This window comes from Neurospora tetrasperma (genome assembly GCF_000213175.1).
Source record: "Neurospora tetrasperma FGSC 2508 unplaced genomic scaffold NEUTE1scaffold_2, whole genome shotgun sequence".
In the NCBI taxonomy this organism is placed as follows: domain Eukaryota; kingdom Fungi; phylum Ascomycota; class Sordariomycetes; order Sordariales; family Sordariaceae; genus Neurospora; species Neurospora tetrasperma.
The window spans coordinates 3,723,099-3,862,492 of NW_009799100.1; the positions used below are offsets into that span (position 1 = coordinate 3,723,099).

Genomic DNA, 139,394 nt, shown 5'->3' on the forward strand with positions numbered 1-139,394 from the left:
GGGTTTCCTTGTGCCTTTTCCTGCTGGCTGGGATGGACCACACCATGTCATCCGGCCCCGTCATGCAAAACTTTGAGTGAATGAACAAACCCCTTTGTGATGGAAAAGTCCCAGGGGGACGAGGAAGAATCAGACCGGCTTGAGATCCCGGTGGATCACGAGCGGATTACGGACTGGTCGAACGATAGCGTCCAACGCTACGAAGATGTGGAGGTGATGCTCTGAGAAGTGGAGAGGCACAAAGGCGGAAGCGAACGGCAACGTTCCTGGAAGCACGGCGCCAATGGCGATGCTTGTTTGGACAAGAAGGAGGAGTCGCCAGGGTGTCCTGCCAGGGCCCCTTTGGAATTTCTGGGAGTTCCGGGTGATTTGCCCATTTGTGCCATGGTTCCCTGACAGCGAGGTAGCCCCGCAAAGGACTGGTCGAATGGAACGGCCTCTGGGGATGTTTGATGCTGTTCCCGGTTCGCCAGTCAAAAGAACTGAAGGGACCCCGTCTCCAGAACGGTCAGAACCCAACCAAGCTCCTGGGTTCTGAAACGGTGTTTGCCGGCGGGGTCACGTTCCAATGGGCCGCGGTCCCGCCTTGGAGTGACGGAGTTCTCACCTACCATAGTCAGCGCTATTGATTGTGTGTGTTGACTGCTTGCTGACTGCCTGCTGGTGTGCCAGGCATGTTGAACAAAGAGGGCAAACACGACAACGGGATGGGCCGTGGTCATGTTTTTGTACCTCGCCGGACGGAGATGCTTTTGTCAACACCCGCCAGCCTTTCCCTTTGTTAATGTTCTCCAAGACGCTTCTACCCGTTCTCCACCCACTCGTGGCCAACGCAAGGCATTTTCTTGCGCAAGGCAACCTTGACTTGCGAACTGAAGGCATTTGAGCCTCCAGTCGGTGGGTTTTTCAACGTTGGGCATCCCATTGCGCTGGGACAGCTTCCGTTCTCCTCTTCAGTCTCCAGTGGTACCCACAACAGGATGTTGGGGTTACGTCCACACAACATGACCTACCAAAAGAGCTGATTCGAATGCCCTGGCTGAGTATTTCGACTGATGCCGTCAAGAATTGCCGGTCCTGGCCGTCCTGGCTGTCTTGGGCATCATGATGTCCAGGAGATTGGGTTAATTATGGTGAGTTCGAAGGCTGCGATGAAGATTCGTCGTTGCGGTCCACTTGGTTCGATTGCTGCGACTAGGAGCAGAAAAAACCCTCTCAACCTGCCCGGAACTGAACATAACGTGCGCTATTGATAAGCGGTGGGCGGCCCAAATGGAACAACCTAAACAGAGGACCACATGGCTGTTTTGGCCGGCGCCTGTCCCCGGGTCTCGCAACTGACATGGTGCCAGAAGCTAATACCGGTCCTGTCCCGAATTCCTGCTAGCGTGATGCGCCCATCCCTTGCTTCCACCCTGTGAACATTGCCGCATTCTCGTCACGGTCACAAAGCGCAGGTGTCACTGGCGTGAGTGAGGCTGGGAAGGCATCGTCATGTCCATGGACCTTCCACAATGGAATGGAGTGCCGGGAGAAGAATTTTTGTTTGCTGTGTACACTACATAGTTCATGTCTCCTCCGCCCGTTCCTGCGCTGACCGAGGCTTTTCGGGAACCAGCTGCTGTTTTCGGCTAGGAAACGACTGGGTATGTTTCCCGGTTACCACCCCGCCCCACGGCATGCTGCGGTCTGCCACCAGTCAGAGCATTGCTACGCGTAAGGAAAACGCACGGAAAACGCAGTAGAGCGGCGTATTGCAGAATACGATACTATCTTACCTTTCAGCGATACATCGATACCGTGTTTTACCGCCAGGAGCTGCTTCAGTTCTTGTCTAGGTACCTAGTCCTACTTGGGCGTGTTTTGCAGCCATGGTCAATTACATGATTGCACCGTCCACCGTACCATTCGGTTGTTCCGTTTGGACAGGCATTCGTGCTATTCCACCTCACCTGGCGGTCTCCATGAGCTTGCCGGGATTGACTGTGCTCCTCCCGTCCCTATTCCCGCATGCCCGTAGCCTGTCAGTGGACAGCTCAAGAGCCACACCCAGAGGCAGTTTGCAGTTTGGGGTTTCCCACTGCAGCCGTACACTAGCCGTACCCCGTACCCCCCCCTTGGCTCCTCCCCCGGCCGCCCAGTTCCCTTTTCTTTCCCTCAATCCCTCTTCCCAGGAACGAGGAACCCTCTCCTCTCTTTCCTTATCCACACAACAGGACAACACACATAAGCCGTGTGTGTACCTTTATGTCCGTCAACAACCAAGGAGCTCGACCACAAATACTCCGAGTATAGACGAGGCAGTGATCGGCGCGAAATTAGTCGGAATTGCGGCGTTTTGGGTCTCACCTCACCTTTAGATATCCCAAGGGCTTGGAACCGAATAATACCGGCAAACAAACAAACACCAACACCAAACAACACCACGAGTCGACCACCACCACCACTACTACCATACATTGACATATGTCAGCCAACCCAACTACAGTCACACCAACCCACCCTCAACAAAACGATTCTATGATCAAGAACAACGCCATCGTCATGAGTTCGGCTACACAGGGAGGACCCGCGGTCCCTAAGGAGGAGAAGAAGGGCTTCGGCAAGGTTCTGGCAAGAGTAAAGACGGTTCTGAGGACGAAGCGACTTTCGACCAGCGGCGCAAAGGCCGATCCCGCTGCTCCCGCCGAGAAAAAGGGCAAGGAAGCCGCCAAGAGGTAAGGCCTATTTTAGTCTGGCATTGTCGGGAGGGTTCTCATTGGACACTCTGGCTGGCATGCTGTCCGCTTTGGGTTGTGGTCAACCAACCCATCCAACTCTTGATGATGCATTTCACTTCCCTTTTAACTCCAGTCTCTAACGAATGACTATAGCACCACGAAGACGGCCCCTGCTGCTGCTGCTGCGGCGGCCAAGACTGTGGACGCCAATGCCCAAAAGGTCCCTCGCGCCCAGTTGTTTGAGGAGCGTGCCAAGAAGCTCGGTGAGCTCTATGGCTTGGAGCTGAAGCCTAGCGAGTGGCACTCGACCGAGGGTCATGCTCTCCGTGTTGAAAAGCCCATCAAGATGCGTGTCCACCGCAAATGCCACCAATGCGACACCTCGTTCGGAGCTTCCAAGGAGTGCTCCAAGTGCAAGCATACGCGATGCAAGCAGTGCCCTCGTATTCCCTCCAAGAAGACCGAGGCCGAGAGGGAGGAGAGCAGGAAGAAGCGCGCTCAGATCATCAAGGATCGTGCCGAGAACGCCCCCATCGTCCCCGACTGGCACCCGAAGCGCGAGAAGGACCTCGTTCTCAGACGTCCCGCCAAGACCGGAACTCAGGATCTGGTTCACAAGAAGCCTCGCCAACGTGTGCGCAGGACCTGCTGCGGCTGCAAGAACCTCTTCACTTCTGGAAACAAGACTTGCACGGCCTGCCAGCACGTCCGTTGCACGGACTGCCCTCGAGACCCGTAAGTTTTAGCGCATATCGATGGCCTCGAGAAGCTAGTTATACTGACCCCTTGAACAGATCAAAGAAGGACAAGTATCCCTACGGCTATCCTGGAGACCAACCTTCGAAACGCCAGGCTTACTTCGAATGCAAGGCCTGCAAAAACACCTTCGCTTCGGAGCCAACCGTCACCACCTGCCCCAAGTGCTTCAACAGAAACACCGAGCGACTTGCGCCGAAGCGGGTGGAACCTCAACCTGACCCTGAAGCTTGGAAGAGCATACAAGCAAAACTCGCGGCGATGAATCTCAAGTAACACGATACATTTCGGTGTCCTTGTCACTCTGCTAGGAGGGAAAGAAAGAAGGATATTAGAACACGATGAAAATGAAGGTTTAAGCGAAGGAAGCTGATGATAGCGTCTTTTTTTATTTGGATTCGTTTTGCTCTTTTTTTTGTTTTGGCTGGCTCTCACCCAGACTCTCGCAAGCTTTTATCGCTCACAAGATGCATGCATTCATTCATAAGGCCACACGCACCACCATCTTTAGCACGATATGAAACACACGCGCATGTTCTAACCCCATTTTGCATGCATGGATTTTTTTCTGCGACGAAACAACACCTCTGATCTTTTCCCGCATATTTCTCGTCATTCACTATGTCGGCGCTCGATTTGATACCCAACTTTACGGACCCTGCTTATCAACTGCGAAATCTGAGAAGAGAACAACTTGTCTGTTTAGGGAACAGCAAAGGAATGGAGGAAAGGTATCCCTCATAAAGGTCCCTGTGGTCATGGAAGGGAAACACTAGGATATATTTCTCCATAGGTGCAATATATCGATCTGTCTGATAAAACAAAGTGCCAGTCCTCTTTGCCCATAGTCAATCCCTCAATTATTTCCAGTGTATCATCCTCCCATGGCATCGGGGCTCCTTCTGGTTTTGACCAAAAGTCGCCACTCACTCGTGTCACTCCCTGTGATACCAGGAACGCAAAAGCTTCGCACATCACATACCAATAGTGTTTACCCAAATCGGTGATCTTGTACCCGCGATGCGACATCGCGGCACACATACAGGCGCACACACGAACGCACACAATGCGCCTTCTTACCCGCTTGCCCGCCATGCCAGCTATTGTACTTATTCGCCACCTCATCAATACACGACACACAAACAGCTCCCGTCTTTTACCCCTTACGCTTATTGGGCCCTTTGCTCCTCTCCAAGCCCAACCCGGAAGTGAGGGCCCCGTTGTCTCCGTCTCGTTGGCTCCCCTGTCCCCGAGCCGCCTCTCCTTTATTGCTCCCATGGGGATTCGTACCTGAGCCACTTTGCCTCAGTCTTGCTTGGATTGGTGTTACACAGAATGATAGAATGAAGCGAGAGAAAGGGGTGCTTTGCAGTTGGCGAGTTGGCTCCGAGGAGACGGTTAGCTACACGTGTACGCAGTACGTAGTCGTGCTATTAGTGCGCGGGTCGGAAACCGGACTAGCCAGCTGGCAACGCATGGAAGCACAATGTGTTAGACAATCCTTTCATTCAACTAATGGAATGAGAACAACTGCGATACATACCTACGTATTGACTCCATCACTTGCCCTACATACTCGGACCCGTTGACCGTTACATTTGAGTCTCCACATGTTCCGACGGACGAGTCCCGGCTAGTCCAGTCCCTAGGGACCCCCACCACCAGCCGAGCCCGTCGACTCCATCAAGCCCGTTGAACCCGCCTGCCCGCCAGTCCATCGGAGACCCCGTTTCCTCGGACCCAACTCCCTGGGCCTGGGTTTGGGAGGTCTAGGTCTTTTCGCCAGAATTCTCGTAATACATGTAGTTTAATGAAAACGCCAATGAAACTTATTCGCGGGACGAGGCTCTGAGCGATGGACGGGTCTGGACTTGTTGAGAAAGGGACCTGCGGTGTTTGTTGGCTGAGCTGTTGGTTGGATGGGCTGATGTATCCCCTGACATAACATGAATAACATGAAGATGAAACCGGGTTTTATGGCCCAGAGTGAAATGGATAAATTGAAGAGAAGGGTCAGTGATTCCACGAACGGCTGCTCAATTCCAGCCTCTGGTCTATACGTTGGGAAAAGCTACAGAATAATCGCAAGAGTCAAAATCCTAAGAATTCGGAAGTTGAACTTGTAAAGTGGGATCGTGCCCACCGCCGAACACTTGATTCTTTCTTGGCCGCCAAACACCTGGACAGTTTGTAGCTACACATACATACAGGCACACACGCACGCACAAGCGAGGCCATACAACACCGCCTTTCTGATCAATTCGACTGGTTTCTGTACGGAATTTCAAGTTCTCCACGCCGCGCATTCTTACATATATATTATCAATACATTATGTCATCTTCACGAACACATTGTGGAAAGGTAACCCAGACAGTACCATCCGCTGGAAGCTTTTCCGACAACCAGATGACAAGGAGGGCGACAAGGCAGGGTTCATGTTCGCAAGATCCCTCGTTGATATCTACACCGCCCGGCTTGTTGGGTCCGGTTGGCAAGGGCATCTCGTGTTGACCGGGCTCGCTCATCTTGATCCCTTGACTCTAGCAAAGCCTGGTAAGCTCGGCAAGCCTGGTTGTCGGGAATGTGGATGGAGTCAAGGTGGTGGCCTTCCCCTTCCCTTGCTCACCTTGTCGCCCGCTTTCGCTACACTTATGGCATCCCGGATGCTTACCTTGGCCAGACTACGTACCGGATGACCGAAGCTTCGGTTATTAATGCTCTGGATCAGGATAAATGACTTGAATGATGCCAATACTGAGCCCGGACTGTCGGAGCGCGGATGGGGGCGGGTGGCTAGGAGCTCTCTTTTGGAAGAAGGAAAAATGACTTGTCCTGTCCATGACCATGTCAGCCATCGCATCACGGATTGCGAGCGTTTCCCGTAAGAAAGGATGGAGGCACCAAGATGATGAAATTCGATGTTACTTATCCTGGCGACGACCGCCCGTTTCTACCAATAGTCCTCTGTGGCTCTTCTCGCACCGTTCTGAAAGTCATTGGAGTTGAAAGCAGTGTGTTTGCCTGAAATATACCGTACTAAATGCACAGCTCTTTTACGAGGATGCCGTCGGTGGTCGTTCAGCGTCCACCAGACGTACGTAGCCTCTCCTCCACCGACCGTCTTCGTTGTTCCTTCTTTTCTGGGCAATCCGATGACCGAACATCACACGCAGTGTTGTCGTGTGACTGGTTTGCGTGAATGAGGTACTGTCCGTTTTGTGTGTTTTAGCGCTTTCAGCTTTCAGTTGGGTGCTTGCGCAAGAATGGCGCAGATAAAAGTCCGAGGCGGAGAACAAACAGACATCTCTGAAATCTCACACACATCCTTTAATCCACATGGCAAGTGGTGGTTGGGTGGGTGGCTTGCTATATGGGACAACCGGACTGGTTGCGTGGCTGAAGCTTTTTCCTCACTTCCAGCAGAAAGGGTCATCGCATGGCTCGACGTTGAGGCGAAACGGTTTCAGCAAAGCACGCAAGAAAAGGTTATGGATCGATGTCTCAAGACTCTCGGGAACAGAGACCGATCGAAAGGGGAGTGCACGAGTGGTACAGTCATGCAGTGTAACAGAAGTGTAGGTAATAAGCTTCTTGTTGAAGAGTGAGAGTTTAAAGAAACCGACTGCCTACCTCCTCTTGGTCTGACCTCTGAGACGATCCAACAAACAGGTCTCATGCCCAATATGCGCGGGCAAGATGATCCTCCGTTGTCATCACCTCAAGCCTCAAGATAACTGGAGGGTACCCGAGCCAGCGCCTACAAACAAGTAAACAGTGGACCAAACCTTGGCCAGGCCCTTTTACCGCCTCATTGTGGTTTATTATCGTCAATGATCATCGGGCACCCCTTCTGCCCTCATGCCGTCTCTCTTTTTATGGTGTCTGCTCGGGCATGTTTGCCTTGATCTACACCATCACCTCCTCGTGCCCCTCTCGGGAAGCTCCTTTCTTTCCCGGACACCTTACCCCTCTTCTTTCCAAACTGTCGGGTATCATGATGTGACTTCACCCGTCCGTATTGGTGTAATGCCATGCATCCCGCCCATTTGGGTCGTTTATCGCAATGCTCGTTTTGTCAACTTCCCTAACACTCACCTACCCCCTGTCTCCATGGGACTTGTGTTTTCCACACCACTTTTTCTATCTCCTTTTTGCTCATCAACTTCCTGATAACACTATTCTTTGATTCTCGCCTCCCTCTTATATATTCGTATCCATACGACTTTCTTAGTATTTAATGGTTTCGTTTATTTTTGTCCTGGCGACCCGGCGTGCCGTTTCTTGTGCGAAACAGTGTTCGACCCCTTACGACAGACATATGGGATGCTGAAGTGAAGAGGAAAAAGAGGGCTACCAACATGAGACAAAGCACACATCTTTGAATTACTACCTGACTGGCTAGCTGACTACAGGACCTGCGACACAGTTGGTTGTTTAGGAATATATACATTCCAGTTCACTTGCACAGTACTGTACGTTATCGATTTGAGACGTACATGCGTCTCTCACCCACACCGCCCGCTCGCTTGACAGATAGTCATGTAGGCCACTCCCTCGGTACTGTATCAAGGATAACGTGCAAAAATATGGCGTCGTCGGATCCGGGCATTGGCGCCGAAGCTAGGTATGCACACGTGTAAGGTATGTAGCGGAACGACGAGGAAGGGAGAGCGGTGGACAAATCGAAGACGGAGACGGAGATACAGAAACGTGATCTCTTGCCAGCACTGCTTTGCTACCGCTGTCTGCTTGTCTCTCCGAGCGCTTGGTTCCTTTCCAATCGCAAAACGTGAACGGAGAAAAGTGCTGCTGGTAATGCAGTGATTGGTGACACAGAGATGCGCCACGCATAAAACTAAACACGACGCGACTATCACTGGGAAGAGAATGAAAAGGAAACAGGAAATATAAAGGACGCTGCACTGAAGGGAGGCAATACGTTTTGCTTGTTGTGGTGTTATATAAGATGGTTGTAGTATAATTCTCCCCACGATGCCCAAGTAACTCTCCAAGAGAAGCAAGCGAAAAGTCAGTGATAATGAGGGTCAGGCAAAAGGCGCCTTGAGTTCCCGTGACACGCTAAGTTGATCAAACATCTGAACCAAGCAGAATTACAGCCCAAAATACAGAGATTTTGCAAAGGTTGAGCCAGCCCAGACTATTTCTTGGAGAAGAACGACATGATGTTGCCCTGCCCCTTGGGCGCAGGCTTCTTCGCTTTCCCGGCCGCCGCGGGTGGCGCCGAGTTCGCAACCTTGGGCTTTGGTTTGGCGGCTGGCGGAGCCTCATCCTCGGAGAAGGACTCCCAAGCAGGTTCCTGTATGGTGACTGCGACGACACGTCAGTATCCATGTGACTATGGTCATACGGTGGTCGGGTTATCAAGTGTAACTTACCCAGATATCCCTGATCATCCATAATCTGCTTCTTCTTCATCACCCTCCTCTTTCCACGCCTCCTTCCATCCCCACTTGTCGTCACGATCTCCTTTTCCTCCTCTTTGGCAACCTCAGCCTTGGCGGGTGGCTCCTCGACGACAGGCTCTTCTTCTTCCTCTTCCTCTGGGACGGGAGAATCAGCTGTCTCTTCCATGTCCTCGTCTTCGTCGTCCTCCATCATTCTCCTCAGTTCCTCTTCACGCTCCTTCTTGCTCTTCCTCGTAGATACGGCACCCGGTTTTGGCAACGGAACGTCATCGTCATCCTCTCCATCGTCTGACAGGGCAGCAGGTGTCTCCTCGGCAGCGGTTGTAGACTTTTCCGACGTCTTGGCCTTCTTGGGCAGGGAAGCGGCCTTGGAGAAGGCTTGCATAATACCAGAAGCGGCGGAGGTATTACGTTTGAGTGATGGCGCAGGTTTCTTGGTGGTGGCAGTCAGTGCTTCGGGTTCCATAGCCGGTGCAGCGGATTTGCTCTCCTCCTGGGGCTTTGCTGGTGCGGCGGCAGGGGCGGGCGCTGGCGATGGTTTAGCGGGTGCCGTCTTGGTGGGTGCTGCTTTGGTCTTCGACTCTTGCTTGGCGGGTGCGGCAGCCTTGAGTCCGAGTCCCTTTCTTTCTCTTCGGCGTACGTGAGAATTGACGATGGTCCGGGGCCGTGGCTTCTTAGCATCATCCTTGATGGCTAGCGCACTTTGAGCGGCATCAACAAGCAGCGTAAGATCCTTCGCTGGGTGAGGTCCGACGCTGTAGACATGTATCGATGATATTGTCTCGTACTCTTTGAGGACGTCTGCTAACCGCTCCTCCTGGACCAGTACGAGAGTGTATGAGGGCACTTCTTCGTCATCAACCGGGTCCGCGTCGGGAAGCGAACTAGGCAAGTCGATGTCCATGGCGTTGCCATTTTGATTCTGGACAGACTTCTTGATACCGTATAGCAGGTAAGTGGCATAGACAGTCCCGGGCTTCTTGCTGCTCTGGGTCTTGTGGAAATCATAGAGCATTCTACTTGGTGTAAGTCATTGCTGATTCTTGAATCTTCCGCTCGTTAACTTACTGTTTCGCTACATTGGGGTGTACACGCAGGGCCCGACTCAGCAAGCGATAGGTGACCTGAAGTTTGATCTCATGTTAGTCGCGGCTCTGCACCTTTCAGCTTCAATGCCATCAACGAGTTGTAATCGGGTGGGTGACCTACCACCTTGTCCTCACTGAGGATATTCTCGGCCAAGTACGTCTTGTAATCCTCCATGGCGAGAACAAAGCGTTTATTGATCTGAAGACACTGCCTTCGTTAGCAGTGATAGCTTGGGCTAATCAAAGTCGATGGAGTCAAGGTGGAAGTGATCAAAAGAGCAAAAGCCGATAAATGATTGATGTCTGAGGCGCGTCGTCGACGTGAATTTGCCCGGCAGGCAAGCCAGCGCTCCCCGCGAAGTCACGTTTAGCGGCTTTGGTGTTGGTTTCTCGAGTGGCGCCCGTGCGGCCCCTGGGTGCCTGGTTCCCGTCTCTCCGCAGGGGAAGGAGCACCCAAAGCACTAGTGTACTGTAGGTAAGTAGCCGAAACTGACCGACAGACACTCTGACAGGCTGCCTGACAGTTGGCGTGCACCCTGACGGGCCACGAGTTTCAGTATTCCGGGGCTGCCATGCGGTGCAGGTACCTCACTGGCTCAACGCCTAGCCTGAAGAGCTCCCCCCCCGTCGTGGCATTGGCACCATGAATCGCAACTGGAACCTCGAGCTTTACACAGTCCCTTGACTTTTTTCTTCTTCTATTTTTGGCAGCTGAGCTTTGGTTGATTCTCTTCCAAGTGCCTGGAGGGCCTCTGTGACCCTTTTCCTTCGCTTCAACCAGCTGTGTTAAAGTCCCCAAGCTCTGCTTCGCGTCCAGGGCGATATCATTGAACGAAGCCCCCCCCCCCTAACTTTGTCGACATCCAACTGCCCCTGCTGCGCCATGATGCGCCCGACTTAATATCCACGATTCGCATATAGAACAGAGCTCGATATAGTAATTGTACAGATTCACGAAAACGTCCATCCTTAGACGGCCATTTTTGGCCTCAAATCGACTTCATCATGGCGGCCTTTCCACGGTTCAGGTTTCTGGCCATCGCCGTCATCTTCCACTTCGCCTATATCTTTTCCATCTTCGACATCTACTTTGTCAGTCCCATTGAGACTGGCATGCGCTTATTTAATGTTCAACGACCCCCAAATCGCAGTGCGCCAGCGGACCGGCTGGTTCTGTTCGTAGGTAAGTGGGCTACTCCGAGCCCAATGTGTCGCGGCCAAGTGCTAACCACATTTTCCTTCTTCCAGGAGACGGCTTGCGCGCCGACAAGGCACTTCAGTCCCACCCTGAACCATATCCCAAATCCGATGCCGATCTGACTCCGAGACCTCTCGCCCCCTATTTGCGATCAAAGATCTTGGAACAGGGAACCTTTGGTGTCTCCCATACGCGTGTGCCAACCGAATCTCGACCCGGTCATGTTGCCCTCATTGCTGGTCTGTACGAAGATGTGTCAGCCGTTACGACAGGATGGAAGTTGAACCCGGTCAACTTTGACAGCCTGTTCAACCGCAGTCGGCATACGTGGAGCTGGGGCAGCCCGGATATTCTACCAATGTTTGAGCAGGGAGCTGTCCCGGGGAGGGTTGACGCCTACACGTACGGACACGAGTTCGAGGATTTCTCATCCGACGCCACCCAGCTCGACCTCTGGGTCTTTGACCATGTAAAGGATTTCTTTGCTGAGGCCCGCAGGAACAAGACGCTTGCTGAGGCGCTTCGCCAAGACAAGATTGTCTTCTTTCTGCATCTGCTAGGTTTGGATACTACTGGTCATTCATACCGCCCTTACTCGAAGGAGTACCTCAACAACATCAAGATTGTGGATCAGGGCGTGAAGGAGGTTGCTGAGCTCTTCCGCGACTTCTACCGCGATGGTAGGACTGCGTTTGTATTTACCGCGGACCACGGCATGAGCGACTGGGGAAGCCATGGTGATGGTCACCCAGACAACACACGGACCCCCCTGATTGTTTGGGGTTCAGGGGTTGCCAAGCCTCAGTTGTACCCAGGCGAAGTGGCGCCCGGCCATGATGAGTACTCTGCAGACTGGAACTTGGACCACGTTAGGAGGCATGATGTCGCTCAGGCTGATGTTGCTGCTCTCATGTCCTACCTTGTTGGCGTTGAGTTTCCTGCCAACTCGGTCGGCGAACTCCCCCTGTCGTACCTTGCTGCCGACATCAAGGAAAAGGCTGAGGCCTCGCTGGTGAACGTGCAGGGTATCTTGGAGCAGTACCGGGTAAAGGAGGAAAAGAAGAAAGCCACTGAGTTGAAGTATAGGCCGTATCAGCCATTTGGAGAAAACGGCCTGTCCCCGGAACGTCGCGTTGCCGAGATTCGCCAGCTCATTGACGCTGGTCGGTATGAGGAAGCTATCGAAGAATCAGCTGCCCTTATGAAGGTCGGTCTCGGTGGCTTGAGATATCTCCAGACCTACGACTGGCTGTTCCTGAGAGCGCTTATCACCATCGGTTATCTTGGCTGGATCGCCTATGCTCTTACAACAGTCGTTGATTTGCACGTCCTACACGGTCGTGTGCGACCGTCGAGAACGCTTGGCGGGGGCTTGTTCTTTACATCGGTTCTCGTTGCTCTTTATGCGTCCTTTGTCATTTCAAAGTCACCCCTCACTTACTATGTCTATGCCTTTTTCCCGGTTTTTTTCTGGGAGGAAGTTTATGCGCGTCGCGAAAGTCTGGCGGCAGGTCGCAAGGAGTTGCTTGGCCATATCAACTCAGGTGGAAGTGTGGCTTCATTCGTGCTCAACAGCGCGCTTTATGTTGGCGTGATTGAATCGCTTGCCCTGGGCTACATCCACCGCGAGATTCTTTCCGTTCTCTTCGTGCTGGGTTCCTTCTGGCCTTTTACCCACGGCCTGTCGTTCCTCAAGAAGCATGGGGCGCTGTCTGCCACCTGGTTCCTCGCCTGTATCGCCATGAGCACGTTCACGCTCCTACCAGCGATGAAGGCAGAGAACGTCAATCTCATGTTCGTACACCTCCTCCTTAATTGTTGATTTCTCCCACTCACTAATTGGTGTATAGTACGATCGGAGGCGTATTGATGGTCGTCATCGGCCTTCTTTACCTTATTTTCGAGGACTTTGTCCTCGCGGACTTCTCATGGAACGCGAAGCCTACTTCCAGGAACCACCTATCCAGGTCACTCGTCGGTATCCAAGTGGGCCTCACTGTACTTTCCATCGTCATCACTCGCTCCAGTGCCCTTTCGCTGCAGGCCAAGCAAGGCCTTCCTCGCGGCAATCAAATTATGGGTTGGGTTACTCTTGGTAAGTCCTCGCAATGCTCGCCGCAGCTGATGACTCTTGTCTAACCTAAGCTCAACAACAGTCGCGTCACTACTCATGCCCTTGGCCTACCGTTTACAGCCCAACAACCACTACATGCACCGGATCCTCGTCATCTTCCTCACCTGCGCTCCGACATTTGTCATCCTTACCATCTCTTACGAGGGCCTTTTCTACCTCGTCTTCTCCGCTCTTCTCGTGAGCTGGGTTCGCCTCGAACACGCAGTTCAGAAGTTCACCTCCTCCAAGTCACCACAGACCACCGCCACCAAGAAGCCAACAACAACCACGGAATCCCACCTCCCCGCTCCCTTCCGCCCTCTCACCCTCCATGATGCCCGCGTTGCCCTCTTTTTCTTCATCCTCCTTCAGTCGGCCTTCTTCTCAACCGGCAACGTTGCCTCCGTCTCCTCCTTCTCCCTCGACTCGGTCTACCGTCTCATCCCCATCTTCGACCCCTTCTCGCAGGGTGCCATGTTGATCCTCAAGCTGATGATCCCCTTTGCCCTCATCAGCGCCAACCTAGGTATCTTGAACAAGCGTCTCGGCGTGGCCCCTTCGGCCCTGTTCATGGTGGTCATGGGCATCAGCGACATCTTGACGCTATACTTCTTTTGGGTGGTCAAGGATGAGGGCAGCTGGCTGGAGATTGGAAGCACGATTAGTCACTTCGTCATTGCGAGCTTGTTGTGCGTGTTTGTGAGCGCGTTGGAGCCGGTTAGTGCGGCGTTTATTGCGGGGGTGGATGTTGGAGAGGAAAGTGAACTAAAGGAGGAGGGTAAGGTGGCGGAGAAGGTGGTGGAGAAGGTTAATGAGGCTGTTGAGGGGTTGGTCGGCGGTGGTGACGGTGGTGGTGGCGAGAGTTGAGATAGGGATCGTGTAAAAGGAGCTGAGCTGTTGGTGTATCGATAATATATGTCATGTTCGATACGATGATGCATAGAGGATCAAAAGAAAAGGGGAACCGCCAGCTAATAGTTGGATAGTATATATATGGCATATACAGCAGATGTGTCACACAATCTTGGTGTTTCTCCGAGACACCTTGTCGCCCTTCTCCAGACATGGCAAACATTTTTTTCTTGTTCTTTTCTTTTTTCTCTCTTTATCTTCCTCATTAATTTCCTTCCCGTCTTACTTCTTTCCTTCCCTACTTTCCTCTTTTCCCATTATCTCTCTCATTCTCATTAACGCAAAACATCTTGAAGTTGAAGTCCATGATTTCACTGAGCAGCATAATAACATCGTTGGACTCGATGTCTATGCAGTATCCTACACAACATATGTCATCCTCCACCTGTCGTTCAACCTCCAGTCAGTGCCGCACATACCGCGCGAGTCCAAAGTGAAAATTGCGTTGATTACATGCCTGGTAGACCTACCCATTTAAAATATAATTTGCCTTGTTTAGGTACTATATTGTGTTGCTTAGAGGTGGTTTTTCTGCCTTGCATCATGGCAGCGTTCTGGCAGGTGCGTCTTACACTTGCTTTACTTTGCGTCGCTTCACAATGTATGCAACCACGTCGGTGCCTAGAGGTATATGTGTACCTCTAGGTAGGTAGGTAGTTTCAACTTAGGACAACAATACCCTTAGTATGAAAAGCCGCGGAAAGACCAAAAGATGCCAGTCAGAAGGGCAGAGATGACCCAAGTGTCAGGGGTCCCCCAACCAAACTCCGACGGGATCGGAATCGGCAGTTTCGCTTAAATCCCGCTGCGTATCCACTATCGGTCGCCCGTCCCCACACTCGGTCGACATTCGGTCGGGGGAGGGAATCCTGGGAAGTTGTTAGATAAAAGAGGTAACCAGGGTGGCCAGCCCAGCTACCTTACGTAAGCTCGCCACGCTGGCATTACCTCGATACTAGATTTTCTGTATAAGGGATTTCCCCAACACAGAGCTCTATACAATATATAGTCTATACCCTCTACTGAATTAATACCCCTCCCTGCTCGTGCCTGTATTCTATAATTAAGAGTCTTATATACGATAATTACCGGTTAAAACAATCCGGGTAAATATAGTATAGTAATTACCTACCGAAGTAAATAAAACTATGTAATATAATGCGATAATATCCACCTCTATCGATTTTAAGACTATTAGTAAGGTTATTTTTAATAAATTCAAAGATTAGTATTTCTAAAAGAAGAGATTTAAAGATAAGGCTTTTAATAAGGAGCTCTAGTCTTTTTTATTAACCCGGATCCTGAGAAGCGAATTCCCTAGCTTACTACTCCTATTAAACCGCTAGTTATTAATTTTTAAAAACTATCTAAGGATATCCAAGTCTAGTAATAAATCTTCGATACTATAGAGGTAAATAACGGTCCCCCGGCAATTAATACCCGGTTGTCTTAAACCGCCTGGTTAATTATAATCCCGGCCCAGACCCTAGCGTTAATTTAAACTCCCTCCGGTTTACCTATAAAGGTCTCTTTTACTATTAAGCGTTTAGGCTTTACGTTTAAATCCGATTTTCGTGATTATAAAGCGGCTCTAGTTAGTTACCGCTAGAAAAAGAAGGGCTAAAATAAATTTATTACTAATATTGATAATATTAAAGATTAAATAAAGAAGTATATTATTAAAAAGATTAATTTAATTTACTTCCTAACAACCGAAACTATTATTGTCTAATATAATAAACTCTATATAATAATTAGTTATAATTTAATTAAAGTTCGAAATGATATCCGTACTAAATATTAGAAAGAAATCCGCTTTATTTATACCCTAAAGAATTAAACTATTTAATTTAAAGAATAGAAAGAGGTTATAATTATTAATTAATATTATAATATTAATGAATATATTAACCCCGAGAATTAGCGTTAAAATTTCCTCTACGCAATAAATAAATTCCCCAGTTCCTTACTTATTACTTAGGCTATAGTATATTACTAAATTAAGAATGATGAATTTTATACCTTTATAAATATAGCCCGGGAATTTAAGTAGGTAGTCCTTAAAATATTTCTATTAAATAAAGGTCTCTCTTAAATTTATAAGGGTAGTACGTTCGGAATAGTAATTATATATACCGAATTTAGTAAGGACGCCTCTAGTAACTCCCGGGATAATAGAAGTAAAAGGCCAGCCGGTAATTATTAAAATTATTAAAATTGCAATAAATAGTTAAAGAAGGCTTGCCCTACTTATAAATATATAAATTATAAATTTGAATACTATTAGTATATTAACTTAGCAAATTAATTAGAGAACTTTAGAGAAAGTTAATATATATATAAGCGAATTAATAAGAATTATAAAAAAGACTCTAAATTTATAAATAAAATCTGAGAGATTTTAAAAGATATTACTACTAAAAAGACTAACTAATCCTACTAAAATAACGTTGGTAACTTTTAATTTAATAGCTAATAGGTTGGTAATATATGCTATAAAGCGAATTTCTTAGTACCAAAACCCTATAAAAATAGATTAAAATACCTATTAAGGGACTTAGCAATTCTTAATTCAAATATAATAATCTACATTTTTAATAAAATTAATCGGTTTAAAGGTTTTAAACCCGCGAGAGAGGGAAACTATATCTAGGCAGGAAATAAGTCTATTATAATTGAAGAATATAGTTTAATTTACCTAATATTAAGTAACGACGAATGATTGCCTATTAATTTTAAATTTAATAATATTGTACTTATATTTAGAATAGTATATAATCTAATATTTTTAAAAAGGTTATTAAAAAAGGAATTATATTAAAATTAATTATTTAATCCGGAGTACTTTCGCTTCTACTTAAATAATAACTATTTTTACCATCTCTCTTTAGAATTTAACTAATTTATATTAGAATATATACCCTTTAAGACATATACTAACTAATCCTCTTTTTATATATAATTTTACTAATTTATTAATAAGACCGCTAGAAAATTTTAAGAAGGTAATACTTTGCGCTAGTACTTTCGCTTTAATTATTCGGGATTAGAAACCTTAGCCTAATTAACGAATAAAGAGTACGGAGTATATTTAAAGGGCCCTAATTTCATTTATTATAACTCCTATATAGTAACTAAAATAAAGCGCTAAATATATAGAGAAGTCCGTAATGCGCCGGAAGGTCCTAATCTCCGCCTTACTATTAATTTCTTTAATTATCCTCTAATTAAAATCCCTAATAGAAATATAGTATTAAATTTAATAGTCGTTATAGATTGCTAGTTTAGAAAAATATAATTATATTACCTACCGGACCGGATAATAGACTTAATTATCGTTATACTAATATTATTATTCAATAGTTTTAAATTTTATTACTAGATTCGACTAAGGATAATTAAATATAATAATAAAATAATTATAAATAAACTCTGTATTACTACCTTCTCAATAAAATAAGGTACGGTTCTTAAACCTTCGGCTTTATATACCTAAATACAAAACGGTAGTACCGAACGCTCGGAGGGTATAATTAAAGAAGAATCGGTAGTAATAAGAGAATTAGTAAATTTACTATAAGAATTTTAAAGAAAAATAATAATAGTAGCAGTATACTTATTAAACCTAATTCTATAATAGGAATTCAACTAAAAATTTCCAAAAGAGCGCTTTACTATATATATAATTAATTACAACGGCGGTTAGTAAAGACTAGTACTATAATTATCCTACCTCAAAGTTTATAGCTATAAAACTTTCGTACTTATAGTCGATATTCTACGCGGTTAAAAACGGACTTGGAAGCTTAAACGATGCGTTTAGGTAGAGTATTTAGTCAATTACTAATTTAATAATATCTATTATATTTAAAACTTATATATAAACTAAATAATTGTAATAAGAAATATAGTCTTTAATAAGGATAAAATCTTTATAAATAAAGTCGAGAAACTCTATAATACCTTCAATATTTCCCTTAAAAAATTGGCCGTATAATTGAATAATATTTATTAATTAGAATTTAATATATCCGATCCACTACTTATTAAAAGCGCCGAAGCAAAAAACGAAGAGACCGATCCAGTCGTTAAATCCCTACCTACCGCTAATAGTACTGCGACTTCCGAACTAACCGAATATATATATATATAAGAGGAGGAATAAAGAGAGGGTATTAGAGTTCTAGTATTAGAATTATAGTTATAAAACGATTAATAGAGTATAATAATAAATAAAGAAGAGAAAATAGGTTATTTTACTCCTTTAGAAAGTCTAGTATTATTCTTTATTAATAGCCTTAATATATTGTACCCCTAATAGAACTAATTAATATATAATAAATACCTTTACTAGGTTAGGTCCTTCTTAATTACTTTAAATAAAATAAATATTAGGTTGTATAATAAACGGCTTATTAATAAGGAAACCTTTAACCGGTTAAAACGTATAGCTACTAGTAAAACGGAGGAAGGAGAGAAATTCTCCGACAATTCAAAATTAATTAGTAATATTGTAGATTATTATAACAATTTTAATACTTTAACTAATTTCTACTAACGAAAATTCCCTCCTCCCCCTTGGGTTTATAGAGACTTTAATTATTATCCGTTTAATAATCTCTTCTATAAAGTTAAACGAAAGTATATAAAAAATTATAAAGAAAAGAAATTATAGGCGTAGGTTAATAAGGACGAATAATATACTAATACAATTATTGAATTATTCAATTTAATATAGGTATATATATATAAATTTAGTATAGAAGGGTATTACTTCAAATATAAAATTCGTTTAATAGTTTAAAGAAATTAATAATTATATAATAACGTACGAGAAATATACGCTACTACTCTTACAATCCAATCTTTTAGAATTATAATAATAATCGCCACTTACTTCAATTTCGAGTTTAAATAATATAATACAGTTAATACCTTCGTTAATATAGTATTGAATGAAATTATTTATATAAAGCTATTATACAATTAAAAATATAAGGGTAAAGTATTAAAGCTACTATATATTCTATATAAATTATAGCGTTTTTTACTACTTTAATAAAAGGAGTTTACTAAGACTCTTGTAGAAACTAGTTTTACCCCTATTCCTATAGAACTATATATACTAATTAAAAAGAATATAATTGTCTTCTTTTATATTAATAATATTATTTTCGCTTATAAATTAGAATATTTGTAATTAGTAAAGGGAATAATTATTATTCTTAAACAATACTACTAATTAATTAGTAATTAAAATATTTAATAGTTTTTAAGTATTAAAATTATTCGAAACCACCCGCGCCGCTTACTCTAACTATTCTAATAAAAGTATATCCTTAAAATAACTAAAGAAATTAAATAGAGGAAGAAATCCCTTAATACCCTTATAATAATTAAAAAATTTACTTCCTAACTTCAATCCTCTATATAATACGTAATTAAATTATATTAATAGGCAATCGGCGTAATTTTATACTTCGCTATTATTATTAAACCTAACATTATTTTTATATTATTTTAGTTAGTCCGCTTCCTAATTAACCCTAAACTAGCTTATTACTTAATAATCGAGCGAATAAACATATACCTTCGTAGTACTAATTATTACACCCTTTAATTAAAAGGAGGTAACGAGTTTAAAATCTATACTAACATATCCTTTACTAATAATACTAACGACCGAAAAAGCTTATAAAGATTTGCAATACAATTATTTAGTAATATAATTAATTAATATACTAATAAGTAAAATATAATTATTATTTTAATAATCGAAGTAGAATTATTATCCCTCGTTTAAGGAGTAAAGAAAGGTATATAAATTAAGAGGCTCTTTAACTCCCTTACCCTTTGATTTAGGATTGAAATTATCCCCCTCAATTATAATAATAAATAAACGATACGCCTCATTACTAAGGAGAATTCCAAGCTCCAGACCAGACTCAAGTATATTAATATTTATAACTACTAGCTTAAAGAAGGCTAATAATATAGCCTTATTAATATATACTACATACTTACTAATAAAATAATCGCCGACGGATTTACTAAAGCGCTTAATGCGTATAGATATTAAGAATTTATAAAGTAGCTCAATATAGTAGATATTAAAGAGAGACGAGGGGAGAGAAGGGAGCTAGTAATAATAGAAGTGAGCTATTTAATTGTAACCAATAAAGAGGATTAGTTAGAGAGAGCAATTGAGGAATAAAAATCTAGGATAATATTATTACGGGTACAAATAACCTTCCTATACTATACGGCTAAAATAACTTCCAAAAATTAAGAGGCACTAATTGTAAGGGATCTACGAGGTCTACACGTAAGTAGGCCTTGAAAAGAGCTTGAAATAATCGATAAAGAGGAAGAGGGAAGTCTGTGCTAGTAAGGCACAGCGCTTCCAGCTAAATATACAAAAAGCGTAATCGTTGAAGGTACTAGAAATACTAAGGCTAGAAATGTAGCTCGTGTGGCTCCCGAGAGATGTACCTAATAGTATGTAATATATCTAAGTACTAAGATAGTTACTAATAGCCGACCGGCTCGTGCACCCAACTAGAAGGTATACTTAGCTTATACGGGTGCTAGTTAGGTAAATATTACCCTTGGGCGCCAGCCCTGTAATATTACTTCCTACCTCTCCCTTCAAAAAATAGCCAGAAATACTATATATAAAAAACAATCTAAACGCTCTAGTAAACTAGATAGCGTTCTAATACCCCCGTAAGCTCCCGAATACTCCTAGCTCCTTATTGCCCAGGTTTTTATAAGAGAAAATGATTAAATAAATAATTAACGGTAGAATCACTAGTATATCTCCCTAAGAAAGTTCTATTTATTACTTTAATACCTATCTTTTACGCGTGCGCTAGTGCCGGCACACCCCCGAGCTGTATAGTAGCTACTATACTAGGCCGGGCACTCCAAGCATCTCCGTCCCGGGGCCCCGAAAGCCCTAGCCCCGTTACGCTCAATTTTATCTATTTATAAAAATTACCGCCCTACCAACCTTATTATAGGACCCATACGCCATTGTTTCCAATAACCAACGGCTACGGCGGTACTTAATATATATACTTTTAATAAAATTCGCTAGTACTAATGCGCAAATAGAGTACGCGCGGCCTTCCTAGGCCGGGAATTTCTAGAGCCCGATAGTATATAACTCTTATTAGAAGCTCTAGCGCCCTTCGGGTCTTACTAGGCCAATATCTATACTTTAATACTTATTACTATTATTATTAATTTCATTATCTTCTTCCGGGCCCCCTTCCAACTTTAGAGTAACTTAGATGTACCAAATCTAAACTTTCTTATTCGGGTACTTATTAGCCTAATAGGAAGGTAAACTGTAAGTTGTGTAGGTACCCTTCTTCTTCTACCTCTTTCACTATACTTCTATTAAACTATTACTATAATTATTAGAGCTCCCTACCAGAGTAGGCCGAGCCCGGGTAATAGTAATATTTATTGGTTCCCTTCTATTAATATAGACGGCGGTATTGGAATTTAAGTACCCCGAGTACCCCGTACTCCCCCTAAGAAAATTATTACTATTAAAATGCCGAAGGAAGCTATAGAGTTTTAGATAGCTATTTAGAGCTTTTGGTTATTCGCGGAGGCGCCCGAGCTACTTATTGTTTAAGGAAGATATCGATGAGTTGATAATGGCCTAATTTAGCTACGTATTAGTTTTAGCTCTATAAAGGACCTCCTTAAAACGAATAAGGAAGTAGGAAATAGATTCCTAGGACTTTTACTGTAGGGAAAAGAGTTCGAGGCCCGCTTTCTTATCCTAGTTAACTTCGCTATAGTTAAGCCGAAGTTTCTCGAGTAGCTTTTCCAAAATCTAGTTAATTAGAAAAGATTAGGTGAAGGCAAATAGAGTCCGACGGACGGCTAGTAAAAGGTTGGAATAGAGGTAGTAGAACTAGGCCTCTAAATTACTAATAACCGGGCCGTTAATGTACAATTTTGCTTTGGCCGTATAAATTTATATATTGAATTCCTTTTTATCTCCCGTAAATTTATTGAAATAGGGAAGGATTAGCTTAGGCTATTGGCCAGTATTGGAATTCCCGACGGTAATTTGGAGGCGACCGATTTCGCCAATAAGAGTCTAAATAGCTACTGCGAACTATTACTAGCGTTCAGAAGCGTTTTGGGCCTAGGAAATTGAAGCTATAGCGGTATAGTAAGGTAAAAAAAAGTTGGCGGCTAGAGAACTTTTCGGACAATTGGAAGTAGTTAGAACGGTAGGGATATTAGAAATCCGTTCGGGGGAGTTGAAGAAGGATTAAGAAGAGGGTCGATTATAATATAAGGGATCTACGAAGTATACACATAGGTAGGCCTTAAAAAGAGCTTAAAATAATTAACAAAGAGGAAGAGGGAAGTCTGTGCCAGTAAGGCACAGCGCTTCCAGCTAAATATATGAAAAGCGTAGTCGTCGAAGGTACTAGAAATGCTAAGGCTAGAAATGTAGTCCGTACGGCTCCCGAGGGATATACCCAATGGTACGTAGTGTATTTGGGCGCTAAGACGGCTGCCGACAGCCGACCGGCCTATACACTTAACTAGAAGGTATGCTTGGCTTACACGGGTGCTAGCCAGGCAAACATTACCCCTGGGCGCTAGCCCCGTGACACTGATATAATAATTTAATTATATAAGGAGAAAAAAGGCAAAAAGATTGGTCCTAATAGGATTCGAACCTACGACCTTCGGGTATATTATCTAGAAGTAATCCGCTAACTATACTTTTAAATATACTTAAAAGATAGTAGGCAGATAGCTAAGAATAATACCCTAATATTCCAATTATTAAACTATAGGACCTAATAATTTAATTATTAAAAAGGGTACTATTAACCTTCCCTATTAATAGAAAAGGGAGTAGGCGATATTTTTAAAAGTAATTACTAGAAAGGGAATAGGAAGGGTATAGAATCTATAAATAGCTTCGAAGACAATAGCCTCCCTAAATTCCAATTCAGCTAGGGGGGTATATTAAATAAAAGAGGTAACTAGGGTAGCCAGCCCAACTACCTTACGTAAATTAGCTACGCTAGCATTACCTCGATACTAGATTTTCTGTATAAGGGATTTCCCCAACACAGAGCTCTACACAATACACAGTCTGCACCCTCTACTGAATTAATACCCCTGCTCGTGCCCGTATTCTATAGAAGTCCCGGTCGGCGAGAGGGCGGGGGCAGCTCTTGCTTGTTCTGACCACAAAAGCAGCAGCAGGGCTCAGGGGATATGTACACTAGACAAATTCCCACCTCGGGCCAGGGCCTAAAACAAACAGTGAGGGCATGTGTGGGACTTTGTTGGCAGTTTTAGATTGTGAGGAACGGGAATCACAATGGGATCCGGGAAGTGGGCGTGGTGGGAACGGCCCGAGCGTCGAATGGGGACGGAAGACGGGAAGACTGGGGGCCGCCAAGATGAGAGACACGGGAGGAAAAGTCTGTGTTGAGCGTTGGTGTATAAATCATTGTAATCCACAAGCCTCCAAGGATTTCGACATCGAAGGACAACTTTGCAGTGGTAGTATTAGTCGGTTATTATTAACCAATTGCGATGAACCAAGACTATCTTGCATCTTGGGCCTATTGAGGTACTGGAGGATGGATACCCACGCGTACAGTCGAAAGCTGAGCTGATTTGTGAGCTATGTGAACTGCTGAAGAATCAAGTCATGTTCTCACGGGCAAAAATATCATTCTCCAACCGGCACTACTGCAAGGTACCTCTAGCCGAGCAAACGGGGATCGTTCTGGAGCATCTGTCAGCGAAATAGTACGGGAACTACAGTATGTTCATCGTAGCGAGAGTGGACATTGTGGAAAACGCCGTTTCCCGTCGAATCCAAACGAAGGCCTAGAGAAATCCATCTATGATCTTGTGTCTTTTCGGTCCGTCTTTTCACGATGGAAGAGGAGAGGAGTTGTAAACGGGGCTCTGGTAGAGTCTCCAAGGTACTGGTGTGAAGATGTTTTTGTTGAAAGGTCTTAATGATGAAGGCTAGGTCACGATGGGGTTTGATGTGGGCACAAGGCTCCCTGGCGTGCCTGGAAATATTGTCTTCTTGCTGCATCCATTGCTCATGGTGTCGTTGTGGCTTGTTAGATAGAGGTCTCTTGTTCTTGTTACATATGTTAGCTCGCGAGATTTGTTACAACGGTAGAGTAAGTCCGTAAACAGAAAAGGCAACATGGGGCCACGAGGTCACCACGAGGCAAGAGACATTGGCGCATTCTGATGTCAATACGTCCTGGATCTCAAGAAGTGACATCCTTGACCCACGATATCGGACCAACAGCAGGAGGTTGCCGTCTTGGTATTGACGGCAAGAACATGGGGTAAAAAGCAAGGTACCTGTCACGTACATAGCAGGGAGTTCAAACAGGTCCCCTTCAATCACATGCAAATAAGAGTCCCACTGCCCCATCCCTCCCTGCGAAACTGAGGCACGAGACACATCCTGGGGTTGAACAAAAGGAAGACTCGAAACATGTCTGTCTGTCTGTCAATGTTAAGACAATTGGAAAGTCCTTGAAGGTTGGGCGGGGTGATATTTTATGGGGATCCAGAGCCCTAAAACCGACGCGAGTTCCGCATCGTGTCTCTGGTCGGCTGTTCTGTCTCCGTGTCTGTGCTGGCAATGTACATAAGTACATAGCTAGAGGAGTTGAGTGCTACACTACTTTAGTTCAGACCTGCGGGAACGGCAAGATAGAACGATATCTTGCGCAGACCAATGTGAAGAAGTGCGGGATTTTCTCCCTTCTGTAGACACACATTAGTAAGAGCCTTTGAAATAGTAGCGTGCAGTCACACAAGATGAAGTCAGGACATGAGGTTCGATATGTGCCAAGTTCGGTACAGGTTCATCCGCCCATCGCCTCGAGAGCACCCCCTCCTCGCCAGATCGTTCCGCGCTAGTAGCAAGCGTGAGTCCGCTCAATCCGGGGATGACACTATGGCAGCGGTAGGCCTGCAATTCCGTCTGTGCTTGGCCGCCTCGCCTCCCAGGTCCTCTGCTGACAGTGACGGCAATCCAATTGGTACAGGTCGGTAACAGTTACCTAGACTAGTCCTCGCATCGAACGGAATTGTTCCCGCTTTCAGACCACGCACCCACCCACCTTCCACTTGCTCCTCCAAAGTCCCTTTCAAGTTCCCCAATCCCCACAGGAAGCGGGCTTCTTCACAAAGAAAAGCAGAAGACTGGAGAGAGCAAGCGACGGGTCGGAGACAAGGACGAAAAGAACACTTCGTTTTGACGCCCTTGTTCACGATCCCCCTCACTTTCCAACATCTTCGGGCACCTTGTCCGTACTTACCTTACCTACACCCAAGTACCTTCGCCTCGACCCGCTCCAGTAATCACCCTCTACCCACCCGACCTCCACGGAGAGGAATCCGTGATCAACAAAAAACCGACCTTGGTGCGACTGCGAACGCGGCCGCATTTGGACGCTTTCTTGATATTTGAAACCGTATCCGCATTGGGAGCTGCTACACCACATACAACCCGACTATGTTATTGCGCAGCAGCCAGGTCTAGGATACGAGACACGTCGACTCTTCTGGTCCCAAACCAAACCCCATCCCCCATCGCCCTAGAGGTCCAGGTAGCTTCCACGGCACACACACAATCGACAGTGACCAAAATACACACATGCTCCAAACGAACTGGCTGGAGACGCGAACGTCCAAGTCATCCACAACGGTAGCAGCACCTAGTACGGAGTACCGAGCACGGCGTAACACGGAAACTCCCAGGTCCAGAGGTTGGGTAGTTCACGCCAATAACTGACGAACCACGTCGATCGCTTCGGCCCCCCTCCCTCCCCTCCCCCAGAAACAGCAACGCAACCACCGACATCAACAAGCGCAGCTCTTCCGACACTGAGCGCAACTAGCCTTCTCTCCCTGTTCCAAAACCCCATCGACGATTGCGTGACACCCGGCTTTCCTCGTTTCGCCTCGAGGAGGGCGCAGCGCATCTCCCGTTACCATACGCTAATGGACCTGGACATTGACACGGCCAAGGGAGCAACAATGTCTGCGACAACGCCAGCGGAGAAGTCGACAACTGCTTCCGCCGCTCAGCAACAGGAGCAGCAGCAGCAGCAGCAGCAGCAGCAACAACAACAACGAAGACAATCGCAGCCGAGTCGACAACAAGCTCAGTCAAAGCAGCAACCTCCACCGCTGCAACCACACCCGCAGTTCAGCTCACAATCGCCGACTCAGTCAAGACAGTCGCAGTCGCAGTCGCCAGCACCGTCGCAAGCGCAATCTCAGGGTCAGCAGCCACCATCGGCTTCGACAGCCACGGGCACATCAACCGGCCATATGAGTTTCAGGAGGTTGGTAAATTCCGGCAAAAACTGGGGAGGATAACAGTCCGGAGCTCCTTTTAGCTGACATATCATTCGGAATAAACAAAAAAAAGACAACGAGCCTCTCGAGCTTGCGAAGTAAGTTGCAAACGTGTATTTTATAAGGTTTTGAGGCACTCTCCCCGCAATGGGCCCCCAATAAGATGCAGAAAGCCCAGAGCAGAGGCCACTGGCGGGATGCGACTCGTTGCGCCGCACTTCAACACCGAGCCTCGGCTCATTAGCTATCGCGTTATCTCTCGTGCGAAACCTAGGCTAACCACCCCGTCTTTGTAGACTTGCCATGCCCGTAAAGTACGACGCCCTCTTCTGAACAAAGCTTCCCAACCAATTGCCAAACCTCGGATCTGTCATATCACTTGTTTTTGAGCAACATGGATACTCACATCATGCCCGTTACAGGTTCGCTGCGATGCCGCAAGCCTCGGTGTTCCGTGCACCAATTGCGTCGCCTTTTCCATCGAATGCCGCATCCCGACGCCTAAACGCAAGAAGACTGCCGCGCAGAGCACCACCACTGCCCCTTCCAAGGACTCGGATAGGTATATGTTGTTCCTGCTTGAGTTTTACTCGTTCCTTTCTAGTTCCTTGCTTTTCTTGCCAACGGCCTCTCCCTTTCTTCCTGTTTTGATCACATGTGATCGCCTTGGTCTGCAAACAGCTGACCGGATCCCAGTGAGCGAGGAGACACCGAAGACCGGTCGCCGCGCCAGGCCGGTGCAAACAACACCTTCCCGGCTGGAACCCGACCTGCGACGGCCTACCATACCCAAGAGGGGACACCGACCACATCTGTCAACGTCAAGGAACAGGCGAAAAGGGAAAAGTACGACAATGCAACCCTGGCCAACTACATGAACCTCGTTATGAAGCCCAAGTTCACTAGAGCACCTATCACGGAGGCTGGGAGGGTAGCCTATATGGGCGAGTCTTCCAACCTCAACCTTCTCGTCCACGACCGCCAAAGCGACTCGGACGTGGTACATTATCCTCTGCCGGAACATGTACGGGGCAACAAGGCCAGGTTATCAGAGCTGGATAGCACCGAGATCGAAATCCTTCATCAGCGAGGCGCGTTTCTGCTGCCACCCCGATCTCTGTGCGATGAGCTCATCGAATCGTACTTTCAGTGGGTGCACCCCATAGTCCCCGTCATTAACCGGACCAAGTTTATGCGGCAGTACAAAGACCCCAAGAATCCGCCGTCACTGTTGCTGCTGCAAGCCATGCTTCTTGCCGGTTCTCGAGTCTGCACCAACCCCCAACTGATGGATGCAAATGGTTCCGCAGCACCAGCCGCTCTTACTTTTTACAAACGAGCCAAGGCCTTGTACGAAGCGGGCTACGAAGACGATCGGGTTACCATTGTACAGTCGCTCCTCCTGATGGGTTGGTACTGGGAAGGCCCCGAGGACGTTACCAAAAACGTCTTCTACTGGAGCCGTGTTGCTACCATTGTCGCTCAGGGCTCTGGCATGCACAGGAGCGTTGAGGGTTCGCAGCTGAGCAAAGCCGACAAGAGGCTGTGGAAGCGTATCTGGTGGTCATTGTTCACAAGGGACCGATCGACAGCTGTCGCGCTTGGACGACCTTGTCATATCAATCTGGACGACTCGGACGTGGAGATGTTAACGGAGGACGACTTCATCGAAGACGAGCCGGATAACCCAAGCGACTACCCACCGGACGAGACCCATGTTCAGTTTTTCCTGCAATACGTCAAGCTCTGCGAAATCATGGGGCTGGTCCTCTCTCAGCAGTATTCTGTTGCCTCCAAGGGCAAGGGGAAAAACGCCATCGATCTGACACACAGTGATATGGCCCTTGCCGACTGGCTTCAGAACTGCCCAAAGATTGTGTACTGGGAGATGCGGAACCACCATTTCTGGTCTGCATTGCTTCATTCGAATTACTACACCACTCTATGCCTCCTGCACAGAGCACACATGCCACCGAGTGGATCCCACAGGTGGCCTGATGACTCGCCCTACCCATCGCGTAACATTGCGTTCCAGGCGGCAGCTATGATCACCTCTATTATCGAGAATCTCCAGTCCAACCATCAGCTACGGTATTGCCCTGCGTACATCGTCTACAGTCTCTTCTCTGCGCTCATCATGCACGTATATCAGATGAGGTCGCCAGTTGCCTCCATCCAGCAAGTTACGCAAACCAGAATACGCACATGCATGGCCGCCCTGAAAGACGTTTCTAAAGTTTGGCTTGTGGGCAAGATGGTGTTTACTCTTTTCGAGTCCATTCTCGGGAACAAGGTCCTTGAAGAAAGGCTTCAGAAGGCGGCAGGTAAGAGACATCGTCGGATGCAGCAAGGCCTCTCTCAGCTAGAACAATATCGCCAGCACCAGCAGCTTCAACAACAACAACAACAACAACAACAACAGCAGCAGCAGCAGCAGCAGCAGCAGCAACAACATCAGCAACACCAGCACCAGCAGCAACAGCAGCAACGTGTACACGATCAGAAGCGTAAATACGATGAAATGGCCATTGATTTCAGCGTTAACACTCCCCAGCCCCAAGAATCTTACGAGCGTTCAAGGCCACAAACACCAAGTTTGACAACCAAGACGGAGACGACGCCCAGCACGATGCCGCCACCTGTCACGTCACCCCATAACCAGAACGGTCACCGTCCTCCGCACGATGCGTTTATGGGCGGAACGGCTTCGAGGCCGCACACTCGGCCAGCGACGCCTTTCAACCCATCCTTCTCGGTTCCAGCCACTCCACCAGATCTATACTTGGTGACCAGAAACTCGCCCAACCTTTCACAAAATATCTGGGAGAACTTTCAGCCCGACCAGCTTTTCCCAGAAAGTACCAATATGCCCCTCTTCCCTCACCTGTCACCTACCCAACAGCAATCCAGTCTGGACCCCAACATGATGCATATGCCAAGCGGGCTTCCCAATCAACCCATTGAGTATACACAGGGCGTTAAGCGCAACCTGGCTGGCAGTCCGTTGCCCAGCAACCCCAACAACAATAATAATGGCAATGGGTTGCTTCATCCTGGCGGCATGCCAGGGCAGGGCCAAGGCCAGCAGGGAGGATATGGAAATAATCAGTCTAATAGCTTCTGGAACGCCAACTTTGATGGGCAGATAGGCGGCGGTGGAGCGAATGACGGGCATAGCCCGAGTGACAGTTGGAGTAATAGCTCGGTGCATGGACAGTCTGTTCCGTCGACGCTTAATGTTGAGGACTGGTAAGTTTTTTATTTTTCAATTTTTTTCCTGGAATTGGTTTTTTTTTTTTTTGGGTGATTATTTGTTCCATCCTGCACGGCGTTCGGATGAAAACAGAAGCTAACATGGGATGAAATCTGCAGGTTTCAATTCTTTGGGATTAATAGTGATCCGTCGCAGGGATACATGAATCTTGACATCCCGGAACTGATGAGGCAGTTGTAATCGTATCGATCCCAGCCCATAAGAGTTGATGTTGGCGTATGATGAGACTATGGTAACTATCAGTCTCAAAATGAATGGTGTGGTGCAGAACTGTATAAGGCCTAGGCTGGCGACTGTGGTCACTATATCCTTTCGCATTTCAGCACTCATACAAGCAGTTTTAGGAGGCATTGGCAGGAAAACTCAATCACAAATACTCTTTATTGGATATGATAACCTGTGTCGATTGAGTTGTGGAAGAAGGGATGCATCGATACGAAGGGACAGACTGCAGTGTTGCGCGAAACCAAGACTGTGAATGGGTAAAACCTCACCCAGTGACCCAGTCCCAGCGCTTCTCTCACATGATCACAGCGACCCGCACAGCAACCCACACCCAGATCAGCGCTTTAACTGATGTTGCTTCAGACGAATCTGATCTGAATCATGGTGGATTAGATTATGGGTTAGCGCCAGGACCAATTTTCTTTTCATTCGTTGATTTGTTCACCTTTTGACCATCGCTGATTGTTTCTACCTCGGCAAAATGATGTATGTAGTGTGCTAGTGGCCGCGTTTCTGGCCGCACATTTGTCCAAGGTCGAGACGAGACGCCCATGCGCCGTACCTTGTTTTGTTCCGTTTGAACAACCTTTTTTTCTTTTTTTTTTCCTCGCTGCTGAACAGAGAGTTACAAGAGGGGCAGGAAAGGGTCACAGTATTCAAAATCATATTTTCTGTTTGACAGGCATGTAGATGGGATGCTTCATGCCAGCCTCATCCCCGGAAGTACCATCCATTGAGCGCTTCTCGAGAGTGCGAGAGGTAGATGTGAAAAGGGCAGTTGACCAATCATATCGTGAAGCAATCCTCTGACGGGGATATAGGGTCGAGCACCTGGCTTTCCGCATATTGTAGAGCCCCATGAACTGACGCCGTTCCGATGGTGAGGAAAGTGCACATGTCGTAGCCGTGATATTGACAGTATGTAGAGATGAGATATCCGTGTGTATGGATCCAGGAAAAGGCCGCTCTCGCAACCTGAACCTGTCGATCGTCAGCTGCAAGATGTGATGTGATAGTGAAAAGAGAAACACCCCCGCGTTTTGTAGCGGGGTTGTTCTTTCATCACTCTGTTTCCACATCCGTTGAATGTGGCTGCCTTGAGCGTTACCACGCACAAAAGGAGATGAGGCTCGGTTAAGTAATTTCATCACTTATACCTTTCTTCAGTTTCCTCATTCCATCATTCTTGTCAGGTTGGACTCTTTCCTCTTTCCTCACAATCGATGAAAGAAGTGGATAGAAGCGCGTCTAATGAAGAGGTGAAAAGAGGGGTCAGCCGTTGGGCGCCACACTAACAAATCGCTGCACTGGGCGTTCATAGCCGCCGGCTTGTAGCTTTGTACCACACCCGGACTGTACGGGTATCCGAATCATTGGAGGATTGTTTCCGAAAATGGGGACCAGGGCAAGGCATTGGATATCGAGCCATGAAGCAACGCCCATCCGGACGGGCGATATGGATGGGGGGGGAGGTGTGGAAAGATGGACTAGGCAGTGCTAAGCTTATTATACCTTCCTGGTCTTATAATGGAGCTGCTTCCCCCGTCTGAACATGTGAGGAATATGCCTGAAGCGATCTGCAGCCGGCGGCTAACTTGGAGAGAGCGGATGGAATCCATCTCTTGGTTTGCCTCTTCTTCGCTCGATTAGTTTCCGCTTGGATATTCTGGTCCAGCAAACCTCACTGGGTGTCTTCGATTTCAAGCTAAGTGCTTGCGGCTTTCACGTTGAACTCCATTTTGAATATCAGAGGAATCTTGTAGGTCTGAATCACAGCTGGAGAGAGCCCGGCCGGTGACAGGGGATGAAGCTATACGGGACTGTCTCCGTAGTTGGGTGGCTCCTTCCCCGGCAGCTGCCGCCTGCCCCATCACGCCCATTGCTGCCCGCCGCCTATCGATGACCTGTCAAGCTGTGCACATATAACATATGACGGGGCCTGGAGGTGCCGCCCTTTCGCTTATACGATGAGCGAGACCGAGACAACTTTTGCAAAGGTTGGCCATAAATAACAAGTATTGGTTTAAATATTACCAAGCAACAGCACCTCAGCTTCGTGTCTTGTCAATCGTCAAGCGTCGCCAAGGTACCTCTAGGTAGTGACCAAGCAACCATAAGGTAAGGTAGAGAGAGGTAGGTAGTTCGCCTTGTGCCTGCTGCACCTCACCAGTTCCCCGGATCTCCCCCTCCCCAACCCCCAAAAAAGTAAAAAGTCCACAACGTGGTTCTCGACTTTACGGTCCACTCCAGCACGGCCAGGCGGCCACCAACGCTCATCACCACAGCAGAATTCACAGCAGGGCAACCGCCGTTGGCAAAGTACCAGGTACCCCTCTGCCGCACGCGAGCTCTGACGACACAAGCTGGCTTGTTACCCAAAGCTTACACGAACACGCAACTCTCCTCCCTCTCACAACTCGTCAACCACCAATTCCGCCTTTTCCCCCAGTCTACCATATAACATCGGCAAAGTAGGCTTAGGAAAGCTGCAGTCGTCACGCGGAAGACAACACGGAAAACCCACAAGAACTTGGATTACAAGCCGCCAGAACCGGGACTTTCGTCTTGTCTTGTCCCCGCATTCCGAACTCCATCGAGTCGTTTACCGAACCGAGACGCTGAATTCCAACCGCCCGCTCATAATCGCCCAACATGGTGCAGGCGCCCATGATCTCGGTGCCCCTCAAGGCCACAAGCGAGATTGACTGGGTTGCTCCCCTCAAGAACTACATTCGAAATACGTACGGCGATGATCCGGAGCGCTATGCCGAAGAATGTGCGACCCTCAACCGGTTACGCCAGGATATGCGAGGCGCCGGGAAGGACAGCACGTCGGGAAGGGACCTGCTCTATCGCTACTACGGCCAGCTCGAACTTTTGGATTTGAGATTTCCGGTGGACGAGAAGAACATCAAGATTTCCTTTACATGGTATTGTCCCTTCCAGCGCGGCTAAACCATGTGTTCGGGGCCCACATCGGTTGCTAACCATCTGCTGGTTCTGTAGGTTCGACGCTTTTACTCACAAGCCCACAGCGCAATATTCGCTGGCTTTTGAGAAGGCCTCCATCATCTTCAACATTTCCGCCGTTCTATCCTGCCATGCGGCACACCAATTGCGAACCGAGGAGGCGGGACTCAAGACGGCATACCACTCGTTCCAGGCCTCGGCCGGCATGTTCACCTACATCAACGAGAACTTCCTCCACGCGCCCTCGTCCGATCTGAGCAGGGAAACGGTCAAGACGCTGATCAGCATCATGTTGGCCCAGGCGCAAGAGGTCTTCCTTGAGAAGCAGATTGCTGATCAAAAAAAGAATGGTCTGCTCGCCAAGTTGTCTAGCCAAGCAGCCGCTCTCTACGCCCAGGCTGTTGAGGGCGTTCAAGAAAATGTCACCAAGGCCATTTTCGAGAAAGTTTGGCTGTCTGTGGTTCAGGTAAGTTGTGTTGGCGTGGGGTCCTGATCAGGATGGATGGGAAATCTGGGGCAAAACTGACACAGAATAATAGATCAAGCTTAACTTCATGAACTCACTCGCCCAGTACTACCAAGCCCTCGCTGATGAGGATGCAAACTCTTATGGCGTGGCCATTGCGCGTCTTGAAATTGCACAGGGTCTTGCCAAAGAAGCAAACAAGATGGCACACAGTTTTCCTACCTCAGTGCCCCCAAACTCGAATTTGACCTCCGACTGTGGCCACATCCTGGCAGATGCGACCAAAAGACACCTCGCAACTGTCAAGGAAAAATTGGAGGAACTCAACAAGGAAAATGACATGATCTACCATCAACCCGTACCTGCCGAGGCCAGCGTTGCACCGGTCCCCAAGCTGCCGGCTGCAAAACCGATACCCGTTAGCGAGCTATATGCCGGTCAGGATATTCAACGGATTACCGGCCCCGATCTATTCGCGAAAATTGTGCCTCTTGCGGTTACCGAATCGGCTAGCTTGTACGATGAAGAGAAGGCCAAGCTGGTGAGAGCAGAGACGGAAAGAGTGGAAACCGCAAACAGCGAGATGGCGGCTAGCCTGGACTATCTCAGGCTTCCGGGCGCTCTTCAGGTTTTGAAGGGAGGGTTCGATCAGGATATCCTTCCTGACGAAGACTTTAGGACATGGTGTGTGGATGTCGCGGATCACGAAAACCCTCACAGGATTTTCGAATATCTTCATACCGAAAAGCAGGCCATTTCAACAATACTGGATAAGAGTAGCAGGCAGTTGGATATGGAGGAAAGCGTGTGTGAGAAGATGCGTTCCAAGTACGATGCGGAATGGACCCAGCAGCCGAGTTCGCGGTTGACCACTACGCTCAGAACGGACATTAGGAGGTATAGGGAGGCCTTGGAAGTGGCAGCGAAGAGTGATGGGCAGCTCGCGACAAAGCTTAGAGCCAACGAAAACGAGTTGGACGAGATGCGCCAGGCCGCGCAGCATGGAGAGATCGATGAGTTGTTCCAGAGAGCAGTCAGGAAGTCGCGAAAGTCAAACCCGAATAGCCCCGCCACCGTGGAACCTAACCTTTTGGAGGCCGATTTTGATGACGGTGGCCCGAGTGTGGTTGAGCAGATCCAAAAGGTGGAAGATATTCTGAAGAAGCTCAGCTTGGTGAAGAAGGAGCGTCTGCAGGTACTACAGGATCTGAAGCAAAAGGTATGTTGATCACGATGAAGAGTCGTGTGTAGTTCATCAAGAGCTGACAAAACAACAGGCGCACAGTGATGATATTTCCCAAATTCTTATTCTCAACAAGAAGTCGATTGCAAACTATGAGCAGCAACTCTTCCAACAGGAACTGGAGAAGTTCAGGCCTCATCAGAACCGCCTCGTGCAAGCTTCACACAAGCAGGCTGCTCTCATGAGGGAGCTTACAGTAACATTCAACAATCTCCTTCAGGACAAGCGAGTGCGTGCCGACCAAAGCCGATACGAGTCGGTGCAACGATCGCGTACCTCCGTTATCAACAAGTACAAGCGTGCCTACCAAGAGTTCTTGGACCTTGAGGCGGGTCTGCAGAGTGCCAAGAACTGGTATAAGGATATGCGACAGGAGGCCGAGAGCCTGGAGAAGAACGTCGAGGCGTTCGTCAATAACCGTAGAGCAGAGGGTGCCCAGCTTCTCAACCAGATCGAGCAGGACCGGGCTGCCAACAAGAGCTCCCACGCCGCGCTGGAACAAGAGCGGTTGAAGAATCTCATGGAGCGCATGTCGATGGACCCATCACCGACCTCCCCCAAGCCTTCATCGGGATCAGGAGGCCGACCTACGCCCGCTCCCTTATCATTCGCTCCAGCAGCTGTCTCCAACACGCCACTGTCAGCCTACCAAAAGTCCAACTTTTCTACCCAGTATCCCGCCTCGCCGCCAGCCACACAAGTTCCCCACAACCCCGGGGGCCAGCAACAGACCCCCTATCAACAGTACAACCCCAGCTCCCTTGGCCGCATCCCCGGCCCCGCCTCCCCACCTCCGAACCAAACAAGCTTTAACATCGGCCCCGGCCGCCACCCCGCCTCTCCGCCACCGACGCAAACCTCCTTCGCCCAATCCCGCCCTTATAGCTTGACGACGTACGGTAACCCTTCGGCACTGAATCCTCAGGGTGGACAATCGCAGCAATCGCAGCCAGGAGGCTACGTCCCTCCAGGCTTCGTCCCACCTCCGCCGCCTCCGGGACCCCCGCCGCTGGGTCCGCAGCAAACAGTGCATTACGGCGGGAACGAGTATTATGCTGGTGCCATGGGTAATCCGAATATTGGAAGGCCGGGGTCGGGGCAGCAGGGGCCACAGGGGCAGCAAGGGGGTTGGGGACAGCCGCCGCCGCAACAGCAGCTGTATCAGCAGCAGGGAGGGGGAGGGGGTGATCCTTGGGCTGGGTTGAGTGCTTGGAAGTGAGAGGATACATCTGATTCGTGTATAGGTAAGGATTGGATGAAAGGATATTGTAGGTACGCTGAAGCTCAAGAGCGAAATGAGGAGTTGGAGAACGTATAAGGAAGGTTATAGGGATGGGGAGGAAAGAAGTTGAGCTGAGCGGCAGGCGGTGGTTTCATTGGTTATTGGTTAGTAGCAAGAGGTTAGAAAGAATCTATTGACAACCCCTTTCTCTTGTACAACATCTAAGGAGGTAGTCCTAAAAGCGGATATAAGCACCTACTTAAAGTGAGTAGGACCTGACAGCCAGCTTAGTGAATGGTTCGCAAAGTCTTTGTGTGAACACATCCTAAGAAGGTGGACAATATCCGCAGCGAAAGAGTCTTCAACAACATTATCACGGTGTATCGACATATTGTACGGCTTCACAAGATATGGTGAATACGGGGGCTTGATGCAAATTTTGTTCAGATATATATGCCACTTAATATTGACCCTCCTCCCCGTCAGGGAAAACTACCTGAACCAGATGCAGAAACAGATGGTATATATGAAGTTGAAACAAACAAAAGAAAACAGGAAAAAAAAAAGGACAAAAAAAAAAAAGAGACATCATGATATATAGCTAAAATGGACTGGTACAACATGCATGCTACTGTTCTTCCTTGTTCTTCTGCTTCTTCTTCCCTTGTATCCGCCTTCCGGATTCTATGTATCTTTTTCCTTATCCAAAACTCATGTCATGCCTTTCATTTCCTTTCCTTCCTCTTCTTTTCACGTTTCTCAACTTCCCATGCCCTAGCCCAAAGCCTACAGCTTATAGCTTAGAGCTTGGACTTGGGAGCCTCCAGAGTGGGGATAAGGAGATCGCGGAGGTCGTTGGCGGCCTCGTTGAGGTAGTAGCTCATCCTGTCGGAGCCGAGGCCCTTGGAGACGATGTTGAAGTTGAGGCTGTGAAAGTGTCACATGTTAGCATTTTCATCTGATGTCATGTATGCGGGAAATGGAAGGGGTGGAGCAACTAACCTGTTCTCGTTGATCATATAAGCAATACCGAATCCCTGGTCGATAACCTGGCTCCATCCGTATCCGTTGAAGAACTCGGAGCTCAGCTGAGAAGTAGACAAATACCACGAACTCGAGTAGCCGTAGGCGGGGTCCTGGTACAGAGCGGGAACCTCCTGATTGGGCTCGAGCAGGCGCTTGAGGCCAAACAGGTGGCGGTCGACGCCCTTGCCGTCCGAGGCGGCCGAGATGTACTCGAGGTGGGAGTCAATGGCCTTGCGGAAGAGCTCGACCTTGGTCTTGTCGTCGACGCTCGCGTCGTTGGCGGCCTTGCAAAAGGCCACGCTGGCCTCGCTGACGGAGCGGCACGTCTCGGTGCGACCCTGCTGGAAGCGGCGGGTGGCGGCCGACTCGTAGGTCGGACGGTTCTTGCCGTACATCTTGTAGTAGGCCAGCTGGATGATCATCTGCACGTAGGCGTCGGGGGAGCACTTGAACTTCTTGATCAAGCCCTTGCCGTAGCCCTGGAAGGCCTGCACCGCGAGCTGGTGCTGGCCGATGACGTTGTTGAAGTCAGTAATGGCCCGGTCGATCTCGGCCTGGACCTCTTTGGTGACGTTGAACTTGACGGCTTCGGGCTCGGGCAGGTTGGAGCGCACCGAAGGGTCAGAGAAGTCGAGCTTGTTGTTGAAGATGACGTCGTTGACGAAGTCGTTGAGGCGGTGAGTGGGCGTGCCGTCCATCATGCTGTGCTCGCCCATGAAACCCGAGGTGCCGTTGTCGTTGACGATGAACTGGAGAGGCTTGTCGTACCAGCGGTTCTGGCCGTCACCGTGCCAGTACTGGTGGGCGCGCTCCTCGAGGGTGACGGGGGCGGCATCGTCAAGGCAGACGACGAAGGAAGAAGCCTCAATGGCCTCGAGAGCCTTGGCGTTCTTGGGGTCGGCGGAGAGGAGAGTAGCGCGGGCGTCGGTCCAGACGTCGCGGTTTTCGGAGGTGAGAGCACCGACAGCGGGGGCGCGCGAGGCGGCGAGCTCGTAGACGCGCTTGAAGGCCTGCTCGAGCTCAGCGGTGTTGAGCTGCTTGCCACCAACCTCATGGTAGATCTTGTAGAACTGGTTCTTGCGGATGGCGAGGATGTACTTGTGCTCGTCGGCGCTGAACTTGACGGGGTAATCGGCGGGCTTGGCAGCAACGCGGCTGGCGTTGAACATCCACTTGTAGGAGTCCATGCAGATGGGGAGCTTCTTCATGTACTCGGGCTCGAGAGTGCCCTGGTCGACCATCTTCTTAAACTCGAGAGCAGCAGTGGTGATGGCAGCAGCGCGCTTGGCAGGGTCGCGGCGGCGGCGGTCATCGCGGTGAGAGTAGAAGTAGCTGACGTAGGGGACAACGGGGTCGCGGTAGGAGAGGTAGGCCGCATCATTCCACCACTCGTAGAGCCAGTTCTTGTGCTTGGGGTCTTCGCGACGGGCTACGAGCTTCTCCTGGAGCTTGCGACCAGGGCCATTGGGGGCAATGAAGGCGTCAATGGCCTTCTTACTGTTCTCGAGCTCCTGGGGACTGAGAAGGGGCTTCAAAGACTGGTAGTAGCGGGCAGCCGTCTCCTCGAGGGTAGGGACGGGAAGACGGGGGAGAGACTCCTGGAAGCGGAGCATGGGGCCTTTGGACTTGTCCTCGACATAGCCGGCGGGGAGGGAGCTGTTCTTCCTTGTTTGCGCCATGGCGGAGATTCTCTGAAGGAGAGAAAGGTCGTCAGTCAGTCGCGTGCGCGCAGCAAGGAAGGGAAACCATCCATGACTTACAAGAGGGGTAATAGCAGCGGAGGTTGGTTGTCTAAAGAGGTGTCTAAGCGTAGTAGACCGAGCCTCAGATCGCACAATGGAAGCCAACATTACTCGATAACCACGGACAATGGTGGAGCTAAGAAGAAGAAGAGGAAGAAGAATAGCAAGTAGTGAAGACGGGAACGGGAGGCGGAAAAGGGAAAAAGAATAAAAAGAGAAAGCAGGGCAGTGAGGCAGACGCGGGAGGCGAGGCAAGTTATGAGGCAGACGTGGAGGCGGTGGGTTTGATGTACACCTTGAGGGGTGCTGCCGACTACAACTCGGTAGCTCGGAAGTCGGAACAAGTGGACACTTTTGGGCTTGTCTCGTGGATATTGTTTACTCGCGGAGGTGGCCCATGGGGGGATGGTTGTCGATGGAGACGGGCAAGACGGGGGGGGGGACCGGGGCACGGGAGACAAACCACCACCGACATGAAACCTTGGCCGGACTTATTGTAGGGTACCTTGAGGGCATGTATATCTCTGCAGGCCGAGGCTTTGTCTCCAAAACTGAAAGAGATACATAGTAGATCTCACCAATCCTACCCCAACTGAGAGCCAGTGTCAGGCTACGGTATCCTCCGCTCACCATGTCGTCGACCATGTCCCATCTGTTTCTTCAGATCAGATCCCATGATAGTGGTCCGTGATGCTTGCTGTGCTTGATTCCGCAGTCGTGGTACCTGTCTGTTCTCATTCCATCCTATCTCCCTAGGGATGTACCCGTCTGTGTAGTGTGTACCCGCTTCGCGGGGATCTTTCCGCCCGCACGTTCTTCTCTCCCCATTCCCCCATCTCCCGTCTCTCTAGTTTCTCCAACTGCCCGTTGAACTGGGATTGGATTGGGAGGAACAAAAAACGTGGGGCAGTTACACATTCCGTCGCTATCTACATAGGCCGCTGAGATGATATGAGAGGCCGAGCATACGCCGTAGACTACCGTCACTACGTAGGCGACAGAGGTACTGTACAATGAACAAAAAAAAGTGGATGCGCTTGCCCGAGTGACCCACTGGCTGACCCCATTTACCCCTCGAGCCGAGGCTCAAAGTAGCCGACGGCAGTGGCATTGACGATTGCCAAGAAACTCTCTCCCCAATTCAGGCCCAGTGAGCTTGAGTCCTGTAGAATACGGGCACGAGCAGGGGTATTGATTCAGTAGAGGGTGCAGACTGTGTATTGTATAGAGCTCTGTATTGGGGAAATCCCTTATATAGAAAATCTAGTATCGAGGTAATGCTAGTGTGGCCCGCTTACGTAAGGTTTAGGCTAGCTACCCTAGTTACCTCTTTTATCTAATACACCTCCCCAATTGAGTTAGAATTTAAAGAGGCTGTTGTCTTTAAAATTATTTATAGATTCTACACCCTTCCTATTCCTTTTCTAATAATTACCTTTAAAGGTATTGTTTATTCCCTTTTCTATTAATAAGGAAGGTTAATAGTACCCTTTTTAATAATTAAACTACTAAGTTCCATAGTTTAGTAGTTAGAGCGTTGGAATATTATTTTTAACTATCCGTCTACTATCTCTTAAATATATTTAAAAGTATAATTAACGGATTACCTCTAGATAATATACCCAAAGGTCGTAGGTTCAAATTTTACTGGGACTAATCTTTTTGCTTTTTTCCTTTTTTCTCCTTATATAATTGAATTACTATATTAGTACCTCTCAATTTTTAGAGGTTATCTCAACCGTATAATATAGGAAGGCTATTTATACTTATAATAATACTCTCTTAGATTTTTATCCCTTAATCGCTCTCTTTAGCTAACCCTCTTCGTCGATTACAATTAAATAGCTTGCTTCTATTATTACTAATTCCCTTCTCTCTCTTTATTTCTTTTTAATATTTATTATATTAAATTACTTTATAAACTCTTAATACTTACGCGCATCGAACGCTTTAGTAAATCTATCGGTAATTATTTTACCGGTAGATATGTAGTATATATTAATAAGGTTGTATTATTAGCCTTCTTTAAATTAATAATTGTAAATATTAATATATTTAAACTTAGTTTAGAGTTTAGAATTCTCTTTAGTAATAAAGTGTATCGTCTATTTATTATTATAATCGAGGGGAATAACTTCAATCCTAAATTGAAAGGTAAGGGAATTAAAGAGCCTTTTAGCCTATATACCTTTCTTTATTTCTTAAGCGAAGAATAATAATTCTACTTCGGTTATTAAAATAATAACTATATTTTATTTATTAATATACTAATCGATTATACTACTAAATAATTATATTGTAAATCCTTATAAGCTTCTTCGGTCGTTAGTATTATTAATAAAGGATATATTAATATAAATTTTAAATTTATTACCTTCTTTTAATTGGAGGGTATAATAATTAGTACTATAAAGGTATACCTTTATTCGCTTGACTACCAAGTAATAAACTGGTCCGGGGTTAGTTAGGAAGCGAATTAATTAGGATAATATAAAAGTAATATTGGGTCTAGTAATTATAGTAAAGTATAAGACTATACTGATTATTTATTAATATAATTTAATTACATACTATATAGAGGATTAAGGTTAAGAAATAAATTTTTTAATTATTATAGGGGTATTAAGGGGTTTTTTCTCTATTTAATTCCTTTAATTATTTTGAAGATATACTTTTGCTAGGATAGTTAGAATAAACGGTATAGGCGGTCTCGAATAACCTCGATACTTAAAAATTATTAAATATTTTAATTGTTGGTTAATTAATAGTATTATTTAAGAGTAATAATTATTCCCTCTACTAATTGCGAGTATTTTAGTTTATAAGCGAAAATAATATTATTAAAGTAGAAGAAAACAATTATATTCTCTTTAATTAATATATATAATTCTATAGGGATAGGAGTAAGGTTAGTTTCTATAAGAGTTTTAGTAAATTCTTTTTATTAAAATAGTAGAGAATATTATAACTTATATAGAATATATAGTAGTTTTAATACTTTACCCTTATATTCCTAAATGCGCGGTAGCTTTATATAGATAATTTCGTTTAGTACTATATTAATAAAGGTATTAACCGTATTGTACTATTTGAGTTCGAAATTGAAATAAGTATCGATTACTATTATAATCCTAAAGGATCGGATTGCGAGGGTAGCAGCGTACGTTTTTCGTACGTTATTACGTAATTGTTGATTTTTTTAAATTACTAAACGAGCTTTATATTTAAAGTAATACCCTTCTATATTGAATTTGTATATATACATTTCTATTGAGCTAAGTAATTTAATAATTAAATTAGTAGGCTACTCGTTCTTATCAATTTACGCCTAGAATTTCTTCTCTTTATAATTCTTTATATATCTTTACTTAGTTTTATAGAAAAGATTACTAAACGGATAATAATTAAAATTTCTATAAACCTGAGGAGGAAGAGGGAATTCTCGTTAGTAGAAATTAGTTAAAGTATTAAAGTTATTATAATAATTTATATAATATTTCTAATTAATTTTAAATCGTTAGAGAACTTCTCTCCTTCCTCCTTTTTATTAATAGCTATACGTTTTAATCGGTTAAAGGTTTCCATATCGATAGGCTATCTATTGTATAATTTAACGTTTATTTTATTTAAAGTAATTAAAAAGGATTTAATTTAATAGAGGTATTTATTATATATTAGCTAGTTCTATTGAGGGTGTAACGTACTAAGACTATTAATAAGGAATAATACTAAATTTTCTAAGGGAATAAAATAACCCGTCTCCTCTTCTTTATTTATTATTATATTTTACTAATTGTCTTATAGCCGTAATTTTAATAATAGAGCTCCAATACCCTCTCTTTATTCCTCCTTTTATATATATATAGATTCGGTTAGTTTAGAAATTATAGCACTATTAGTAGTAAGTAGGAATTTAATGACCGGATTAATCTCTTTATCTTCTTTTTCGGCGCTTCTAGTAAATAACGGATCGGATATATTAAATTCTAATTAATAAATATTATTCAATTATATAGCCAACTCTTTAAGGGAGATATTAAGGGTATTATAGAGTTTCTTAATTTCATTTATAAAGATTTTGTCTTTATTAAAGATTATATTTCTTATTATAATTAATTAATTTATATATAGGTTTTCAATATAATAAATATTATTAGATTAGTAGCCGACTAAATATTTTACTTAAGTACGTTGTTTAAGCTTCTAGGTCCGTTTTTAACTACGTAGGATATTAATTATAAGCGTAAAAGTTTTATAATTATAGATTTTACAGTAGGATAATTGTAGTACTAGTCTTTACTAACCGCCGTTATAATTAATTATATATGTGATAAAATGCTCTTCTAGGGATTTCTAATTAAATTCCTATTGTAGAATTAAGTTATATAAATATATTACTACTATTATTATCTCTCTCTAAAATTCTTATAATTATAAGGGATCTACGAGGTATATACGTAGGTAGGCCTTAAAAAGAGCTTAAAATAACTAACAAAGAGGAGGAGGTTCTATACTAGTATGGCTGGCATAGAGCTATCAGCTAAATATACGAAATGCGGTAGGTATCGAAGGTATTAGAAATGCTAAGGCTAGAAATGTAGCCCGTGCGGCTCCCGAGGGATGCACCTAATAGCACGCAGTACATCTAGCGCTAAGACGGCTAATGGCAACTAATTAGCCCGTACACCCAATTAGAGGGTACGCTTAACTTATATGCTAGGTAAATATATATCCCTGGGCGCCAGCCCTATAATATTACTTCCTACTTCTCCCTTCGAAAAATGGTTAGAAATGCTATATATAAGAAAGAATATAGGCGCTCTAGTACCTCCGGTACTCCTAAGCACTCCTAAGAACTCTTAACTACCCGGGTTTATATAAAAGAGTAACGATTAAATAAATAATTAACGATAAAATTAATTAAGTATATCTCCCTAAGAAAGTCCTATTAATTACCTTAATACTTATCTTTTACGTATATACTAATACTAGCTATACCCTCGAATTGTGTGATGGCTACTACGCCGGGTACCCCTAAGCTCCTTGTTGAAGCTTTGAAATGCCTTATAATATTTAGTTCTATTTAATTGTAAAGATTACCACTCTGCCGACTTTATTATCGGATTTGTATAGTACCGGCCTTTTTCTATAGTTATAGTAGTATTTAGTATATATATTTTTAATAAGATTCGCTACTATTAATGCGTAAGTAGGGTATATATAGCCTTCCTGGGCTAGGAATTTCTAAAGTTCGGCTAAATTTATAGGGAGCCCTAGTATTTATTAGGTTTTATTAGGCTAATATTTATACTTATTATTTATTATTATTATTAATTTCGTTATCTTCCTCCGGGCTTCTAACTAATTCGAGTATCCAAATATATTAAATTTGGACCTTCTTACTTGGGTACTTATTAGCCTAATAGGAGGGTGAGCCGTAAATTATATAAGTACCTTTCTTCTTTTATTTTTATTATTATATTTCTATTAGATTGTTACTACTATAATTACTAGAATTCCCTACCGGGGTAGGCCGAGCCCGGGTATCAGCAATATTTATCAGTTCCCTTTTATTAATATAGACGGCGGTATTAGAGTGCTCTATACTACTCCCCCTAAGAAAGTTATTACTATTAAAACGTTTCAAAAATGTATAAAGCTCCGAATAGGAGTCTAGAACTTCCGGCCGTTTACGGAGGCGCTCGAACTACTCGTCGTTTAAGGAGGATATTAATAAATTAATAATAGCCTAATTTAGCTATATATTAACTTTAATTCGGTAAAGGACTTCTTTAAAGCGGATAAGGAAGTAAGATATAGATTTTCAAAACTTCTATTATAAGGTAAAGAGCTTAAGGCTAATTTTTTTATTTTAATTAACTTCTCCGTAATTAACCCGGAGCTTCTCGAGAAGGCCGGCTGGTGTTTAGTTGGCTGGAGATTGTATAAAGGAAAAGAGAATCTAATAGACAGTAGGTAAAAGGCTAAAGTAAAGGTAGTAGAATTAGGCCTCTAGATTATTAATAGTGCAGCCGTTAATATAAAGTTTAGCCTCGGCCGTATAAATCTACGAATCTAGCTCTTTTTTATTGCTAGTATATTTATTAAGGTACGGGAGTACTAGTTTCAAAATACTAAAGGACTCGGTTCCGGAAGCTTTTAAAGTAGCCAATTTATTAACTAGAATTTAAATACTATAGTAAACTACTATTAATATTCAGAAGCGTTCTAAGCCTACGGAATTAAGGCTATAGTAGTATAATAAGGTAAAAAAAGGGGGTTAGCAGTTGGAGTACTCTTCGGCAGCTAGAGAAGATCGGTACGGTAGCGAATATATTAAAAACTGCTAGGGAGTTAGAAAAAAATTGAAAAGAAGGTCGGTTATAATATAAAGGATTTACAAAGTATATACGTAGGTAAGCCTTAAAAAGAGTTTGAAATAACCAATAAAGAGGTGGAGGTTCTATGCTAGTATAGCTGGTATAGAACTATTAACTAAATATACAAAATATGGTAGGTATTAAAGGTATTAGAAATACTAAGGCTAAAAATATAGCCCGTGCGGCTCCCGAGGGATATACTTAATAGTACGTAGTACATTTAGCGCTAAAACGGCTAACGGTAGCTAATTAGCCCATATACCCAACTAGAGGGCACGCCTAGCTTACACGCCAGGCAAACACATATCCCTAGGCGCTAGCCTCGTAACAATAGTAAATTTATTAATTCTCTTATTACCGCTGACTTTTCCCTAATTATACCCCCCAAACGTTCGGCGCCGCCGTTCTATGTTTAAGTATATAGAACCGAGGGCTCGAAAACCGTACTTCGCTTTATTAAGAAGGTAGTAATATAAGGTTTATTTATAATTATTTTATTATTATATTCGACTACCTCTAGTCGGATTTAGAAATGAAATTTAAAACTATTAAATAACGATATTAGTATAATAATAATCGAGTCCGCTATTTAATCCGGTAGATAATACAATTATACTTTCTTGAATTAGTAATCTATAATAACTATTAAATTTAATATTATACCTCCACCGGGGATTTTAATTAGGGGATAATTAAAGAAATCGATAGCGAAGTAGAGATTAGAACTTTCCGGCGTATTATAAACCTCTCTATATACTTAGCGCTTTATTTCAGTTACCGTATAGGAATTGTAATAAATAAGATTGGGGCCCTTTAAGTATATTTTATATTTTTTATTTATTAATTAAATTAAAGTTTCTAATTCCGGGTAATTAAAGTGAAGGTACTAACGTAAAGTATTACCCTCTTAAAGCTTCCTAGTAATTTTACTAGTAAATTGGTGAGATTATATATAGAAAGAGGACTAGTTAGTATATATTTCGAAGAGTATATATTCTAATATAAATTAATTAAATTTTAAAAAGAGATAGTAAAGATAGTTATTATTTAAGCGGAAGCGAAGGTACCTTAAATTAAATAATTGATCCTAATATAGTCCCTTTTCTAATAACCTTTTTGAAAATACTAAATTATACACTATTCCGGGTATAAGTACAACATCGTTAAATTTAAGACTAATAGGGGATCCTTTATTATTATTTAATATTAAATAGACCGAACTATATCCTTCGATTATAATAGATTTATCTCCCGCTTAAATGTAATTTTCTTCTCTCACGGGTTTCAAACCTTTAAATTGATTAACTTTATTAAAAATATAAATTATTATACTTAATTTAAAAATTATTAAATCCCTTAATAAGTAGTTTAATTTATTTTTATAGGGTTTTAGTATTAAGAAATTCGCTTCGTAGTATATATTACCGACCTACTAGCTATTAAATTAAAAACTACTAATATTATTTTAATAGGATTTATTAATTTTCTTAACGGTATTATTTTGTAAAATCTTTTGGATTTTATTTATAAATTTAGGGTCTTTTTAATAATTCTTATTAATTTGCTTATATATATATTAATTTTCTCTAAAGTCTTCCATTTAGTTCGCTAAAATAATATACTAGTAGTATTCAAGTTTATAATCTATATATTTATAAGTAAAACAAGCCTTCTTTAATTATTTATTATAATTTTAATAATTTTAATAATTACCGGCCGGCCTTTTACTTTTATTATTCTAGGGGTTATTAAAAGCGTCCCTACTAGGTTCGGTATATATAATTACTATTCTAAATGTACTACCCTTATAGATTTAGGAACGACCTTTATTTAATAGAAATACTTTAAGAACCGCTTACTTAAACTCCCGGGCTATATCTATAAAAGTATAAAATTTATTATCTTTAATTTAGTAATATACTATAGCTTAAGTAATAAATAGAGAACTAGGGAATTTATCTACTATATAGAGGAAGTTTTAATACTAATTCTCAAGGCTAATATATTTATTAATATTATAATATTAATTAATAGTTATAACCCCCTCCTATTCTTTAGATTAAGTAATCTAATTCTTTAGGGTATAAATAAGGCGGACCTTCTCCTAATATTTAATATAGGCGTCGTTTCGAATTCTAATTAGGTTATAGCTAATTGATATATAGAATTTATTATACTAACCGGTAATAATTTCAGTTTTTAGGAAGTAGGTTAAATAAAACTTTTTAACAATATACTTTTTTATCTAATTTTTAATATTATTAATATTAGTAATAGATTTATCCTAATACTTCTTTTTATAGCAGTAATTGGCTAAAGCCGTTTTATAGTCGCAGAAATTAGATTTAAACGTAAAGCTTAAGCGCTTAATAATAAATAAAACCTTTATAGATAAATTGAGAGGAATTAAAACTTAAATAAATATTAAAGTCCGGGCTAGGACTATAATCGACTAGGTAGTTTAAGATAGCCGGGTATTAACTACCGGGGGGCCGTTATTTACCTCCGTAATATTAAAGATCTATTACTAGATTTAAATATTCTGAAGGGGTTCTTGAAAATTAGTAACTAGCGGTTTAATAGGAGTAGTAGGCTAGGGGATTCGCTTCTTGAAATCCGGGTAAATAAAAGACTAGAGCTTCTTATTAAAAGCCTTATCTTTAAATCCTTTCTCCTAGAAATACTAGTCTTCGGATTTATTAAAGATAACCTTACTAATAGTCTTAAAATCGATAAAGGTAAATATTACCGTATTGTATTACTTTATTTACTTCGGTAGGTAATTATTGTACTATATTTACCCGGATTGCTTTAACTGGTAATTATTGTATATAAAACTCTTAATTATAGAATACAGGCACGAGTAGAGGTATTAATTCAATAGAGGGTGTAGACTGTATATTGTATGGAGCTCTGTATTGGGGAAATCCCTCACTCAGAAAATCTAGTATCGAGGTAATGCCAGCGTGGCCCGCTTACGTAAGGTCTGGGCTGGCTACCCTGGTCACCTCTTTTATTTGACAAGTCCCGGCCTAGAACAGGAAAGAAAGCCAAGAGGGCCGCCAAACTTCAACCCCACGTTTTTGCCGGTGGTGGTGGGTGGATGTCTTCCCAACGAACTGAACCCAGATGAGTTTTAATCAAAGTTGATCTTCATCGGATTGGTGCGCATCACAAACACCAGAGCAAAGAAACTCATCCATATGTCCGGCTCGCAGAAACAGAGTGTGCCTCACTCAACCTTTCTCTCCTGCTGACTTTTCAAGTGGAAGTCACATGCACATTTAACATCCCTTCCGATCGCCGACGAACTGTGCTTGCTGCTGACAGACTGACATGCTGTCCTCCTATTCATCTTCATCCATAATTATCCACTTCCGCGTTCATTTTCACTCACTGTCTCCCCAAATTATCAGTCAGTCAGTCCAGTGCTGTGAAATGGAAGCCACAACAAGTCACGTCACCACGCACTTTTCCACTTCACCTTTTTCTTGCCCACCTCAGGGTTGCGCCGGGTCTCTGCGGGTTAGCGGATGCCTGACATGAGAACGTCTGAGAGACGGCATATGACTGGTCAGCTGAGGTTTCGCTTGGGGGAAGGGAGGCTTTCACATGTCATCCAACTTGGCAACAACAGTTGGAGCGGGCTGCAGGGTCAACACCACAAAGAATGGAAATAACACACAGAGATGACACAGAAGGCTGCAGAATTTCCACATTTTACGAAATTCGATTTGTTGGTCGTCAATGTAACGGCACGTGGACGCAAAAGCTTATGGTTTTTTTTTGTTTGAGTTCTTGCCGCGCTTCCACGTTGAGTTGCACGTGTTGAACATTCGTAATTGGAGAATCCCTGATGTTGATCTGTGAACATCACGAATTGTTAAAAAGCTGGCGTATGGGGTTGAGTTATTGTGGCTTTGGATTCAGACTTCAATTCGTGGCTAGATAACTTCTGATTCCTTTTCCTCGTACGCTACATCATACATGAGCTTGATCTCTCGCCCCAGACAGCCTCTCGATGCAACAACCGAAGAGCCCAATGTCAATCTTGTGTAGCCGAATAACCAAGCAAAAAAAACACATAACTCCTAATACCCAATGTCAATACCTGTAACACCGAGAACCAATAGGGAAAATGGGAACGTTTAACATTTGGACGGTGGTCATTCCCTTCTGTAACATCAAAATCCAGAATGGATGACTAGGCACTGCCACGACCACCCACCCACCCACCCACCAACACACGGAGAGCGGTAGCAGCAAGTAATACTTCTAGTAGTAACATTATACAACACTTGTACCAATTTCCGCTGGTAGAACCGTTACACGTTTTTCAAACAAACCCGATTCTGGAGGCGACTCATGCCTCGTATGTCTTCACCTGGCCTTCTGCGCTCAGGGGTTGAACTGATCCTACCGCCGGTGGCGCGTGGAAGCTCATCCGCTGCCCGTCCGTCAACGCCTCTTGGGCCAACTTGACGCCTTGCTCTCCACCAACCGCAGCGGCCGCCTTGAGCCCTTCTTGAACCTCCCGTACCCGCTTCTTGAATGATAGGCGGTCCAAGAACAACTGCTGGCGCGCGCGCTCGAGTTCTCGCCTCTCGGCTTGCAGGATCGCCTCCATCTCGTTGAAGTACTTGAGCTTCAATTCCATCTTCTCCAATGTCACGTTCACCGCTGCCGATACAAGGCGGGTCATTTCCCTCTCTTCGTGCGAGGCAAGGCCGCCGGCTCTCGCTCCCATAGTCGCAAGCGGGATGTTCGCCAAAGCCGATGTCTTGGTTGTTGTGGTGGTTGTGGAAACGGTAGTTGTAGTTGTGGTAGTCTCCTGCCTGATATCCACCTCCATCGAGTCGCCACTCTTCTCCTTCTCTTTGCCCTTATCCTCCGACTCTGTACTTTCAGCCCCACCTTCAAGCTTGTTGCGCAGTCCTTGTTTGAGAAGCTCTGCCGACTTCCCGGCAGCGGCTGCTGTGCTGGTCGGATCCGCAAGGCTGGCGAGAAATCCGACAACAGACATGACCGGGTTGTCAACTTGGCTGAACGGAAGCTGCCCTCCGTGACTGCCCAGCATTTGTAGCCCAACAGGAGCGTCCAACTTCTCGGATTCCAGATACTTGTCCTCAATATCCAGCTGCAGGAATTGCAGCACGCACTCCTCGCGCGTCCTCGTTCCGACGTACTCAGCGATCTCACCCCAGTCATCGTCGTACCTTTCGAGCGCCTCCAAAAGCCTGAGAGTCTCGGCATCGCTCCAGGGCGCATCTCGGTCGAGGATCGAGGTGTATGTCGGATTCTCCATCCTGGTGTAACTGGCGTTGGTTTGGTTGGCTGGAAGACGGCCTTCCAGGTAGCAGCTGGGGCACATGTCGTACTTCGTCTTCGAATTAACATCGGCCTGTGAGCTGTGGTAGTAGATCCGAGTGCAGTCAATGCCGCAGTTGCAGCAAATCACCTTGGCGATAGGTGCCTTGGTAAGGGCATCGGCTTCCGACGCGCCGTTAGCGGCCGGGGTCTCTCCATTGGTCTTGTTCAACTTGTTGTTCTTGGCATTGGCCTCGTAGATGTTGCGTCCCAACTCGAGAGTCTGTTCGTTCTTGGGTACAGGTGTGGCGGTAGCCTTCGCTTCGGTGTCCTTGCTGGGCTTCCCTTCGACGAGGGCAGGGTCCGCAGCGGGCTGCCATGGCTGAAGACCACGAGGGGTGTCGACAATGATCTTGAAATGACCGGTAAAGGGGGGGCCGACATGCGATGGCCGCTGGTCGGCATCAACCTGTTCAACAAGGTCAGCATGGACACAAGGCTGATGGCGGGAAGCGGTAGAAGCTCACTTGGTAGTTAATGAGACCCCACTGTTCAAGGAAAGCATGGACGCGCATGATGGCGCAAACATCACCAGCCAAGTTACGTCTGCAAGCCGTGACAGTGAGGTACTCGTATGGCACCAGTCGGTAGGTGTCGATCATGAAGTCGCGATAGTCCTTGTATACGGCAGGCGTCTTGCTACGGTTTCTGTTGTTGAAGAACTCTGGCAGCGCTTTCCTCTCGATATTGTGAATAGTGTTCCGATCAAACCAGGTGCTGTAGCTGGGAAGAATAATGGCGTGCGTCTGTGATATGACATGCTCTCGCGCAGCATTGCCGATCTGCTCTTTTGTTTTGGCGACATCGCCGGAGCCTTCGTTGGCGCTGGCGCCATCACCATTCTGAGCGGTCTCTTCCTTGGGCGCATCACCCATCTCTTCGTCTTCGGGGGCAGTTGCCGCGACGACGGCACCTTCGGAGGCATCTAAAGGAGTGGCGGATGCAGCACCGGGCGCCGGCGTGCTGTCATCTTGTTTGATGGTTGGTTCGGGGCCTTCACCCATCTGTACATCTGAACGCGCCACAACCGCAGTTAGAAAATGCGCTAAACTACAAGATCGACATGCGATAGCCAGGGATGTCTCAAGGGAAATGGGCAGAGACGGGCTTTACCTTCGCTCTGGTTGCCAGCGGTGCTGTCTGGCAAAGGTGGCTGTGCTAGAATAGGATTCGCACTTGGCGACGCGCCATTGTTGGGCGTGCCGTAGTTAACGGATCCCTCCTCCATGGCGGCGACGGCGACTAAGATAGCAGGAGGATGAGGTGAGCGAACAAACACGCGGCGGCTGCTTTGGGCTTTGAACGATGGCGAGGGAGCGGATGAAGATGGACGCAATTGATTTGTGTGGCGTTGTATTTGCTAGTGAAGTTGTAAAGGGCCAATCTCGTATTACAAGGGAAATCGAACTCGATGGTTTGGGGCGCAAAAGTATTTGTAGTTGCGATGGGTCTTGTCCGGGGAGGGGGGACTGTTCGTGATGTCGTCGCGTTGGAGAAAATGCAACAAATGAATTTCGCGCCTGGCCACGCAAGGTGAAGTGAATTGGCCCAGCTGCTGAGTTGACAGCAGGCAGGCGTGTGCCCGCCGCAGCTCACCTCAATGCGTCCCTTCAGTTGGCAGGCCAGAGCTCAGTGAGAAGGGACCGGTCACGTGAAGATCCGAGAGACCAGCCACTTCCGGATGAGTTAGTTTCAGACGGCGTCACCCAGTCTTGACTGAGGCACAAGCCACATTTTACACTTTTGTTAGCCACATATTCATGGTTTCTCCACATGCCTACCTCTCGTCTAGGTACACTGCATGGAAACTGTGAATTTCAGCTGGGCTGTTCCCCGCCAAGAAGTTGCCCACCACCCCGCCCGCTTTTGGCCGATAGTCGCTGTTTCTTTGCTGAAGCTACAAGGGGTTGACCTGCTGTAGCGCTGTGTGCTACCTTTCCATAGCGGCCCCGGACCTGGGGGTCGCCATTGACCCACCTACTTTCAGTTGCATACTGCCGTACCTCGGGCCGTCGTAGGCCTACACGTCGATCCATTGAAGCGTCATTGGCATCGATTCATTGCTCACCCAGTCACCGGGTCCCCGATCGATCCCCGTTCCCCGTCCTCCGTCCCCCGTCTCCGTTCCTTCGTCGCTCCACAGTCAGTCGTCGAGATCAGATCAACTAGATCTATATTCGACTCCGATACAACTTTCCAGCTCCTCCGACCACCGAACCGCCCTCCGGACGCCGTTCCATCCACATACCCAAATCCATACACAATGTTGTCGGCCGGTGCTCGGGCGTTCTCGGCCCTGACTCGTCCCCGGTTCACTACCGCCTCCACTACCCTCAGATCCCCCGCCGCGCTCCGCAGGTTACTGTCCGCCCTCGCCGTCCTCGAGCAAAGAGATGGCAAGCTCAACCCGGGATCCCTCAGCGCCGTTACCGCGGCCCAGAAGCTCGGTGGTCCCATCCATGCTTTCATCGCCAGCAGCAATGTGAAGGCCGTTGCCGAGGAGGCGGCCAAGGTTGAGGGTGTCGAGAAGGTCATTGCCGTCGAGAACGGCGCCTACGACAAGGTTGGTGGTTATGCGCCCGGCTGTCGTCAGTTTGTGCATCGGTTGACTTAACACGGCGCAACTCGTTTTGTCCAACAGGGCCTCCCCGAGAACTACGCTCCTCTCCTGGTTGAGAACATCAAGCAGGGCGGTTACACCCATATCCTCGCCAGCGCGACCGCTTTCGGCAAGAACCTGATGCCCCGCGTCGCCGCTCTCCTCGACAGCCAGCAGATCTCTGATGTCACCGCCGTCGAGTCCGAGAACACCTTTGTGCGCCCCATCTACGCCGGTAACGCCATTGCGACCGTCGAGTCCACCGACCCCATCAAGATCATCACCGTCCGCGGTACCGCTTTCGCCCCTGCCGCTATCGGTTCCGGCTCTGCTGCCGTTGAGGATGGTGTCGACCCCAAGGCTGAGAGCACCACTGAGTGGGTTTCCGAGGACCTTGCCAAGTCGGATCGCCCCGATCTCTCGACCGCCGAGAAGGTTGTCTCTGGTGGCCGCGGTCTCAAGTCCAAGGAGGAGTTCGACAAGATCATGCTCCCCCTTGCTGATTCTCTCGGCGCCGCCATTGGTGCTTCCCGTGCGGCCGTCGACAGCGGTTATGCCGACAACAGCTTGCAGGTCGGCCAAACCGGCAAGGTCGTTGCTCCTCAGCTCTACCTCGCTGTTGGTATTTCTGGTGCCATCCAGCACTTGGCGGGTATGAAGGACAGCAAGGTCATTGCTGCCATTAACAAGGACCCCGAGGCACCCATCTTCCAGGTGGCAGACGTTGGCTTGGTTGGTGATTTGTTCGAGAAGGTGCCTGAGCTTACCGAGAAGCTCAAAAGCGCGTAGTCATACCTGTGATATGTATGTTGTATGAAATAAAAAAATGAGAAGAACATGTACAAACCATTTGGCTACATAGTATACAACAAAAAAACACTGGATATCCTACAGCCATCCCAGCCAGGCTCAGGGTATCTCACCCCAACGCGCTAAGCCTCTCGTATCTTACCCAAGAACGTTCAGCATCTCCCCCGTCCTCGTGAACTTCTCCCTCGACCTCCCCGTTTCCCTCCCCCGATCCCTCTCCGCCTCATCAATCCTTCTCCAACCCTGCCAATCAACCACCCTCTTCTCATCCCCGCTGCTCAGCACTTCATTCTTCACCCCTTCCCACCCATGCACCTTCCGATCCACATTTAAAAATGGCGTCCTGCTCACCCAGTCCTCAATGATCGCATCGGCCGTCGCAAATGCGTTCTCCATCGTCGAAGCAATCACTCCCGTCGGACCTGTCTTGACCCACCCCGCGCAGTACAGCCCGGGAAAACTACCGTGAGACATCTCCGCCCCGCGGGTGCGCTCCTCGTGCTGCACGCGGCCGCGGCCGTCATTGCTGATGATCCCCCGACGCTCGTCAAAGGGGATGTTGATGTCTGAGAACTCGGGCAGAGGAGTGGATTTGTACCCGATGGATCGGAAGGCTATCGACGAAGGGAGGGTGAGGGTCTCGCCAGTGGGTAGGGCGTAAGCGTTGGGGTCGAAGGGGGATGGTGAGAGGGTGGTGCGTTCAAAGGTTGTCGATGCTAGTTGGGTTGATGCGGGAGAGGAAGAAGAAGGGGAGAAGGCCTTGGGAGTCAGGCAAAAGTCGAGAGACCACGACTTGGAGGTTTCAGAGGGTGATTGCGAAGTGGCGGTGGTGCCCTTGGCTAGCATCTCCATCAGCCGGCGCGGGGCGCGGGGAAGGGATTTCAGGTCGGGTGGGAGGAGGGAGGTGTCGACGGGGTGGAAGGACACGTTGGAAAGCTTCATTAGTTCGCGGACCTCCTTGATGGTGAAGGCCGCTTGCATAGGCCCTCTTCTGCCGACGACGTGGACCCGCTTTACCCGGCTTTGGGAGAGGGTTTCGAGCGCGTGTGCGGCGATGTCGGTCTTGCGGAGGACGTCGACGTCCTCGAGGAGCATGCGGGCCACGTCCAAAGCTACGTTGCCTTGGCCGATGACGACGGCTTCCTCACCTTGGGTGAGATCCGGGTTAAGGTTGGCGTGCTGGGGAAGGCCGTTGTACCAGCCGACGAACTCGCGGGCGGAGTAGACGCCCTTTAGCTGGTCCTCGCCGGGGATGCCGAGCTTACGGTCCTGAGCGGCGCCGTAGGCAAAAATGATGGCGTTGTAATGCCGGAAGAGGCTGGCGAGAGGTACAGTGAGGCCGTCGGGGTGGTCGGACTTGTTGCCGACGGAGACATTTCCAATAAAGTTGAAATCGGGGGATGAGGCGACTTCTTCAAACTTTTCTTGACAGTTCTGGAAGGTATGTTAGTGTGTTGCCTATTTTAAATCAGGTATGAGATGATGATGTATGGAGAGAGACCTTGACTTCAGGGTGATCCGGAGCAACACCAAATCTCACTAGGCCGAAGGGCACCGGTAGAGACTCGTACATGTCCACCTTTGTCCCTTGGATCTTGGCCATAAGCTTGTAAGTAGTATAAAAGCCGGCCGGGCCGGAACCAATGACGGCGACCCGGAGGGGATGTTCAGGAGTGGCATGGTGAGCTGGATGCTGAGAGTACATTCGGCGCGGCGCATGTACTTGCGACGGCCATTTTCCGCGCAACCCAAGTGCCCCGGGCTTTACCCGCGCGACAAAAGCCATGTTCAAATATTTAAACAAATTCGTTGGCAAATGATGTGACGAGATGAACTTCTGTTAGGAGTCAAAGCTCAAGATGTTTGGTCATCAATGGCTCATGTTTCTTGCAGCGCCGATCATCTCGGTGGATAGCCGGGCACGGCGGGAAGGCACGAGGTGACTCGACCGCCCGTGAGTTCGGGTTTTGTGGGTCTCCAAATCCGGGGAACGTTAACATCTTTGGCGGATTTCACGGCACCGACCGGAGTTGCGCACCGCTGACAGCTCCATTGCACAGGGTCCCAGGACACCCTTCTTTCTATCCCGCCCGTCAACGAGGCTCCATTCCATCGTCACCATTTATGTAAGGTATCCCGAGATACATACACTGATGGATGATTACATACCGCAGTCCAAAACCTCCTCCCTCGACCATGTTCCACGAAATGGAAATGATCAAAAGCCATTGGTCGCTGCGGCTTCCATCCGGCCCATGTTGCGACGCGACTGGTGCATCCAGCCACCGAACGACGATACGGGCTGAACGGGGTCTGTACCAGGGCGATGACAGGGGTTCTTTGGGGGCATCCAAGCCCATTCGGGCGCCCGGCAGCGCGTACCTGCGCGGTTGCCGAGCCAACAAGGGGCCGATAAGTTTCACTCAGCTTCCAGCCCCCCTCTAGTGTAAAACTGCGAGCCAAGTTCCGTCGACGTCTTCCTGCAGGGTGGGGGGGAGACACGGGATGGATTTTGACTTGAGAAACCTACCCTGAGGCCCATTGAGCTAGCCCGATTTCTTCAACAGACATGTCGTCACATGGAACCGGAATGATTGTCCGGTAATTCATCCTTCCATTGCTGAACCACATCTCTTTTCAACGCTCGGTGTTTTCAGCATCAAACCTCTAAAACAACAGCAGCGCCATCGCCAAAATGGGAGGCCCTAGCCAACCCTTCCTGTACGATTACGACCCCGTCAGGTACAGTGTTGACGATCGTCTTCCACCAAAACTGTTCGACCCCAAGGCCGTTACAAGAGCAAGCTTCGACAAGCCCAAGCCCAAACCAAAGCCGGACGGCCCGCTTGTCTCATTCAATGTCCATCCAGAGTATGTAGCTAAAGAATTCCATGCAGTCTTCCATACCCGGGTCTCACTGCAAGGGAGAAATGGTGGCTGTCGGTCGTGAAATACTTCAAGTGCCGGTGACTGACAATTAGTTGCGATTGATCCAGTGCCTTCCCTCCTTCAGAGCGCACGATCAAGAGTTTCCGGCCCATGGGCCCTAGGTCCAAAAGATGGATCATCATTATGAGGAAGGTTCAGTTGGCCTTTAGGCTGCTTCAGTTCATTGGTGCGGCTGGCTTGCTGGTGATTATGATCATGTTGAACAACATGAAAGATGTGCCCGGCTTGATCATCAGGATTGCGGTATGTAAAGTGTCATCTTGTCCACCACAGACAACATACTGACCATAGTTCGCATGTAGCTTGGTGTCGCCACACTTCACACAGGTTATGGCGTTTACCACCTGCGGCGACCTGCCGGTGCGCGGGCGCCAATGTCTACAGCTGCGTACCATTTTGGTGTCATTATTGTCGACATTGCCGCTTGTCTAGTTTACGCATATGGCGTGTATACGATCCGCAAGGATGGCGCTACGTGGGGTACACTTCTTTCCGATAAGTCGGTGCTTCAGTACTTCATCCCGGCCGTCCAGTACGGACTGATCGGCGCCGGCGCACTCCATGTGGTTTCCATCGGTATCTCAATCTTCCTCGCCATCCAGTTCTGGCGCATCTGCAAGATGCCGCCGGATATGAACCCCTTGGAAGATCATCTCACCTCGCGCGCACACAAGAGGAACAAGTCCTCGGTCGTTTCCATTTCGACGTATCTCGACGACGCCAAGCAGCCCGGCACAGTCGCTGGTAGTCACCGTGACTCCAGCATTCACAACGGTGACGAGCTCGTCCGCCCACGCGCAATACCCTTCACGCATACCAGGCAGAGCTCTGATTTTTCTGAGCGGTCTTCTGGCAAGCGCGAGTCTCGGGTCACGGTAGACCTCCCACAACGCCAATACCAAATTACACCCGGCAACTCACCACGCAGTTCTATGCCTCCTCGGTCCTCCTATCACGGCTCCTATTCCGACCAGGTCCCATTCGCCAGCCGGGGTGCTGTTAACCCCCGCGACAGCTTCGCTTCCAGTCGACCTAACACCTCGTACAACAAGGGCGAGCAGTTAACCGCCTCCCCTACCTCCATGTCCCCAACCAAACCACTCCAACAATCACAAAAGCCACGCGGCGGCAAGTTCCAAGAAACTTGGTATACCACCGAGTCCCTCTTCAACCGCACCCACGAGCGCAACCGCACCATGAAGGAGGCCCAAAAGAACGGCGGCGGCGGCGCCAACAACAATAACAAGCGCGGCAACCGCGCCTATGAAGCCCTAACCAGTTACTACGACACTCACGACTCCGACGACGATCATCAGCATTTGCAACTGCAACAGAGCCCCTACTCTCCTCCTCGTTCCGGGGCAGCCCGCGACAACCACAAATTGGGCTACCGAAACAGCCATGACGACGACGACATTGATCTCGCAGACCTGCACCCCAACCCCTTGCGCTCCAACCCTTCTTCGCCGACTCTGATTATCGACTCGGGGCTGGGGCCAGAAAGGTCGATCACGCCCTTCAGCCGCTTGCGCGAGTCGATTCTTCGCCCGTTGAATTTGAACCCGTTGAATATCAAGAAAGTCCGCCAACCTCCGAAAACCCAACATCTCCAACCAGACAGCCAGGAACCAATGCGGAACCGCGATTCCTCCATTCAACCCGAGGCTTTGTTTTCTACTGCTGCCGTGTCCGGCGGCAGCGGAGGAGGAGGAGGAGGAGGAGGAGGAGGAGGAGCAAAGCCCTACGATTCTAGTACCTCTGACATACCTTCGACTTTGCTCGCAGGCCACCCTGCTAATTACCGGGTGGTTTCGTCTGGCCATGACTACGATTTCAGTTATAGCGGAGCAGGAGCAGGTAGGCAAAGACATGTCAGTGGGAAGGTGGCTGAGGAGGGCATGGCTGGTGGGTTTGGCTTTTCGGAGGATATAACGGAGGGAGGGAGGCAGGATAAGAAGAGGCTGACAGTTACCAATGCTTAGTGGGCATGATAGTAAGTTTGGATGCCTACTTGGATCCAAGAAGGGTGATTTCTGTGGATGATGAACGAATGATTACGTTGTTGGAATGATGTCCTGATGAAGATGGATTATTCAAGCGGTTTTTCTGCGTATAGCTAGCAGGTTCTGGAGTTCAAGGGATGATGGGTTTTCGTTTTAAAGGCATGATATCACTGTTATGAAAAGCTGAGCGTGGCGCATTGTGTGTCTTGGTAGTTAGGTCTATAAAGTTCCGAAAGTTCCAACCCAGATAGTCGTTCTATGTCTATACGTTTCCTAAAGGTCATAACCATGAGTCAACTCTTTCTTTTATCCCCATTATCTTTGTGACAACATCTCTAGCCGTTAGGTATGATTAAGTCAACCCGCCGTCACGTCTCTCACTCCATCATCATCACAAAAAGCTCTCACAACAATCCGACCCTCTCCAGATACCCACTCAACCTCTCCTCCACCCTCTCCCCATTCCACGTCTCTCTCCCCTCCACATCCATCCCCAGCTCCGGTACTCCCACCTGCTCAATGGCAAAACTCGCTGCCACGCTGCCCCACGCACATGCCTCCTCGATGCTCTTTCCCCTCGCCAACGCCACCGCCAGCCCACCCAGGAACGTGTTCCCACCTCCCGTGGGATCGACGACCTTTGTGGCGTCCGTATGGTAAGCGGGTAGCCACCTCTCGATCCCCGAATCGGTCTCGATCCCCTCCTCGACATCGAAACGACCGAACGGGTCATCCTCATTGTTCCGGTCTTCCATATCTTGCAAAAGTCCGGCGAAGAGAGACATCATGTCTGTGTCGTGCTGTAGACCGCCGTGGAAGTTTCGGGCGTCCAGCCCTACCTTCATCTTCTTCTTCTTTCCCCTCTTCATAGGTGGCTGTTTCCTCCTTCGCCCCCCATTCTTAGCAACATAGCACCCCTTCTCCCCGGCCCTGACCACCAGCGTGTACGTCGTCAGCGGCATGCTGGCCAGCAGCTGTTCGCAATTGCGCTCTACTTGCTCAACGCTGATCTCGCCCGTTTCCGGGTCGAGGCCGTCGGTGCCCATGAACCCGGCTAGCTCGGCGTGGTTGGGGCTGCAGATATCGACCAGGGGGAGGGCGTTGGTGCAGTTTAGTAACTCGAAGGGGGTGCAGAGATCGGGGACTGGTTCCCAGATTATTAAGGGGCGGGTGTAGGCGTTGGGGTCCTTGGCGTCGTCATCAACGTCGTCGCAATCGTCGTCGTTGTCGTTATTGTTGTTGTTCTTGTTGGAGGCGGCAGCAGCAAGTCGGGCTTCGCGCTTGCGAAGGGTGATGATCTCCTCCACCAACTCTTTGCAGCGGTTGGGACTGCAGACCATGTGCACGGCTTTAGCCTTCAACAAGGGGGTTCCGGCCAGGTCGGCGGCCGTTAGTCGTTTCTTGGGAGTGGTGTACTTGAATTCGCGGCGCTCCGAGGAGCCGACGTAGCCGTTCCAGCCGCGGGTGGTGAGCCGGGTGGGGTCATGGCGGAAGACGGCCGAGGTGGACCAGCCGGTGATGAGATCGGTGATGGCCTGGGGGAAGTCGGAGCCCTGATCGACGATCCAGCCCACGGTGCGGGAGAGGTCCGGAGCTGGAGAGAAGAGGCGGGCGCCGAGGGCGGAGTAGGAGCCGGCGCCTCCTAAGACGTTGGTTGATGGAGGACGGGGCGGAGGGTATTCGATTTCATCTGATGGGGTGCTTAGTTGGTGCCTGATTGTGGTTCCTGGGCACTTACCGATGATGAACATGCCGAGGGTGACAAAGTCTATTATTGAGGGAGTGTCGTTGATATCTTGCCATTCTGAGCTCTCATCCGAGGCTTTGTCAACATCGTCTGGACTTTGGCCGGGCACTTCCGGGTTGCCGTTATTGTCTGTCATATTGTTCTCTGTGGTGACTGTGTAGGATCAATCAGTTGTAAGGGACGCTTGAAAGGAGTGTATGCAAGTACGACCCGGCACACGGCCAGGCGATGATGGACAACAAGTGGGAGTGGGCTAAGTGAGTGACACTGAAAGGGGTTGTGAGAGTGAGACACCGATGGAGGGATGAAGATTGGAAAGATGGACGCGTATGTAGATAGTATAGTGATGTGGCTACTGGCTAGGCTATTGCTAGTCTGCTATTTCTGCCTGACCATCAGGCGGCATAAAGCACAAGGAGCCTGATGTTTTGATAACTCGACATCTTATTAGCTAGAATCAGCTATCTGGGGTAGGTTTTTTACTGCGAGGCGTAGGAATGGAGAAAGGGGACGGACCCGCGGGAGTTTATGGGATCGATCCTGTCATCTCGATCCTCGATACCTTAAACGACTGCTTGTGCAGACCTACTCATGTCACGTCTTCAGCATCAGCATTACCGTTCTCGTATATACACAGCTAAACAAGCAACGAGTTTCTGAACGGCGAGAGTGCTTGTTGTTGATCCAGTTGCAGTAGCACGATGTGACTTGTTGTTGTTGTTGTTGTTGTTGTTTATGCTCGGTGGGGTGGTAACTCATGTAAGGTGAGGCGTGGATGGTGCCCTGTACGCCCAGCGGGTTTTTAGTGGCCGTGCACTCTAGTCTAGTGCAGAGTCGTGAGAGCGGCCAGCAAGGTGTTCGTTCTTGTTGGAGGATGTCCCGAAACGCGTAATTTTAAACGATGGATGAGACGACCCACCATGACCCCACTATGAAGCTATCGTGGGGAAGCAGCCTCGCAGCTAGGGGTCGATCGGTAATACCTGTAAGCGGTCAAGTAAAGTAATTTCAGTAAAAGTAGCGTAAAAATAAAAAGTCTTACCACATTTACAGGTCATATGATATTTTTTGCTGTTTTTTTGCCTACTAAAACGAGTAGGGCAGTAAAAACTAGCTAAAATTTTTTACTGGAATCGTTAAAATCTATAGAAAAAGATAATTACGTAAATAAATACCGATTAGTCTTTTCATAGTATTTATTTACTTGCTTCTTAATATAGTAATTTATTTACTTATTTAATCCTCCCATTCTACTCAATTATCATCTAGTATATTATTAAATAAGCATTCCTCGATCTCTATTAAATATACCTCTCTCTCCTTGTAAATTAGCATAGAGAAGGAACTATTTAAATAGTATAAATACTTCCCGTTTATAAAGACGAAGGTAGCTTAATCCATCCGCTCCCCTAATAGTCGATTATATATAAGTAACTTTAGAAAGTTTATTACTAAGAAGGTTCGTTTATAGGGGATATTATTCGCTACCATATTGAATACCCTTATTGCGAACGGTGCTATAACGGATTAGTAATCTATTATATATACTTAGAACTATTTAGGCTCAAAGTTAAACTCCAAGATTTGAGCGTGCGGTACGTATATTCCCTTATGGATTCTAAAGTTGAGGAAGTCTTCGATAATTCATATAGTTAGTATATTAAAGTAATAACTATATTACTAAAGGAAGGTAATAGCTATTACCTGGATGCTTATAATAGGTGGGCGAATAATTTTAATTACCTTTACTATAATAGAAGGTAGTAAAAGAAATTCTAATTAGTTTAGGGGATTTAATTATTTAATCCTTCTAACTGCGTAGAGTCGCTCGAACTCCTACTATTTAATAAAGGGTATAGAATATTAAAATTGTAACTATACCCCCTATATTTTAATTTACCTCTTAATAACGTAGTTAATATACGTTCGATCTACTTTAAAAGCGAATTAAGCTTCGTAAAATAGTAAGAGGAAGTACTTAAACTTCTTAATATTATCCTAAAATTGCGTATTCTTGATAATATTAAGTATTTAATTGTAATATATAGGTATAGCACCTTCGTTTTGTGCGCCCGGTGCGTTTTAATACTAGTTATAGAACCGGGCTTGTATAGCAAATGCTTGTAGAGCGAGCTTTAATTTCTTAATCGAAATGATGGATCTGTATTATAATTCCTATTAAATAATTATACTAATTTGGTTAATCTATTATACTAAATAAATAATAATAAAATAGGGATGAATTTACTTGGCTAATAGGGAGATAATCCGACTATTAGAAAATAATATTAAGGTTTCTAAGTAGGATAATTATAACTTTGATGCCCGGAAGTAATTAATTAAGTAATTAACTTTTTGAGTAATATTTTTAAAAGTAGGGATATTGAGTATATTTTTTATAAGTAGTTAGAAGGAGTGAAAATTATAAAGAACTATAAAAGTAGATTTAAAATAGTTATTAATAATTTAATTTTAAGTAGCGTACTATATTGTATTATAAATATCCGTAATAAATATATTTATTTTGCCTATTTAACCTCCTACTATATCGACGATAACCTCGCTAACAATAGCGGCGAGGTTAGCGGAGGTATATTTAATAACGCTAGTATCTTTATTAGTCTAGAAGAATAATAGACCGTTAGGTATAGCGAAGAAGATATTAATAATATAATAATTAATATAATTATTAGATTTATTAAAGAAGATATTAATATACTAGGTAGGTTTAATAAAGGTAGACCTCAATTACTACTTTATAGAATTATAGATTCTAGGTAACTATTCGTTACGTATTATTACTACGGTCGGCGGAGTATAGGGGGGGATAAGGGAGTAGAGAAATACCCTAATAGGACTACTTTTAAAAAGGGTAAATCCCTTACTATTAAGAAGGATAACTTCGGTAGTATAGAGGTCGATTTTCTCCTTCTACTAGTCGGTTAACGTAAGGGCGTACTACTATATATCCTTATGTTAATTAACTTATTATTATACATAATTGAAGGTATACCCTTTATATTTAACAAGATAGTTATAAAGGCAGGTAATATTAGTAGCAGCTCGATATTAATAGTAACGGTAAAGGGTATACTAGTAAATATAATTAGGGTTATTAATAAGGTTGAACTCCCTTTATATAGTTTAAAGATATTACTAGGGAGGTATTATTATATAATATAAATAAAGAGCTGGTAATAGCGAGAGTAGGAGGTAAATTGGTATGTAAAAATGTGGTAATTCTAGCGATTAACTTAGTTGTAAGAGCGCCAGAGATTATCTAGAGTTAACTGCTATATTGTAGAATCTAGATGGGCGTACGGACTCTGCGCACAGATATTTGCGTGTCTTATAGTAAGGAAAAGTGTAAAGTAAGGTAAAAGTCCCAGATTTACGGTATCTATCGACCCCTACTCGCAGCTCATCACCTAGCGTGCGTCTACAGAAGGTGTGCCCCGTACACTGTGGCCGCCCGTAGTGTACAAGCATGGCAGGCGCCAGGGGCAGATGCCCGTGCTAGGTAGGGGTTGTGTGACGAGGGGTTCCAATCGACGAGTTGTCAGCCCGGACCGTCAACCTTCAGACATCCCATGTTCCAGCACGGCAGCAGATCTTGGGGCACCTAACAACACCTTCCCTGACCTCCTCCTTGTTCAAGTCTCAGGACTCTTTTCTTCCTCTTTCTCCATCTAGCGATATCTTCCGTCTTATTTTTTGTTAATTATACGGTTCATCGAAAAGGGTAAGTGCTTTTCATCAAGATATCCAGGACGTTACCTTCCCTCTGTTTCAACGAGCCCTCTTCCTCTTCCACCGGAGGTATCCGGGTCTGCCCAAGGCACTCTCTTCACATCATCATCATCAAGGCAGGATCGCTAATACCGCAAGCTGGCACCGACAGTTCTAATAACAGAGTACACCTTGCTCCTTCCAACTTCTATATAACTCGACAGCGAAGCCTACTACGTTTCCAAAGTCCCGCCTAAGGGACCATCATAATCACAATGGCGACCAACAACATGCACAACTTGGTCACCTTGATCAAGAGGTACGCTTCAGCTTTCTTTACCGCAACTTGATATCGCCAGACGCCTACGAGTAGTTGCTTTCTTCTACAACACCCGTATTACCCATCATTTTACCTGGCGCATCCTTAGCCATGCCGATTCCATGGGAGCCGCTCTGCGGCTACGACGACGAGGAGCCAGTCCCCGGGCAAGGAATGCGCCAGGAGGATCGGCGCAAATTGAAAAAAAGACTACGAGTGAATAGTGGTCAAGGCACATTGCTAAGTACTTGCGCAGACTTGAGGCGGCCACCCTCCGTCTGGAGGATATGGCTTCGTCCACCATCCCCCCTATTGGCTCCCAGGCCGTCATTGAGCCGGCTTCCTCCGCCCCCTCCGCCCCCGCGTCCACTGCTGTGTCCACTCCCGCACCCGCTGCCGCAGTACCAATTCCCGAATCTGTCGAGAAGTTCGACGAGTTCTTGAACCAAACTGTTCAGAAATATGTTAAGACCAGCAATCTTATCGGTGGCTTGGTTGCTGAGCAGGTACGTATTCTGCATAGTTCTGGATCTATTTTGTGGGCAGAGAACGAAGGTTGACCGGTTTAATTAGGCTACGAGTGTCCTCAAGGGATTTGTCGAGACGCGCAAGTTCCTACTCGCCGCCTCCCAGTCTAAGAAGCTCGACATGAACTCGGTCGATTTCCAGGAGGCTATCAAGCCTATCAGCGAGGCCATCCAGGCCACTCAGGAAATCAAGGACAAGAACCGCGGTTCTCCCTTCTTCAACCACCTCGGCATGGTGGCCGATGGAATCATGCTCCTCGCTTGGATCACTGTTCAGTCTAGGCCTGACAAGCTCATTGAAGAAAGCCTGTCATCTGCCGAATACCTGGGTAACAGAGTCATGCAGGCAAACAAAAACACTGACCCCCAGCATACAGAATGGGTCAAGACCTTCTACCAGATCTTCAAAGACTTGTCGGAATATGCCAAGGATTACTACAACAACGGCATTGTGTGGAACCCTAACGGCAAGCCTTACAAGGAGGTCGTCCAGTGTCTTGAATCCGGCAGCGCTCCCTCGGCACCTGCCGCGTCTCCAGCCCCGTCCGGAGGAGCTCCTCCTCCGCCCCCTCCTCCTCCTGGACCTCCTCCGGTGCTCAAGATTAATGAGCAGAAGGCGGAACCGGCCCAACCGGGTGGTTTCAGTTCCGTCATGTCTGAGCTCAGCAAGGGCGAAGCAGTTACAAAGGGTCTTAAGAAGGTCGACAAGTCGCAGATGACACACAAGAACCCTTCCCTCAGGGCAGGATCAACCGTTCCCGACGGACCAGCGGCACGGTCCAAGAGCCCTGCGCCCCCTGGAACCAAGCCGCCCAAGCCTGAGAGTATGCGTGCGAAGAAACCTGCAAAGAAGGCTCTCGAGGGCAACAAGTGGATTATTGTAAGTTCTCCAGCCGGACATTGTGGTGTAAATTCAAGTTTTTTGACAGTGCTTCAGGAAAACTACGATGCTGCCGCTGGCAACGTCGAGATCGAGGCCTCCATTTCCCAGTCCATCCTCATCAGCAGGTGTAGTGAAGTCGTCATCGTCGTCAAGGGCAAGGCCAACGCTGTCAACATCGACAACTGCGACAAGGTGTCGCTTATTGTGGACACTCTTGTCTCTACAGTCGACGTTGTCAGGTCCAAGAACTTCCAACTCCAGGTCAACGAGACGATTCCCACTGTGCTTTTGGATCAAGTCGAGCAAGCCACAATTTGGCTGAGCAAGGAGAGCATCTCGACAAGGGTGTTCCAGAGCAAGACGGACAACGTCAACATCATGGTTGTGGACGAGAACGACGACTCCAAGGAGCTTCCTCTTCCTTCCCAAATCTGCTCGTACTACGATCCTGAGAAGAAGGAGCTTATCAGCGAGATCGTTTCTCACTGTGGTTAATTCATGTATGGTCGCTGCTTCGTCGAGATTGTCGGGAAAAGGGAGTAGCTTGATGCGAGGTGGCGTTTGGTTCTGACCGTGAGCGTTGTTGTCACATATTCTCCAATTTACATAATGGCACGCCTTGCTTTGAATATTAGTGGATGGCATGTTCTGAAGCGAGCGTAAAATCATCTTCAATCCCGCAGGTATGCCGACTCGACAGTACCCAACATCATTTTCAAGAACTATATCATCTCATGACGTTCCCATTTCAATTGCCAAAACGCCGAACACCTTTGCCTATCAATGACAAAACTTGGCTGTTTATGGCATGTCTCTCTGTTTAAACCATATCCGCCATAGTACTTTTCTCATCCATATCTATGACCCACCTAAATTCATTTCTACCTGTTTCCTAAACACAGCATCAACTCGGTTTTTCAACCTTTCCAGTCCACCAGACTAGATCTTGTACACTAGCTGACCATCGGTATACCTATCATCAAACAGCGTTAGCATCATTCCTCGACATCATCACACCTCACAATATCAAGCGAAGGGTAACTCACATCAACTGATTCCGTTCCGTCATCTCCCTCAGCGCCTGCAGCGCCTCCTCCTTCTCAAATCTTTGTTCACCACCTCTCCTGCCTCCAGGGATCTTCTCATTAACAGCCTTGATCAGCTCATCCACATCCGCCGCATCGTCCTCGAAAAGTCCCGAGTTCAACAACGGACCGAGCGCCCGACGGAAAACGTCAAGACGGTGCTCGCTTATTGGTGCTGGCTCTTCATCTTCTTCCTCTTCCTCCTCCTCTTCCTCTTCTTGGTTTTCTGGGGCGGCTTCGCCGTCAACGTCCATTTCTTCGTCTTCATCGACATTGAGGTTGGCGGCTCCGGAGGCGAGTTCTTCTTCGTCGTCTTGGTTCTGAGCGGTGCGACGAGATGATCGTTGGGAGCGAGTGGAGCGAAATTGCGAGGCGGGAAGGGAAGAGGCGAAGGATGGTTGTGAGTCGCCGGTTGTGCGAGAAGATCTTGTTGAGCGGCGAGGGGTGGCGTCATAGATGTCTTCTTCCTCTTCTGCTCCTTGGGTTTCTTCTTCCTCTCCGGGAGTGCCGTTGGCGTTTGCGGAGGAGGAAGAAGCGCCATTGGCGGGAGTGCGTCGGCTGGCGCGTTGGGAAGCGCGGGAAGCGCGAGAAGCTCTGGCAGCGCTGGAGCGGGCTGTGGTGGTTTGAGTTGCCACGTCGCCGTCATCGTCATCAGAGTCGTCAGAGTCGGAGGACATGCCATCCTCGCCCTCGGCGGGCCAGGTCTTTCTGCGCTTCTTGCGCGACTCGTCCTGGACCACCTCCTTGAAAAGGGCGAAGCGGAGAATGGACTCGGCAGCGGCGGCGTCGCGCTCCTCGACGCGGTTGGACAGGCGTGCCTTGGCGTGGGCGGTGGCCAGACGGATGAGCGTCTCGAGCGTACGGACCGTCATGGGCGACGTCTTGCGCTGGTTGCCCTCCATGTCGTCGTTGCGCAGGCCGACGTAGATGTCAGCAATGCGGTCCGAAGCCTCCTGCGTCAGTACCGGCTTGATGCGCGTCTTGGCGTATTGAATATACTTCTTCATGAAGGGGATACTGAGGATCTCGGGCTTCTTGTTGGCAGACCCGCGGCCGCTGGGCACCTTGATTCCGGCGTGCAGCATGGCGTCGTACTTCTCCCACATCTCGGTGGGCTTTTGGGACTCGGATTGTCCGTTGAGGGCAACGTTGAGAGCCTGACCGGCGTTTTCGCGTACAGGAGCACCCTCCTCGGTGCCAGGTTGGCGGTAGCGGTGCATGCGAAGGACGTGCTCGGATACCTGTCGGTCACGGGTGTCCTCGATGTCGTCGGTGACGACGAAGAGAAGATCGAAACGCGACAGGAGGGAGTCAGGCAAGGCGATGTTCTTGTGAGGGTCCTTGTGGGTGTCGTACTGTCCGAAGATGGGGTTGGCCGCGGCGATAACACTGCAACGGGCGTTAAGGGAGGTGTGAATACCGGCCTTGGCAATGGTAACAGTTTGCTGTTCCATGACTTCGTGGATGGCAACACGATCGATGTCTGACATCTTGTCGAACTCATCGATACAGACGACGCCACGGTCAGCCATAACCATGGCACCAGCCTCCAGACGACGCTCGCCAGTCTCCTTATCGGATGTGACAGCAGCAGTCAAACCAACACCGGAAGAACCACGACCAGTCGTAGCAATTGCCAATGGAGCAGTGTTGAGGACGAAACGAAGGAGCTGCGACTTGGCTGTGGAAGGATCACCGACCATCAGGATGTTAATGTCACCTCTCAAATGTGTACCGTTCTCCAAGTTCTTCTCCATGCCGCCCAGCAGCATAAGCAGGATAGCCTTCTTGATGTAATCATGTCCGTAGATACTGGGAGCCAGTGACTGTGAAAGCAACTCGAAAACTTTTGGCTTCTTGGAAATCTTGTTGATATTGCGAATATCGGTGTCGGTGATGGTAGCTGTAGCCACACCACCACCCGACTTGGAGGAAAGCAGGACGATGTTGTTGGCCAGAATGACCGTCTTAAACAGGGCGCTATTGTGGTTTGTGTTTCTGTTACCCAACGTCCGGAAAATACCGACGAGCTGGATACGGTCGCCAGGCTTGACGCGGTCTACCAGGTCATCGTCGAGAATGACATCGACGCCTCGGGGCAGCTGACCAGCAGGTGCCCTTTCCGGCATTTCCTGGATGGAAATGGTCTGGTGATCGCGGTAGGTCGAAAAGCCGTATTCGGTCTCAAGCGGGTTGCCCTCCTCGTCTTCGCGCGGGTAGACGCTGTTGGTGACAATGCCGTTTGTCATGGTCTGGTCGCGGTACTCGCGGTAGTGGAATGTCTTCTTGGCTTCGCTGTAGTGTACACTCTTGACAACCTTGGGGCGGATCAGGGACGTCCTTGTTACGATGCCCTCGATCGAGACCATATTGTTGAGGTGTTGGGAGGACAGTGTCCTGGGGTTGCAGGTGTGTAGACCAAAGCTTCCAGCCCAGGCACAATAGTATAAGACGTCGGGGTCTATTTGATCGGGGCGGGCCTGGGGGACGGTGCTGACGATGGTCTTGAGCGCATGGTTGAAGGCGAGGGTCCAGTTGAATGGATCGGTAAGTAGACCCTCGGCCATCTCAGAGCTGTGATCGCGGACATGATCGATATTGACGACGAGTCTCCTCTGGTTCTTCTGGAGCATCAACACAATGTCTGGTCTGTAGCTTCGCTGGTGCTGGTCATCTGTAGATAAGGTTCGCCATTAGTTTTGTTCCATGCTTCGGTCGCGAACAAAGGGCCAGCGTCAGCTTCAAGCTTCGACGTACGAGGATCAAGGAACTCCTGGGCCTGGCGCACACGGTCGCGTACGGCCTCGTCGCGGAGGGCGTTGTAATCCATCTTGAAAGTATTAATCCAAAGAACAACTCTTCAAGCCAGTGTTACGGACGGGAAACAAAGGTAACACGGGTTCGGACGCGGAGTAAGGGTAGTCGTTGTGGCCTCCGTTCTTGTCGTCCAAAAAGGTTGCTGGAGGGGAATGGAAGAGTCGCGATGTTTTGTTTGGGCGCATGCGCTTCGCCTTGCGGAGCCGCCACGGAAAAGTGACAAAACGAAACGATGCGATTTTAAGTGGAAAACGCGTCGACAACACGCGAGTCGCGCTAAGCCCCTTGCTTCAGACAGGGGGCTTAATTGACACAAGCGGGGCTGTACCTGATACCGTTATTACCCATGATTGCCATCAAGAAACGTGTAATTTCAGTATCCGACCCCCTACACCAGACCTCGGCCCTTCAGACTTACACTAGTCTAGTTTCCAGGTTACATTTAGTTGTTATCGATAACAAAACCTCCACGAAGATTGTACATTTCAGGTCAATGTGCACATGCTTGACCTCTTCTAACTTGTACCTCTCGGCCTTTTCAACTTGACCAGCGTCCATGTCTGGTTCGACTGAGTGTCTTCAAGGTCTCGGCGCTCTGCATGGTCTTTGATCCTCAGTGAGCAAGCCCATGTTGTGTTGCCCCGAAAACGAGAAGAGAAACAACAACATCTTCAAGGCGGCCTAAAAACCTCAGTAGTGTTGTTGGTCACTAGCGTGTGTACCTCGCATACATGTGTGCCTCCCAGCCTCTAAATTACAAGCTCATACTTCGTAGTTGTGCTATGATTTGTGTTAGCAGTTGAAGTATGACCATAGGACTACATCTGTTGGGTCCTGGTAAGTGGACGACATGAGTGAAACGAAGTGATTGTCACCGAAGTGTGAAATAGGAAAGACGCCGTGAGTGTCTAAAAATTACTTGATCCACTCTTTAGAGTCTCTAACCCATAAGCCAACGCAGGGCTTTCGCAGCTTCACTGTACCAATGTTACTGTGAGCCTAAGCGTCCAAGGACTCGAGCAAGACCGACCCCAGTCGGGTGATGATTCTCGACGGCTCGAAGCGCGAGCGAGAGTGTGCCATCCTGAGCTCCCCATGATCATTGTCTCCCCTGCTGCGTCGTTCACATGCTACATCAACTTTCACCGGTCCGATAGACATTGCTCCTAGCCGGCGGTTACTGCCCCACATCCGTTCTTCTCCCGGCAGTCATGTTTGAGGTTCCGCTCAACAACTGCAACGGCTGAATGCATCCTTTGGTTCCTTGATTTTCCCGTGGTTTTCGTACCCGACTAAAGCCCATCACCATCGGGATCCTACCGTAAAATGTTTTGTGTTTGTTGCTTCGACTTCCCGACTGTTCACTTGAGCCGTCATTGCCCGCTTGCAGAGATGGCTATGGCAAGTTAGGGTCATCAACTTTATGCCGTTTACCATTACCCTCATACAGCACCGACTCTCTCCTGTGGCTCTGGTCGTACGATTTCTTCAAAGGCGGGACGAAAACCATCCTTATCGTCAACGAGCTGTGCTGTTGTGGTCCATGTCGTACAGCTCCATCATGTAGACACGGTAATCGGTTCCCGGTAGACTGGATCGTCTTTCGGGATGACGCGGTTCGTTACAGTAGTGTGCTGTGACTGCCGCCGTAAACGGGAAAGGGCCTCATACTTTGGTGAGGCGCCGTGGGAAGGACTGCCACAAGCCCAGCCGGCCCTCCAATCGAATTGTCGGGTAGCTCCGGTTGCTTCCCGGCCTTTTGTAGCCGTCTAACCCTCTGTTGAACTCGGAACAGGTCTGGCTTAATGTTCCCGTCTCATGCCAAACAGCCATTGTGAGAAGGAGCGGTAAGCGGCAGAAGGGTCGAGAATCAATAGTTTCGCTCCTTTGAGGTGATAGATCTGTCGTGATGTCTCCTGCTATGTAATCAGCAAAGATTTCCAAAGTCAAACGCAACAGTATTCTCGACCCGATCTTGAAGTTCATACAGAACAAGACGGTATCGCGAGCCTTGCGAAAAGGAAGGAAAGATCCTGAGAGTGCAAAAGCATCCGCAAGCCTTGAAAACAGAGCCCAATGTTTCAATTGCATATGCTGGTATCGTGCAAAGTTAGACGAGGAGGCTGAAGTAAGACAAACCACGATCCGGCACCTAGTGTCCTATGATATCAAGTAGCCTTGTTACACAAGGGTGCAAGCTTAGATGGCTTCAACAACGCCTCCGACGAATGACAGCCTAGGCACATAACCGTGGTATCGGCACTGGCGGTCACACCACCAAGCGAGCGGCCTCGTCGCACAACTGAGGTACCTCGAAGGGGAAGGTCGCTGCCTGACTACCGTTAATGCAAGGCACAACCCACGAGGACGAGGGCTGTGAAGAACGGCAGTGTTCAAAATTGGGGATGGAGTCGATTTTCCAACAGCCACCGGATCCAGAAGACCATGTCGATCCGTTCAGTGATCACTGATTCCATAGCTACTTTCGCTTTGGTGAGGGTGGTAGCCAGTATCGTAGATATTGCAATACATCCGTAGCACATAGGATAGCATCTTCAGCACTACGTAAACAGGTGCGACTTTTGAGTTTCTGTAGAATATATCAAGTTCGGGTCCGCGCACAGGAAGCTTGTGTCGGTCTAGGGGGGAGCCTTGAACGGTCAGAAGACCATACACTTGTCTAGAGTAGGTAGTACTTAGCAGTTGTATGTAGTCGCACCCCGTACTTATTTTGGGAACACCCGGTCGGCGCCATTAAAAGAGGTAGGCATCGGCAGCGGCGACACATGGGCGTGCCGATGGTCCGTGCAAACCTACAGGCCCGAATAGGGCAACCGAAAAGGTGAGGTTGATCCAATGGACATCAGGTGAAATTGACTGGGCTGAGAAAGACTCGGATGAGCGGCAGAACACGTTTTCGAATAGTGTAATTCGGAAGCGGAAACGTGTGACAATCATAGAGATACACTACGTACGCCGTTCTCACCAAGCCTGATCCTGGCTTGTTTAACACGCTAAACTATCTCTACATAGTAGTCTACCCAGTGGATAGGCGGTGCTGCTTCCTTTCTTAGTCTAGGGAACCTTAGTAAAGTGTCAACGTTTGGTTGTTGAAGCTGGGTCGAGATAATGCATACACTAGATTATGTGTCACGAAATAGAATGCCCGGTCTTCCTCACCTTCGGCAGAGGGCTTCACGCACGACATTTGGCCGAGATCGGGACGCCGAGTCGAGTTGCCGCTACCCCTATTTTTTTGTAATGCCGAACGGGGCTTTAAGGTAGGTTCTGAGGATGGGCACGATAGGGTGCCTCTGCCATGATTAGTGGGAACAGTGATAAAGCTTCTGTTACACAACCACAACAACAACTCAAAGTCATTGAAGGCGGAAGACCGCAGTCCGGTAGTCACACGTGGTACAAGTATAACTCGTGGTTTATACCCTTCGAGATTTGGACACATCTTCTTCGGAACGGCGATGCCATTGGCAAACGGTTAAGATTCTTGTTCGTACGGAGAGGTTGACGCGGCTTGAACGTTAGTTATAGGGCGCACCAGATTGACCAATGCTGGATCAAACATGCCTCTCCATGTACATTATGTCTGCCCAAACCCTCGTTTGCCACGAGAAAACACCTACATACGCCGTAGTCTGATACACTTTGGTACGCTGGATGATGGGCACCTAGCCGGGGGTGCCGCGGTAAAGTCCACGAATCATGCTAGAACCCGCTGATCCACATAGCTAAGGCTTGGTTGAGAATGCAGTCCGGTATCAAGCAGCAAACGCTCGCACCGAGAATAGCACTTGCTGTATCCGGCAGTTCACACGAGCCATCTGATATCTGGGCCCGTCATGCAGTGGATGCTTGTTGTTGATGAGTTGGGCTGGACTGGGTCTCGACTGCCCATGCTGTTTGATCGGCCAATGTTTGAGCACTAAGGTCGGCAGGACTTTGAGTATATATAGATAAAAGCGATAGTCCGCCTTTGAGCAAATGTCCTTTTCTTTGTACCCATCATCACTTGCAGACGCACACACTTGGTCCTTCACAACTTCATCAATCCAAGATCCAAGTCGAGCTTATACTTTCGACATGGTACTGATCAAACTCAATCCAACGGTGGGCGCCACGGATGCCGTGGCGTCTTCCAAGCACTCGGCAGTTCTTCATAGGCATCTGGACACAACGTTTTTGAACATGACGAGGTCTGAAGGAAACTTTTTGATCCTCGAGAATGACCGCAAGATATTCGATGCTTCGGGGGGCGCTGCGGTCGGTTGCCTTGGCTGGGGCGACCAGAGAGTTGCCCAAGCTGTCACAAACCAGGTACTTGCCGCACCGTACTGTGCGACCATTTTCTACACCACCAGGGTCCAGGAGGAGCTATGCCGCGATTTGGTCCAATCGACAAACGGGGCCATGGCGCGTGCCTACATAGTCAACTCAGGTAAGACAATCACCTCCCAACTTTCCCCAGCAGCAACTGACACTTGCCAGGCTCCGAGGCAATGGAGGCGGCTGTGAAGCTCGCCAGGCAGTACTTCCTCGAGATTGACCAGCCACAGCGGACACGATTTATTTCTCGGAAGCAGTCATACCACGGCATCACTCTTGGCGCACTATCCGTTGGAGGCCACGAGGTTCGGCGGGCCAAGTTCGAGCCACTCTTGATCAAGAATGTCTCGAGAGTGTCGCCGTGCAACGCATTCCGCGGCAAAGCCCCCGGCGAGTCAGATGAGGAATACGCCGAGAGGCTGGCCAAGGAGCTCGATGAGGAGTTTCAGCGAGTAGGACCAGAGAACGTTTGCGCTTTTGTCGCTGAGCCCATTGTTGGAGCTGTAAGTTGCTTCACGTGATCGGAGTTGAGCGTGCGCGAATGCTGACTGTTGCTTGTCAGGCCCTTGGGTGTGTGCCTGCGGTCAAGGGTTACTTCAAAGCCGTGAGAGACGTGTGTGACAAGTATGGCGCACTCTTGATCCTTGACGAGGTGATGTGTGGTATGGGGAGGAGCGGCACTCTGCACGCATGGGAGCAGGAGGGTATTGTACCTGATATCCAGACCATCGGGAAGGCCCTCGGGGGCGGTTACCAACCCGTAGCCGGCCTCCTTGCTGGTCACCGGGTGGTCAATGCACTCGAAAAGGGTTCCTCGTGAGTTATGTCCCCGACAGTCCAACAGTGACGATATACTAACTGAAGCCCACTAGTGTCTTCGTCCATGGCCACACATACCAAGGTCATCCTGCCGCATGTGCCGCAGCCTTGGAGGTGCAGCGGATCGTTCGAGAGGAGAACCTTTTGAGCAATGTCCGCGCAATGGGTGATCTTCTCTCGAGCAGGATGCGTGAAATACTCGCAAGCCATCCGAACGTCGATGATATCCGTGGCCGGGGCCTCTTCTGGGGCATCGAGTTTGTTGCGGACAAGGAGAATATGGCCCCTTTCCCGTCAGAGGACCATGTTTGCATGGAAATCTGTCAACTGGGGCTAACCGACAAGTATGGGATCAACGTGTATCCAGGCGGCGGATCAGTTGATGGAATTACGGGCGACCACATTATCATCTCGCCAGCCTTCAATATCTCGCGTGAAGATGTCGAGTGGATCGCGGCAACAGTAGGCCGGCTTGTGTCCGACTATTTCGCAGCAAAGGCCGGGACCCAATAATGTTTCTATTTCTTTTTTGTTTTCTTCTGTGGATTTGGACCCGCGGTTCGTGTTGTCCTTGGGAGCATTCAGGTCCTTGACGGACATGACCTTGGTTTTGGCGTTTACTGATGGGTTTTGCGCCTTTTTCTTATCAGGGACACAAGATGGAACTTGTTCAGGCGAAGGCGATTGTATGGCTAAAAGAGGACGAGGTAGTTCTAGAAATGCGGAACTCGAATCTGACGAATATACACGACCCATGACTATCGTGGAGTCCGTAAAGTGATCATTGCGGGCCACTCTGTAAATACGTCACATTATGGTAGAGGTTGAAATTGGGTTGAACTGGCCGAGTTTCTCCGGTGACTATCTATGGTAGGTTTGTTGGCCGTTTTTCTGTTAAATCAACTGAGGTTGTCTCGGTGTGGCTGCGAGTGGATCAGAGAAAACGGAGATTGAGAAAGTTGCATGCGCTCTTCCGATCTGACAATGCGTCCCGTCCTTCTGGAAGGCAGTATGGATGGAAGGATGGAGGGGAGGAAAAAAAAAAAAAGAGTGACTCCAGCTCCCGTCTTTCTCTTGTGGGGGGTTCCCGTCGGGAAGAAGTCCGTATCGTGCAATGAGTGGAGCTGCTGCGAGATAGTGGGGCGCTGCTGCAGCTTTGGCACAGCCCTTCCCTTAGGTCCCTTTCGGCCCCGCGCTCACGGGGGAAGCGGGGCGGATTGGCGGATCCCCTCCCGCCTGCTCGCCCCGGACTGTTTGGTGCAACCTGGCCTTTGTCCCCCTGTGCTTGGTGGACTTGGAGGTGGTCCGGGCCCCTCCGCTAAGCGAGCGGCTCGCGCCTAGCGTTTAGGGGGCGCCAGGGGGCCAACTGGGCGTCAAAGGCCTGGCCTGCCCGACGATGACCTACCTACCTACCTCTACGTACCGGGCCGTGCTGCCTGACATCAACGGACTACTCCCGACTTCCGATCCTCGTTACCCTGCCGTCCTCCCTGTCCGAGTCCCGCTGCCGACGTCCGAATCACCGTACCACACACCGACGATCGAAGCGCGTAGCGCGTCTTAGTTTGGTTCGGATCGCGCCACAACATCGCAACTATGGCTGTCGGCCTCATTAACGGCCGCCTCGCTGCCGACGAGGAAGCCCGGGCAGAAGTTGACGTCCTTAACTCGCGCCTCGAAAAGACATCCCAACTCACCAAGAAGATTCAGGCCTGCCTGGCAAGGCTGGATGCCACCGGCAAGAGTGTTCGGGATGTTGCCGGGCCTCTCAGTGGCGAGACTAAGAAGCTTCAGGTTCTAGGCAACAGCAAGTCACCCGGCCCTTCATCCCCGTATCTTGTTCATCGTCGATTGAAGCTGACCGTTGAATTACTGTACGTAGACATCGACGCCGTGATCGCCGCCATCGAAAAACTACGATCCCCCGCCGACAGTAAGAATGACGAAGAACAAATCATCCGCATGGGCCCTGAAAAGGCCGGCCTCCCCAACTACCTGGCATCTATCAAGCGCCTGAACAAGGCATTGAATGACATGAAGGCTTCCAATCTTCGATCAACGCAGCAAACCGTCGCCGACCTTCAGCGTCTAGTCAAGACTGGAAATTCCCAACTTGAGAGTTCATTCGACAAACTACTACGGAGCGAAACACCCCGAGCCATCGAGCCTCTACACTATCTCACCAAGAACATGCCCTTCCCGGTGCTCTCCCAAGAAAAGATCACCAGGCTAGGTCTCGTGAACTCATACCTTACCGGGGTGCACCAACAGAACACTGGGGCAGGAAGCTCGCAAGAGTCGCCCGTCATCAAGATCTATGCCGAAGTCCGGGCTCAGTACCTGCTATCAACTTTGGGCAACCTGGCTACGGCAAGCACCAACACAGCCAAGAAAAAGACTCCAGAGGCAGTATACAGGGCGGGCACCAACGGTATGGGAACCTACGCCCAGGCCATGGAGGGTCTATTCCTAGCCGAGTACGACAACATCTGCAGCATCTTCATGAGGGAGGACTGGGGCCCTGTCTTTCAGGCAACATGTCAACCAGCCCTGGTGGAGCTGGGCAGGACCCTTCGGGAACTGAACAGTCACATCAAGTCGCATATCACCACAGACTGCTACCTCGCATATGAGATCGTCGAGATCATTTCCAGTCTGTCCAGTAACCTTGAGAACCGAACGGGCGAGCTGAAGAGCTCTCTTGCTGCGGCCCTGAAGCCCATCCGGGAAACGGCCAAATCATCGCTCGTCGACTTGCTCGAGGAGACCAAGCGCCAAGTCAACAGCCTGCAGACGCTGCCCGCGGATGGCGCGCCCACCCCGCTCGCAACACAAACCATGCAGCGGTTGCAGTCCATGGTCAACTTCTTGCGGCCGATATCCAGCATCATGATTTCCATCGGCGATGGCGGCTGGAAGTCGGCCGCTGCATCCAAAGGAGGGGCTACCGACACCATCCCCAGCCTCGTTTCGTTCGATGTCGGTGCGGACGGGCAAGAGATCTTTGCCCACTACTGTGCCGACACCATCGAGACCCTCCTTTCTTCGCTGGATGCCCGTGCTCGTGTCCTATATCAGCAGAAGAAGGCAGTCATTGGTGTGTTCCTGGCTAACAATGTCACCGTTATTGAGCGTATGATCAACGAATCTGGCCTGGTAACCCTTCTCCAGTCTCGCCTCCAAGTGCTCGACGTATGGAGAAAAAAGGCCACTGCTCTCTACACCGAGACCTGCAAGGAAATCAGTATCCATCTGTTTGATACGGTCCATACCAACCGCACCGCGCGCCCGGGTTCCGGTCAGGGCATGGTAAGCTCGGCTTCGATCATGAAGGGCCTCAGCTCCAAGGATAAGGAGAAAATCAAGGGCATGTTCACGGCCTTCAATTCCGGCTTCGAAGACATGGTTGCCCGTCACAAGCAGTTCACCATGGAGAAAGAGGTGCGCCAGATGCTTGCACAGGATGTTCAGCACATGCTCGAGCCGCTTTACAATCGATTCTGGGATCGTTACCACGAGATCGACAAGGGAAAGGGAAAATACGTCAAGTACGACAAAGGGTCGATCGCTGCTGTTTTCCGCAGTCTTTACTGATTGCATTTTCTCCGCGGTACATTCGGATCAGGGCTCTATCCGTACGTACTGCACGTTAGTACCCGGGGATGAAATTCCTACGCAACTGCGAGAATGAGAATAACCCTAAGCTACCCGCGCATACTTGCACGAATACACATTCAGATTTCTGAACGGTTTAGGGAGGTGGAGTGCGGCAGAGGAGACCGGCAAGACATCAGGCCATAATTGCGTCTCAGGCGTGCATCCTGTCCTTTGATAGGATCTCGCAGACTTACCCATTGCCTATTGGCGAATGGCGTCGGCGCCCGCGCCGTTGTCTCTTGTCTGTGACTGGTGACGGGGATAGGGCGGATGAGAGAGGAGGTCTCGCAACGAATTACCTCCATTGAGAACGTATGTGCGTGAAGGGAGATTGTGATTACGGATTCGCTTTGGCCTGCGCATTTTGCATGGGTGTTTTGGACGATTCGCATGTTTCATGACCGTTTAACGGGGCTTGAGAAGTTGAGGGAAAGAGGAAGGAAGCATAAAAATGATCATGAGTGGGTCAAGGTTGCCTTCACCCCTTGGCTTTTGATCGAAATCACTGAACTAAATTGCTTATGCTAGGATTTCTAGAGATACCACATTCACGGAGAATGGCGTTATGTTTTTGGACGGTATTTGGCCCGACTTATCTAAAACACAGTTCTCATCATCTTTCGCTGTATATAGATTCATATAATCATGTCTTAATTATGATACTATCGTGACTTTCGACGTCCCCAGAGAAGTCATAGTAATGCAAAATTAGGAGATTCCACCACCGATTTAGGTCCATTCATAAACCATAACACCAGCCAGCCACCCGCAACGGACCTTAGCAAAAGCACCCGGCAGGTATAGAAGCACCATGAAGAGAGTGGATAAGGGCTTGGCTGACCAGAAAATCAGATATCATTTTCCTCTCTAGACTCTCACAAGTTATAAATCTGCCTGTGATTCCGGTTTGTTCCATCTTAGAGGAAGCAATGTCGCCAGTCATATCATCTCATCTTGGTTCAATCTTTGGCTGATTGAATGTAACATATACACACCCCCTACCACCAGCCTATGAGCAATTACTAAGTAGTACCCTATATACATCCCCTAATCTCATGACTCTCTACGATCACGATCACTTGTAGAACCAACAGCTTCTCCACCCACAAAAGCTCTATCGGCGATCCCTGATGGGGATGAGCAACTCGTCGCCCTTTTCTGCTGCTAACAGGGTATCCTTTTGGATATGGTAACTCTTCTATCTCAACCCTTTTCCTTAACTTCCTGCTAGGTTTCACTCCGTTGCCGGTTATGGGATGAAAGTTATACCTAGTATTCCCATCTCTCACGCCTTTGTAGCCTGTATCTCATGTTTGTTCTGTACAGTCCGTAAGCGGGAACGGGGGTATTTCGCAACCCGGGTGGCCTCACCCGGCTGTGGAGGGAAGAGGGAAAATGCACATATCGATGGCACTTTCATCACTTCAGTACCTACCTCTACTTACTCTCAATTTTCACCTACTGTATGAATTCTCTGCATGATGAACAGCTCCAGTATACATAGCTAGTCTGCCGGCATTACCTGTCTTACCGACCCTACTCTGTGCCGGCCGTGTCCTGCCGTCTTTTACGCCGGGTTCATTCTTCTCGTCTGTCTCGCGTCTGTGGCGGAGCGTATAGTTTTTCGGCCATGAGCCGTCCGCTCGTTCATTTGTCTTTCCGCAACTGTCTATATAAGAGCGGGAGTGGATGAGACAAATGATCAATGCGGGGGAACGGCGGAACGGATTGTGTGAACAAAAGAGCGAGTTTCTGGGTTTGTGTCGTTTTACGGACGAACTACTAACCATTGAGAAGCTGGTTGACACTTTTTGATTGATGAGTGCCGGTCGAATGGTTGGGAAAAAAAGCAATCAGATGTTACGCTTGCCGAGATCTCGATAAATTTTTAGTAGCACAAGTTCGGAAAAATGGATGATTGTTCTGAAATTGGGACTGAGCTGGACATTAGAGTTGCCTTCCTCAAAAAGGTGCCTCGTGGTACCTACCTGAGTTTGTTCTCCTCAGGAAGGAACGATACTGGGAGAAAATAAAGGCAGGTACGCTATACGTACACGGCAGTTACTCTTCACCCAAACATTCTGTCCTTTCCTCCAGTCTGTTCTTGGTGCGTTCCATTCCCGTTAAACCTACCATTATTATGTCATCCAAAAGCACGCATCGAGAAGTCCGTCGACAAAATCAGGATTTTCCCTTGTTCAAGTTCTCACAAATCTTCCATGTAGCGTCAACGTGGCGTTTCATGCATTTCCAGGCTGTCTAACGGCACAGTAGATCGGAATGTCGCGACACATTTCTATTTGGGAGAAAAGACGACCTCATCATAGATACTTTTACTACGATCACATCAGTTTATACCTTGAGGGATCATGTATGACGGTTTTAGGCTCGATGCAATAGAAAGGTTTCAAAAACAGGAAAGCTTGCTATTTGTCTCTAGTTTGTCATAGAGTCGTACGTTCATGGTATGTTTGTATGTTGGGAGTATCTCCCAAACACCCAACGTCCACCGAGCGAGCTCGGCCCGCTCACTTGCTTGGACATCCCCGCTTCATCGTCTTTCCGTCTTTTACCTCCCATCTCCATCCGCGGAGATCTAGGTTACGGTCCGGGAGGAGTCGAGAATTGTGCATGTTCAGGGGCCCATGTTCATATAATGGCAATATGCACGTCAGAAGCAAGGGGGATTCAATTCCAGTAGGAGAAGGGGGCCCGGAGAGAGCAGCGGAGAATGTGTTGGACAACAGGATTATCGTATCATTATTACATTGAAAACTTGTGAGTGTCTTGCGTAAAAAAGTATAGAACTGGGTGGGTGGTTTCAGTTGACCTATGCTTCTTTCTGCTCTTCTCCCGATTTGTGCTTCATATTTGCGTTATATTCGTACCTTTACCGAAGGTTATAGTCCTGACTCTACTGGGGTCATCCTTCCTCCTACAACTAAAAGTCTTGGCGCCAAGTGTTAGTACTGTCGCCCAGACCCCCGCAAAAACCTTAACGCTACCAAAATCGCCGTCTTTACAGTCGATCCCTCTCACCTTGGAAGCATTGCAAAATGCCCGACGACGAGGCCAATACGGCCAAAACCCCCTTAAGCCTTCCTCCTAATCCCTCTCTACCCCCCGCGGCAAGTTGTACGCCGCTAGCAACTATAATAGCGCCGCAATCGAAGTCCAAGAGGCTTCGCACCGAGGAAGACCGCTGTAACGCCCCAACTACTAATAATACTATTGCTTAAGAACTATTCGTAGCTATTAGGGAGACCGCCGACCTTGCTATCGCTTAAACGGACGTTTTTAAGGCTTTCGTAGAGGCTATTAACTCTTAGGCGGAGCGCTTCGCTACCCGTTCGCCGGCGCACCAGGCTTAGGCCGACGCCCTTTCCCGAATCCTTACTAACGCTATCCGGTAGAAAATTTCTACTTTACTACCTACCCCCTACTTTTCGGCCCTGCCTACCCTACACTTTCTAGCCCTACTTACCCTCCACTTTTCGGCCCCGCCTACCCTATACTCCCCCGCTACCCCGGATTCCCGCCCTACTCTACCTACCCGCCCAACCGCTACTATAAGACCCCTTACCTCCTTCGCTAATACTGCTACTAAAAATATACTATTTAAGCTTAATAACGTTTCTTCCCGCATTTAGAAGGTTAAAATTACCCTACTCCCCCAACCCTAACCCTAAAACTGGATAGTTATATTTTTATTCGAATAGACTCCCAATTCTTATATAAAGATATTACTATATATATAATATAACGTAAAGTAGTTAAACTCCTCGGTCTCCGCTTAGAGGATATTACTACTTACTATACTATCCGGTTTAATTTTACCTTCGTTCTCTAAAATAAAAATATTAAGGCGGCGATTATAGAACGTTCTCACAATATTAAATTTATTTTAGGTACTAATATTAAATTACTAAAGCGTTGGGTAATGTACACGGTCCCCGGCATTCCAATAAAGATCCGCTTTAGTAATAATACGGTTATACTTACTACCGAATATATTATAGAGGAAGTTTATATCCAAACTAGTAACAAGCTAATATACGTCCGTATCTCCCTAAACTATAATACGAATACCCACTACTATACTACGTAGCTCGTTGCTTTTAATACCCTATAAGCCTCTTTTAAACTCTTTAATACTAATAGTATATTATAGTTTATAAATAAGAAGAAATTATTCCTATAGTACCTAGAATATTTTAATTAGTACGGCTACTAGGGTTATATCCGCCTTCGGGTTTATAAAGATTATAGTAAGGCCGGATATTTGAAGGAGGTTTGTACTAACCCCCTCTAGTACGTTAATTATTGTAGGCCCTACCCTACTACCTATTTAAACTATAGGGTTAGATTAGTAAAATATAATAGTAGCTACGTACGGTTATTTAAGTAGATTTATGGAGATATTAAGGTCGTTGGGCAGAAGCGATATAATAAAATTAATAGTATAAATTTAAGAAAGGCTATAGATTTATCCAATAATGATTCGGCGCCCTCCGGCCCTAAAAATTCGAATATTTTATCCCGCTCCTAGCTATAGCCGATAATAGAAGACTTTACTATATTGGAAGCCTAAATCGTAGAGGAATCCTCCAATTCTAAAAGCCTCTAGAGGTCTACTCAATACTGATAGCCGACGGTTAAGGCTGCCTTCTAATATTAATAGAAGGATACTGATAATAACCCTCCGCCTAATTTAATATACTTAAACTCCAAATCTTTTAAACGAATATAGTAAAAAGTTTAAGTATATATACAATTACCCTCTATATAGCTTCGACGGAAGGTGTAAATATTATTTTACTATAAGAACTATAAGTATAGGTTTCGAAAGAGGGAGTTCCACAGACCTTTTCCTTCGGACCTTATTCCTTTTTTTCGTTAATCTACTCTTAAATCGAAGAAGCGACTACGGAGCCCCGAATATTTATATATATTAAAAAAGGCTTCGCTATAATTACTTTCAACCCAAAAGGCCGAATTAATAGAAATATCCTATAAACTATAGTACGTAGGATTATTTTTATTAATATCTACCAGTAGATTAGCAATAAAACTAATTTAGAAGCTTTAGACTAGTAGGAGCCGGCCCTGAGAACTTTTATTATGGGCGATTTTAATGCTAAATACTATTTTTAGTAATCTGGTTCCTAAATAATAGAGGGCAGTACTTTTATTATTAATCTTATAGCTAATAAAGGGTTCGATATTGCGAGTCCAATAAGCGTCTTAACTTATAATTTAAATAATACTATTGATTTTATACTAATAAATATCCCCCTTATAACCTACTAGGTAGTAGACGACCTAGATATTTCAACGAACTATTTCCCTATCCTCTCTAATATTCTAATTAAATAACTAGTCTCCCCCTACCGGTATTTAAATTTTAAAAAAGACTTTAAATTTATAAAAAAAGTATATTAAAAGTATTTCTTTCTTTATAAATACCCTTCAACTAGTGGTGGATACTGTTAAAGACTTCGAATACCTAGTAGAAGGTATTACCGGGGTACTTAAATAAATTCTAGAAGTAACTTATAAATTATTTAAATTAAATAAGGGAGTAAAGTAGTAGAATAAAGACGTAGCTACTATAGTACGGGCTTTCCGGAACTATAAGCGCAATAACTACTCCCTAAACCTAAAAAGAATTAAAATACTATAATAAGAATTTAAGAAGGCGGTTAGGCAGGCAAAGAGAAACTTCTAGAAGAGTATTATTAGTAACGCTGTTATTAATAAAGATATTTACCATATTATTAATTAGTATAAACCCCGGGAATAATTAAACCCCTCCGTTTTATAAGCTCCGGACGGGAGCTTTGTAATAAACCTAAAAGAGAAGGCGAACTTACTATGTAAGAAGCTCCTAGAAAGAAACTTAGCGGACAATAATATTTATAATAGTTGGGCTTCTACGGTCCCCTACTGCTACCTACCCTAGTTTATAGCTATATATATTAATAAAATTTATTAGTACTTTTATAGGGTTGGTAATATATCCCTTAGCACTAATAGTATAATAGTAAAGATATTAAAGGCTATATAGGAATCTATTTCCTCCCCAGTCCAAACCCTATACTAAGGCTACGTCCGGATTAATTACTACCCCCGGGCTTTCTATAAGGCGGAGGTAATAATAATTTTAAAGCTAAATAAGAATCCGGCTACTATTAAAGGATAGAGGCCTATCTCCCTCTTCTTATACCCAGGAAAAGGTTTAAAAAGAATAATAGTACGTCGAATAGCTTAACTAGTAGTTAAATATAGCGTTCTCCACTCCTAATAAATAGGCGCCTACCCCAAACATTCCGCAACTAATATTATTAGCGCCCTCCTTTATAATATTAAGGATATCTTTGGCCGGGGCCTTATAGCTACTCTAATAATAGCGGACGCTAAAGGTACTTTCAACGTTGTACTTAAGAAACGCCTCCTCCTACAATTACGCGAGCAAGGGTAGCCGGTCTTTATTGTTCGGTAGGTCGAATCCTTTATAACCGACCGTAAGGCTTATATTAGAATATTTAAGATACTTGCATTAATGGACCTAATCCTCTACGGCCTGCTATAGGGTTTACTAGCCTCCCCTATTCTCCACTTGCTCTATATTGAGCTAATCTATAGGCTTAGTAACGAATCCTCGAAATTCAGATATATTAATAATTATATTATCCTTACTTTTAGTACTACCTTAGAAGAATCTACCGCTAAGGCGTAGGAGGAGTTGGACCTAATAATTTGGAAGGGCGGAGAGAATACGGTTGAATTCTCGCTAGAGAAGATTAAAATTTAATACTTTTATAAGAAAAAGGCGTAATCGACCCTCTTAATAATCTAATATAGTAATATAATAGTAGCGGCCTAGCCCGCGGTCCGCTAGCTTAGAGTATTACGAACTTAAGCAATACAAGGGCCGCCCAGACCCTCGGGACGCGATAGCCCCGCCCGTAAATAGCTAGTATAACTTACAAACTAGGGGATAGCCCAGAAGGGCGCAGTAGGTAGCTTACCTATATAGGTAGCTCACTAATAAGCTAATACTTATAGTAAACTAGTATTTATAGGTAAGCCAGGGCTTACGGTAAGCTATAACACTAGAGTGAACTATTAATATAGATTACGGGGTTTATAATTACGTAGACAATTGAAAATAGATATTTTATAGTAGGACGAATAGGTATAAAAAGATTATTAAAGAATTTAAATTATTAGATAGTTTGATAATAGTTAATACAATAGATTATTATTATTGAGACTAATATTATATATATATACTTATTATAAACCTTTTAGCTTTACTAAATAGTATTAATAGTCTTTATACCTTTAACTATTTTATTTAAGTAGATTAGACCGCTATTTATTATATATTAACTTTTCCCTTTAGCCTATTTTAAATAATAATTAAAAGTATTTCTTCGTTTTACTATATTTACCACTAGAAATAATAATAATAATACTTTGGGTAAGCCCTTAAATTTTATTACCCTTTAGTAGCAATTTAAGGCTATATAGGAATATATTCTCTAGTTTAAAGTTTAATTTAAGGCTAAACCCGGTACCTCTAAAGTAAAGGTAGGAGAGGGAACTACCTCCGTTAATAGACTAAAAATTAAATTATCCGTACTTAAAGAATTCGATAACTAATAGGTTACCCTTATAGGATTTTTAATTTAAATATATATTTACCTTTACTTCTATAAAAATTGGTTTACCTTTAAATTTGAGAAGGTAGTTTACACCGATATTCAATTTATAAATAAAGCCCTTATTTAATATAAGTCTATTTTTAAGGACTACTATAAGAATAGAGATTAGGCTTCGGATTTTATTAAAAAAGTCTTAAGTTCTTATAAGGAATTTACTTAGGCCCTCTCCCAAATTTTTAGAGAAAAGGATAAGATTTATAGGGTTTAAGAACGATTAATTTATTTTTAATAAATTAAATTTATTTTAATTTATACTACGCTTTTTAAATAGAATATTCTCTATAGTAATATTAATAATAATAGACTAATATAATTATTCTATAATAGCTTTAAAGAAAAAATTAAAGACGAATTCTATAAAGAGGATTATTTTAAAATGATTAATGCTTATATTAATAAAATTATCCGTATTAATAATTAATTATTTTAATAGAAGTAGGAGAAGAAAGGAAAAATAATTACTTTTATTCTTTTTGAATTTAATACTAATATTAAAATTAAAAGGATGTAGGGAATTTATCTTTCCGGAACTATTTATATTAGACCTATAGAAATCGATATAGCCCAAATTAATTAAAGTAAATAGGACCTTTTAGAAATTAAATATTTTAATTATAATAAAATTGGGTATATGAAAAAAAATTACTATACGCTTAAGTAATTAAATTAGAAGAAAATAGATATTATTATAATAGAAGGAATTAGGGTAATTGAAATTACTAATACCGAATATAGTTAAAATGATTTAGAAAATACTATAAATAGAGCTATAGACTTTGATTAGGAAGTATAATAGGAGGCTAATAATAAATATAAATAAGAAAGGCCTAATAAGGAAGACCCTAAGGAGGAGGTGCGGGATACCGATATACCCTAAATATAAATATATTAAGCCCCGATATGAAAAGAAATTAATTACCTTCCTAATACCGATCGGATTCTCCTTATAATTATATATGTAATAAATATTATTCTACCCTTAATTCTACCCCTAATAGCTATAATTAAAGAATTTAATACGTACCAATTTATTAATTTATATTAATATAATTATTCTAATTACTTTGCTAAAGGATATTAAATAGAGCTATTATAATTCTATTTAAATAAGAACGGGAAGAATAAATTATAGGACGACTTCTAGAAGAAGCGTATAATTATTATTAAAGGGGAGCCTTAAGCTACTTAAGAAGGACTTTTAGAAACTTTAGGAGTATATTAATTAATTAAAAAGGATATAGCCTAAATATACCCCCTTTACTATATTTATTATTAAATATTATAATTTTAGTATATTATTAATAATTATTACGAATATTATAGGAAAAAGCAGGATAATTATTTTTAGCCTACTCGAAGGTTCGATTAGTAAGGATAATTTAGGCTAATTACGCGTACCTTTAACTAAAGTAACTTATAAACCGCCCTTATTATAAATAAATAACTTGTATTTAATTTACGCCCTTTTATATAAGTAAATAATTAGTTAATATTTAAGAAATTCGTTATACGCCCCTACAACGTTTATATTTATTTAAAATAAAGAAAAGTAAATCCTTAGTAGTAATAATACCTAATATTTAATTACCCTATTTATATAAAGTAAAAGGCTTAGGATATTAAAAGGGAATTTAATAATTATTTTTATAATATTAGAGTAGTTAAATATAAGGATAAAGAGGAAGTTATATACGTAGTATAATTATAAGAATATAATTCGTTAAACGAATTTAAACTTAAGGAAGAGGACGTTTTTAGTAACTATTACTAAGAATTAGGAAACGGCTTAGGGCCTTTAAAGAGGCCCAGTAAAAATTAAGTCCCTATATAAAACGGATTATTTAATAATATAATTATTAGAAAGATAAGATCCGAGACCCTATAATATTTATAGAGGTCGCCGCTATAGAAAAAGGGAAAGAGGACTAGCGATTTAAAATTGTAGTCTATTAGAAGAATTATTAGACTCTTAGATTAATAAATTTTAAAACTCAATTAAACTTTATTTTACTAAAATTCGTTACTTAATTAAAAATTCCCTAAAAAAAAGGAAGAAAGTTCCCTTTATAATAAAAAAACCTTTTGAAATATAAATTGTAAATCGGGAAACATTATTACTCCTTATTATAATAGAAGGTAAAACGGTTGAAATTAGTTTTAACGTTATTAAAATAAGGCTATTTAAGGATATAATCCTAAAGTATTTATAGTATATTATATATAACCTAGATATTAGTTGGAAGGAAGGTAGCTACTTGTATTTTAGGACGTACTTAATTACTAATAGGAAAATTAGAGTATAGAAGGAAGTAAATTACGAAGGCGCTATTCCTATAGCCTTATTATAAGTAATATAAGAGATTATAATTTACATTATTAATAAAAGTAATAAAGTTATAGAAGAAGGGTTAATAATGTTAGTAGAGGTATTAATAGTTAATATTTAGTATAAATTTAACTATTATTAGAATTAATAAATCGAAAAGTTAAAAATAGTAATTTTAATAGAATATTAAGGATATTAGGCTTTCGTTAGTAAATACTTTAAAGGATTACTACTATAATGTAACGAACGGCGGTCTGATCTGCCTAAGTGAGATAGTTGAAGGTATAAAGACTATTAGTGCTGTTCGGTAAAGCTAAAAGGTTTATAATAAGTATGCGTACGTAATATTAGTCTTGGTAATAATAATCTATTAACTACTATTAAATTATTTAATAATTTAAATTCTCTAATTGTCCTTTTATACTTGTACTTGCTATCTATTTTATAGTTAGCTTACTTATACTATTATAAAGTTGGCTTACTTTGTAAGCCCGGAGTTAGTTTACTATTGTAAGCCCGGAGTTAGCTTACTAGCGTAAGCCCGGGATTGGCTTACTACTATAAGCCCTATTTCCGACGCCCTCTATAAGTTTGCCCTATCCTAAAATTATACGAACTAACCTTTTTGGACTACTTGTACTATTAACGGCCTAATTAGCCTGTATATCTATTTTAAGTTCGTAATATAATATTCCCCTTCCTTAGCCGGCATTCTTAATGGCTTATTAATTCTTTATTATTATAATTTACTATTTTTATATATTATGTCCTTTATTATTCTAGATATAGTAAGCTATTCCTTCTTTCATATTATTTAATATATTAATTTTTTGTATTTAGAAGCGTCCTTCCCGATCGGCGTCTAAATACTGGAATTTAGTTACTAATATTAAGAAGTTTGGAATTATTATTATACCTTATATTTATTACGCTGATCGTCATCTTCCTTATAAAAAAATTTCTAATAATAGAAAGTACGTTGAGTGTATACGCCGGGTATATTTTTATAACGGTTTTAATATTAATATAGAGTGTAAGGTTCCTTTCCGTTATAATTACGAGTATTATTAATTATTTTTAATAAAAAGTATTACTATAACCTTCGTTTATATTTAGTAAATAAAAATTAAACTTCTTTATATAATTGAAGAATATTTAAAGTAATTCGATAATTTAAAGGAGTAAATTGTACGTTTATTGGATTTAGAGCGTTAATAGTAGGATTCAGCGTTTTATAGGTATAAATTTTCCTTACGTAGTATAATTAAATTAAAAGTTTTAGAAGAGGAGGAGAGAATTATAGAGGGGGGACTTAAACTTTTAATTATAGAACTATTTATAGAAATTTTTACTTCCGCTACGCTTACGGATTAAGTTTCTTTAAACGTTTCGATATTCTTTACCTCTTAATTGGGTAGTTTTTTATTTTTAATTAATTTAAGTTCTTCTGGTAAAATTCTTCTAACTTTTTAGGGTAATTCAAATTCTTAACAGGTTCCTAAATATTATTCTTTAGGCCGAACCCTTCCTACTTAATAAGGTATTCCAATTCTTCGTTTACTATTTACGAATCTAAAATTCATTCTACGTCCTATTCCTCTTTTTTATCCTTAATACTAATGTATATATTGATTCGTACATTTTTAAGTACTAATTCTAGTAGTATAATATAAAAGAAGTATGATTTTAATTTTATAGTATTAGGAATATTTAATTAATATACTATATTAGAGATCTTCTTCTTAATTTTGAAGGGTCCTACTTATTAGTCGTTAAATTTCTTATTGGGTTTCTATATCCTAAGGTTCTTAATTAATAAAAGGACTTTAACCCCCTCCTTAAGGTAAGGTCTTTTGAGCCTTTTTCAAATTGAAATACCGGCTTATTTTTTATTGAACGAATTCTAATTCTTTCTTAAACTTCTTATATAATATATATAATTTCCCAACTTTAATTGAAGCTCTAAGGACGTTCGTATCTAATCCTTCCAAAAAATTCTAATTTATACCTATAATTTATAAAGAAAGGTAAAACCTTTATAATTTCTATAGGAGAAATATTATATATTAATTATACTACTAGTAATAATTCTACTTAATTACTTTATTCGAAATTAATATAATTCCTTAAATATTATTCTATAATTTAATTAATCCTTTCTATTTATTTATCCGTTTATAGGTAATATACTATTAATATTTTATTCTTAATACCGAATTTAATTATTAATATTTACTAAAATTTAGATACGAATTTAATATCCTTATTTGTAATCTATTCCTTCGGCTAATTATATATTGAAGTAACGTTCCAATAAATTATATTTATAAATTGCTCTGCTAATTATATTTTTTTGTATAGTAAAAAGTAATTTTATTTAATTAGCCTATTTACTATTATTAGGATACTATTATAAGTAATTCCTATTATAATATTTGTAGATAGTAGTAATTTAGTAATAAAATTTATAGTTATTGAACTCTACAGCCTTTCTACGACTTTTAAGGGTTTAAAGAATCTATATAGCTTATATCTTATAACCCTAGTTTTATTATAACGCTTATAGGCCTATAATATTCGAATTACTTCGGTTTTTATTTTTAGAAAATCGTAGTACTATTATATTTATACTATAGTTTTAATAATACTTATATATCCTTCTATTTTAAATGTATATATCCTTATAATAAGCGCTTCGTATTATTCGGGCTTAATATAAACTTTATTATAGTACTATAATTTATTATTCTAAAGGATAATTCCTTCTTCTATATTATCCTTTTATTTCTATTGCTCTTCCGAAATTATAATAGTAATTTAATAACCGGAATCCTATAATTAAACCCTATAAATAGTACAGTACTCTACCTATTCCTATAAAGGGTAAGTAAACGTTCTATTTATTTATTCCTAGAATAATAATATAGAGGCTTTTATTATATCTTTTATATAATTTGCCCGACAATTTGAAGCATTTATTCGGGCGTTCTCTAATCCCTTTTTATAATTAACTTAAAATTAAATTCTAATAAGAATTTGGCTTAATATATTTAACGGCCGTTAAATACCTTTATAATTATAAAATATTGAAGATTATTATAATTAATATAGATTTATATTTTATACATAATTCTATTAAAGTATAGCTTCTATTCTTAAAACGCTTTAATAATAATTAAAAATTCCTTATTATAAATAGGATAATTATAATAGGGTCCTTCCAACTTTTTAGAGAAGAAAGCTATAGAATATAATTTCCTATATTTATTATATTATCCCAATTATCCTCCGATAGTATAGTTCGATATATTAGTTTTAATTTTAAAAGGTTTATTTAGGTTAGAAAGTTTTAATATAGGGTCTACGGTAATTGTATTGTAAATAGCCCTAAAAACTTTTGCTTCCTCCTTTCTTTATATAAAAATAGCCTCCTTCCTAGTAAGTTTGTATAATGATTTAGCAATCTTCCTATAGTCCTATATAAATATATAATAAAAGTTAATAAATTTTAGGAACCCGCGGACTTTAATTATATTCCTAGGTATAAGCCAATTCTATACGGCTTCTATTTTATTTAGTTCTATCCTAACCTTATTCTTTAAAATTAGGTATTTAAAAAATATAATTTCCTTTATATAAAATTCGCTTTTCTCTATATTAATAGAGAGTTTGTATTTGTATAATACATTTAATATTTTTCTTATATATTCCTTATATTCTATAAGAATTTTAGAATAAATAAGGATATTATTTATATAGTAAATAGCGAATTTATTAAGGTAGAGTCGAATTATATAATTAATAACGGATTAAAATATTATAAATATATGAATTAACCCGAAGGGTATAATAAAATATTCGTAATATCCGTAGGGTATATAAAATACTATTTTCTATTTATTTCCTTCCTTAATTCGGATATAGGTATAAGTAATAAGTAGATTAAAGCGTATAAAATATTATACTTCTCCTAATTAACTTCAGATATATAAGATTAGGGGTAGTGGATAATTATTTCTTATAATCTTTTAATTTAATTATTTATAATTAATATAAAGGCGTAGTTTTCCGTCCTTTTTCAGTACAAAGAAGATGGAATACCCTACTAGTAATATAAATTCCAAAATATATCTTTATTTTAAATTTTCATCCAAATACTTCTTCAACTCCGTATTTTACTTTTTATTAATATAATACACTTTCAAGAATTTACACTTAACTCTTTCCTTAAATTTAATTTTATAATCCTATAATCCTTATAGTAGTAATCCTTTAAAGTATTTACTAATAAAAGCCTAATATCCTTAATATTCTATTAAAATTACTATCTTCGGCTTCTCCGCTTATTAATTCTAATAATAGTTAAATTTATACCAAATATTAATTGCTAATACCTTTATTAATATTATTAATCCTTTTTCTATAATTTTATTACTTTTATTAATAGTATAAATTATAATTTCTTATATTATTTATAGTAGGGCTATAGGAACGATACCTTCGTAGTTCGCTTCCTTCCGTACTTCAATTTTCCTATTAATAATTAGGTATATCCTAGGATATAAGTAATTACCTTTCTTCTAATTAATATTTAGGTTATATATAATATATTATAGGTACCTTAGGATTATATCTTTAAATAGCTTTATTTTAATAATATCGAAATTAACTTCGACCGTCTTACCTTCTACTATAATAGGGAATAGTAATATTTCTTATTTTATAATTTATATTTTGAAAGGTCCTTTTACTATAAAAGGAACTTTCTTCCTTTTCTAGGGAATTCTCAATTAGGTAACAAATTTTAATAAGATAAAGTTTAACTAAATTCCGGAATTTACTAATATAAAAGCCTAATAATTCTTCTAATAAGTTACGACTTTAAATTACTAATTTTATTTTTCTTCTTCTATAGCGGCGACTTCTATAAATATTATAGGGTTTCAAATTTTATTTTTCTAATAATTATATTGTTAGATAATTTATTTTATATAAGGATTTAATTTTCGTTAGGCCTCTCTAAAGGCCTTAAACCGTTTCCTAATTCCTAATAATAATTATTAAGAGCGTCCTCTTCTTTAAATTTAAATTCGTTTAATAAATTATATTCCTATAACTATACTATATATACAATTTCTTCTTTATTTTTACACTCGATTATTCTAGCTTTCTAAATATAATTATTAAATTCCTTTTTAATATCCTACACTTTTTATTTTATATAAATAGGGCAATTAAATATTAAATATTATTATTAATAATAGTCGGCTATTCCCTATCCTATATAGGTATAGATATTACGAGGGCGAATAATAAATCTCTTAGGTAATAACTAATTATCGACCTTTACGAAAGGTTATAAATTAAATACGAATTATTCGTTAATAATAAAGGTAATTTATAAATCGCTTTAGCTAAAAATATATATAACCGGTCTAAATTATCTTTATTAATCGAATTTTTAAATAGGTTAAAAACGGTTGTCCCGCTTTTTCCTATAGTATTTATAGTAATTATTAGTAATATATTAGAATTATAATATCCGGTAATAAGCGTAGTAAAGGGAGTATATTTGGACTATATCCCCTTTAATTGGCTAATATATTCTCAAAATTTCTAGGAATCCTTCTTAAGTAGTTTAAAATTCCCCTTCAATAATAATTGTACGCCTCTTTTAAAAATTATCCTATAATTCGTTCTTTCTACTCTTATTTAAGTAGTACTATAATAACTCTATTTAATATCCTTCGGCGAAATTATTAGGGTATTCGTACTAATATAAATTAATAAATTCGGGGGTATAGTATTCTTCGATTGTAGAAGTTAGCGGATATATTAAAAGAAGAATAATATTTATTATATATATAATTATAAAAAGAATTCGGTTTATATTAAGGAGGCTACTAATTTCTTTTTATATTAGGGCTTAGTACGTTTATACTTAGGGTATATTGGTATTCTACGCCTCCTCTTTAAAAATTTTTTATTAAAGCCCTTCCTATTTATATTTATTATTAGCCTCTTATTATACTTCCTAATCGAAATCTATAATTCTACCTATAATATCTTTTAAATCGTTTCAGTTATACTTAGCGCTAGCAATTTTAATTACCCTAACTCCTTCTATTATAATAGTTTCTACTTTCTTTTAATTTAATTATTTAAATATATAATAATCTTTCTTTATATACCTAATCTTATTATAATTAAAATATTTAACCGTTAAAAAGTCTTATTTATTTTAATTAATTTAGGCTATATCGATTTCTATGGGTCTAATATAAAAAATTCCGGAAAGGTAGGTTCCTTATATCCTTTTCTTCTTAATATTAATATTAAATTTAAAAAGAACGAAGGTAATTATTTTTTTTTCTTCTCCTATTCTCGCTAAAATAGTTAATTATTAATATAAATAACCTTATTAATATAAACGTTAATAGTTTCAGGACGGTCCTCCTTATAGAATTTATCTTTAATTCTTTTTTTAAAGCTATTATAAAATAATTATATTAATTTATTATTATTAATATTACTATAAAGAACGGTCTATTTAAAAAGCGTAGTATAAATTAAAGTAAATTTAATTTATTAAAAATAGGTTAAACGTTCCTAAACCCTATGAATTTTATCTTTTTCTCTAAAGATTTGGGAGAGGGCCTAAGTAAATTCCTTATAGGAACTTAAAATTTTCTTAATAGAATCCGAAGCTTAATCTCTATTCTTATAATAATTTTTAAGGATAGGCTCGTACTAAATAAAGGCTTTATTTATAAATCGAGTACTTATATAGGCTACCTTCTTAAATTTAAAAGCAAACCAATTTATATAGAAGTAGAAATAAATATATATTTAAATTAAAAATCCTATAAGGGTAGCCTATTAACTATTAAACTCTTTAAATATAGATAATTTAATCCTTAATTTATTAACGGGGGTAGTTCCTTCTCCTACCTTCGCTTCGGAGGTACTAGGTTCAACTTTAAATTAAACTTCAAATTAGAAAATATATTCCTATATAGCCTTAAACTATTATTAAAGGGTAGCGAAATTCAAAGGCTTACCCGAAATATTATTATTATTATTTCTAATAGTAAATATAGTAAAGCGAAGAGATACTTTTAATTACTATTTAAAATAGGCTAAAGGGAGTAATTAATATATAACGAACGGCGGTCTAATTTACCTAAATAAGATAGTTAAAGGTATAAAGATCATTAATACTATTCGGTAAGATTAAAAGGTTTATAATAAATATGCGTATATAATACTAGTCTTAATAATAATAATCTATTAATTATTATCGAACTATTTAATAATTTAAGTTCTTTAATTGTCCCTTTATACTTATACCTACTATCTACTTTATAGTTAGCTTACTTATACTATTATAAAGTTAATTTACTTCGTAAATCCGGAATTAGCTTACTATTATAAGCCCGGAGTTGGCTCACTAGTATAAGCCTAGGATTGGCTTACTACCGTAAGCCCTATTTCCAACGCCCTCCGTAAGCTTGCCCTATCCTAAAATTACACAAACTAACCTTTCTAGACTACTTATACTACCGACGGCCTAGTTAGCCCGTATATCTACCTTAAATTCGTAATATATAAGGATTGTAGGACTACGAAATTAAATTCAAAGAAGGAGCTAAATTTAAATTCTTTAAAGTGTACTATATAAATGAAAAGTAGAATATAGAATTAAGGAAGTACTTAAACGAAAATTAAAAATAAAGATATATTTGGGAATTTATATTGTTAATAGGGTACCCTATCCTCTTCGTACTAAAGAAGGACGGAAAATTACGCCTTCATATTGATTATAAATCATTAAATTAAGAAATTATAAGAAATAATTACCCCCTACCCTTAATTTTATATATCCGAAGTTAATTAGGAGGAGTATAATATTTTATACGCCTTAATTTACTTATTACTTATACTTATATCCGAATTAAGGAAGGAAACGAATAGAAAATAGTATTTTATATACTCTACGGATATTATAAATACTTTATTATACCTTTCGGGTTAATTAATATATTTATAATATTTTAATCCGTTATTAATTATATAATTCGACCCTACTTTAATAAGTTTACTATTTACTATTTAAATAATATTCTTATTTACTCTAAAGTTCTCGTAGAGTATAAAGGATATATAAAAAAAATATTAAACGTACTATATAAATATAAATTCTCTATTAATATAGAGAAAAACGAATTCTATATAAAGGAAATTATATTTCTTAAATACCTAATTTTAAAGAACGAAGTTAAAATAGAACTAAATAAAGTAAAAGCTATACGGAATTAATCTATACTTAGAAATATAATTAAAGTCCGTAGATTTTTAGGGTTTATTAATTTCTATTATATATTTATACGGGACTATAGGAAGATCGTTAAATTATTATACGAATTTACTAGGAAGGAAGCTATTTTTATATAGGGAAAAGAGGAAGAAAAAGCTTTTAGGACTATTTATAATACAATTACTATAGACCCTATATTAAAATTTCCCGACCTAAATAAACCTTTTAAAATTAAAACCAATATATTAAACTACGCTATTAGAAAATAATTAGAATAATATAATAAATATAGGAAATTATACCTTATAATTTTCTTCTCTAAAAAACTAGAAAGACCCTATTATAATTATCCTATTTATAATAAGGAACTTTTAATTATTATTAAAATATTTTAAAAATAGAAGCTATACTTTAATAGAACTACGTATAAAATATAAATTTATATTAACTATAATAATCTTTAGTATTTTATAATTACGAAGGTATTTAACGGCCGTTAAATATATTAGGCCGAATTCTTATTAAAATTCAATTTTAAAATTAATTATAAAAAGGGATTAAAAAACGCCCAAATAAACGCTTTAAACCATCGGATAGATTATATAAAAAATATAATAAAAACCTCTATATTATTATCTTAGGAATAATTAAACAGAATATTTACTTACCCCTTATAAGAATAAATAGAATACTATACCGTTTACTAGGTTAAATTATAGGACTATAATTATTAAACCGCTATTATAATTTCGGAAGAGTAATAGAAATAGGAGGATAATATAGAAGAAAGGATTGTCCTTTAAAATAATAAACTATAATACTATAATAAGGCCTACATTTAGCCCGAATAGTACAAAGCGCTTATTATAGGGATATATACGTCCAAAATAGGAGGATATATAGGTATTACTAAAACTATAGTACGGATACAGCAATACTACAACTTTTTAGGAATAAAAACCGAAGTAGTTCGAATATTATAAGTTTGTAAGTATTATAATAAAATTAAGGTTATAAGATATAAGCTATATAAATTCTTCGAACCCTTAAAAGTTGTAGAAAGGCTATAGAATTCGGTAATTATAAATTTTATTATTAAATTACTACCGTTTATAAATATTATAATAAGAATTACTTATAATAGTATTTTAATAGTAGTAAATAAATTAATTAAATAAAACTACTTTTTACCGTACAAAGAAACGTAATTAGTAGAGCAATTTATAAATATAATTTATTAGAATATTATTTTAATATATAGTTAGCCAAAGGAATAAATTATAAATAGGAATATTAAATTTATATCCAAATTTTAATAAGTATTAATAATTAAATTCGGTATTAAAAATAGAATATTAATAGTATATTACTTATAGGTAGATAAATAAACGGAAAGGATTAATTAAATTATAGAATAATACTTGAGGAATTATATTAATTTCGAATAAAACAATTGGGTAGAATTATTACTAATAGCGTAGTTAATATATAATACCTCCCTTATAAAAACTATAAAAGTTTTACCTTTCTTTATAAATTACAAGTATAAATTAGAATTCTTAGAAGGATTAAATACGAACGTCCCTAGGGTTTTAATTAAAGCCGGAAAATTATATATATTATATAAGAAACTTAAGGAAGAATTAGAATTCGTTCAATAAAAAATGAGCCGGTATTTCAACCTAAAAAGGCTCGAGGGATTTCGCTTTAAGGAGGAGGATAAAATCCTTTTATTAATTAGGAATCTTAGGATTAAACGACCTAATAAGAAATTTAATAACTAATAAGTAGGACCCTTTAAAATTAAGAAGAAGATTTCTAATATAATATACTAATTAGATATTCTTAATACTATAAAACTAAAATTATATTTATTCTATATTATACTATTAGAATTAGTACTTAAAAACGTACGAATTAATATGCAAATTAGTATTAAGGACGAAGAAGAAGAATAAAATATAGAATAAATTTTGGATTTAAGAATAGAGAAAGGAGGATTAGAATATTTTATTAAGTAGGAAGGGTTCGGTCCTGAAAATAATATTTAAGAACCTATTAAGAATTTAAATTACTCTAAGAAGCTAGAGGAATTTTATTGGAGAAACCCGGATCGATTAAGGATAGAAGACTACTTAATTAGAAGGTAGGGAAGGCCGAATTATTTAAGAATAACCAATCTACGAATATAGGAATAACGGAAGTAAAAGCTTTTAATAATAATATTATAAATAGAAATTTAAACTCCCTCCTAATAGCCCTATCTTTTTTATTCTAAATATCTAATTCGGCCTCCGCAACTTAAACTACTTTATAGGCCTTTATAACTAATTCCTCCTACTACCGCTAAACTTCAATTAAATAAAGTATATAATTTTATATCACTTTTATAAGCGCTGCCTACTCCTACTTTAATTTCTTATTCTCTATAATTATTTGTACTATTAAAAGAGCGTTAATAAAAATAATTAATAGTCGGGAATTCGGATATTTATACTCCGTATTATAATTTACTTCTTTATAAGGACGAATACTACAAATATATTCGCTATACTTCTTTCGTTCTAAAAGCTTTTTATAAATAAATTTATAGTTGGAATAGCGTTAGTAAAATATAATTATAGAACTAAAAGATTCGATAGTAAATAATAGTTACTACTATTAAATAAACAATATAATTGAATATTTCATAATATGATTAGATATAGCGATAAGTATAAAGGAAAGGAAGGATTTACTATACTTAGGTAGTAAAAGGAACAATATAGAAATAAGGGGTAAAAAAAGAACGTAGGTAGTTAGTAAAGCCGTCGAGGACGTTAGCTAAGGAAAGGAAGTATTATATTACGAATTTAAGCAATATAAAGGCCGCCTAAACCTTCGGGATACAATAGCCCTGCTTATAGATAATTAATATAACCTATAAATTAGAGAATAATTTAGAAAGGCGTAATAAATAGCTTACTTATATAGGTAGCTTACTAATAAACTAGTACTTATAGTGAACTAGTACTTACGGGTGAGCTAAAGCTTATAGTAAATTATAATACTAGAATAAACTATCAATACAAATTACAGGGTTTACAACTACGTAAACAACCGAAGATAGATATCTTATAATAGGACGAATAGGTATAAAAAAACCACTAGAGAATTTAGATTATTAAATAGTTCGATAGTAGTCAATATAATAGATTATTATTACCGAAACTAATATTACGTACGTATATTTATTATAAACCTTTTGGCTTTACCGAATAGTACTAATAGTCTTTATACTTTTAGCTATCTCACTTAGGTAGATTAGACCGCCGTTCGTTATATAGAGTCTAGCTTTACAACAAGCTTAACTTTAAATACTATATTAAGAAGAAAATAGCGTCTGCCTGGATTATTACTACCTATATTAAATCCTTTAATAAAATCTATATAAGCGCCCCTCCTAGGCTAATAATTAAGGTAATAAAAGCGGTTGTACTCCCTAAGGTACTCTTTAGCGCCGAATTCTAGTAGCCGGGCTTTAAAAAGTAGTCTACTATTTAGAAATAAAGTATTTTTCCCTTTATTAATAGTAGACTACGTAATTAAATTAATAAAATTTAAATCATTATTAATATTACGGTTCGTACTAGCCTACCAGTCTGGTAGACTACGCGCTTAACGGCCTTATACCGTAAGGCTAGCTTACTCTTAGTAGAATAACTATTCGAATCTATCTGACAATGGCACGCTATACGGCTATTTACCCTAAACGCTACTCACTCCCTTATTTCCTGCTTCGCCTACCTCCGACTTTTAGCAAGAGGGCTTGCCTACCGCTAGACTACCCTTAAATTAACGGCAACGGTTGTTACCCCTTTCCTTCGGCCCTTATTACAACCCCTGGTATATAACGGTATAATATACTTAAACCCTACCTATATTTTTAAAAGATAAGCGGCAAAGGATTTTGTAGAGTAGCTAGAATAGCTAGACCCCTCCGAAATTATTATTTATAATAACGGTTCTATAACCGGGAAGTAAATCGCCCGCTAAAAGTACAAATAGGAAGATAACGACAATAAACCTAATAGTAAATACGTAAGCTTTGGCTATATTATTTACTAAGGTAGAAAAGAAATTAGTAGAGAATATAATTAATTAATATAAATAAAAGTCTTTAATATTAAAGTAGAGAGCGCCTAATATAGCCTTAAGGCTATAGTAGCGTTCGTAGGCGCTATAGCGCTGAGGATTATAGTCTGCTTTAATAATACCGCCGTTATCTAGGGCCTATAGGGGATTCTAGCCCTATCGTTCTAAATAGCCTTTCTTAAGTTCCAGCAAGTTTAAAAGGACTATAGCTAGGACTTAATAGGCGTAAGATAGGTATCCAGTTATATAAGTATTACGGGAAATGAAATTGCTAATGAATTAGTGAAAGCTAGAGCGGAGGGCGGCGATTTAGTAAATAAGATAATTACCTTCGCTTACTTTAAACGGCTAATTAAGAGAAAGGCTTAGGAAGTTTTCAAAATATAGTAGGTAGAGAATAAATTAGAGTCCTATACCAATTACCGCCTAAAGGCCTTAATTAAACCTACCGATAAGTTGAAAGAATTGGACCGTGCGATGCTATACTACTTAATAGCGGCCTAGATAGGCTATAATGATTTTAAAAAGTATTATAAGCGCTTTAAGTACGAGGACGCCCTATTTACTTACTCGTATAGCAAATGGAAGACCCTAATCTACCCCTTCTATTGCAAGAAGGCGTATACAGTCTTCCTACTATTGGGCGAAGCTACCTTATAAAGGAATATTGCCCTCTCCTTCGAGATTAATTAACGGCTTTTTATTATAAGGATATAAACATTGAAATTCTTTAATTAAATTTATACTAGGAAGGACTGGCAGCGGATACTCTAGTAGGAATATATAGAGGAGGGAAGTACTATAATTAATTGGGGGCATTTCTTTATAGAAGAATAAGGCTTCCAAATCGGCCCGGGGCGACCGATAGAGATAGTAGACGTTGAATTCGACTAGCGGGTATAATAGTTATAGCGGAAGGAAGAGGCGATGGAGGTAGAGAGGGAGGGGGATGCTTAGTGCCCTCTTTTACTATTTATCCTTTTTTCTTTTTCTTCTCTTACTGCTAGGGATGTATTGGTAATGGGCTGCGTTTGACGGTATAGATATTTCGGGACTCAATGGCCACTGGCCTTCTTTTTGCGCTCGGATTAGTATGGTTTCTGGCTGTAGGAAGGTTCTGTAGGGTTACGTACTTTGTAGACTAGACTAGGTTAGGACGGCACCGCTGCCGTACGTCTCATGCCCTTCGGGAGGCGGAAGCAGACGTTAAATACAACAACAACACAACAACAACAACGACTCTACTGGGGTCAGGTACAGTAGGAACGAAGGGAGGAAGCTGAGGTGAATTAAGGTAAACAAATGAACGAGGCCTCATTTGAACTGTGAATTCGATATCAGCATAGTTATAAAGATATTAACATTGTAAAATGACCATGTTACATTGACAAAGCCAAACAGCGAACTAACTAAGTATTGAAGGTTCTCCTTTCCGATTTCCATGACTCCTTCCAAAGTTGCAAATTTCCGAGCATAGATATTCCCTTCCTAAAGCGCCATCCGAACATACTCCAAGCAGGTAAGACAAAAAAATTCAACACTCTGCTATGCACGATAAAGGAGATAAGGAAATTTCAAAGAAGCAAGCGCAAGCCAAGGGCCCATTCCGCCAAACAACCAAAAAACAAAGGCAAATATCCCAACAACACCATCTCGATCCCAACCACAACCAAAAAAAGCAACTGTTATGCAAATATTGAAGAAAATTCCTCGAACGTCCCAAGTCCAAAAGGACGGAACCAAGTGAATAGAGGAAATGTTGTAGGGGTGGAGGTGATCTCGTCCATCAGATGACAGGAGACATAAACAAAATACGGCTTTTCCCGCCGTTTGACCGTCGAGCCCGAGCTGAGAGATACACGGTGGTTGTCAAGCAAGCAAGCCGCATATAAATGCACCAGTTTCATGCATCTGATATGCAGTGTCGTACGGTTGAAAGAGGTGTACTGTAGATTAGACTTGCTTCTGCAGGACGATTGTTGTCTATTGGCCGCAGTTGAAGGTGAATGAGGTGGGAAATGTTTGTTTGTTCGATTTCCCAGACGCCATGCATCGCCGGTGAGGAACAGCGTTGTGAGAGATGTGATGGACGGTTGTAGTAGACGTGGGTGTTTGGACGAAAAGCCTTGAGGCCCTGTTTTGTCATTTGTCGTGATCCAATGAGTGGCTTGGAAGAGCGGGTTCCGCCCGAGATCTGGTTGAAGCTGACAGGAAGGAAGCGAGATCAACGAAGCAAGGACGCCATGGATCGGCCATGACGAACTTTCGTTGGAGGTGGAACTTGAGCTGGCGTGGAGTTATTTGCAGACTTTAGACGACTTGCAGACCGAGTGGCATGATGCAGCCAGCCCAATCGAGTAAATCAGCCCCAGCTGGGACTTTTAGGCTTCAGAATGAGATGCCAGTCTTAGTATGGGCAGCTAGCACACTCGGCGCCCACAGGGCAGTAGTCGTGTGTACCGAAGTCAACTGCCTTGCAGCAGAAAGAGCAGCAGTGGTTGACAAGAGGCTGGTACTCCTTGACGGCCATGTTGAATATTGGTTTGATGGTTGAGGTTGAGGAAGATAGTTGTTGGTGGTGACTTGTATGTGTGTGAAGACAACTATTGTCGCTGTGCAAGCTCAAATGTGTGGCAGTGTATGTATGAGATTAAACAGGGTAGAGTTAGATGGAGGTTGATATAGTAGAAGAGAGGAGGTATAAATAGGATGATGATGATGATGGTGCTGCTTTCACTTGAAGTCAGAAGCACCTTGAGAGCGACCGGAAGGCAGTCTTAAGTAATTTTGGAAGAAGAAGAGGAAGCGTCTGTGTTGGCGGTGGTATTGGACGTGGTGAGCAAGCAAATGATTTGTTGTGAACAGGCACTGACGAGGTCGACGAAAGAGCCTCTCTTGGCTTGTACGGGTACCTTAGACAAGGTTACCTTTGATGTTGGCCAAGACGGGCGAGGATTGGGTAGCCTGGAGGCCATCTCCTCGGTAGCAAGAAGCAGCAAGGGCACCATGATGCCCGTGGGTGAGATGGACAGGCAGTGGGGTGTGCGAGAGATAGAGGCCAAGTACACATCCAGGTACAAGGACGACAAGGGCGCCGCTGTTGCGATTGGGGATGATCACGGTTTCTGGAGACGGAGACCCAGGTAGAATTGTCCATCGAGTTCCAGCGATATTGAGGGACTGGTTCCGGATCGATGTCTTCCACTTGGATGGACGTATGAGACGACGCGAGGTCATGATGGGCAACGAACCACGGGACGTACCGTAGCCTAGGACGGGAGAGGAAAATCTTGTCTGAGACCTGGACGCCTGAAAGGAGGCTGCCATATCCTCCATCCCATTCATCACTTGAAGAGTACTACTGCCCTGATGGAAAGCGTGTTTCACAACATTTGGGGCACACGAGTTTGTGCCTGTCTGTGCCTTTGCCTCTTGCGTTGTGCGACCCCAAAACAGGTACGCAGACCTTCTCGATACGTACATGTACTTCTTGGCCAAATACGCAGTCAGCCCTAGCTTGTTAATCGTCCGATTCCCCGATGAACGTTTTTTTGGATGAATGTACACTAGGGGCCCTGTTCATCTTGACGAACGTGATCCTTGCATGTAAGGGGGGAAGGGGGTCATTATGAATGGGGAAATTCCCTAGCTCATTCCGGATGGCGAATGAAACTGCTGCAGAGAGGTATTGACGCTAAATTTCCCACAGCGATTCTTGAAATAAAGTTCAGTTACGCGTGGAAGCCCGGCTAGCTTGCCAAGCCGTTGGAGATCACAACAGTGTTTGCCATTGACAAAGAAAAAGATGAACGCAAAAAGGACTGCTTATCGTGAATGCAACTGCATCCAACCGAACCAGACTTTTCAGCAAGTAAAGTCCACCATGTTGATCGCATCGCATGTTGATAATGTGACTGTGGGGCGGGAGGGTCACGAGATAGCAAAACGGGAGCGGATTGACCTTTGTGCAATATGAAAATCCAACCTTCAATGACAAGCTTAAGCCACGGGAGGATCTGGTTGCTCGGCTAATGAGTGGTAGATATACCTGATAGACGTACCTATTCTTATCACACTCGATCCGAATGAGGTCTGGGGGACCCTGGGCTGTCCGACATGATGAATCCGAGGTACATAGCTGAAAACACCCAGTTTTACATTTGTGTGAAGAGATAGGTACATACGCTCAAGTCTGCCTTTCTGTGGCAGCCCAAGAGACTTATCCTATACCATTGTAGCGCAGAAACGTGTGGTTCTCGCCCTATGCCGCATATTGGAAACATTGGTTGGTACTCTGAGTCGTTTGTTTAAGGTAGTATGCGGGGTTTTTTTTTTAAAAAAAAAAAAAAATTCTAAAAAAAAAAATTGGTGTATTTTTCCCGCAAGACGGCATCGGGTCGTACGGACGGAGCCGCGATAGGTCCAGTGGTAGTAAGCTCGACGTCGAGGACAGGAATTGCAGTCTTGCGTGCGATCATGTCCTACGATACAAACTTTTGCTCTTACGAGTCGTCATCCCATTTCTTTCAGTGTCATTTCATCTCTCATCAAATATTCTCTGTTCTGAGATCAGTCTCAAGGAACGTTTCAGATACCGTAGTTGTAAATTGCACCGAAGAGACTGTCGTCAGAGTTACCACGTTGGTCCTAGCAGATTATCAGTTCACAGCCGATGGATGGGTGGTAATCGATATTGTATGTTAACGTTATCCTTATGCCATATTTCGGAACGTTAGTATTACGGACGTGATGTGTTTCGGTGCAAAGCACTTTCGTGAATTGGAGTCAAGCACAGATCGAATCCTACAGTAGTCCCCAGACCAGCTGAGCTCAAATGGCCAGGAAGAAGACGACAGGAGACTGATGACGATGCCAATGCCAATGCTTGTTTGATTTCCGCGAGCGTGATATTCGTGAATGGCCCAGATGTCACGGCGTGTCTGGGTAGGGTACCTGCGGACTCATGCCATCGGTAGAAGTAGAAGTATTTTACCTAGGTGATCATCTCACCAGCCGGCCCTGCTGTAAGCTTAGCAGGGGCTGCCCAAAGTGGAATGTATGGAGGCCAACATGAAACGAAAACAAGATCGGGACTATGGGGCTCGCGGCAGTCATCAATTTGTTCCTCATTAGATGCAGACTGCCTATCAACCCCTCGCATTTCGACAGCGACATATTGACCTGGACAAACTGTTGGCAACAGTGACTTACTTGCAAGTGTTTGCGCGTGATATCTATACTCGGAGTACCAGTGTCTATCAAATTTGTTGATAGGTGGCCCGTTTGTGCCCTCCCTTGTCCGGATAAGAGATGCGTGAAGGTAAATGTCAAAGCAACATCCGACCCGAACTGCGTGAAGACGCGAGTTGACAAAGTGAAGTGAGCAATGTCGCATCTGAGAAGGGCCAAGCGGGGGCTACAGTTTGCACTAATGCATAAAACACCAAACGTTCTCTAGTGTGCCCTACGGGGTGCAACCTTATGCGCTGCATAGTGTACATTCACAAACCCTTGTTATTGCAATCAATGTCGCCAGCTCAAGGTTTTTGTAGACAATGGGGTTTTGCAAAAGAAGGAACTGGTGTACAGACTTAGCCACTGGACGACCGCCGCGGGACCTTGAAGGTGGGTCGGATCAAGCGATTATACCCCAGTATATACATAAGTACAAGTGTACCCTCCTGCTAAAATTAGACCCCTATCAATACAATTTCTGGGCCATCAACTGTTGCAATTGCATGTTTCCGTTTTGCTATACACCATACCTACGTCTAAAAAATGCGGACAGTCGAAATCCTCGCTCTATAAGAGAGGGGAGTTTGCTACAGCCCGGCAGTCATTGTATCAATAGGGGTTCCTTAGTACTGTGACATGGTAACGACGGTACGTACCCCTGGTCTAGCGTGGGCCCTTACCCTGCCTTTAACGACATGGGATGAACACTTTCCGTCGCGCTCCGTGATGATCTGATTTCCCCAGAACTTGGCGATTGCAACCTTCTCCTCCCGCCGTTGCGACGGTAGTGTACAAAGTGGAAGAAGGAACGTACATCAGATGGTAAAAGCCTCCAAAGCGACGGGAGGGCGCGCAATGGCTCGCTACGCTCCTGCACCTCTAAGCAGCTTACCTGGTGAGAACCTCTCTGGCCAGACAAGGTGTCATCACTCATCGTCCTTTCCTCCCCTAAGCATGTTATCGCTCCGTCCCTGTCCCGGCTATCGCCTACTGACAGCAAGTGCACCCACCGGCGCAAGAATCGCCGACGAGGCCATTTCGGCGACCTTCTTTCATCCATCCGTCCCGTCTTACCCAACATCCCCGCATCTCGATAGGACCGCTTTGACTGGAATCATCATGGCACCTCAATCACCTCCTTTCGGTGTACCAGCTTCGCCAACCAACTGATCCAGTATGGTTAAGGTAGTATCGACGGGACTGGGGATGTTTGCGTTTCTTTAGACTCCTCCCAAAAGAAGTGAAGTCTTTCTGGCAGACATGTTGTTCAAGATGCTCCCAGGTCAGCGCTACCTACGCCTTACTCGACCAAAAGTCCTGGAAGTCCCCGCCAATCATTGCGGTCAATTCCTCTTGGACTCGAGCCAAGCAATTTCTGCATGGAAGCTCTCCCGAACTCCTCTTGGTCGCAAGTCCTCCTTCCTCCTCACGCCAGCGATGGATGGCACTACCAACTTTGTACATGACCGGTTACCAATGCCTGCTTGACTACCTGCCCACTGTAGGCACCGGCACTGTGAGTGTGCTGTCCCGATGGCGTATTTTACGTACACACATGCTACCTTCCGCTTGATGTAGCATCGCACCGTGGTACCCACGGTAGTTAGTCACACACACAACCCACCAGGGGCAGTTCTCATGAAATTCAACTCACAAAGGGTATCGCAGAGGACGTCACGACCTTCTTCGGCCATTGCTCCGGCGAAGGGAGGGATTATGTACGATAGCCCAGTCTCTGCTCCATAGTACCCTTTCATTGTACATACCAGGGTACTTTTTGCGCAAGCTTGAATGACAAGTCTCACAATATCACCATCAGGAAATCCAACTGGCGGAGACCGGCCTCTCAGTGTCAGCATCTCGGCATATGCTGGTCTCTCGAGAATGTGTGGATCCCACGCAAGTATCAAGGACGCCAAATGGGCCTAACATAGCCACGATAGCAGTCGGCACTTTGTCTAGTACCATGTCTGATAACACTCGACATCATACTCTATGTAGGTAGCTACCGTGAATTCTTCCTGTCACCCCTTCACTGGTGCGTCTGCCGAAACTACGAGGCCTATCAGCTTAACCAGCCTCATGAAAGGAGCTGAATTCGTGTCTTTCGCTGCTAATGATGCCTTGACCGGGTTTATTGGTCTTAGCCGTTCAGTGTTCGCTTGCCCGATCATGCGAACCACGCAACTGCCAGCCGAAACTGATACCAGATAGTCCACCTGCATATCCCCAATCTTATGCCGCATTTGTCATGATCGAGCATTTGGGCAGCAGTCGCCATTTGCAGAACATGAAAGGGCCTCGCCAAGATCCCAATGGTCAAGAGGTGTTCCAAGAGGCTGGCAATGAGATTTTCCAGAGCAGGCCGAGTTTGTCAATGGTATGAATGGCAAAGTGTGTCTTCTTCACAAGGTGACGTTCAATTTACCTATCACCATGCAGAATCCGTGTTGCCAGCAGCGTGGCTTGGGGCCTCAAGCTTGTAGCGTATCTTTCTCCTGGAAGATTATCATGTGTCTTCCACAGTTCCATAGCTGGTTCAAATCTGGCGTAAGCTTGTTCCTTCTTCGCCTTGGCATATATTGACCGTACCCAGTTGATGTGATAGTTGCCTGAGACATTGTGTCAGACCAAAACACGAGATCCAAACACCAGCGGATAGCGCCCCAAGAGCAGTTTGCTTCGTTCCATCTACTCATGGGAATATCTGCTTCGACGTGCTTGGTGCCTTTCCTTTCTTCTGCAGAGGATAACAGTCACTGTCCGTTTGGAAACTCGGATCAGCCGTAAGCCTTGGAGATACACTACATAAGTACCGTTGCCCTACTGATACCCAGACAGACGATCGGCACAGATTTCGACCTCCTTTGTCTGGTCTCAGCTGGGCCCTGCTGGCCCTGCCAAGCTTGTCCAATGTGGAAGAGCAATGAGCATGATCGGCATAGAAATTGGGCTTCAATGCCACCGAACCCGGTGCTTTGGTTGCCTACAGCCCCATTTTGTCTTCTCCCGATGGGCTTGCGTCCGCTGCTTCGAAGCACTGTGGCAAGATGTGAAGCAAAAGCCACAAAACACCTCAGAGATTATGCGCACCGTATCTGCAGAAACGGAGGTTGGGTTTTGCTGCAGTGTCCGAAGCCAGTCAGACGATCACTCGGCGAGTCGGAATGGGATATGTTGCAGTTGGCTTGGCGAGGCTGTTGATGAGCAGCCAAATGGGACAATTTTTGACTATGTACCTGGCACGCCTGGCTTCCCGGCCACTTACACCGGGGATTAGTGATTCAACATCCCAGCAAAACACCCCTACCTCCATTCGGAGTTCGGCTTCCTAGGGAACCCAAGGGGATGGATGCGTACTGCACGAGTCCGCCATGGCTCCGATCCGGCCATCAATTGGTCATTGATCCAATGTTTCAGTGCACAATGTGGCGTGCTGCTCTCATTCTTCGGGCCGCAGTCGTTCTCAGCTCGTCTATGTTGATGAGCAAGCACTGGATATGTGTTTGTCTTTTCTTTTCCTTCTCTAGTCTCGGTCTTTGAGAGCTGAGGATCAAGGGAAACACAGGCATTTCTCTCCTTGGAAGCCGAGGAGTGAGCATCAAAAGATGGATCTGATTCCCTGTTCGCATAACCAACTTGGTATGTACTCCCTCAGAGTATGATGCGGGCCGGGGTCCCCTGGCCTGTCATCTCTTCTTAATCCGAACCCTATCGTACGAAGGTCTTGTCTGTCTTCGCATATTATGTACATCCCTTTAAGCAGAGTTTTGAGACCTCGATTCCGATGCTGGAAAGGATACTTTCCCGGTTTTCTTAGGTCGCAACAGACATCACGCTGCGATCCCTAGGACGAATAGCGATTTCACCTCAAACACACCACAATGCCACTACGTTTTGCACTTCCGCCGTAATTAAGATTCTTGCGGTGCCAGTAAGTATTCTGGGGGTCTCGTGACGCAGCAGTGTCGGTCGTCGTCTTTCATGCCGCGCTACACGTGGGATGAATTTTCTATCGCCTATCTACAGGACAACATCTGGAGTTAGCCTTCATCTTACCCCAGCGTATCTTTCGTTCTGATGCATACTGGTATGTCGTCAACTCACCCAACCATTTCTCGGCTCCATTGCTACCGCGTATATGATCGGATCGAGATTCTGCAAATCTCCGAACAGCTTCGGATAGCAGCTAATGGCTTTAATCACATAAGCGAACTCCATCACCGACAGATTGGTTTTCCTCCACCACCAACAATAGAAAACACGATTCATCATTAACTAATCATTTCACCTATCGTCATGGCTAGTGTCGTCACATGCTCCCGTCGTTGCTGGTCGTGCAAAAGGGGGGCTAGCGGATTGGGGTGTTTCATAGGGGTCTTTCCAGGCGTTCTCGCGAATCGAGGTACCGACCCCTGTGACTGCCAGACCTGGTGACGTGTGGCAAAAGGGCGTTAAAGGAGAAACCGAAACTTTAAATTTCTCCTTTCCCTGTCAGCAAAGAACAAGCATTGAACGCCAATTTCCTCTCTTGTGTCGCATGAGCTGAAAGGGAAAGAGGAACTGACCTGTCTTTGCGGGCAAACCATTCGCCCTTGCCTTTTCCCAAGACGCTAACAAAACCCCCTTAAAACCACGTTTCGTTCAGCGCTACGCAAGCCTAAAGGCCCTGGAATGGGATCACTTTCCCTTGGTGCTATGTACGCTCAAAACATTCGCGTGAATAACTCGCACAATGTCCTTTGAATGCGGTTTATCCTCTGCTCCAGCACCGTCGATGATGGCAGTTCGAGACGCTACCACGTCCGTCCCCTACATCATACACTATGGTGTACGAGCAGATGACTTCCATCCAGTTGATTTGCAAACGAAAGTACGCGGGGGGGGATTCTATATCCGAGTAAATATACTGTTATGAACCCCTAAAGGTCGAAGGCGTCGCCATTATGAAGAATCGGGGTCACAAATGCCGAGATCACCGACACCGTTACCGGCCGGCATTTCAACTACTGCGTACACCCGCTCCAGGATGCGGGGCGCGCGATGTGACGATGGGCGTGATGATGTCCCGCTTCCCCGCGTTTTTGGAGTTCACTCCGTCAAACAGTCCCCGTCCCGTCATCTTGGACTCTTGATGGGCGAGAGGATCAACCAACTGTGAGGCTCCCAGCCTGCCTGTCACATGAATGACATGCGTTTGAGAAGAGAACTGAAAGGCGGCCGAGAGCGGACTTACTTTGATTCTTGAAGCGTCGGGCCGCGGGTAGGTGATCTCGAAGCTATTGAACTTGGGTGGGTGTGGGTTGGAAGTAGGCTTGGGTTTTTTTTTTCTCGTGAAGATCTTTGACTTCTTAATGATGTTGACTGGCGGATTGTTTTGAAGCTTGATTCTTCTGTAAAGCTTTTACCCAGTATCATCAACCTATGTGCAAGCTCCTCTGGATCATCACAACCCTTGCCTCTACCAATCATACCGCCTAATCAGTCTTTTTCATCCTCTCCAAGCTCCCACCATTACCTAGCTATCAATCACCGTCCAGTCGAAGGAAAACAATAGACAGATAAACAACACCAACAATGTCCTCCTCCCCTGGCCCCTACAAGCTCGTCACCGTCAACACGGCTCCCGACCGCGCCAAGCGTCTCATCGGCCGTGTTGTCGAAGACGTCAAGGACAAGTACACCATTATCCATGTCGGCAACGCTGCCTGTAAGTGTTCGCTCCCGTGGTTTCTGTTATTCTTGCCTCCTTTACCTTCCCAATCGTTGACTGACTGGCTCAAACCAAACAGCAATCGAAGAAGTAAAGTCTGTAGTCGAAGAACACCGACCCAACATTCTGGTTTGGCCCCCCTTAGTCCGCATACCTACCCAAGCAACGTAGAGAATATATAAAGATAGTTAACACAGAACTGCAGTTCACGGCATCAATGTGGACTCCCGAAGAAGCTCATCAGATCATTACCATTGCCAAGGGAGTGGTCGGCGAGGACCTCAAGACTTTTTCTTTGCCGCAGGGGTTGCAGGTGAACAAGGGACCGGATACGGTGGTGGAGTATATTGAGGAGAACTTGCCGAGTTTGTTGGGTTAAACAGTGGTGGGGGAACTTGTCAAGGCTCTTCTCTTCTTCTTGAGAGGCCATAAATAGAACGAGTAAAGGGTTTACTGTGTACTGTGGCTTGTGTATTCGCGAATACCTTGGGTGACAGGAGGTGTGAAGACGCGAGGAGATGGAAATGGAGCATCGAAATGTCTAGACAAGAGTTATCTTGAAGATCAGACTGAATATGTTTCCAGCGGGTTCGTTAAACAGCCTGAGTTCCGTCCAGTCATTAGTTTCAAAACTTTATCTGCCTTGTCATCCTGCTCAAATTCCATAGACCTAGCAAACCCTTTCCTCTAGATCTTCGAAGAAAGTGAAAATTGGGTCTAGGGAAACTTGCCGATATCCCACTTTCAGAACAACGGATTGTAACGTCAAAGAGAGCAAAAAGTTTTGCACATTGTACTTGTTCATAACATTCGTTGGCACTACCGGTTTGCTGTTTTGCTAACTGCTCTTTTCCAGCCTGAAGTCATTAAATCAAACCATTTCACATCAGTCCATTATACCTAATCCTCCTCTCACTGCTCGTTCTTCATGATATTATACAGACTGCCAATATGCGGCAAGATCTCCACCACGAACTCATCACCATCATGCAACAACTCCTTAGGATTCTTAGCAAAGCCAACACCAGCCGGAGTGCCGGTTATGATAACGGTACCCTTGGGCAGCGTGGTGCCCTGCGACAAGAAGCTAATGATTTCTTGAACCGAGAAGATGAGGTCACTGTGTAGTTCTGTCAGCATCCCATCCAACACCACAAACAAAGCACAGAAAACAAAACTGGACAGAACAGAAAAAGAAAGGAAAAAAAAAACTCACGTCAAGGGACTCTCCTGCACCACCTTCCCATTCTTCAACCCTCTGACCTTCAGCCCGCCCACATCCCCAATAACCTCCTTGCTAACCAACACCGGGCCAATAGGACAACTGCCATCGAAACCCTTGGAGTAACACCACTGCGTCTGCGCAAACTGGGACGCGCGGCTGCTAATGTCGTTGCTGGCGGTGTAGCCGAGGACGTAGTCGAGCGCTTCTGCTTCGCTGACGTTCTTGCAGTCCTTGCCGATAATGATGGCCAGCTCGGACTCGTAGTCGGCCGAGTCCGACTCGATGGTGTGCTTGGGAATGGGCGTGGGCGCCGGGTAGGGGTCGGCCAGGGCGGTGGCGGGCTTGAGGAAGAGGGTGGGGATCTCGGGGATGGACATTTTGGCTTCTTCGGCGTGTTTTTTGTACTGTTTATTTTTGTTTAGGCGGGAACGTTTAGCTCAGTTGTGCAGCCAGGTTGGGGAATTAAATTGCAGGCATCTAAGTAGGCGTAGAGGAGGTTTTGGGGCACGTGTGAGGGGGCAAAAGCTTACGTTCAAGCCAATGCAGCGGATGGTGCCGGCCTCTTGGGCAGTGACAGGAGAGAGAATTCGGCCGATGATGGCCTTGTTGCCGGTGGGAGAGCCGGCGTCGAGAACGGAGGTGCCAGAGTAGACGTTCACTTCGACATCTCCACCCTTGCGGACGGCGGCGCCGACGTCGACTTGGCTGTCGATGGGCTCGCCAATGAGGACCTTGGAGTCATCGCCCTTGGGGACGAATCTTACGAGACCTAGATAAGATTCGATTGTCAGTTTTGTTGCCGTATAGATATTTTGGCGTCTGGAGGAAGGGTGACTGGAGAAGGTGTTGGACTCACGGCTGAACGACATGATTTCTGTGTTTCTTCAAACTTTCAAAAGACCGATGGACTGAAACAATGGTTCAGCACAAGAATAGTGATAATTTCAGGGAGCACACTTATACTTCAATTCTCAGTCACCGCTTGTCAAGTCAACACAATTCAAGGCCGCAATTCGGAGAAGGAGATCAGCACCACGATGAGGGGCAGCAGCCACACCCCAGAGCATGTGAATGGAGCTCAGAAATATGGCCGAAGCTAATAGTAGTGTAGGAGTGCAGTTAGTTAACCTGCTAGCATAAGGCTTACTAACCACTTGTTCATCATGCCTCTGGCCAGTGTCCGGCAGTAGTAGGTAGGTACTGCACTAAGCATGTCATTGTAGGACAGTCTGTACCATCCGCAGATCAGGCTGATTTGCTGCATGCGTAGAAATGTTGGAGATTTGGAGAGGTTTCCCCGAACCCGCATGCTATCCTTGATATGCAGCTCTTCAGCGCCGCAGGTTGTAGCAAGTGCCGGATCTTGGTATCGTGGACCAATATTCGCAACGGGATGGACTGAACCCCTGGCTGGAAAGAAGACGCCATGAAAAGACAACATAGACAATAATCATTGAAGGTGAAATTCCTTATTTTTTTCCCCATTTCACTACGAGGATTTCTCGAGGACCTGGAATCGGGTAGAGCACCCCCGTATTCCCCCGCATGTGCGGAATCCTACCCCATTTGCTCTAGAAGCGGGAAACACATGGCGTTGAGTTTGGGGAACAGGAGGGGACGCCAGCGGACGCCAGAAATACTGTTTGTACATATTAAGAAACACATAAGCTTTTGTCAGCGTTGAAGGGTCCTCGTTACCTACCCCTGTCTATGGAGACCGACCCCCTGCCGTAGGTTCTTTCGCCGAATCCGGACGCTGTAAATTGTGGTTGGACATGCCAATGCCGAAGTCAACAACGCTACAGCCCACTGGAACAAAAGAGTAAACATGATCCGAAATGGAGGTGAACGGAGGTCAAAATGTCAAAAAGAAAAAAAAAAACATACAGCACCTGGGATTCGCTGGTCGTCACCGACCCAACTACTAGTCAGGCGATTAGTAGTTTATCTATGGGAGAGCGGACGGGATCCCGAGTTTTCTACTATCTATGGCCGTATGTACTTTCAATGCCAAAAGAATAGTTTTACATACTTCATTCAACCCCCAAAAATGCTGCAAGTTCACAACACGAGGTCTCCAACCACACAAGCACAAGTTCGTAGAATGCTTCACGATACGATGTGATTCGAAACTATGAGAGAACATTTAATACCTGTCCTTATTCACTCATTTCTTCCTCCTCTTCCTCTTCCTCTTCCTCTTCTTGTCCCTCTCCTCCATCCTCCTCTCCGTCTTCCCTCTTCTCCCTAACCCACGCCTTCCAATCAACCCTCTCCCTTTCCACCCCTTCCCACTCATCCCATCCCCTCTCCTTTTCTTTGGTACCTTCCCCAAACGCCGCCCCCAGTCCACAAAGATGTCTCATAGTCGGCCGCCCATGCGGACAATTCCACGGCTTCTCCATCTCGCCCATATGCCTAACCACCTTCTCCATCTGCGGCCGACTCAACGCCCGTCCGATCATGATGCTACTCCTGCACGCTCTCATGGCAAACATCTTTCTCACCTTGGATGGCCTCGGTATCGCGGTGGTGGCGCTCGAAGTCGGGTTATCCCCCAGCAGGAAGATCAGTTCCTCCAAATCTGCTACGCCGAAGGTCGTCTCGCGCGAAAGGGGAAGAGATAAAAGCTGGCAGCGAGAACCGACAGCGGACTCGCCTGAGGTATCGACGCGCACTTGGAACCCGTTGGCTGCGAGCGCAGGTAGGTGTTCGAGGATGATTTCTTCTTCAACGGCGGTGAGGGTGAGCGGTTTGGGCTGGACGAGACGCTGGGATTGCACGGTGGTGGTGGATTGGAGGCGCTCAAAGTTGTACTTTTCGTCTGAGGCATGTTGGTCGATGATGAAGAGTTCATCATCTTCTTGGGTGGTGGCAGCGGGGCTTTGTTGAGTTGGGGAATGTTCTAATGAATGAGAGGAGGAGGCTTCCCTGACGGCAATGATGAAGCCGAGATTGAACTGGCCGACGATTTTCATTTTGGCAAAGTCGGATTTGGATATTTTGAGGGAGAGTTTCTCTTCGGCGTCGGCGGCGTCGAGACCTATGGTTGGTTTCCCATCGCTGCTCTCTTGTGTAGACGAGGTAGCTGTGCCCGCTCTCGGTAGATACTTTGCCCAGGTTTCCATACGAGAACGGATGTCGCCTTCGTTTGTCTTTAGACGTTGGATAAGGTTGAAAGTCAAGTCTTTCCGTTTCAGTCGTCCTTTCACAAAACTGTGAGATCGCTTTTCGCCTTCTTCAGTGGGCTCATTTGCTTTTTTCTCAGCTGCTTTGATCATCTCTTGCACCTTCTTCTCTTCTTTAGCCTTCTTCTCGTCTTCATCAATATACTTCTCGTCATCGTCGCCATGATGACAACACTCGGAAGGTGCATCTTCTGAAAGTTCAACTTCGCCATTATCATCGCCCTCCGCCACACTCTGATTGCTCTGGCCACTAATGGGACCATTGCCCTCTTCATCAGCTAGGCTATTTTGACGAGCTGAGTGTTCAGCTTCTTCGTCAACATCATCATGCTCGACTGCGGGCACATCTTTCGTTTGGCTCACGAAAAGTGCTTCCTCATCGGAATCCACTCCTTTCTCTGTTTCGTTACCCTCTTCGTTTTCCTCCCCTTTCTCTTCCTCGTCGACCATTTCCACATCCTCAGTCGTCATTTCGAGGTCCTTTAATACCCCGCGAGATGCACCACCCGAAGCAGAAAACAGCTGGGTCAAACGGCCACCGAAAGAAGGCACGGGCACGGTCCTAACCCCTTTCGTAGGGGAACTCCCAAGACTGACTGACCTCATGCCCTCCGACAGTCGGGACCTTTTATTGGACGAACCAATGACGCTGGTGATGGAATGACCGCCGATAGTGATCGTTGCCACCTCCTCTTGTGCTGACCTTTTCGGTGGACGTGATATTGATAAGAGGCTCCCTTTTGGAATAGGTGGCTGAGATGGGGGTGGAATGGATGACATTGGCAGTTCTTCCCTATCCATTTCCATATCATCAACCACGTCCTGAGTCATTGAAATGTTCTTCACGTGTTCATTGTCTTCTGCAGTATCCTGTTCGGCGTCCGAGTCGGCGTCCTTTGTGTCATATCTTCCAGCCATTTTCGGATATTGTGGCACCTTTTCGACAGGCGATTTCTCCCTTCTGCTGTCATTCGCGTTGATAGCAGCTGAAACTGATTGTTTCCGGGCCTCAGACTTTCGCTCAAGCCACCGGGCGAGTAGGTTTGACGCCTGTGTGTTAGCAGGTGTTGATCTGGATGGCCCAGCCTTCGTTTCCGAAACAGTAGACAGAGTATTTGGCGCGTTATCTTCATCGCTGACGGCCTCTTCCGAGTCCTCATTGACAGCACGCCTAGTTGGCCTGTTGCCCTCTGGTCCGTTTTCAGGTCTATTTGAAGGCAGAGAACTGCTCGGTTCTTCCGATTCATCCCTGCTGTCTTCACCTCGAGCCGGGGTCAATGGCCCCAAGGGGGCTGTTGATGGCCCCCTGAAGGTTGAGCTTTTAAGTGGTTGCGTGTGTGAGACGGGAATTGTGACGTCTTGCAACTCAAAAAGCTCTATCAATGACTCCCTCAAGTTATCCAGCATTTGTCCTTGATCGTGAAGCAAGATAGTGCGCTTGTCTGGACTGACATTGACATCATAAAGATGCGTGTCCAGCTGAATATCAGCAAATATAAAAGGCGATTGAGTCGAGTTATATGACCGATAGACCTCATTGAAGACCTTGGCGAACTGAGGCAACCCACACGGTCTGCCATTGACGTAGAACATTTGCCGATCTGGCGTCTGGCGGCCTTCTCCGTGAGCTGGGCGAGAGATGTGTCCACAAATGCGAACCTCGGTCATGGCGTCGTCGTCCTGAGCAGTCACCTTGGCCAGGAGTCCAGTATTGGTAGGTTTTAGTTGCAGCCTGAGGTCCATAGCAATCAGGGCAGTCATTGTCTTTATGCCAAAGACGTTGATGATATTTTCCCGGGTGGTGGGGTTTCCCTTTGTTGAAAATAAGACCATCCGCTTTCCCTTGGTAGGCTGTTGCGACACTGTGAACTTGACGCCGGTTTGAATGCAGGCATACTGGTTAAGCAGGTTGACCACCTTGCCCCATTCTCGCTTGATGTTTCTTTCGAGCTCGCGGCGGCGGACAGGCAGACTCTTGAACAGGTTTTCGACTGAGACGGTTGTACCTCGCTGACCGGAAACAACACTGGTGCTCTTGAGCTTTCCGGATGTCTCGAACTCAAGTTTGGTGGCCTTTGGCGCCTCTTTCTGGGTGCATGTCACGATGGTGAAGTGTGACAGGGCGCAAAGGGAGGACAAAGCCTCGCCTCGGAAACCGAAGGTTTGTAGGGTTGACAGATCATCGTAGTTGGATAGTTTGGAAGTGTAGTGTTTTAGCGCGATGGATTCATAGTTGCTAGATGATATTCCACTGCCATTATCCTGGACTTCGATCGAATCGAGGCCTTGGTTCTTAAATCGGACATCTGGTGATTCTTTAGTGTTTGTTCATATCTCGCATGGACAGATATCTTGCGACATACCGATTGTCGTCGCTCCAGCATCTAGGGCGTTTTCTACGAGTTCTTTGGCTACGGAGCAAAGGTCGACGATGACTTGACCAGATTGGATCTGATGGATCTGAAGGACGGAAAAGCAAGATCAGTTGAATTTTCTTTGGTGCCGGGTTACCATTAGGAAGTAGGCGAACCGTGCTCGGGTCAATAGCCTTGATGGCGCCATCTGAAGCCATTCTATCCCCAAACCTGATGTTTATGCTATACTAAGCTCATTGATCTTTGTCGGTGGATGATTGGACAATTCAATATCCAGGTTTGGGACGGGTTTAGTTTAGAGTTACTGTCGTCATGGTTGGATATGTCGGAGATACCGTGATGGAGGTTTTGTTTGGGAGACGTGACGGCTGCCTACCAGGATATGCACACGCGTAAAGTGGTTACGGCTTGGCGCGTTTTAGCGGTGGATCCACAGCGTAAGATACGCCAAAGTTACGCCATGTCAGTGTCGATGCTGTGCCACAGTGTAGGATACCCGCATAGGTACATACCTACACTATTACACGCATCATACCCCACTGCACTCACCATGCAAAAGCTGTCCCTAAGCGTTATTCAAAATTAGGTAGCCGCTTCCTGTCAACAAATTCTAAACTTTGACCTCGTCAATGTCGTCGTTCCAGCAGACATATTCCTGGTCCTTCAATGCCGTGCGGATCCATCTTCGTGTATGATCCTCATCAATTATCTGAGCAACTAGAATGGGAGGCCTCTCACCTTTGCCCATCCTCACATTGCGGTTTTCTAATCGAGCAACTTTCGCTGTCAATCTTGACCGGCTGGGTGGGTGGTACGCCTCATGATCGTCAGGGTCATCGCAAAACCTCCACCCATGCCCGTTCGATACCGCGCAATGGCAGCACATCACTTCCTCTTGTTCTTTTCCGTCTTTCGAAGCCTTTCATCTGAGTTTCTTACCCAGTAATGTTGACGAGCTACAGGGCAGATAACTCGGATTCGCCAACTGCATTGCATGAGAACGGATCATTCTCTGTGACAACAACTTCGGATAGAGACTGAAAAAGAGCTGTGCCGCAATAAACTCGCTAAACAGCAGCCATCAACTGAAACGTGTGGAAGTGGTTGGATGACGTTATGTGCAGTTCTTGGCAGGACGGCCGACTTCCGTTCATCTTCTGCGCAGTACCCCGGCACTCTCGACCTTACAAAGACGTGGGCGTCACCACTGTCTTGGACTTGACAAGCGCCGGAGCTGAGCTCTGAGTGAGGAGAGAGGAGATAAGGTCCCGTCAATTCTGACGGTTAGCCGCCCCAAAGAACCCAGGCCACCGACCAGTTCACGAGAACCGAGTGGCCAAACTACCAGTCGCACCGATATGTGCCAGGATGCGTGCCAAGTTGTCGAGACGTCAAAAGCGCCCTACAAGGTTGGAAGTTGAAGCTCAATAGATAAGGTAAGGCAAATCCGGGACGAAAACAGCTTCAAAATGCGCCTCTATCGTTGCTTTTGGCAACCCGGCGTTGGGAGACCGGCGAATGGATTGATGGCTGCTTCGTATTCATCCGATCGAGGCCAGCCAACAAAACACGAGACAATGGGCGGGCGTTGCCGTGCGGTACCATAGTGGCCGTGGAAGTATAACCTATTTCTGGGAGGTTTATGAGGACCTGATCACAGAATATGATCACAGACGGTGAGAAGTACGACGCTGACCGGTTTTTGAATCGCAATCACCAGGAATTCATATGCAATTCCACATACGAGCTGCAAGATAGAGGAGGGTGTTCATTATAATGTTGCAGTTTCGGTCATCCAACCCCCCAATCCTCCCAGTCGAAAACCGGGCTGACGACAACGGGCACCCGCGTAGCTGTTCTGGCCTCGGCTGGCACACCTGCTGCCTGGGTAAAGCATATCGCAGCCATAGGTATACTGTCCGTTCGTCATGACGAAAGATGTCTTGGCGGGTCAGTCGAATGTCATTGTTTTTCTCTGAAGCAGCTCGCCGCCGCAAAGAGAGAAGGCCAGAAAAAGAACGCATCCGGCCCTCTCCGCTGCAAGGACCGAAACTCGCAATGGCACCGTGATTGCCTTGTCTGTACGTACCTAACAAGGTGAAGATCGCATCACTTCTAACCCACTCTGCATCAGGCGTATGGAGACAAGTTGTTTTTGTCCGTTTCAAAAAGCCCGGCATGGGTCTTGCCAACTTCTGGGGATCAAGGTGACAAGGTCCACCATTTGCCCCTCTCATTCATACTCCTACCTATAATGGATATGATGTGTTTGAATGTTTCGATATATCATTACATTGCCTTGGTAATAATCCAAGTTCTATCGTACCGTGATCCCGGACGCTGGTTTCTTTCTGCGGTACAGTCGATCGGGACATTGATGCACAATCCGCTGCGACCCACTGCCATTTATCCACTGTGCTGCTACCCACAGAAAAGGAAAACATACAGACAGGCAACTCCCTGATTCTAATCTGTCGAATGAGAAGAGTGTGTCGAATCACGTCAAAACATTTCGGCCCGCAGCGAGGCTAGATTGTCGTGGGCTCGCGGAGGACGCGGAGGGCTGGGGCTGGCGGGCTGGGCGGGCGGGCAAGCACCGCAAGACCGCTGAATGACGAACCCCAATCGTCCGGGCCCTTGTCTCCATTAAACAGTTGGGAGACTGCTGATTGGCTGGTGAGGATTGGAAACCCCCAAAGCTCTCAAGATCCTGAAGGGGGAGTCGAGCGGGTGTCCAAGGATTTTGCTGCGAAATCCCACGGGAGCCCACTGTGAGCCCACTGAGCCCGCAACCCCAAAATGCTTAGTTTTCCTTAGCTTCGGCTTTTTCTTTCAGTCGCGTTCCCATCCGGGCGATAACTACCTACCTCTAACATCTTCCTCTTCTTTTACTCCTACTCCCGCCTCCCGCCTTTGCTCTCCTTTTCTTCCTTTCTGTCGCTTCTGGTCCCGCGCCTCTGGAAAATGAGATTGGGCAAATGTGCTACCTGAGCCTTATCCCTGTCCTCGAGCGCCGAAGAATAGACGACAGAGATCCGATAGATTGTCACTCGGCGCATTGACATCGGTCCATTTCACACCTGCAGAGAGCCCAGGTACCTCGACACAGGTACACTAGAGCCTGCCCACTCACAGGAAGCACGGGCAGCTGACAGCGACTGCGTGGAACTGGACCAGTCGAATCCCAACCAACGCCATTTCCCCTTCGCGCTTGCAATCGCCTCCATTGACGAGTAGGGAACTTCCATCGGCTGTCGGCCCCGTACTTGGCAACACCCTTCCCTCAACTTTACTCCAACTTCCGCCTCTGCAGATTCGCGTTTCGAGATTGTAGAGATTCGAGACTCTCGGAGCTGAGGCTCTTGTCCGTGAGCCCATCCATACCTCTTATCTCCCTCCACTCCCGAACGACCGGGCCACTGTCAAACATCCGATCTCCTCCCGACTTGGCTAAGCCTGCAGTAGCATTTTGTCTTGCATACGCCTCACCTGCGGGAGCCAACCGCATGCCACGACTCTGGAGCAGAGGCGACATCACACCAAATAAACTACCCGAAGATCAGAGGAAGAAAAAAAAAAAAGTCAGACCTTAAGAGCCACCCACCCACGACACTGGCTGCGCTCTGTGGTTCCGACCAACCTACCCTGACCCGTTCGTTACCTGTTGTGGCACACCCAAGACCGCCCGCCACTGGCACCAACCCTGGAATGAGGACTCGGCTAGCTGGAACCTCAGAAGACGGCCATCTATGTCCTGTCGAGGCTCCTTTTCCCAATGTCGACTTCCTACTACACCAACAACTCCAACAGGAGCAAGACGTGTACGCAAACTCGACAACAAACGCGACCGCATCCCCGCCCATAGCGCTCACATCAGTCCTTCCGCGACCCTCGCGACCCTCGCAGCAGTCCTCGGCCGCCGAACGAACTAGTCCCGAGTCGCCCTCTGTGCGCCAGTCCCCTACCAAGCGCGATCGTAATCCCGGCCCTTCCTCTATCTCCGGCGCCGGTCCGTTGAATCTCGAGCACCAGTCTCCTTCTCAACAATCGCAAAACCAACAGCAACAACAACAGCAGTCTTTCTACGCACGAAGTAGGCGGTCCGGCAACTTCAATTGGAAACTGTCACACTCTCGGAATGGATCAATAGAGAAGCCTCCCCCCTTCTTCTTCTCTTCCTCCTTTTCACACTCGCCCTCCACTCCACCGCTCTCCCTCGGAGCCCCTGCGAACGGGGCCGCCCATTCAAAAGAGATGGAAAAGGAAGAGGAGCAAAAATTTGTGGGCAAGCGACCGAGGATACGAAGTCCATGGGCCATCACATTCGTGACCCTGCTCATCTCGATTCTGGGCATTGGCTTTCTGGCCCTCGTCCTGAATTCGTCTTTCACGCGACACATCGATCCCAAGGGTTGCCGCATGTCGTACATGCGCCCTGGCTACGCTAAATTTGACGATTTCGACACGGAACATACTCGTTTCGCAAGCAAATACTCGCTGTACCTTTATCGCGAACTGGGCATTGAGAATGATGCAAAGGTATGGGATGAAAGACCTTCCAGTGTACCATTTCCTCCCCCCTTTTGCTTACTTTGCCTCTGTAGGTCAGGGGTGTTCCCGTCCTCTTCATCCCCGGAAACGCCGGTAGCTACAAGCAAGTTCGACCCATCGCCGCTGAAGCCGCCAATTACTTTCACGATGTATTACAACAAGACGAATCTGCTGTCAAGGCTGGTGCTCGAAGCCTCGATTTCTTTACAGTCGACTTCAACGAGGACATTACTGCCTTCCATGGCCAGACCCTGCTCGACCAAGCCGAGTACCTGAACGAAGCGATACGATATATCCTTTCGCTTTACCTTGATCGAACTCGCTCCGATCGAGACCCCAACCTGCCAGATCCGACATCAGTTATAGTCTTGGGTCACTCAATGGGTGGTGTTGTTGCCAGGACCATGCTCATCATGCCCAATTACCAGGCCAATTCCATCAACACCATCATTACCATGTCCGCCCCGCATGCTCGCCCCCCGGTTTCTTTCGACAGTGAGATTGTCAAGACGTACAAGGATATCAATGACTACTGGAGGCGCGCATACTCCCAACAATGGGCCAACAACAACCCTTTGTGGCACGTCACTTTGGTTTCCATTGCGGGCGGTGGTTTGGATACCGTTGTGCCATCGGATTACGCCAGCGTCGAATCACTTGTCCCCGATACGCATGGCTTTACCGTGTTCACTACGAGCATCCCAAACGTATGGACGAGCATGGATCATGCGGCAATCTTATGGTGCGATCAGTTCCGCAAGGCTTTGGTAAAGGCAATTTTCGACGTCGTGGACGTCAACAGAGCTGCCCAGACGAAGCCAAGGGCCGACAGAATGAGGGTCTTCAAGAGGTGGTTTCTTACGGGAATGGAGGAGGTGGCGGAGAAAACCGTGCCGTCCAAGGATCCTTCGACGCTGCTTACTCTCGAGGACAACCTGAGTTCCGTGATTGCGCAAGGGGAGCGCTTGGTGTTGAGGAGTCTGGGCGCGAGCGGCGCAGTGCGCGCGCATCTCTTGCCCATCCCTCCGTCAGGATCGCCTGAAGCAAAGCGCTTTACCCTCTTAACCGACCACAAACTGGATGTTTCAAGCGAAAGCGGGAGGCTAGAGGTTTTGTTCTGCAGTGTATTCCCAATGCAGCCTGGCCAGGCTGTAGCAGGCTTTGCGGCTCAGATTAACCTTGCTGGGGACAGTAGCGCTTCCACAAGGTTGGCGTGTAACAATGCGGCCTCGGATGTTGTTACTCTCCCAGCATCCCTTCGATCGTCGCAGTATCCCTTCTCTAAAGAAGGCGAGCCCCCGAAAACGCATTTCTCATATCTTCAGTATGACGTTGAGGATATCGCTGAGCATCAGTACGTTGCTGTAATCGAGAAGGCCCATACTCCGACCCCAGGCTTTGTGATCGCCGAATTTAGCGATGTTTCTCAGTCACATCGTACAAGGCATATCAGTCTTCGGCGGCTCCTCGCTTTCGGCATGAAATTCCGCCTCCCCTCCTCGCGACCGATGGTCTCCGAACTCAAGGTTCCCACTATGCAGTCAAGTCTGTTGGCATACAATCTGGAAATCAGCGAGCAAAACTGTGGTAAACAACAGGAGCTCTTCGCCCCGTTGATTCGACAGTATCTGACGGAGCCGTACGAGTCCAAGTTCTTCGTTAACGCAAGGGAAGCTGCAGTGAGCATTCATGGTGTGGCGCCGTACGTGCCTCCGCCACTGAAGAGCAGATCGACGGAGGATGGCCTCAGTTTCCAGTTCTGGACTGATCCGACTTGCGCCTCCAACATCAATATCAAGATGAGCATTGATGTCATGGGCAGTCTGGGCAAACTCTATATGCGATACCGGACGGTATTTGCTGCGTTCCCATTGTTGGTGGTTACTCTTGTCCTGCGCAAGCAGTTCCGCATCTATGACACTACTGGCGTATTTATCTCTTTCTCTGAGAGTTTAGATCTGTGCTTGAAGCAGTCGATTCCCTTGGTTCTCGCCTTCCTCACGTTTTTATCCCTGTTCATCTGGAACTCATCATCGTCGGCAACTGCAAACATTTGGAACTGGGCCAATGTCACATCTGGCGCGATTGACTTTCACCAGAACGACCTCCTTATTGGAACACAAGATCCTTTCTTCTGGTTCTTGGTACCGGTAATTGGGCTCATCTGTGTTGGAATCTGCACCGTGTTCAACTACATGACTCTCACCCTTGTACACATTTTGAGCACAGCTGTCAGCCTCTTGAGCTTCCGGCCTGGGTGGATTCGCAACGACGAAAGACGCAAAGCCCTGCCGCTCCCTGCGTTCTATCCGACTTCACCAAGGCGGCGAATGGTCACCACCGCCATCTTGCTAGTCCTCGTTTCGACTCTGATCCCTTATCAGTTTGCATACTTGGTGTGTTGCTTGGTACAGCTGACCACCACGGTCCGGGCACAAAGACTCGCCTCAGACCTAAGATCAGCCGCCAACTCCAACTTTTACAACTACGTCCACTCCATTCTTCTGCTTATGCTCTGGATCCTTCCCATCAACCTCCCCATCTTGGTGGTCTGGATCCATAACTTGGCGGTTCACTGGCTCACCCCCTTCTCTTCTCATCATAATGTCCTATCTATTATGCCCTTCATCATTCTCGTGGAAACGTTGACCACGGGCAAAATGGTCCCAAGAGTAAATAGCCGATTCAAGCACTTCACTAGTGTCCTGCTATTCGGTATCGCCCTCTACGCCGCCATCTACGGCGTTTCATACGCCTACATGCTGCACTATTTGGTCAACCTGGTAGCCGCCTGGCTGGCCATCGTTCACTCGACATCGGACAATTGGTCGGTACTTTCTGGCATAAAACACATCAGCTGTACCCTGTTCGATGCGGGAAGTGCCAACAATGTCGGCGGCGTTAACGGAACTAATAACACAATGCTTGCCGAGGACTGTAAAATGAGAAAGGAGCCATGACAGAGAGAGAAAGAGGAAACGTGGAAAAAGAAGAAGAAAGAAGACCGTGGCTTTGATATCACTCATCACATCCCATCCCATCACCGATGACGGATTAATGTCTCCCTACCGTCTACCGTCTCCTGTTCTCCTGTTCCGCCACGCGTCAAACAACAAACAAGCAAGCAGAGAGTTCCACACACGCAAGACCGTTATAGACTTATATACTACACATCCCATACATACATACACACATACATACCCCATTTGATACCCCCCACAAAACGACGGGCCGTGGCTGATTTCGTTTCAGCACGCGCCTCATCATTAGTCTCGACCGACTGGCTTCTTCGAACTTGGCTTTGCTCGCGCGTATTTGTCTTCCTCTTCAACTCTTAAGGGGGGGATTAACTACCACTTGTACATATACACATTTATATAACTGTTCGAGTTGGATAAACATCCATCCCAAAGGGAACAATATGAAGGATGTTAATTGCTATCTCGTCTCTCCCCGTTCGTTACCTTGTTGTACAATGTGTTTGCCTGCTTTTATTTCACATTTCTGGTAATTATGTCCCTAGGTAGTCATACCGGTACCAAACGGCATAGAGACCTTTGTCATAACACCGACGTCAGACACCGTGAACTCGTAATGTTTCGATGGAAGGGAAATTCAAATCTTTTCAGGGCTTGATAGGAACAGTGTGATTACCCCCACTTCAACACATAAGGTCCGATGGTGTAGTTGGTTATCACGTCAGTCTAACACACTGAAGGTCCCCAGATCGAGCCTGGGTCGGATCAAAGATAAATATCTTTTTCTTTTTCTATCTTTTGATATCAGAGTCACTTTTTGCACTTCCATGTCATTTTTGTTAGTCACGACTTCTCAGTCACCATGCCCAAAAAATTTGCAGCGGTTTTTTGGTGGTAGGCCCTGCTTCATCTTTCTGCCGCGGTCCCAACTGGCGACGTTTTTCACCAACAGCTAGTTGCAGTGATACACGACGAATATCAACATGGAGTGCTAATGTCTTTCCCAAATGAGGTTATGGTGGCTGGTAGCACGATGAAGGACATGTTGCAGACAATCTACTTCGGTACTGCCTTCTCAAAACAATCCTATTTTTCAGCCACGCCTCCTTGGTAATTTTCTTGTGTTCTTTGGTATTTTCAACCTCTTGTTATGCTACGTCGAATGGTCCATTATCCCGTGCGCAACTGTAGAGATATCTATAAACCCAGCCAGCCATCTCCCTCACAAGCCACAACCGGTCCTCATTTGAACTAATTCATTCAATCCCCAACTCCTCCTTCCTCTTCCTAACCTCCTCCACCGCCCCCTCCGGATCACTAACCGTCGGATTCCTTAACTGCCACGCCATCACCACCTCCAGCGCCTGCCCCATCCACTTCCCCGGCTTGACCCCCAGTGCCTTCGCCAGCTGCTTACCATCAATGATCCGTTTCACGCTCGGCGCATCCATCAGGTCCATCTCTACCAGATGATCCAAAAAGGCCTGCCACTCCTTGAGCACGTCCTCCACCGTCTCTTTACCTTCACCAGTGGTCCGGTCAGCAACATCCACGAGCACAGCATACAAAACCTGCAGTCGCCAGTTGGCGCCCGCGCCCGGTCTCGAATCCCATTCCCGAATCGCCAAGCCCAACCTGTCCCTCTCCATCTTCTTCCCCTCATCGCCAGCAGCAGGACGAACGACCAAGTCGCGCATAGCGAGGATCGCCGTGCGATTTCTGTGCGACGCCGTGATTACGTCCGTGAGCTTGTTAGGCGCGCGGTAGCCTTCGCGGGCGGCCTGGGTGGCGAGCGGCGGGGCGGGTTTGCCGCCCTTTAGGTCAGGGTCGTCGGGCAGAGCGGCGAAGGGGACGAGGGCGGCTAGGTTCCAGGCGAAGTAGGCGGATTCTGGAGAGGTGACGAGGAGGGAGTAGATGGAGCCTGGGGTAGCGAGGGTGGTGGAGAGAGAGTGGAGGGTTTGGTAGGCGATGGGCCAGGAGGTGAGCGGAGGGCGCGGGAAGTCCGAGCGGGCGGAGTCGGTGAAAAGCGTGTGGTAGAGGGAGAGGTCGTTGATGTAGGTTAGGGAGGAGAAGGGGTCGGGGCCTGGTAGTAGGTGGTGTTAACATTTAGTATCAAGATTGTAGTTGGAGGAGAAGAAAAGAAAAGACATACCCTTGAGCATCTTCTCCAACTCGACACCGACTCGCTCTCTGCTAATCTTTAGCTTGAGAGCTTCCAACACCCTTTCGTCACCCATGACCGCCTTTGTCTCCTCGTCGATTGTAAAGCCGAGCCTGCACGCAAATCTGATGAGCCTCAGCACTCTCAGCGGGTCGTCCATGAACGTCTGAAGCGGCTCCAACGGCGTCCTGATCAGCTTCCTTTCCATATCCTTCATCCCACCCGTAAAATCCTCCACCTTGCCGGTGTGCAAGTTATAGAACAAGGCGTTAATCGTCGCATCTCTCCTCAGCGCGTCCTCCTCGGCCGTACCGAATTCGACCTGTGGGTGTCTGCTATCCTCGGTATACGTCTCCTTGCGCAGGTTGACAAGGTCGACGTCCAACCCGAAAAGCTTGATGGTGGTCGTCTCCAGGTGCTTGCTCTTGTCCGGGTTGCGCGCGATCTTGTGCAGGTTGCCTACGTCGGCGGGACCGATGGAGTGGCGCTCCCGATGAGCCGGGTCGGCATCGCAGTAGTCGCGCAGGCGCAGGGCGAAGGCTTCGCCCGTCATGTTGTTGATAGCCACGTCGATGTCGTTGCTTTCGGTCCCGAGGAGCTTGTCGCGGACCCAGCCGCCTGCCCAGCGAAGAATCACCGGCTCGTTGACGTTCTTGCCCTCTTTCTCTCCTTCGGCGGCTTCTTGGGACTCGTTGATGTACTTGGCGACGTCGACGAGGAGACCCTTGAGCTGGGCCTCGACCGCGTTGAGCGGGATGCTCTGGTCCGTGAAGACTGCGCTGTCGGCCATGACTGCTTGCCGTCTGGTTCTAGCAGCAACAATAGCAGGAGGGGTGGTGGCTCTTATAGTCTGCCTCTTTGCTGAGTCGCTCGCTTGAGCTTCAAGGTGAGCGGGAGCTTGTGGTTCGGGCTTGTTGTCGGATGGTGGGGTGGGTGAGGAGAAGTCGCCAAATTTGCGCTTCATGAGGAAGAAGGGGGAATGACAAGATCGTCTCAGTGGTAAGCGGCAGAGACGAGAAAGCATTCGCCGTTTGGTTGTTCTATTGAGGGATGGATGTCACTTCCCATTTTACAAGGCTGCCTTGTTACCAAGGTAAGTGAGATGTAAAGTGAAAATGTGGAGTGCAGGCTTTGAATTGCTGAGAGGCCGACCGCTTGATGGACGGGACAGCTCGATTGTTACTTCCCAACACGCCGGTGACTCAGTCCGAGTCACGAAATCAGCAGTAATAGACAAAATAATCTGGAGAACAGGAAGGCTCAAGGTTCAAGTGTGCTCTGCAGGTTGTACGATTATCGATGAAGCTCAATTAGTTGAACGTCCAGGCACGGTGCCCACACAGTATAATTCACGGTGCAGGTGAAATCAAACACCGGCCCCCTTTGGAGTCCATCTTCAGCTGTTGTCAATGCCTTCTTTTGACAACAGATACTACTAGTTCATTTATAGATAACATAAAATCCGACTAGAAATGACCCGTCTTGGCCTCGCTTTCTAAAGTAATGAAAATGAGCATACGCAACTCCCATATTACCCACATTAAGCTTCTCCATTTCTCTATATATATCCACCTCAGGCCGTGGCCTCCTCATTCTTTTCCTGCGCCGGCGCCTCAGTAGCCGCCTCTACCGGAGCCAGAGAGTTCCCCGGTTCCGCCTCAGTGACAGGCTCTGTTGCAGGCTCAGGTTCAGGCTCATCCAGAGCCAGATCCTTCCTCAACTCGGGCAAAAACCGATCGATCCTCTTCCACGTCTCATCCCATAGCTCCTTGCGCTCCGGGTTCTTGCTTGGTGGTACGAGATAGCCGTTACTCGACATGATCAGCAGCACGTTTTTCAAGTTCTCCGGCACAGCCTCCTCCTATAACGCGCAAGATCGTTAGAATTTCTGATATTCATCGTCCCGGGAATCCAAGCCCCGTGTTGGGTGTAACTTACCAAGCTATCTCCCTGTCCACTGTTCATCAACCGATCCATGATTTCAATGATCTTCAACCACAGATCCAACATGCCATCCCACTGAGACAGCATTACGAGGTACTGTAAGAAGACCTTGGACAGTAACGACGCCGCCTGCACGCGCGTCTCGCTCATGCCGTCGCGGTCGGACGAGAACACCTCTGGCTTCAACAGTACGAGAATCAGGGGGAACAAAACTTCGCCAAAGATAGCTGTCCACTCCGAGTGGTCCTCCGAAGTGAGCTCCGGCGAAAGGAGGGACCTCTGCATGGAAGCAAAGGCCAGATGTCGTACTTCACGGCAAGGGTTGGTGCACTGCGTGGTGAGCGACTTGAAGATGGGTAGCCAGTAGGCGGACCATGCTGTTGTCGCGTCAGCACTCCGTCTCGTAAATTCTCGTTCAATGATACTGCTTTTTGTGGACTTACCTTCGTTGCTTTCCAGGTGTGACTGCTTCATCAGATGCGGAATACGCTCCGTCATCTGCGAAATGATGTGGATAGCCTTGATTCCCCGCGCCACCACCGCGTTCTCGCTAGGCTTCTTGTCCTGTTTGATCGGCCTGACGGGCGCCTTCCTGCCGCTCTTCTTTGCAGTACTATCCGCCCTCTGCTCCTCGATCGCACCAATGCTAGCCATGGATGCGAACTCGTTGAGCAGCCCAATCGCTGCCTCATAATTATCTGCGATGATCGCCGATGGTGTGCCCGATACACCGCTCTCAAGGATATCGAAAACCGCAGGCGCCGAGTCGGAGTTGGTGGCCAAGGTCCTCAGGATCACCCAGAAGTCGGGTGAAGTCATCATCTCGCTTTTCAGAGGGCATGGCTTTTCGGTGCACTCCTTTAACCCGCGAAGAACAAGAGACGATGTCTTGAGCAGAATCTCCTTGGAAAAGAGGGATACGGTATGAAGCAGGATGGGGACCCGAATGAGGTCAAAATCCTAGCAAGTCGTCAGTGTCTCGTTTTCACAACAAACAATAAGCTTTCGGCCGAGTACTTACATAACTGGCTTGAAGCAAGGCAAAAAGATAGTACGTCGCCCTCTCAATAACAATGGGATGGTAGTTGTTGAAGTCGCGCACAATGGTGTGGATAGCTCCAATGACCCGCTTGCCCAGCAGCTCGATGGTCTCGCGGTCACGAAGAGCCAACACTGTGCAGTACTCAATGACATAAACAAGAGTCGGGTCATAGACAGCTGTATTCTGACGCGCCTTCTGGCCGTTTGTCGGAGATGAGGGAGGGATGTTTTCTGCCTTCACAGTCATAACAGCCCCTTCGGGTCCGTTGTCATCAGGGATCTGAGCAAGCAGCGCATCCACAAGCGCCTCAAGGTCCTGTGGGGGAAGTGTCCTGAGAAGTACAGTGTTAGTTGCAGTTTTGCCAGGGTAAGCTTCGATGCACTAACGAGATGTTGGCAAAAACATCGCCAATGTGGCACTGATTGACGCAGTCAACGGTGCAAAGGGTGCTCTCCAGCTCTTCATCCGACGGCTCAGGCGGGTCGTCCGCCGCATAGCTCGAGATGTACGAGGTGAAAGCGGAGAAAAAGCTGGTTTCGTTCTGTTTCTGCCGGTCGATTACGTTGGAGGGGCTCTGCAGCGGTATCGCTGGCAAAGCAAGTCGGTCTGGTTCCGTCGAGAAGAAGGGCGGTATTAGTGAATTAACAAATAGGTTGAGCCATATCCGGACAATCTGTTTACGATTAGCATCAAGATACTTCCCTTACTGAACCAGGAATACTCACGTATTTCCAACTATTCCGAATGATATGCTCCGAACCCGTCACCACGCGGAACAGGACAAGCGTAGCCAGCTGCGGCCGAACGTCTCTACCGAACTTGACCGCCAGCTCGCTCACCATGACGCTGTTCTCGCCGACTTGAACCTCGGTGTTGAGTTGTGTGTTGGACAGCGACTCGCTGCTCAGAGTCGAGATCAAGCTCAGGCGGTAGACGAGCTCATCCAACGCCTCTGAATTGCCGTACTTGGTAGCAATCCGCGCGCACTCATCGAAGCCGGTGATAACCCTGGCATACACCGTGTCGTCGGTTGCCGACATGAAGACAAAGAACAGGCAAGAAATGATGGCATTCCACGTCGTGTTGAAAATATCGGCGTCATAAATGTTCGTGTCACAGAGGACCAGCGGGCCAGCCGACTCCGTCTTGAGAAGGAGCTCCTTCCATGCGTAGTCAAACCCATGTTGATTATCGTGCTCTTCAGGCAAAATGATCTCGTTGGACTTGATGGCATCATATATGTCTTGCAAGTATTCGGGTGCGAAATCCTTGCCGCCGTTCTGCCCGCGCAGGTTGCGGGCAAAGTCTGTATAAGTCATGCGAGCATGCCCCCTGAAGTTGGGGTTGTGCTGATCCGTATTGAGCATGATGATCGCGTACGTGAGAATGTAGACGGCGTCCTTATCTGCCACGTCTTCAGGAGTACTACCGGCGCAGTACTTTTCTGCGAAGGAGGTCACGATGCGCTCGATTAGCTGTGCCTCACCAGGCAAACGGAAGGTTTCCAAGAGAACTCGCAGCGCCTCATCGACACGCTTGCCGGTGAAATCCATCATACCGATGAAGTGGTCCAGGATCGCCTCATTTCCTCTTTTTGAGATGAACTCGCCGAGCATCTTCTTATTAACCCTGGAAGTCCCCTTCAGAAACGTCGCAACACACAGAGGGTCAGTATCGCTGGCGATGATCCCTTTATCTTTCAGGTAGGCCAAGCCTCCCTTGGGGTTCTCATTAAACTTGTTCGTCCCCTTGATGATCACCTTTTTCCTCGCCCGCCTTTCCCTCAGTTCTTCAGGGTCGGGAAGACCCTCCGTTTCCGGCGCCTGATCCAGCCTCTCGGCAATATACTGGATAAAACGAAGAAGCGCATCCAGACACAGCGGTGGAACACTAGTTGTGCTCCACGTTGCCGAGTCTGGGAGGGCATTTCTTGCTAGCAGTCCGATCAAATCCTCACAGAGGTCCACCCGATCTTCGTCGCAGTCGTAGTTGACAAACAGTTCAACCATGAAGCTTGGCATTCGTACAAGAACACCAATATTTTCCACCATGGCCTGTCTGGCATCTGGTTTTCGCGCGCCTCCTTCGAGGCCCAGTTTTTGGCGGTCCTTGACTGGAACAGGCGTCGACCGGCCACTACCGGCCTGTGATGGTGGCGGCTTGACAAGCTTGGGTGCCTGAGGAATACCCGAATAGAGACTTGGGTCAATGCCAGGTTCCCGAGGGATTTCAACGGCTGGATGTAGGCAAGCGACCAAGTATGACAGATACAACTCTTGTTGGAGCTTGAGAACCCCCCTGCAGGTTGACAGCAGAGTACCAGCGACAACCAGCGCCTCTTGCAAGACAGCCATGTTATCCGACCGTACGAGCTGGAAAAGATAGGAGCACAGCTGGTCCTCTGCAATGGTGGCGAGCGCGGGATGTCTGGCAATGGATGGACCAGCAACCTCAAGAGCAACATGGATGATGCGGAGCGCCATGACCCGCATCTGATCAGGATGCTTACGGTCATGGGGGTTGAGGAAGCTCACGAGAACGCGGAACAGTTCCCTAACGGATGGTAGCGAGTAAGGGCGGAGATCAATGGACGCAGTGCTCCCAGTTCCCGAGCTGGTGCTGCTGCGACGAGCGTCTGCTGCACTCCCATTGCTGCTGCGATCCCCATTTTCCGTCTCAACAGCTGTAGAAGGTCGTGGATCAGCAGAAGACGTAGCCGTTCCCGGCCTTTCGTTCCCCTGCGCTGCTAGCAGCTCAGTAGCCACTGGAGTGACCGGGACGTCCGTTCCGTTGGCGACAGGGTCTAGCTTAACACTATCCATGTCGCCGCTGGTCTGCCGGTCTAGTGCCTCGCTCTCCTCGCCAGCTTCCACCTCCAAGTGCTTCAGATCCTCAAAGATGATCTGACACATGCGGACCATAGACGCTTCCGCCGTCTGCCTCAAAACCGCCGAGAACCTCGACCGGGAGCAGATGGTTAGACCCCGGCCCATCATGTCGCAGACGCTCTCGTCGCTCAGAATGTCGCCGCCAGGCCCAGCCAGCATGTTCTCCATCAAGTGTAATATCATGAGCAAGACAACCTCCTCTTGCGCCGAGTCGCTAATGTCGAACTGGCAGTGGGTGATGGCTGCAGAGAGAGACTGCATGGCCAGGGCGAACCGAGGAGATTGGGGCGCGATGAAGCCATAGGACAGAAACTTTTGGATAGCACGGAGCGCAAGGATCGTAATCGGAGCGGCGGTGCCCTTGGCTTGTATAATCTGGAGGAACGGGTAGAGTAGGACCAGGGCATCGAACTGGTGGATATCTGCGAGTATGCGATTAGCCCAAAAGTTAAATCATTGGGGGCCTTTCTGCGTTTCCATTGACATGACGCGAGCAACAGCGTCGTCTGTATAGCTACCTTTGACGCCCGTCAACTCCTGTCGAAGCCTTCCGAAGCCTGATATCAGCGGATTATCCAATATGCTCTTCCCTTTCTTCCCCCTTAAGCCCCATCGGTTCGTAGCCAAGTCACTGGAGTCATCAGCGGCCGAGGACCCAGCCAACTTTTTCTGATCGCGACGCAGAGCCGGGCCTGAAGGGGGAACAAGCTGGATCAGGTTCGGGCTGCCCCCCAAGATGGCTGACACGGACGAATGCGGCGAGCGGGCATGTTTCTGAATAGCGGACGTGATCGCAATACACTCGGATATGACGAGGGAGACCGGATCGACTGCCACGGAGACAGGGCGGCTGCGGTATTGCATGCGCGACGACGAGAACATCGGGCCTTTGCGGGAGACGGAGATCGGCGTGCCGGGTGCTTGTGCTGCTGCTAAGACAGCCGAGTCCGCGAGGGCAGCTGGGTGGTCACCCGCATCTCGACTCATGCTGCGACTGCCGGTCTTTCTTTTGGCGTACTATTTGGAGGGGTCGTGGAGGTTCGGGCGGCCGTCGTCCTCGGTGAGCCTTCAAAGAGAGTGACAGCGTCGAGTGTTTGCAAGTATTCGGAGTTGTACACTATTTAGAATGTCGTGGTCAAGTTAACAGCCAGAGTGGGAAGGGGGGGTTTCCTGGGTGTGACAGGTGGACGGTGGCCAAGAACTAAGGTACCTCTAGCGCAGGTAGTAACAAATGTCCTTTGGAGATCCAGTACTGTGTACACCTATCAGTGGCCGCCGCGGCTGACAACTAATACTACGCCAAGTTACCTACCTCTGTGTACACTAGACTACTGTAGTGTAGAGAAGGGATGTACCTCGACAACGGCAGTGCTCTTATGACAACACGGAGGGTTTTGAGTCTTGCCCCTGTCTTTTTTTTCTTCTCTTTTTTTTCCCTTCAAGAACAGATATCGTTAATCACAGACTTGTATGCATGTGCCTACCTATGCAAACTTTAGGGGGAGCACATTTGGAGATCGAGGTACCACCCGAGACGCAGTCTGATGTCAAAGGCACCAGGCAGCGTGTCTCCATTCACGGCCTAGGCCTGAAGCCAAATAGCAACTACCACCGGGTAGCCATTCGAGAAACGTCCGGCCGCTACCTCTACGCTCAGACAACAGAACGAAGCGACCAGAGAGGCGTCAGTATTGGAAACTCAACCCATTTGTGGTCGCTATAGCAGATTGCAAAGCAAAAAAGACATTTCCCGGAACGCCTCTGCTATAATTTTTTTTGAACTCGTTGGCCGCGAGACGCTTCTATTATACATGATCTTAGATTTCCCTCCAAAAAGATTTTGTCTTTCCGGTCCGTTCCTGACATGAGGTGAATACGGTGTGAACCGTCGCCAATTACATATCCCTGATATCTAACCCTCCCTCTCCAACTGCCCATTGTACACAATAGGTAGATGCATATGTGGGCGGCTTTGCAAATGCCTTCCACCCATTTTGTTTTGGTATGCGTCCACTTGGCGAAACACAGCGTTAGACCAGAGATGAGGATGCATAAATATAACGAAAGAGGCAATATTAAAAAGATAGAAAAAAACATAGAAAAAAAACCGAGTGGACACTCGAGCACAGCTCACTGAGTGTCCTCCTTCTTCTCCTCCTTGGGAGCAGCATTGGCTGGTCCATCAGCCGGTCCGCCTTGTTGTCCTGCTGCTGGTTGCTCTTCCGCCTTCTTGTTCTCCTGCATGGCGAGGTTCTGTATTTCGTTCTTGTCCTTCTCCCATTGGCCAGTGGCGTCGCCAAAAGACTCCTTCATCTTCTGCTCCTTCATCGCTTTCTCCTTTTCCTCCTTCTCGCGAGCGAGTCTCTCCTGCTCCATTTGCTGCCCACTGTTAGCGACCTGTCAAACTTGCATAACCAGATGCGTGATTGCTTACCTCCATGTGCTTGATATCGTCTACACTAGGCTCGTACAAATGCCAGATAGTATAATGAGGAAGGCCAACAACTGAGAAGCCCATCCTTCTCGACATCTGTTATCATAGTGGTTAGGCGGATCCAAAGCCGCGGGAAGGCCTGATGAGCTTACCTTTCCAAAAGCTTCTGTCTCGGCATGTTTTTCGAAGCTGAACGCCGGGAAGTGGACGCCGTAACGGAAAACCTTGGCCTTTGCCAGAATACTCACTCCACCAACGCCATCGATCTCCATTTCCATGTCGGGATCGCCATAGGGGTCCCGGAGATATGCGAGATGGGGACGCCAGGTAGCATATTCTGCGTATCCCTCCACGATAACTGCATCTTCGTCGAGAGTATCCGCGAGTGCGAGGGCGGTTTCGGACTCGGCCCAGGAGTTAAGGTCGTAGGGCTGCTCTCCGCCCAGCCAGTCAGGTAGCGGACGCCAAACATCTAAGTCCGGTTAGCATTTCCAGTTCTCCTTTCAATATCAGCTAAGGGTTGAGGAGGCTTACTTGGCACAATCACATCCTTGTTGTGGCGCATCAAATCCTCTAAGATCGTGGTAGGCGCAGTCTCTACGTCGACATCACGCCAGTAGACCCACGAATGATACGGCCGAAGGGCAGCGCTAAGGAGCCAATTTCTAGCTTGGGCCATGAGCTTTCTTCTGCTCGCCTGCGCGGCGAAACCGTGGCGGCTTTCCACATCCTGATTAACCTTTTGTCCAAAGTCTTTCTCGATGATGGAGATTTCGCCAAAGTGCTTGGACGGGTCGGTGCTAGCTTGAATAGCCGTAAGCTCGCGTTCAAGAACCGCCAAGGTGTTGTCTTTCGAGTCCGAAACAAGGAAAGCGAGATCGATCAGATGGTGAGGATACGTCAGGTTGAGGAGGTGACCGAAGAACATGGGCATATGCACTTCGGCATCGCGCAGCGGCACGCAGATCAAAATTCGCTCCTCTCTCTCCCATCCTTTCGCGGTGCCCTGCACGTTAGACAGGTCGTAGTATCGCACCGTTTCGAGTTGGAAATCTTCAGAACCGGAGCCGAGCCAGGAGAAAGACCCCGAATCGCCGGGCCAAACGAACAGCCCAAAGAGAAGTAATGATACCAGCGCTATTGCCAATCGCACGAATAGCCCCTTCCGTCTTCGAAATGGTGGTGCCGCGCCTCGAGGTTGGAACCTGTGGAGTGATAGCGGACCGCTCCCGTCAGCTTCCAACGTTCGTTTCGTTCGCCTGGTGATTCAGGGGGTGGGGGAGCTGTCAACACGCCAAGGCACTTTACCTGTGAGGAGAAATCTCGAATGTGTTTCCTCGCGGGTACCCATTGGAATATCCGCTCGCATGGTGTCGAGGGACCGCCTTGGACCCGGAGGAAGATGCGTACGGCAGCATTGGGCTGTTTGGTGATAGATGGTCGCTGCAGGGGCGGCCAATATTATCGAGCACCTCAACCCCCCTTTGCGCACACGCAGGGTACCTGAGTCCTGCGAACCGGAAATGCTAACAGATGCTGCAGACTGGGCGGTCTCTCGCTGGATGTTCTCGACGCACGCGGTGCCGAAACTGTGTCGAAATGAATAGAGAAGGGACCAGGCCGGTTCGGGATCAATGCATCGTGGTCAGAGAGAAGTTTGGGCGGGAGATCAAGACGATCGCGTTCCCGTAGCACCGAGTCGTTTGATAAAAAGCTGAGGTGTTCGCACCGGGCTGTGGGCAGCTTGACGGATCGATACACGTACTAAGTACCAGTCCAGATAAGATTGGCGGGTTGGGATGGATTTCTTTACCAATGGCGTCGCAAAATGGCCCGGCCGTTCGACGGGGTCCTGCCAATTGTACCGCATTTTGCACCCACCGACAAATGACCCCAGACTTGAAGCCTTGGTTTCAGGGGTTCTAGTGCAGTTTACAGGATTTAAAGTCGCCAAGGACAAGGCCCCAGAACTGCCCGACGGCAAAGTCGACCTGAAACAGTGGCAATGCAAGTACCGTCGAGTCTGTGCCGTATCTACCTCTAGTTATCATCTCTGTGCAATACAAATGGGTACATCAGGGTGCGTCTTCAATTTATTGATGTTCAACCTCGAGACACAGACGATTTGAAAGGAAACCGGGCTTAAGTCGCGGCAAGTGCCCGGTCCTTCGTTCAGCTGGGTTCGGACTTCTCCTGCACATCATCAAGGGCAATATCTTAGGTCTGACTGGAAATAATCAAATATTTTGCAACTCTTGTTTTCATTGTTCTATCCTTGCTGATATCTTGAAGCCCTAGTGTAAAATGTCAAGGACAGGCACACTGTCGATCCTCAAC

General features: G+C 45.7%; 28 protein-coding genes across 28 annotated transcripts; 15 read left to right on the top strand and 13 right to left on the bottom strand.

Annotated features, from left to right (window-relative positions):
• Positions 1-2,524: 2,524 nt before the first annotated feature.
• On the top strand, positions 2,525-4,291 carry NEUTE1DRAFT_116537 (uncharacterized protein; the record flags this gene model as incomplete). The annotated part of the gene is made up of 3 exons (XM_009851422.1): positions 2,525-2,717; positions 2,874-3,455; positions 3,515-4,291. 3 exons carry the CDS (start codon positions 2,545-2,547, stop codon positions 3,750-3,752), a joined length of 993 nt encoding a protein of 330 aa, XP_009849724.1.
• Positions 4,292-5,994: 1,703 nt separating this feature from the next.
• Positions 5,995-6,233, top strand: NEUTE1DRAFT_116538 (uncharacterized protein; the record flags this gene model as incomplete). Its single annotated transcript, XM_009851423.1, has 1 exon — positions 5,995-6,233. One exon carries the CDS (start codon positions 6,059-6,061, stop codon positions 6,212-6,214), a length of 156 nt encoding a protein of 51 aa, XP_009849725.1.
• A 2,169-nt stretch (positions 6,234-8,402) lies between these two features.
• Positions 8,403-10,166, bottom strand: NEUTE1DRAFT_128869 (uncharacterized protein; the record flags this gene model as incomplete). The annotated part of the gene is made up of 4 exons (XM_009851424.1): positions 8,403-8,805; positions 8,874-9,919; positions 9,972-10,027; positions 10,113-10,166. 4 exons carry the CDS (start codon positions 10,164-10,166, stop codon positions 8,636-8,638), a joined length of 1,326 nt encoding a protein of 441 aa, XP_009849726.1.
• Positions 10,167-10,925: 759 nt separating this feature from the next.
• NEUTE1DRAFT_79667 (uncharacterized protein) lies at positions 10,926-14,322 on the top strand (the record flags this gene model as incomplete). The annotated part of the gene is made up of 4 exons (XM_009851425.1): positions 10,926-11,174; positions 11,240-12,983; positions 13,040-13,284; positions 13,346-14,322. 4 exons carry the CDS (start codon positions 10,997-10,999, stop codon positions 14,167-14,169), a joined length of 2,991 nt encoding a protein of 996 aa, XP_009849727.1.
• Positions 14,323-23,587: 9,265 nt separating this feature from the next.
• NEUTE1DRAFT_145502 (uncharacterized protein) lies at positions 23,588-30,277 on the top strand (the record flags this gene model as incomplete). The annotated part of the gene is made up of 5 exons (XM_009851426.1): positions 23,588-23,690; positions 26,093-26,607; positions 27,039-27,178; positions 27,313-29,865; positions 29,989-30,277. 5 exons carry the CDS (start codon positions 23,588-23,590, stop codon positions 30,068-30,070), a joined length of 3,393 nt encoding a protein of 1,130 aa, XP_009849728.1.
• A 2,490-nt stretch (positions 30,278-32,767) lies between these two features.
• NEUTE1DRAFT_60990 (uncharacterized protein) lies at positions 32,768-36,257 on the top strand (the record flags this gene model as incomplete). The annotated part of the gene is made up of 4 exons (XM_009851427.1): positions 32,768-33,045; positions 33,122-33,551; positions 33,625-34,770; positions 34,829-36,257. 4 exons carry the CDS (start codon positions 32,768-32,770, stop codon positions 36,011-36,013), a joined length of 3,039 nt encoding a protein of 1,012 aa, XP_009849729.1.
• Positions 36,258-36,584: 327 nt separating this feature from the next.
• Positions 36,585-39,851, bottom strand: NEUTE1DRAFT_145504 (uncharacterized protein; the record flags this gene model as incomplete). Its single annotated transcript, XM_009851428.1, has 4 exons — positions 36,585-36,943; positions 37,019-38,733; positions 38,803-38,833; positions 39,847-39,851. The coding sequence occupies 4 exons, from the start codon at positions 39,849-39,851 to the stop codon at positions 36,817-36,819; spliced, it is 1,878 nt and encodes a 625-aa protein (XP_009849730.1).
• Positions 39,852-49,423: 9,572 nt separating this feature from the next.
• Positions 49,424-51,779, bottom strand: NEUTE1DRAFT_79678 (uncharacterized protein; the record flags this gene model as incomplete). The annotated part of the gene is made up of 3 exons (XM_009851429.1): positions 49,424-50,940; positions 50,999-51,543; positions 51,645-51,779. 3 exons carry the CDS (start codon positions 51,757-51,759, stop codon positions 49,528-49,530), a joined length of 2,073 nt encoding a protein of 690 aa, XP_009849731.1.
• Positions 51,780-52,641: 862 nt separating this feature from the next.
• Positions 52,642-54,382, top strand: NEUTE1DRAFT_61000 (uncharacterized protein; the record flags this gene model as incomplete). Its single annotated transcript, XM_009851430.1, has 2 exons — positions 52,642-53,094; positions 53,173-54,382. 2 exons carry the CDS (start codon positions 52,795-52,797, stop codon positions 53,917-53,919), a joined length of 1,047 nt encoding a protein of 348 aa, XP_009849732.1.
• Positions 54,383-56,578: 2,196 nt separating this feature from the next.
• NEUTE1DRAFT_121301 (uncharacterized protein) lies at positions 56,579-59,075 on the top strand (the record flags this gene model as incomplete). The annotated part of the gene is made up of 3 exons (XM_009851431.1): positions 56,579-56,811; positions 56,937-57,132; positions 57,192-59,075. The coding sequence occupies 3 exons, from the start codon at positions 56,636-56,638 to the stop codon at positions 58,869-58,871; spliced, it is 2,052 nt and encodes a 683-aa protein (XP_009849733.1).
• Positions 59,076-59,296: 221 nt separating this feature from the next.
• Positions 59,297-60,775, bottom strand: NEUTE1DRAFT_128878 (uncharacterized protein; the record flags this gene model as incomplete). The annotated part of the gene is made up of 2 exons (XM_009851432.1): positions 59,297-60,582; positions 60,631-60,775. The coding sequence occupies 2 exons, from the start codon at positions 60,773-60,775 to the stop codon at positions 59,297-59,299; spliced, it is 1,431 nt and encodes a 476-aa protein (XP_009849734.1).
• A 5,431-nt stretch (positions 60,776-66,206) lies between these two features.
• Positions 66,207-70,012, bottom strand: NEUTE1DRAFT_79694 (uncharacterized protein; the record flags this gene model as incomplete). The annotated part of the gene is made up of 3 exons (XM_009851433.1): positions 66,207-67,070; positions 67,144-69,856; positions 69,940-70,012. 3 exons carry the CDS (start codon positions 70,010-70,012, stop codon positions 67,037-67,039), a joined length of 2,820 nt encoding a protein of 939 aa, XP_009849735.1.
• A 4,085-nt stretch (positions 70,013-74,097) lies between these two features.
• Positions 74,098-75,672, top strand: NEUTE1DRAFT_145512 (uncharacterized protein; the record flags this gene model as incomplete). The annotated part of the gene is made up of 4 exons (XM_009851434.1): positions 74,098-74,452; positions 74,503-74,843; positions 74,903-75,156; positions 75,213-75,672. The coding sequence occupies 4 exons, from the start codon at positions 74,098-74,100 to the stop codon at positions 75,670-75,672; spliced, it is 1,410 nt and encodes a 469-aa protein (XP_009849736.1).
• A 979-nt stretch (positions 75,673-76,651) lies between these two features.
• On the top strand, positions 76,652-78,753 carry NEUTE1DRAFT_79701 (uncharacterized protein; the record flags this gene model as incomplete). Its single annotated transcript, XM_009851435.1, has 2 exons — positions 76,652-77,005; positions 77,042-78,753. The coding sequence occupies 2 exons, from the start codon at positions 76,756-76,758 to the stop codon at positions 78,751-78,753; spliced, it is 1,962 nt and encodes a 653-aa protein (XP_009849737.1).
• Positions 78,754-79,004: 251 nt separating this feature from the next.
• On the bottom strand, positions 79,005-79,186 carry NEUTE1DRAFT_116546 (uncharacterized protein; the record flags this gene model as incomplete). Its single annotated transcript, XM_009851436.1, has 1 exon — positions 79,005-79,186. One exon carries the CDS (start codon positions 79,177-79,179, stop codon positions 79,018-79,020), a length of 162 nt encoding a protein of 53 aa, XP_009849738.1.
• A 23,786-nt stretch (positions 79,187-102,972) lies between these two features.
• NEUTE1DRAFT_61023 (uncharacterized protein) lies at positions 102,973-104,091 on the bottom strand (the record flags this gene model as incomplete). Its single annotated transcript, XM_009851437.1, has 1 exon — positions 102,973-104,091. The coding sequence occupies one exon, from the start codon at positions 103,467-103,469 to the stop codon at positions 103,227-103,229; it is 243 nt and encodes an 80-aa protein (XP_009849739.1).
• A 79-nt stretch (positions 104,092-104,170) lies between these two features.
• On the top strand, positions 104,171-104,470 carry NEUTE1DRAFT_99683 (uncharacterized protein; the record flags this gene model as incomplete). The annotated part of the gene is made up of 1 exon (XM_009851438.1): positions 104,171-104,470. The coding sequence occupies one exon, from the start codon at positions 104,171-104,173 to the stop codon at positions 104,468-104,470; it is 300 nt and encodes a 99-aa protein (XP_009849740.1).
• Positions 104,471-107,858: 3,388 nt separating this feature from the next.
• On the bottom strand, positions 107,859-108,252 carry NEUTE1DRAFT_121308 (uncharacterized protein; the record flags this gene model as incomplete). Its single annotated transcript, XM_009851439.1, has 3 exons — positions 107,859-107,957; positions 107,989-108,083; positions 108,213-108,252. The coding sequence occupies 3 exons, from the start codon at positions 108,250-108,252 to the stop codon at positions 107,859-107,861; spliced, it is 234 nt and encodes a 77-aa protein (XP_009849741.1).
• Positions 108,253-108,994: 742 nt separating this feature from the next.
• On the top strand, positions 108,995-109,987 carry NEUTE1DRAFT_121309 (uncharacterized protein; the record flags this gene model as incomplete). Its single annotated transcript, XM_009851440.1, has 3 exons — positions 108,995-109,108; positions 109,214-109,344; positions 109,400-109,987. The coding sequence occupies 3 exons, from the start codon at positions 108,995-108,997 to the stop codon at positions 109,836-109,838; spliced, it is 684 nt and encodes a 227-aa protein (XP_009849742.1).
• A 1,954-nt stretch (positions 109,988-111,941) lies between these two features.
• Positions 111,942-112,828, top strand: NEUTE1DRAFT_61025 (uncharacterized protein; the record flags this gene model as incomplete). Its single annotated transcript, XM_009851441.1, has 3 exons — positions 111,942-112,268; positions 112,351-112,400; positions 112,477-112,828. 3 exons carry the CDS (start codon positions 112,136-112,138, stop codon positions 112,648-112,650), a joined length of 357 nt encoding a protein of 118 aa, XP_009849743.1.
• Positions 112,829-113,082: 254 nt separating this feature from the next.
• NEUTE1DRAFT_128885 (uncharacterized protein) lies at positions 113,083-114,482 on the bottom strand (the record flags this gene model as incomplete). Its single annotated transcript, XM_009851442.1, has 4 exons — positions 113,083-113,391; positions 113,488-113,900; positions 114,027-114,265; positions 114,353-114,482. The coding sequence occupies 4 exons, from the start codon at positions 114,363-114,365 to the stop codon at positions 113,184-113,186; spliced, it is 873 nt and encodes a 290-aa protein (XP_009849744.1).
• An 874-nt stretch (positions 114,483-115,356) lies between these two features.
• On the top strand, positions 115,357-115,518 carry NEUTE1DRAFT_39319 (uncharacterized protein; the record flags this gene model as incomplete). The annotated part of the gene is made up of 1 exon (XM_009850485.1): positions 115,357-115,518. One exon carries the CDS (start codon positions 115,357-115,359, stop codon positions 115,516-115,518), a length of 162 nt encoding a protein of 53 aa, XP_009848787.1.
• A 137-nt stretch (positions 115,519-115,655) lies between these two features.
• NEUTE1DRAFT_128886 (uncharacterized protein) lies at positions 115,656-119,256 on the bottom strand (the record flags this gene model as incomplete). Its single annotated transcript, XM_009851443.1, has 3 exons — positions 115,656-118,990; positions 119,048-119,144; positions 119,215-119,256. The coding sequence occupies 3 exons, from the start codon at positions 119,254-119,256 to the stop codon at positions 115,656-115,658; spliced, it is 3,474 nt and encodes a 1,157-aa protein (XP_009849745.1).
• A 1,772-nt stretch (positions 119,257-121,028) lies between these two features.
• Positions 121,029-121,674, top strand: NEUTE1DRAFT_39527 (uncharacterized protein; the record flags this gene model as incomplete). The annotated part of the gene is made up of 2 exons (XM_009850497.1): positions 121,029-121,140; positions 121,508-121,674. Coding segments are annotated over 2 exons (279 nt in total), but the record flags the coding sequence as incomplete, so codon positions are not given.
• Positions 121,675-122,767: 1,093 nt separating this feature from the next.
• Positions 122,768-126,874, top strand: NEUTE1DRAFT_121313 (uncharacterized protein; the record flags this gene model as incomplete). The annotated part of the gene is made up of 2 exons (XM_009851444.1): positions 122,768-123,598; positions 123,664-126,874. 2 exons carry the CDS (start codon positions 122,768-122,770, stop codon positions 126,568-126,570), a joined length of 3,738 nt encoding a protein of 1,245 aa, XP_009849746.1.
• A 970-nt stretch (positions 126,875-127,844) lies between these two features.
• NEUTE1DRAFT_109031 (uncharacterized protein) lies at positions 127,845-129,713 on the bottom strand (the record flags this gene model as incomplete). Its single annotated transcript, XM_009851445.1, has 2 exons — positions 127,845-128,671; positions 128,741-129,713. 2 exons carry the CDS (start codon positions 129,711-129,713, stop codon positions 127,845-127,847), a joined length of 1,800 nt encoding a protein of 599 aa, XP_009849747.1.
• Positions 129,714-130,165: 452 nt separating this feature from the next.
• NEUTE1DRAFT_79721 (uncharacterized protein) lies at positions 130,166-135,610 on the bottom strand (the record flags this gene model as incomplete). Its single annotated transcript, XM_009851446.1, has 7 exons — positions 130,166-130,610; positions 130,688-131,070; positions 131,137-131,653; positions 131,715-132,066; positions 132,122-132,408; positions 132,461-135,045; positions 135,142-135,610. The coding sequence occupies 7 exons, from the start codon at positions 135,608-135,610 to the stop codon at positions 130,323-130,325; spliced, it is 4,881 nt and encodes a 1,626-aa protein (XP_009849748.1).
• Positions 135,611-136,637: 1,027 nt separating this feature from the next.
• NEUTE1DRAFT_79725 (uncharacterized protein) lies at positions 136,638-138,426 on the bottom strand (the record flags this gene model as incomplete). Its single annotated transcript, XM_009851447.1, has 5 exons — positions 136,638-137,020; positions 137,058-137,153; positions 137,210-137,529; positions 137,592-138,194; positions 138,366-138,426. The coding sequence occupies 5 exons, from the start codon at positions 138,424-138,426 to the stop codon at positions 136,754-136,756; spliced, it is 1,347 nt and encodes a 448-aa protein (XP_009849749.1).
• Between the last annotated feature and the right edge of the window lie 968 nt (positions 138,427-139,394).